Below are 144179 nucleotides of genomic sequence, written 5' to 3' on the forward strand. Positions count from 1 at the left end.
GAGTCTAGCTTCTACTAGGCCTAGGGCAACTCTGCTGAGTTCAAAAGCATGAACTTGTTGTGCTGGGCCTGGTGTGGTGGCACATGCCTATAATTCCAGCAACATAGGAGGCATAGGTTGACAGATTATGGTCTGAGGATGCCCTCCAATGAAAAGGCTTTAAGTTATCTGATAGCTTAACAAGGAGAAGGTGGTGGGAGTTCATGTGGTAGAGCGCCTGCCTAGCAAGTACAAGGGCCTAAGCTCAAATAGCAGATTTTTTTTTAATTAAGAAAGCATGAACCTGTGCCTCCCTCGGTCTCACATTTCCTGATCAGCAAAATGCGAGCCCTAATAACATCCAACTCACAGGATGCAGGAAGAATTCACTGAGGTAGTGTGTGGTGAAGCTTATACCTGCTTTCTGCAGACATTAACCATTAAGAGCATGCTACTTCATTTACATTTTTCTCCCCTCCTCCCCTTTAAGAGGGTGCTTTTAGAATTCCAAGGAATTTAAAAGCTCCCCCAAACTGTCCCCCCAAAGCCAGAAAGAGTAGTCCATCAGTGGGAGCTGCTTCTGAGAACTCCTTTCTCCCCAGAATTCTTTTTTTTTTTTTTTGGTTCCGGTCGTGGGGCCTGAACTCTGGGCCTGAGCGCTGTCCCTCAGCTCTTCAGCTCAAGGCTAGCACTCTACCACTTGAGCCACAGCGCCACTTCTGGCTTTTTTTCATTTTGCTTATGTGGTGCTGAGGAATCGAACCCAGGGCCTCAGGCATCCAAGGCAAGCGCTCTACCACTGAGCCACCTTCTCAGCCCCTCTCCCCAGAATTCTGAGTTTTTCCCTCCCACTGTGAGCCCATGTTTTACAGTCACTTGTGCTCTCTGGCCTTTGACTTGTCCTGTTCTTTCCCCTGAGGATTGATCCTATCAATATCTGTCTGTGAGCAAATAGAACTAACACACATTGCCTCTTTGGGGCTTGGGGTCACTGCTGACTTGAGGAGGGATACTTAATTTAGCTTAATCCCTCTTGACTGTCCATGACTTCTACTGCATTTTCCTATAGAGAGATGAGCAAATGGAAAGACAATGTGATTGCAACAGAAATGTTACCATCCTTGCCTAATCTCAGTGTCATCAGTGCTGTGAGATGCGTGGCAATTAGCCACCAAACAATTAGTCCTCTTAAGAGTCACAGTGATGATGTTTTCATGTCAATTTCTATATGGACACATATGGATGAGAAAGCCTTGGTGGACACACAAACCCTGGGGTGTCCAGATGAGCTTCATTTGTTGTTTTCATAAGCAAAGCTTATGAAAACCTTTTTCCTTTTTGGAGTGAGAATTGACTCACATGAATTTATTAATTCAAGGATAAAAGCCTGTGGGACTAGTGTGTGGTGCCAAGTAGACCCCACTTAGTAGCAAATGTATTATTTCTTCAATTCCTAAATATGAGATTTCTCTCTATGAGCTGGGAAGAATAGTCTTGGAGGGTTGTGGGGGGGGGGGTTGCTGTAGAGGTTACCTCACTATAGCTGCTCTGGAGGGGAGGCCAGTGTTTGGAGCATTATGGAGATATATCGTGAGGGAGGGACAGTGTAGTGTGTACCCTTGGGACAGGGCTGCGAGCCAACAGCAGGCAAGTTATTATATCATTACATGCCAGTCTTGTCTCAAGGGGCTAGATTAGCTGACTGTCTAAAACAGAGGTCTACTTTTGACTTCAATTTGCAGGCTGATACACTTGCACGCTAGTGTACTTCTAAACATTTCTGGAATAGCTGTACTCAGCATAGCAGGGAAGGATGAGAGGACCACATTGCTGCCCAGAGGTTGAGGGTCTCACAGATGAGCAGGAATATAACATAGACCATAACCTAGATTCTGTCTGACAGGATGGCAAAGTGGCCTGAGAAGAGACTTGTAAAAACTCAAGAGCAAGAGCTGATGTTGTATGTAAAGATTTCCCAGAGGAAGAGGAGGTGAACTGGTTTGTAGAGGGTGCATACATTATTATGTGTGAGATTAAGGTGCACATGGCTTGAGGAAAAGGGGATTGAAACATAGGTGGGTAGACAGAGAAGTGAGGATGAGAGGTTCTATGGAAGAGAGTCCTAGAAAAGCAGTTGGAACTAATTTTGATGATGAATGACAGACTATTTGTTGAAGAAATGTATGAGTGAATGGGTGGGCCTTCATTGGCTGGGTGACCATTGACTGGGTGACCATTGGGTGAGAGAACATGCCTTTTGGGTATATTGTTGTAAACAGCAAAAAAGAAAAAAAAAAAAGAAAAGAAAAAGAAAAAAATCTCCTTGTGAGTTTACATTTAAGCATAAGGAAAAGAGACAGTAACTAAGCATATATAAGTTATATATATATGTATATATATACATATAAATCTTATATGTCCTATATCAGAAAAAGATGTAAGTACAAAGCAGAAAGAATGAGTAGAATGAGTTGAGTGGTGGGGATACTCTGCGTGTGTGTGTGTGTGTCTGTGTGTGCATGAGCACAGGTTGCACAGGTTAAAAAAACAAAACAACAGCAACAACAAAAAGTATCCTGTTGATTTCCTAAACATTAACAAAACTGCTGTAGTATTTATGGTAAAGCCACACTTCTTAGTTTTCACATACTATATATGAATATAGTATGAGAATATGTGAACTTGTGATTCTGTGCCTTGGTGTTTTTCATGTCACTTGGTGTCCTACAATTCTATCCATATTGTTGAAATGGATTTTATTCTTTTGATTTAATGCAGAATAATATACAACCGAAAATATGTACTATTTTTATTGGTCCAATGATGGACAACTGAATGATTCCCCCCCTTTTTTTTTTTAGCCCTAGGGCCTGAATTCAGGGCCTGAACACTGACCCTGAACTTTTATGCTCAAGGCTAGCGCGATAGTACTTTAGCCACAACTCCACTTTTGGCTTTTTGGGAGACTTAATTGGAAATACGAATTTGGGAGGTTTTTTTGCCAAGGCTGGCTTCGAACCAAGATCCTCAGATCTCTGCCTTCTGAGTAGCTAGGATTATAGGTGTGAGCCACTGGTACCCAGCTTGATTCCCTATCTTGTGAGTCATGTTGCAGTAATCATGGACAGGAATGATTAAAAAAGAAAAAGTATCCCGTGGCCTGGCACTCCTGATGAATCACACCTGCACAGCTCTGCAGGTGAGTCTGCAGGGTCCTGGTCTTATGGAAGATGAAAGCTACACTGTTCTAGAGTGAGATCTTCAACCAACCAAGGAAGGAGCTGCTCCTGCCTGACCAGTGTAGACACAATTTACATGAGTTTACTAAAGGGGATTAAAAACTTTGGAAATAAGGAAAAATTGATTTAGTGGAAAAACAAAACAAAATGATGTAAGTTTGAAGCTCTGTAATTGGGTGAATGGGAGCCTGAGTCACTTCTTATTCAATATTGAGCAAGCTGATAGAAATGTTACAGGCTTTTGTCCAGCTGGCATGAACTACATAGTCTATGTGCTTCCTAATTCTTAGGTATTTTGCATGATTATTGCATGGTAAGTTTAGCTATTTTCAGTCTTCAAAACAAAACAATATATTCTACAAAATCATCCAGTTGTTATCACCAGACCAACACTAGAATTAGTGAAAGTGAGTAAGATAAAATGTGAGGAGGAAGATGAAAAGACACCAGGTAATGGCTTTAAGACAAGCACCCTAAGACTACTGGTCGTGATGCTAAGAAAATAAAAATAGCATAAAAATCCATAGCTAGCCAAGTGTGGTAGGGCACTTCAATAATTCTTGCTACTCAGGAGCTGGAGATCAGGAAGCTTAAGGTTTGCTCAGTCTAGGCAAAAGGTTAGTAAGACTTCATTTCACCCAATGAACCACACACCTGTGATCCAGTTAGACAAGAGGTAGAAGGAGGAGGGTCATGGTCTAAGGTAGAACCTGGGGGCACAGGCTAGGGAAGCGGTGAAAAAGGGTGACACCCTATCTAAAATCATCACTAAAGCAAAAAGAACTAGAGGCATGGTTCAAGTGGTAGAATGCCTACCTACAAGTTGTAGGCCCTCAGTTCAAACCCTAGATTGCAATAAGCAAATTAACAAGATAAAAAGATAAAATAAGATAAAATAAAAATAAAAAATAGAAAAAGATAAAAAAATAAAATAAAAAGAATCCACAGGTAGTCCTGATATCCTTTTTACTCCTTACTTTAATTCTAGGGAAAAAAAAAATCACTGAGACTTCAAGAGTCTTTTTCTCTTCTAGAATGTTCCACAGTCATTATATATATATATATATATATATTTCATTATAAAAGTCTTCTAAAAAACAATAAGCCAGGTGGCAGTGGCTCATGTCTGTAATTCTAGCTACTCAGGAGGCTGGGATCTGAGGATTGCAGTTCAAAGCCAGCCTGGGCAGGAAAGTCCATGAGACCCTTATCTCCAATTAACCACCAGAAAACTGGAAGTGATGCTGTGGCTCAAAGTGGTAGAGCACTAGCCTTGAGCTGAAGAGCTCAGGGACAATATTCAGGCCCAGAGTTCAAGCTCCATAACCTACAAAACAAACAAACAAACAATAAAGGAGGGTGACTGAATCCTGCTGAGGGAAAATGGCCAATTTAGAAAGCAGGAAGAGCTGGGCACTGGTGACTCATGCCTATGATCCTAGCTACTCAAGAATTTGAGATCTGAGGATCACAGTTTGAAGTTAGCATCAGCAGGAATGTCCATGAAACTCTTATCTCAACCACCAAAAAGCTGGAAGTAGAGTTGTGGCTCAAATAGTAGAGCAAAGAAAGTTCAGAGACAGTGCCCAGGCTCTGAGTTGAAGCCCCAGGACCAGTACACACACACACACACACACACACACACACATACACACTCACACACCCCAAGGAGGATGGAGGCCTGTGAGTATGGATACACCCAGGTGGACAAGTATCAGCCTGCTCCCCACTGTCCCAGCACCTTGCTGAAGTAACAATTCTCAAGTGGGAGGCAGTACACGCTCTCCCCATTCTGCCTCATGTACCAGAGTGTGCATGTCCTTCAGGACTCATGTAACTCATTCTACAGCAGCCTGTTGGGGCTGCTTTAACAAAATGCTGTAGACCACAGGGACTTAGACAACAGAGGATGAGCTTAGACAGGCTCATGACACTGCAATTTCCCAAGGGGGCTCAGCTAGTCCTGAGCCTCCTTGGACCACTGCCTGGTAAATGTCTTCAGCTAGGCTTTGTGGCTTGGAGCCTGAGAGAGGAGGATGCTGAAATCATTGCAAGGGGGTGGGAGGGGTGGGGCTGGGAGGGTGGGTGCTCTCCCAGGAGAGGCTGATGGCAGCCACCACTGAACAGTTCCCCAGGATGGGCCAGTAGAATCCAGTGGCTGTCTTATCATCACTGAGGCTCAGGGTGCTATCATGTGGGGAAGGAAGGACACATCCTGGAGCTTTAAATTGCATTGTGAGCACTCAGTGGGTGGAGATGGAGGGAAGGCAGTTAACTTCTTCTCCAATAAGGCTTCCCTCAGCCTCCTTGCTGAGTTCTTATACTGTTACACACCACAGGCTCCAGATCTGCTGGGAGCTGCCCTGTAGATACAAGATGCCTCTTCTGTGTCACACAAGAGACTAAGTGTACAAGCTGGGGGTAAGAACATACAGTTAAGCATTGTTGCCTCTTCCTTTGCTTTTCCCCTAACAATGCTTGATGAGAAATGTACTCATTACCTTGCTCATGTAACTGTAACCCCTCTGTACAGTATTATCACAATAAAACACTATTTATATATAAAAAGGAACACACAGTTAATAATTCTCTGCTCTGTAGGATACACACAGCCACCATCTGTTGGCTCAGGTGAGTTTTATATGGACTGGAGCCTCCTAGAACCTGAGTAGAGGTTTCGTCCTGCACATGCATTTCCAACATAAAATGGGAAATCCTAATTGGTGTGGGGGAGGGGTTGTCCCCAAATTTCCATTTATCAGTAGTCATTTTTAAGAGCTACAAGGTAAAGAAAAAGACAAAAAGATCATTCATTCGTTCTTTTATTTTTATTTTTTTTTTGCAAAAGCCATTACAAAACAGAGCTAACCAGGCTTTGACAAGCTGAGCTCTGTCTGTGGGCAATCTACAAATGCTCCCTTTTCTCCTCCCCTCCCCATTCATTTATAAAGAAACCTCCTACATGGTGCTATTTAAATAAGAACTTACTCATCTGCTTAGTCAATACCAAGCAGAATTTCTTTCATAGGTTGCCTATGAATGAGTTCTGAACTAACAGATCTAGAAAATGAAACTGCTCAAAAGGAGTATGAAAATGATTTGAAAAGGTGCCAGAAAATACTTTGAATGTGCATGTGTACGGGGGCGGGGGAAATACCAGCTTCCCAGGGTTCCAAGAGCCCCAGGTTATGGTGACAAACCAACCACCTAGAGAGTCCATGTCGGAATGAGCGGGAGACCCTCATGATGGCCACTATGGGGTCTTAACTTTGAGTCAGCAAGCCACTTCTAAAGGCTTGGCTAAATGGCAGTTTGCTGAACCCAAGGTGGAATAGTGCTTTGACTTTGGGTTTAGGCTCTGCTGTGTGGCCTGGGGCAAATTGCTTCACCATTCTGACTCCTACTTTCCTTGCCTATAATAGGTAGCAACAGCACTTTCTCTATGGAAGGTAATGTTCTATATTACAGCCCCAATTTTTCTGAGCTCAAGAACCAGATTAATCCCAATCCTTGTTGGTAATCATCTCCACTGCTGGCTCTTTAATTTAGGTAGTACAATGTAATTCCAATAGTTCAATGAATCCATGTGTCTGTCACCCCATATGAAGGCCAGGACCACAGACATCTCATCCTCAGGAACTCTTTGTCCTTTTCTCCACCTCCCAGCTCTCCACCATCTTGAGCTGTATGTTCCCAACACCCCTGGCTGCTCTTTTTATTTGGTTTTGTACTTCTGTATGAATTTCCAGAAAGTATGTATTTTTTTAAATTTTGCTTGTTTCCCCTTTATAAAAGTGAGATGCTATTTGAAACTGTTAACTATACTGTTAGTTATTCAAAGGAATTATACCATTAAAATCCTCCCCTGAACATACCATACTTTAGTCACTTTATTTACCATACTCTAGTCAATTATATAATTATATATTTTCATATATATAATTTAGATTTTTACTTCCACATATGAGACAAAACCACTTTGGTTTAATCCTGTACTGTACTGTTCAGGCCCACTGAAATTATCACATGTTGGTCTGGTCCATTTGTTTTACTGTGACATAGTTGGGCCTGAGTCCATGGCAGTGCTACCAGCATCCACTCTCCCTCTGAGGGCCCGTAGGAAGGAGAAGGATCTGTATTATGCATGAGAACAGCCCGATAAGGACCCTGCTTTATATACCTACCCTGGCACTGGGGCAAGAGCTCCTCTCAGAGAATGAGCAAAGATCATGCTATACCATGGCCTAAAGTTTGCACCGGTCCACAGTGTCACATGCTTCCTACTCTACAGCTGACTCCCGTTAAACTCTACTTTTTACTTTTTGCCCTTTGGGTGGTCTACAATATTATTTCATTGAGCTCTTGATTTGCATTTTCTTTCATGAATCTTTTCACAATCTGTTAGGCGTTTATGCTTCCTCATCTATGTGAAATACCTGTTGGATGTGAAATACCTGTTGGTGGTCTCCTCCCATTTTACACAGGTTGTTTATGTTGTTAAAAATTAATTTTAGAGATGGGTGCTGGTGGCTCACGCCGCTAATCCTAGCTACTCAGGAGGCTGAGATCTGAGGATCACAGTTCAAAGGCAGCCTGGGCAGGAAAGTCCATGAGACTTTTATCTCCAATAAACCACCAGAAAACCAGAAGTGGTGCTGTGGCTCAAGTGGTAGAGCACTTGCCTTGAGCTGAAGAGCTGAGGGACAATGCCCAGGCCCAGAGTTCAAGCCCCACGGCTGACAAAAAAAAAAAAAACAAAACTCTTTAACTGTTTTCTCCAAGATATAAAAAGTAGTCCCTTGTAATATTTATTATGAAATTTAAAGCTTTTTAAAAATTTTAATCCCTTTTTATTTCTGGGTTTATTTTTAGCAATTTTTTATTGAGATTAAGTGGATTACATAATTTCACAGTATTGTAGGATAGTGATATTTAGTTAAAGTCATAAATACTTTTTAACTCCACAAGGCAAATTGTTATTTTCTTGGTCTATAAAGTTGTGAATTCTATGAGCTTTGACGAAACAACTATTTCTTCTGCGTTGGGTGGTATGTACATTTCTTTCCTTTTGCTTAGTGTCAGCTGTTCCTTCTTTCCCTCTCATTCCCTCCCTGGGTTTATTTTTGAGATATAGTTTGAGAGAGGTCTTCAAGTCCTTATATTCCCATGGGAATACCTATTTTTCTTTCAGCTTCACTTATTGACTAGTCATTTCTTTTCACTAATCTTCTTTATCCTTTACCTTATATTAAAATTCTCCTTATGTGTGTATCTCTTCTGAAATCTCATTCATATTTTGTGGTTCATTTTTCTGTCTGTGTACTAGCACTGCAAGATTTTGATGCTTCATGGAAACCCAGGAACCTAGTGAGGTACACTGAATGTTTCTTTTCTCAGAAACATCTTGGCTATTTTGGGTCCTTTATTCTTTCAAATGAGTCTAGACTTTTCTTTTCAAGGTTCTACAAAGGAAAGTAGGCTAGTGGTGTGTAGTTCCATAGTACAGCCCCTGACCAGCAGACAAGTGCATCTGACAATTCCTACCACTTAAAAAAATTAGTCATTTGATAGGAATCACAAAGAACATGTTGATCAAATCCCAACATTTAATCATACGATTCATGTTTGTGGTGTCTCCCTCTATTTATTTAGGCTGTCTTTAATATCTCTTACTAAGGTTTTACACTGTCCCTTCCCCAACTTTTGAAGTACTGGAGATCGAACCCAGGACTTTAGTTCATGCTAAGCAAGTGCTCTGCCACTGAGCATTGCTGCAGTTCTGTGCCGGTACCTTTGAAGTCTTCCACATCCTTTGTTAGGTTCATTCTCAGGAAACTGATATTTTCTGATGCTATTACAACCAGTATCATTGCTGTAGTTAAACTTCTAAGCTGTTTGCTGTGTATAAATCTGTGTTAGCTTCTGATTACTATAACAAATGTCTGAGCTTTATAAAGAGAAAAGATTTACCCTTGCTTTGTTTTGGAGACCATGATTGGTTGGCCCGATTGCTTTTGGTCTTGTGGTAAGGCAGCAATAATGATAGAGAATGTAGAGCAGAACAAAGCTGCTTACTTCATGTCTAGGACAAGAAAGAGGAAGAGAAAGAGAAAAAGACTAGTGTCCCATAATCCCCTTTGAGGGCCCATCTCCAACGACCTGAAGACCTCCCACTAGGCCCTACCTCTGAAGTATACCCTTTCCTCCAATAGCACCACACTGCTGACCAAGCCTGTAACACCTAGGCCTTTGGGTGGATATTGCAGATCCAAATTACAGAAAAATATCTCCTCCTATTTTTTGTTTGTTTTTTCAAGACATGATCTTGTTATGTGTTCTGGGCTGGTCTCAAACTTGGCAATCTTCCTACCCCAGCCTTTCCAGTGCTGAGATTATAGGTGGGAACCACCACACCTGGCTACCTTCATTAAATTTTGTAGTTTCATTAGAAATGTGTAGATTTGTCTAATGTAAGCATTCATATCATATGCAGACAATGATAGTTTTACTTCATAAGAGTATTTTAAGGATAAATTAGGGTTGTGAAAACTAGGTAACAGTGGTTGGTTGCTAAGTGCTCAATAAATGCATGGTTTAAGTGCTCAATAAATGCATGGTTATTGACCTTATTGCCATTCCCAAACTTGATGACAGAGGGAGGGGAAGGGAGGCAGGACTGGAAAACTTGAGTCTCTGGGTACAGACATCAATGTATTCTTTTAATGACTGGTTTCTCTGGCATAGATGTCTAATGGAGTATTTCCATGAGTAGAGCTTTCCAACAACTTTGAGACAAACATTTATTAAATCAATGGCATAATTAAGCTTCCGTGGTGTCCTAGACTTCCCACATCCTACACACTTCTCACAGAGGAAAACTTTACACACTGTGACTCAGAGGGACAGAAAATGCTTATGTATTTTATTTTAAAGTTTCTCTTGGCTCGTTTGTATACTGTATCACAGTCATCATTTCCTGCTGGTGGTGGGAGGCCAGCAAACCTTACCCTTGCCCACTGAAAGCAGTTTGCACTCTGGGTTTCATTCACTTTCTTTTGCAGTTAGATCATATTCAGATTTCCTTCTCACAGGGTGTCTTCTCACCTTCAGTCCCAGATTAGCAGCTGGAGGAAGGAGAAGCACATGGATTCTCCTGGTGTGAGATGAGGCCTCTCAACTCATCTCACCTCTGAGGTTAGGCTGGGACTGGTCTGGTTCTTTCATAAACCTCCAGCACTTATTACTTTGGTGGTACTGAGGTTTGAAGTCAGAGTCTCACACTTGCTGGGCTGGCACTCTACTATTGAGACATACCACCAACCATCCTTTCCACCCAGACTCACTGTTGGTTGGTGATTCAGCTGCTTTAAGTTTCCTGCTGATACTGGGATTACAGGGGTATGCAGTGCACTGTCAAGCCTCTCTTCATGGAGATAAAGTCTTGTGGATTTTTCTGCCCAAGCTGGCCTGTAATGAAGATTCTTAAATCTCAGCCTTCATGTAGCTTGGGATGACAGGTGTGTGCCGCTGAGCCCAGCAGTGGTTTGAGAAAGGCCTCACACACTCTACTTGTGCTGTGATTCTCTCTCAGCTTCCCAAGGAGCACCCTTGCTTACGTGGCCTGGGTCAAGCAGAAAGCCTGATTGGCCCAGTTGATGTGCTCAGAGGAGCATTCCAGTAGTAGGAGAGGAACTCAGCTTCCCTAGCTTGCTGGAAATAGAAGGTGGAGACTTTAGTTACCTAGAATAAAGAAACATTTCCTTCTCCTGTGTGGGGACTAGCAGAGAGCTGGTCACAGGGTGTTAGTTCTTGTTAGTTAGGTCAAGACCAGTTGACCTTGGAAATCACCTTGGCTAGTGGTTTCCTTGTGGGCATTGCTCACTTCAAATGCCAGCCTGTGATGTCTAGAGTTCTGGAGGTGATTGAGCACGCATGTTGGGTCCAAATGAAAGCTCCAGACCACCCTTGTATAAACCCTGGTTTACTCATGTGGAAACTGAGGCATGGGGAAGTTAGAGAACTTGCTGATTGGCACTCCTTGAAGCTAAAGGACAAAGGCTTCCTTCAATGACATTCCATCCAGAAAGCCAAACTTGGATACTTTTCATGGCATGGCTCACTCAACCTGTGTGTCTGGAGTCTTTGTGCAGTGAACAGCTGAGCTGCAGGGCTGCCTAGGTGGGGATTTCTGTGTGACGTCTGCTCATCATGAGCTCCCTCCCTGTTCTGCACCCAGCCTCCCTCCCTCTCCTTCTGTCCTAGCACTGAGACAAACACTGTCAAGTAATGTATTATCCTCTCTCCAGCAGAGTGGCTACGTTCTGCAGTTTGATCTTTCAGAAATGTCTGGTTTTGAGGGTTTTCTTTTCTTTTTAAAGTTTTTTTTTTTGTGTCCTGGGGCTTGAACTCAGGACCTGGGCACTGTTCCTGAGCTTTTGTGTGCGAGGAAAGCACTCTGCCACCAGAACCACAGCCCCATTTCTGGCTTTTTGGTGGTTAATTGGAAATAAGAGACTTACAGACGTTCCTGTCTGGGCTGGCTTTGAACCTCAGATTTCAGTCTTCTGAGTAACTAGGACTACAGTCCTGAGCCACCAGTACCTGGCTTTGAGTTTTCTTCAGTGAGCTAACTGTAGAGATTTCTGTATTGTGCCCCTTTGTTGGTGGGAACAGCCTACGGACTACAGGAGGGTACAGATGCCTTCTGTACCACTGGCTGTAGCTCAGGCTTCACTCATACCTGGGCAGCTGCTGTGCTCAGATCTGATCATTTATGCCTTGAGCTAGTCTATGTGGAGAGGGAACAGAGATACCTAGGGGTTTTCTGTGATTCTTAGTAGCCCCCTGGCTTGTCCTTCCATTTAAAGATCTGAAAATATTTCATAGATTTTTTTCAATAGTCAAATTTTACAATTGTTCCTTTATGGCTTGTTCCTTTATGGCTTGTCTAATCAGAAAGTATTTCATACATTTGCTACTAGTCAAATATTACAATTGTTCCTTGAAAGGATGTTTTCAAAGGCAGAGCCCAGGTTGCTTCAGGTGCCAATGTGACCTTCGATGTGTTAGCACATGCTCAGTGAGGGGTGTGTTTGGAGGATGAGGCCAAGGTCTCTGGAGGATGTCTGCTGAGTGGCTGGCCTGTGCTGGGGGTCCATTGATTGGAATCCTTAGGTAGGAAGTAGAACAGAGAGGGAAGGAGGAAAGGGTAGGAAATGAAAAGGGAGGGAGGGGAAGGAGGGAAGAGAGGAGAGAAGAGGAGAAAAGGGGAGGAGAGGAAGAGAGGGGAGAGGAAAGAAGTGCTAGGTGTCTGGGTTTAGTACTGTGGTTTCTGTTTTTGCAAGACAAAGCTCATACAAATCTTACAAGTTAAAGGAAACTAAGTTTCAAATTAGGCAATTGACCTGAGAGACATTTATATGTCACATAGCACTTAATCTATACTTTTATCAAAGAACACCTCATACAAATGTTATTATAGTGAGTCCCATCTACATACCACTCGGCTTCAATGGGGGTCCACTTATGGCTGGCTGTGGTTCATCAACAATTCACCTTGTCATCAACTGCTTTAAAGAAAAATCCTAACCATCATATCAACTTACATGTACACATTTCATTATGTACCTCTAAAATGTAAGAAGTCTTCTTTTTCTTAGACATAGTCATGATCATCGTTTCATGATTCCTTTTGCTTTTTTGAAAATAGGGTCTCACTATTGTTTATGTTATCCAGACTGGCCTTGAATTCACAATCCTGCTGTCTAAGTTTTCTGAATTTGAAAATCATAATTGTTAAGAAAAGTCAAATCTAATTCATGAGGTTAAAAATTTTCCTATACTCACACCCTCCCTGAAGTCCTGGGCGTTAAATCAATCTTCATAGTGGGTTTTTCTCTTTTTCTGGTGCTGTACTGGAGCTTGGAACTTAAGGTATTGGCATGGTCTCTTCACTTTTTCACTCAAGGCTAGCACTCAGCCACTTGAGCCACAGTTCCATTTCTGGCTCTTTTTTTTTTTTATAGCTAATTGGAAATAGGAGTCTTATAGACTGCTGCATGTACTAGCTTCCATCCTTCAATCCATGATTCTCAAGTCTCAGCCTTCTGAGTAGCTACGATTATAGGCATGAGCCACCAGCACCTGGCTCTTGATGATATTTTAAGCCTGCTTTGTAGTCCAACTTTGATTCTTCTAGAAACTTCTCCTAGAGAAACAATAATTGTCAGCTAAAATTGAGCCATGTACACCTGATGTCTTTCTAGATTTTTTTGGCCCTCTTATATATGAACCACCCCATTCATGGCTGTAAGCACAATGAAAAAGCCACTAGCAGATATAGGGGCAAGGAGAAGGACAAGGGTCCTTCACCACAATCTCTTTGAAGGAGGAAATGAAGAGTTGTCAAAACATGAGATTCATGTGACATCCAGACAGGATGAGCTGACCATTTCTTAGGCAGGACTTTGTTCCCAACATAAACATTCAAGGTCATTGATGAGAATTGCAAATGTGTTGTGACTCAATTAATTTATAATAGCCAGAAGCTGATGAGTTCATTTCTGGTCATGCTCAAGCCTTGGTTTTTCATGGATAATTGGATAGATGGGTATGTAGTGATTATGCCTTTGGTTCTGGGGGTCATGGAGGACTTGGTGAAAGCTGTAATTATGTGGGTCCTGAATTGGAGCTTGTGGGCATAGATGAAGAAGCACTGGGGACTCGGTTTTTAACTTACTGGCTGTGGTGTTTCTGAGAAGCTTCTCTGAGGTTTAAGATCAGTGGACTTTTTCACATGATCCAAAAGATACACTCTATCAGCAACCTCTCTCCAACTGTTTGTGCTTGCACTGGGGCTTGAACTTAGGGCCTCATACTCTCACTGGGCTTTTTTGCTCAAGGATGATGTGCTTCCACTTGAGCCACACCATTGCTTCATGGTTTTTGCAGTTTTGTTGGAGATAAAAGTCTCAAAGACTTTCCTATTCTGGCTGCCTTTCAAACTCAATCACCAGTCTCAGCCTTCTGAGTAGGTAAGATTACAGGCATGAGCCAGCAGCACTCAGCTAAGCTTTTTTTTTTCTATAGAGATAATAAAGCTAAAATTTGCTCCTGGAGTAGAAGCCAATCCATTATAATATAATCAGTGAGTGTTTTTGCTCAAGTTCAGATGATTCTAATAAGAGTCATTTTCTTTCAGAGGGAACGTTATCAGTTTCATGAATATATACTCTATTTCATTAGCATTCTTCTAGCAAAACATGATTCTGAGTCATTTCTGAAATATTGGCTGTCGTCTGCAAGTTGTTTCTCAGTTATGACAAAAATTGCCTTTCCTACTTACTGGCAGAAAAGCTCAATACCACACGAGACTAAAATGGGTATGCTGAGACAAAACAGCAAAGTCACAGGCTGTGACCACAGCAGTACTTCCTTCCCTGGCTGGTGGCCTTGATCAAAGCCAGACCACCCCAACAGGGCAGAGCTGGGGGTCAATGGTGTATATGAGGGCTGAGGATAAAAGTTTCAAAATATGGCTTATAGCTGTAATCCTAGTTACTCAGGAGGCTGAAATCTGAGGATCATAGTTCAAAGTAGGTTTTGGCAAGAATGTCTGTGAGACCTTTATCTCCAATTGACTAGCAAAAACCTGGAGTGGAAGTGTGGCTCAAGTGACAGAGCATCAGTTTTGAGTAAAAAATCTAAGGGACAGTGCTTGAGCTCTGAGTTCAAGCTCTAGTACACAAATACATACTCTCTCTCTCTCTCTCTCTCTCTCACACACACACACACACACACACACATACACACACAACTATGAATATTTGTCATTTCTGAGATTATAGGCCACAATGAGGTATCGAGAGCTCATCAGAGCATATTGAATGAACAGAAAAGGAAATTTGGAAGCAACATACAAAGAGCAGCTCTTGAATCATGGTCAGAGAGCTTTTAAATTCCAACTTTATAGCAGTTTAAACACTACAGCAGCTCTGACCCAGCCTATCACTTGTCCCAGAATGACACCTCCTCTTCTGCACTAGATCTTAATGTGTCTCATCCACCACAGGAATCTCACTCTTTCTAGTTACTAGGGAAATAGTCTAGCCTGCCTTTTAGAAGCCAACAAAAATGGAGTCCTTTGAAATTATAGCCAGTGCTACAAGCAGCTTCCATGGGCTTCCACAGAAATGGAGCATTCCAGAGCTCTTGTCCAAAGCAATTTCCTTACTTTTCAAGGACACTGGGGACAGGTGCTGTTTCATGACTTTACTCCACCTCAACTCTCTAAGGGCATAAACCCTCCATTCCTGCCATAACTAGCTTCTTTGTAATAGAGACTGTCTTTGGGATGGAGACTCTTAATGGGGTTTACTTTATCTTGAAGGTTTACTTTATCTTGGGCAACTCAGCCAAGGGCCCCAAGAGCTTCTAGAACCTTCTGCTTTACTGAGGTCATCAGGACAGTGGGAGTGGAAGGCTTGGCCTCTGGAGAGTAATATCACAGGCAAGACCTAAAGACTGGGTCCCTACATCATTTTTACTTCCTTTCAGCTCCAGGAACTGTTCTTTCACTGTTGTGAGAAGCTGTGGGTGTGGCTACTTGAAAACTTGGCCATTCTGATCCTGTGACTGACTTGCCTCTGCCGTTGAGAGGAGCCACTGAGGTGGGCAGAGCCTAGTACTGCACTGGAGCTCTTGTGAGAGAGGGAAGATGTTATTTATCCTATCATGCCCCCAGGGCACACTGCATACAACTTCATTCTAATATGTGCCCCCAAAAAACCATTGTTGAAATGTACTGATTGGAATTTGTTTCACATTCCATGGACCTATCTATAATGGTGTTGGGCTCCTAGTTATTGCTCAATCAGAGTTTGCTAAATGGAAAGGCATGCAAAGGCTGTCTGGTGGCTGCTAGTATGTGTCCCGAATATCAGATGAGTGCCCACTCACATGCCTGAAGCCATGCACAGAGGTTTTGGGGCTTACCTGCTGACCAATATTCAAGATGAGTCAGGAGGGAGGTGGTATTGGCACTTTGCAGATTCAACCAGCCCCATCTTTGGCCCATCAGTATATCCAAAGCATACTTTTACCATTATTTTACTCTATGTTTCTTGAGCATGCACAGCACTGGTAGAGCCTCAGTTTCCAAACTTCTCCAGCAGACTTCTTCATATGCACTTTTGAGAAAGGACATGATTTCCCCTACGGCTGAAAATGCCCTTGCTTTCAGGTTCACACCAGGAAAAAGCAATGTGATTATTCTTGAAGCTGATCCAGTGCAGAGGATTGGCCACAAATGCCAGGCCTGGTGATGGTTTCTAATTGAATGTGACTTTCTCTGTTAATGCCTGTCCTTGCCCCTAGCAGCAAACTGACAACTAGGACTTGCCTTTGTGAGCCAAAATGAGGTAGCTGATAACCAACTGCTTATATTAATTTTTTCCTTGATAATCTTGCAGTATTTTTTAATGAGATCAGTGGCAGACAAGCCATTTCTAGGGCAAATTAATTTGTCCTTGCAAAACAGAGTGTCAGCAGTTTTTGTTTCCTTTGTGTCTGACGTCTAATGGCTTGTGTTTTCCATGGCAATTGATACACTAGTATTCTCAGCTAGACTTCAGGGAGGACAAGATTTTGCCAAGAGCAATAAAATCAGAAGAACTATAATGAAAACAGATGAGCGACAGTTGGAAAATGGTATGCTTTTGTTTCTTCTTTTGTTTTCTATGTTGAGGTGGGTTGTGATTCAGCAAAGGACCAAAGAAATGAACAATACAGCCAGCCACTGCTCAACCTCCATGTAGCCAGGCCATGGAAGGCAGAATGGAGACGAGACATGGCCTCCCCCCTTGTGTGAGTTCCCACACTGCATTCCAGGACCAAGTACTTAATATTCCTCTCCAACTACATCGGTGCTTTTTGCCTTGCTGGAGCTTATTACTTAAGGGGAATATTATATTCAATGCATCCATTCGTTCTCTCTTTTCTGAAGTATTGTTGCCTCCTCCATCCTGCAAAGAAATCAAGTCTAGTTTCCTATCATAGCTAGAAGGATTCAGACCACAATATCATGATGTCATTCTTCATAGACAAGGAACATCTTTTTACCTATCTGCACATAAAGGAGCCTGCATGCCAAATTCATTAATACAAGTTTTGAATTGTAACATCCCTAGGATTATAATTTGGGAATTGTCTACTTTTTTTTTGCAGTATTAGGGCCTGGGTGCTGTCTTTTAGCTTTCTCATCAGGCTATCACCTACTACTTGAACTACATCTCCACTTCTGGATTTGGGGTGGTTAATTGGAAATAAGAGTCTCATGGTCTTTCTTACATGGACTGGCTTCAAACCTGGACCATCAGGACTCATCTTCCTGGGTAACTAGGATTATGGGTGTGAGCCACCAGTGCCTAGCTACATTTTCTGCTTTTAAAGGTTCCATTAGTGAAAAGAAAGGGATGGTAATGTCTCCTGTAAGTACCACACCACCACTGACTTGCAGGATACTAAAGATTTGCAGAGCCAAATGAGGTCTTTTCTGTGGATACTAGCATGAAGAGTAGGTGGCTTCGTGAGATTTTATCCTCAACTTTATTCCATTGAGAAGCCAGTTAAGAATGAGAGAGGCTGCCCCTAGAGCTTCTCCATCTTGCTAGGGGTTAGCATCTCTGGTGTGCCTGGCTGGGGACTAGCCCTCACCTGCTATAAACTAGCAATGAATGATGAGGCTGAGCACCTGAAACACTACGTAATATACTGTGACGGGCTGCACACCACCTTTTCTTCTTTTCAATTTTGATTGGCAGTTGGAGCAGCCAGTAAATGGAAGAGGTACACAAGAGAGTGAGTATCCGCCCTTGAGCCAAAGACTATACTATTGTTTCTAACTTGGAGTTAATAGAAGCCATATAGGTAATTGACCATTGACCATACAGCCAATAACCCACTCCTACAGCCCAGTCTATAAGATAAAGCTGGGGATTTGAGAGAGGTTTTCAACATTAGCTCAGGCCACAGAGCAAAAGTGCAGCTTGTTTTCACAGTATGCGGCCTGCATACCCCAAGCTGACATTCCTGTGCCTTTGATGCAGTCAGTTAGGAATTCCAGCTGTGGAAAAGGTTTCTCATTCTAAATCATCCTGGTTGAGAACCATGTGTGAGCATAGTGACAGTGCCCTGTAATCTCATCACTGTGGAAGCTGAAGTAGGAGGATATTGAGTTCAAGACTAGCCTGTACTACATAGTGAGATTCTGCTTTAATGAAAAGCAAAATAGGCTGGATATGGGTGGCTCACACCTGTAAAACTAGCTACTCAGGAGCCTGAAATCTGAGGGTTGAGATTTGAAGCCAACCTAGGCAGGAAAATTGGTAAGACTCTTCTGTTCAATTAACCAGCTTAAAGCTGGAAGCAGAACTGTGGTACTAATGGTAGAGCGCCAGCCTTAAGAAGGAAAAAACTAAGGGACAGTGCTCCAGCCCTTAGTTCAAGCCTTGGTACTGGCAACAACAATAATAACAAACTAACTAATAAATGAACAAACTAACTAAATGAAAGAAGCCGCAGCAAAAATGCAAATAAAATAACAACAAAAATCCACAATAGGTAGGGCAGCATTCCAGGTCTCAAGTCTTACCCAGCAGCTTTGGTCAAGTAACCTTGAGGAAAATATAAGGCTTCTTAGATGCCCATCTGAGTTAGTCTTTTATCTGGACAGTTATAGGGATAAACTTTAAAATAACCTAACAGTTCTACCTCTCAGAAGAGCCACAGGCTAAAGGTCAGGTTCAACAGTAGGAATCAGAGCTCAGGCTCTTTGTCATAGCCTCTTAACTGAACTGGAGTTTGACCCCAAGACTTTGTATTTTCCAATAAGATATTTCACATTTGAGCCTGCCCATACACAGTCTTTTTGCTTTGGTTTATTTTTCAGAGAGGGTCTAGCACTTTTGTCCTGGCCAAATGCAAAACAAAAATCTTCCTGCCTCTGCCTTACAGGTACCATCATGCCTAGTCCTCTGCCCAAATGTTTGTATTTTGACAGTACTGAATGGAACTTCCCACTTGTATAGGAGTTCTATCACTTGAACCATTTAGCAACTCCTTTGGGATATGGTTTTTTTTTTAAAATAAGTTCTCGCTTTGTGCCTAGCCTGGACCATAATCCTCTACTAGTTATACTTTCCTGAGTAGTTGGGATAACAGGAATGTGCCACCACACTTAGCTATTAGTTGAAATGGACTCTTGTGAATTTTATTTTCTGGGACTAGTCTTGAGCCTTGGACCACAATTTCCTTCCCCCAAGTAGTTAGGATTGCAAGCTAGAGCCACCAAACCAACAAACTTTGGCCTGGTTCCAATATCCAAACTGTTCTTTCTTTCCCTGAAGCAAAGTGGGTTTTTGTTGTTGTTTGTTTGTTTGTTTGTTTGTTTGAATGTGATCATCCTAGAATCATCAGTGATATAACTGATTTTATAGCTTGAGATAAGGAGTGATATGTGGTGTTAGAAATAAGACAAGATACAATTTGCTTTTGACCTAGGCCTTTCAGATCATCTCACAATGGCATTTACTTTTGTAATAAAAAATAATAAGTGAATTGCTTTTCTTGTGTGGTGGCTTGGTCATCTTTTAAAAACCTATATCTGAAGTCGATTCCCAGCAAGAGAAATTATGTTTTGTCACATACTGGAGGTCTAAATCAGTAAGTTCTAGTTCTGACTCAGGATAGGGCCAGGCTACACCACTCGTGGCAGACTTTTTCAGTCTAGGCTGAGATAGAAGTTTCCCCCCCCCCTTTTTTTCTGGTAAACAGAGAGACAGTGCATTGAAATAATCACAGATAAATAATCAGAGATAAAAGCATACAGTTTGATACTGAACACTGAAGACATGGCCAACCTTGTTCTTCACTGTCTTTACTTAGCAGTTAAGCTATGATATTTGGAATTATCTCAATATACTCAAGTAAATGATATATCCTTGCAGTACACTGTGTGTGTGTGTTCTATACTATTACTAAGGTTCACTTAGCTTTTTTGCTCTAGCACTTGAGCCATGCTTTCAATCTGGTTATGTTGAAGATTAAGGTCTCATAAACTTTTCCTGCCCAGGCTAGCTTCAAACCACAATCCTTAGATCTTGGCCTCCTGTGTAACTAGGACTATAGGCATGGACCAACAATGCCTGGCTATACACAGTATATTTAATACATATTTGTTAATTTATAAACAGGTTCAAATGAATACAGAAAATATAACTAAGAAATATGACTTTTATGCAACTTCTTTTTGTGAATATACAGAAAGGTCAATAAGATGTTAATGAATGAATAAATCTCCTTTTTTTTTCTTTCTTTTTGAAGGGCTGGAGTGAAGGCCTAACCACTGTACTTGAGACCTGTATCTTAAACCACTCTAAATGTTTTACATAGTCATCATGATGGTTTACCTCTTCTGGTATTCTCTCTGTGTGTACTGTGTAATGAGTGCTAATGAAAAACTGATTTTTATTTAGCTTCATGAAATGGAAAAAATTATTTGAGGTATTTACTGAACTTCAAATTAAAGTAGAGCGATACTATAATTTAGGATATATACATACATATATATATATATATATATATATATATATATTTGTCTCAGAATTAGTACTTACTTTTTTTTCCAGTACTGGAACTTGAACTCATGGCCTTGTGTTCTTACTCTAATGACTTACTTACTCAGCTTAATTGCCTAGCTGGTGCTCCACTGCTTGAGTCATGCCTCCACCATGGCTTTTTGCTGGGCATTTTGAAGATGGAGTCTTGGAATTTTCTGCTTGGGATCGCTTGAGTTGCTGTCCTTCTGACCTTAGTCTCTTGAATAGTTAAGACTGTAAGTGTGAGCTATTGGTGGCATGACTTAGTACTTTCTAAATATCTGGTTTCTTAATGACAAAAAAGGCAAAAATTATGATGAAACAACCAAATCAATATTTAGATTATCCTTAAATACTGAATTAATATTTAAAATGTAGCCAAAACTCCATTCTAAATGGATGGTAGAGATCCATTAAATGGGAAAGGTAAAACAGTTCAACTTGGAGAAGAAAATATGAGAGAACAACTTCATGATCCTAGTGCTTAATTAGGACACAAAAAGTCCAGTAAAAAAAATCCGAGAAGGGGCTGGGAAGATAGCTCAGTGGTAGAGTGCTTGCTTTGCATGCATGAGGCCCTGGGTTCCATTCCTCAGCACCACATAAGCAGAAAAAATAAAGGAAGTGGCACTGTGACTCAAGTGGTAGAATGCTAGCCTTGAGTTAAAGAGCTGAGGGACAGCACCCAGGTCCAGAGTTCAGGCCCACCACCGACAAAAAAAAAAAAATCAGAGAAAAGAAGTCAATGCAGTAATATTGGGGAGAAACTAATTTCCTCCCTGAGAGTGGAAGAAAAGGTTCTGAGAATCAGAACAGAAGAGTGCAGGTGACAGGTCTCTTCCATTTTGGGAAGATGGGTGGCAGAGGGGAGAGTTGCCTTGTAAATTCTGGGGTAAGGAAACACATGGAAATGGTGGTGGCATCTCCATCTTCACCCACTGTCACATAGGGAGGGTGATCATGAGTGACCCTAGATCCTGTCCTTATAATGTCATAGTTCATCTGGGTAGTAAGTCCAAGGAACTTGAGCCCAGGTAATCTGTGTATTCTGCATCTAGGCCATGGGGCTGTGCCCTTAACCTCAGCCCAGAGACGCCCAAACTGAGGCTGAATTTGTGTCTTCTCCTTCCCAGTCTTTTCTGGGTGAGGGGTCCTGTTTGACCACATGTTATATTTTGTTTGTCTATTATGTTGGAAGCAATGTTTTATAGAAAACCCAGAACATAATTATAATTCTAATCGAAGCAGATATGCAAAGAAACCACCCTGTGAGCTTAGAAACAACTGTATTCCCAGTGGAAATCTATTCAGCTTAAAGATCACATGATCCAACTGGAGGATGGAGAACAATGAGAACAGCCCCTCCTGTTAAGTTCAAGGTAATTTAAGATGTCACTTAACTATTGAGTGATCAGAGAGGTGTCTTGGGACCTGGCCCTGACCCAGTATCCTTGAGTCTCCTTCCTCTCCCCCATGCCTGATAAGCTTCACGTTGCCGGCAGTCAACAGCTGTCAGATTTATGAAGAACGAGACAATCACATTCATTTTGGAGTTTCAGGCTACGGGCACTTAAGCGTGTTAATACCAATTATAAAACTCAACACCCATCTGCTGAGGTTAGTGGCATAGAAAGAGTAGGGCATAGATGCCTGGATATCATAATATATTCTAGATAATTGCTTTTAAAAGTTACCCCTACACCTGAGTCTCAAAAGGAAACTTGCAGAATGAATGCTCAAACTTCCAGACTGAATATAGTGCCCATTTGATATAGGGTATGAGAGAAAAACCCATAGCACTTATCTTTACACTGATACATAGTGATTGCACATATTTAGGGGTATGAGGTAATATTTTAGTATATGTATATAATGTGTGCTGATCAGATCAGGGAAACTGGCTTTATCTATTCTCCCGAATGTTTATCATGTCTTTGTGTTGGGAAATTTAAACGTTTTTGTACGAGTGATATAATTGTTGTAAACCATAGTGAACCCAACTATCCTGTAAAATATTGTTATTCTTTCTGGGTGCTGGTAGCTCATCCCTCTAATTCTAGCTACTCAGGAGGCAGAAATCTGAGGATCATAGTTCAGAGCTAGCATAAGCAGGAAAGTCTGTGAGACTCTTATCTCCAATTAACCACCAAAATATCAGAAGTGGAGCTGTGGATCAAATGGTAGAGTGCTAGCCTTGAGCAATAAAGCTCGGGAACAGCACCTTGGCCCTGAATTCAAGTTCCTGGACTGGCACACACACACACAGAAGTCTTTCTTGCTATCCAATTTCACCCCTGCACTCCTTTTTTTTTATTGTGAAAATACTGTACAGAGGGGTTACAATTACATGGGCAAGATAATGAGTACATTTCTTATCCTTTTGTTTCCTCCTTTGTTTCCCCTTCCCATCCCTTCCCATCCTCCTCCTGTCCTCCCACCCAATCCTTCTCCCCCTCCCCCACCAAAGTTGTAAAGTTTGTTTTTTCACATAATGACTTGTACATCTCATTGTTGCAATGGGTCCACCTGTATCCCTATTTACACGATTTGTTTTTCCCCTTCCCCTCCACAAATTATACCGACCTCAAATACAGTGAAAGCAACTCCTGCACTCCTTAAGCTATCCTTTTCCCCTTCCAACTTCTTAGGTTACCATGAGATTGACTTTTTTAGCTTCCTCATGTGAGACCATGTAATAGTTGTCCTTCTATGTGGAATAGGTTTTGAATTGATTCCTTCATGACTATAAGCTTACAAGTGTGTGTGTGTGTGTGTGAGAGAGAGAGATGAATAGTGTTTTGCTGATGCTACAGTTTCTCTGCCTGCCCCAAACCTGAGACCAGAAGCTACGTGTCTAACACCTGCAGAATTCAGTCTTCACACCAGGCCAACAAAATCAGAATGTGTGTTTTGCTGGGACACTGTTGGATTTGAGAAGCTGAGAAATATGGCTGTAGCCCACCATTGTGGACAACCTTTCTACCACTATCTTTAGAATAAATATCTAGAGTTCCTCACATTCTTGTTTTAGAGATTCTGTGACTGTACATTGTTAGAGACTGACAACTTGTTTAGTTTCCTCACGTGGTATTTGGGATGCTTTCTATAATCTGAGGTTCCTCGGTTGGATGGATGTTCTTCCCACCTTGTTTACCAAGTTTTCCCTAGGACAATAATTAGTCCTCAATTCATTGGGCCTTTTTGAGTGGTGAGTAAACAGACTTGGGAATGTAAGAGGAGCAGAAGCTGGGATTCAAGACTGGGAAACGTTGTGGAAATTTAATCTGGAAGGAGCCAGAGATGGCAGGGGTATCTTTGTGAAGGGAAAAGAAAGGATTAAAGAGGCCTAAGAGTGATTATTTGCTGTGAATGCCTCCTTAACTGACAATTATTAAGAAAACAATTTATTGGATTTCAGTGGCTGAACCCAGCCATACACTGGACTGAATCCTCAGGCCTCTGAAGGATTCTTTCTTGGGACAAGTTAGCCCCTGCCTAGTTTGTCCTCAGTTCTAACAGGGAATCTTAGCCGATTATAAAAAACTTAACAACTATTCTGCCTTCAATCCCATTGGTTCCCTGTACTTGCAAACATTTTTTTGTTTGTTTGCAAAAACAAGACCAGCCTTCTCCTCCAAAAATCTGGATTAGAAAAATACTTGAAAGTCATGTCATGATACTTGGACTTTTTTTAAACATAAATGACTAATAAATTTAAAGACCTGGTAATTTCTAAGATCCATTTACTTCATGGATTTATCCATCTCTTCCCAGCTTGATCTCATAGAGTTTTCTTAGCAATTGTTATTTATCAGTTAAGGAGGGATTCACAGCAAATTACTGGGTCAAGGAAAAAGGCTCATTTGATGAGCCAGCCAGACTGACATGATGGTGGGCTGGCATCCTGAGGGACCATCTTAAGTTCTCTCAGGTTTTAAGCTCCTTTATCTTTAGGAGGAAATGATTGATGAAACATGGTGACTTGTCATCTATTGAGTTACATCAGCCATGAGGGAGCCCAGAGATATTCAAGGCAGTTTCAGTTAAATAACCTTGTGCCATGAGTCTACATGATTAATGAGGGGTATGTGCTGAGGAGGCACAGGCTTTGAATACCCTGTGTCCTAAGTGTGGCCACATTCCCAGGCTGACGGGTCCACTGGGCACAAATGCTCTTCACCAGCGCTCTTATCCCGTGTTTTATAAAGAAAAAACCTGGAAACCTCAACTCCAGTGTTCACCACTAAAAATAGTGAAAACATCAAAACTTAAATCTTGGCTTAAACAATTATGTCTTGCTTGAAGGACTGTTTGCTAATAGGAGTTCTCTATTTAAGAGAAAGCCTCTTATATTGGTGGTGTTTCAGATCAGATTGTGTGACGGGAAGCAAATCCTACTGGAGGAAACTGGCCCCAGCCCTGTCTGCTGGGGAGAGGTTGTGGGGGCTTCTGGATGGGCTGAGGCCTTCCCTGTCTCCTGGGTGAATGGTAATTTTATCGCAGGATTGGGGGCTGGCTTTGCAAAGAAATCTTACAGCAAATCATTTGTACAATGAGGAACCCCCGTGTGATGCAAACAGTTGGGTTAATAAAATACTGCCTTTGAGTCTCAAAGTTTCTTTCTTTCTTTTTTGTGTGCCAGTACTGGGGCTTGAACTCAGGGATTGTCTTTCAGCTTTGTCAACGTATTACTGGTTCTCTACCCCTTGAGTCACAGCTTCACATTTGACTTTTTGGTGGTTAATTGGAGTTGAGAGTCTCATAAGACTTTCCTTCCTGGGTTGGCTTTGAACTAGGATCCTCAGATCTCAGCCTCCTGAGTAGATAGGGTTACAGGTGTGAGCCACCAGAACTTGGCTTCACAGTTTTTCTTTTTAAAAATGCACATCCTTCTCACGCATATAAATACATTTATAGATGAACAGATACATCATCTAGAGTAATGCTGGCGGCTATATAAACAGACCTCTGCTTACCAGTGGTTTAATGTTTGTAGTAAAATCCAGACAGCTTGTTTCTGGTTGTCAGGCCCCTCCTTTCCCTTAGGTGTCAGGAGACACTGGTTCCTCCAATTTCCTGGAATTTAGAGGTTTCTGTATCTATCCAATGGAAACTCAGGTAACTACCCCTCAACTCCTAGCAGCCATGGCTGGGCCCGTGCTTCAGGGGAGCAGGGCTGTAGTTTCTGGTCTGAACCCCAGCATGTGAAGATGTTACACTACATTTTGTCCATCAGGTGTTATTTCCAGCTTCTGCAAATGTAGAAATAAAAATGACTGGTAGTATCTTTAGTGCTAGAGAGCCAACAGAAGCCTTAGGAAAATAGGTTTGCAATTTGATAGACCCAGTAGGAGAAATTAAAATCCGAGGGACTTTTTGTGCTTCGCAAACCCCGCTTTGATTATTTTTATGGTGCTGATTTAATTTTTTTTAATTAAAGCAAGAAGTTAATTGCAATAGAAACAGCCATGGTCTGTTGTCCATTGAGGCTGAATTAGGGGCTGGGACTTTCATCAGGCCTATGCCTTTATACTCACAATCTGAATTATCTTGGCCCAGGTCTGCCATCACTGGGTTCCAGAGCTTTTGACTGGGGGCTCAAGCCAGCTTGCACTTTTGATACACCCTTAGATTTTATAACTTTGCCAGAGCAGAAACTTGATGTTCTCTCTCCAACACAAATGTACCAAATTCTTGGAAAACTAAAAGACATGTACCTCTTATCGCTTCAATTTGAGTGCATATGTCATGCTAAAGGGCTGGGAAGGACCTGCCCTTCTGCCTGGAGACATGGGTCCCTAGAAAGAAGGAAGAACCCTGCTGTAGAGGCCCTAAGGCCTTTGCCCAGCTGGTCTATGTGATTGCTCTGAGCCTGGGAAAGAGCCATAGCTACTCAGCCCTCAGGTACCTCATCTTCCCCTTTTCAGAGATGCTCTGAGTTCTAGAGATGAACCTGGGGCTTCTCATCCATGCTAAGTGGTGGGCAGGGGTTGGCTTCCATGCTTTCTACATCTTCCCTCCAGGTGTCCTTGGCTTCCTACTGGCCCCTCTTCACAAGTGTGACCTTTACATGGACTTCTCTGGTTCAAGCCCCACCTTACCTAGCCTTACCTGCTCTGTTTACCTCTCTATGGGGCATTTCCCTCCAGGGTCCTGTTGGCTGTCACCATACATTCCTAAGCTGATCTCTTCTCCCAACAGGGTCCCTCTCTTGCCTCCCCCAATTTGATTTGTTCAACTTGACTTCTCAGGTGCCAGGTATCACCTTTGGTGTGATTACTTGCCCTTCTCTGCCTATGATAAGCATTTTCCTCTCCCCCCTGCCTGCCCCTGATTCTGCTTCTAGCATCCTTTATTGAGCCAGTCTACTTCCTATATGGAGCCCAGATATGTTTTCTTACAACTCTCAGTAGGTGAGTTTCTCTCTACCTGAGACACTTGGTAAGGGCTACCAGCTTTAAATATCTTGAGTTGGAACTGAATCATTAATCTGATGGTCAAGATTAGCCGAGTAGTCTCCTCCTATCCCCTAGCTCTGGAGCCCTGAAACTGCCCACTCCCTGGGTTTGCATTAGTGGCTCTCCTCCTCTGCATTACCTTCTGGGTTCTGATGAGGATAGCCCCATAAGCCAGACCTTCACCTCCCTGTATAACATCGAGCATGGTTTACTTTTTTCAAGGAAGGTCTGGTGTATTCGTTCCTCTGGTAGTTAAGTCAGATAAGCCCCAACTATGAGAGGTATTAGAGACAGACACAATTCTGAAATTCTTGAGGCTCTGACTATGGGGTTTTCACATTAGAACCCTGCCGAGGACAAGGAACCTGGTGGAAAGGAGTTTCCTTCCTTTCTGGCCTGTTATCTATTATATGTGGTGTGGCCTTACCTCTCACATCTTGCATGACTTCGAAACTGCAGTGGGTCTTCTGTGATCCTGCTCCACCTCTGCCTCGATTGCGACATGTTTTGGACAAACAGTAGCTCACTGCTGTCCTTATGAATACATCTACCTTTGATGGGGACAGATGGGACAAGTCACAAGCTCAGGAACAACAGAGCACTCATTGGTGTCAGGGGAGGGATTGCTTCTGGCCACCAGCTTGTCCCACTAGAGGTACTTTTAGGTTTGTTGCTCACATAAAACGAATGGATTTGCTCTTACCCCCAAATTGTCAAGATGGCTTTTGGCTACACGGATGCGAATTTATATTCCCCAAGTGAGAGAGACTCTGAGATCTTAAAATGTCTTCACAGTGTTGATCCTGGGGTTAACAGTGATTACTCATTGCAGTGTGGGAAAAAGTTCACTTCTCCCTCAGTGCAGCTCAGTGGGGCTGTAAAACATGCCATGTCATGCTCATGCTGTGATTAGTGGGCTAGCTCAGATACTGTATTTGTTAGGCTTTTTTTTTTGGTAAGCTATGACAGGAAATGCAAAAACTTTGAGGTTGCACGAGAGAAGGGAGAAAGAATTTGTTGAAAGATAAAGTATCTCACAGGCTGTACAAGAGCCTTGAAAAGTGAATTTTGGGAAGGAGGAAAGACCAGGTCTGCTCCCTATCACCCTCAGTCCCAGAGGTAGAGGAAGATCTGAAGAAGTATAACTCTGCTCCCACATGCAGAAATTGGGGATACAGCCCTGTGGTGACACATAGTCACCTGTGTGACTATGGTGAGTATGTCAGGCTGTAGATTTGTCTTTATTCTCTATTATGGTTCAAATCTTGAATGTTCCCCAGATGTTCATGTGTTAAACTCAACAGCCTCTGGCGCTACTGGGAGGTAATGGAACATTTAGGAGGTTGGACCTAGTGGAAGGAGGAAGTTAGGAGACTCTCTCTCTCTCTCTCTCTCTCTCTCTCTCTCTCTCTTTCCCTGTGCTTCCTGGCTGCAATGAGGTAAGCATCTTGTCTTACCATAGTCCCCTGCCCCCAAACAGAGCCAACAACCATGGATTTAAATTATAAACCAAAATAAATCCTTATTCCTTACAAGTTAATTTTTTGCAGGTAATTTTGTCACAGCAAGGGAAAGCAGACTGATATAACATTCAGAGCGCTCATGCCACAAATACACATGGAACCCACCTTACAGAAAGTACTGGTAAATGGGGTAGTTTGTTTTCTATAAGTGTTTCTACCTTTGGAGTATATGATGTGCTAAGTCACAGACATGCTCAGGAGGAATTGGGAAGGGACTGGCCATTTTATTTTATTTTTATTGTGAAAATACTGTACAGAGGGGTTACAATTACATAGGCAAGGTAATGCGTATATTTCTTATCAAGCATTGTTGCCTCCTCCTTTGTTTCCCCTTCCCATCCCTTCCCATCTCTTCCCATCTCTCCCCCCCCCGCCCCCCCCCGCCCTGCTTCCCCCTTCCCCCCCCACTGGACCTTCCTCCCCTGACCCCTCCCCCCATCCCCTCCCTCCCAAAGTTGTAAAGTTCGTTTTTCTTTTCTTTCTATATTTATTTATTTATATTGTGAAAATACTGTACAGAAGGGTTACAATTACATGGACAAGATAATGAGTACATTTCTTATCAAGCATTGTGGCCTCCCTCCTCCTTTGTTTCCCCTTCCCATCCCTTCCCATCCTCCCACTGCCCCCTCCCCAATCCTCCCTGCCCCCCCCTGCACCAAAGTTGCAAAGTTCATTTTCGACATAATGACTTGTATATCTCATTGTTCATTGTTGCAATGGCTCCACCTGTATCCCTATTTAAACGATTTGGTTTTTCCCTTCCCCTCCACTAAAGTTTGTTTTTCAACATAACATCTTGTACATCTCATTGTTGCAATGGGTCCACCTATATATCCCTATTTAAACAATTTGTTTTTTCCCTTCCCCTCCACAAAGTATACCAACATCAAATACAGTGAAAACAGGGGTTATATCATGGGGGAGGGACATACAAAGCAACAAAGAAATCATCTTATAAATGTGTTAGAAACAATCGCAAGAAAGAAAAACCATTTGAATCCTTATCTTGGGGCTCATTTTATCTAACATCAACTTATCTGACCATTTCTGCTTGTCTCAGACATATACTAGTAATTGCAAGTAAGGGAAACCATGGGACCTATGTTTCTTTGGGGGACTGGCCATTTTAAATGATGGAAAGTTTTGTGTACTTTGTATGTCTGGGTCTTTGACCCATTGAGGCATGACACCCAGCCCCTGCCTGGAGGGTGCCTTTCCTTTGGGTACCACTGATGGGATGATGCCTCTTCATGTGACAAAGCTCCCAATCCTCTAGTTTCTGGATAGGAGTGAGATTTGATTTTAACAGTGGGATTGAAATTTTGTCCAAAGTCAACTATCACCCTCATTTCTGAGCAATTTGAAAGAAATATATATTCATGCATTTTTTTTTTACATAGCTGTGGATTTCAATGTACATACATAGAGGTGTAGCATTTTGAAGCGGGTTTGTGGAATGCATTTGATCCCAGGTCTTCCAGATTCAGGGCGGATCTCGGGATGGTGTCTAGGCATTGAATGTTTCCAGAGTGGTAACACTCTCCTCCAGCACCAGGATGCAGCCAGATCTCTGTTATTGACTCCACCAGAGAAGTCCTAACAAATGAACTGAGGCTTGAATTTGGGATGAGCCTGCTGGGGCTGATACTCTTCTTTGAAAACTGAGGAATTAACCTGAATTTTTACATTTAAAATTTTTTATTTTAATATTTAAATTAAAAATTAATTAAAAAGTTAAATTAATTTTAAAATTAAGAAATTTAAATTTTTATTCCAATACAATAGCAAGAAATTGCCCTAAATTTAATTTCTGAATGAGCATATATTTGTAATATAAAGGAGTGACATTGTGATATTTCCATATAGGCACACAGTATACTTGGAGCAAATTTACCTCCTTCACTATATTGCCCTCATTTGTGTGTGTGTGTGTGTGTGTGTGTGTGTGTGTGTGTGTGTGTGTGTGCTGGCACTAAGACTTCAACTCAGAGTCTGGAACTCTCCCTTAGCTTTTTTTTTCTTTTGCTTAAGGCTGGCACCATACCACTTGAGCCATATCTCCATTTCTGGCTTTTTTTTCTGACTAACTGGATATAAGAATCTCATGGACTTTCCTGGCCTTGAACCATGATCCTTAGATCTCAGCCTTCTGAGTAACTAGGATTATAGGCTGGAGTTACCAATGCTTAGCTGACCTGATTTTTTTAAAATAAATTTTCATTGGCTGAATTTTACATGGGCCTTCCATCAGCAAGTAGCTGATTACCCAGTCAATCACTACACCATAGCCTGTGTCTATTAAAATCCTTTGCCTTTTGCACCAAAGGAATGTAGGGTGTGTGGAGAGTCTGAAGAGTTTTCCCTTTACTGGCTCCTGTAAGTGGACCAATAGATCAGATGCAAGAACAATCCTGGCTGGAGGGGAGTCTTTGCCAAAGGATCTTTAGCATCTGGGATGGAAACACACAACATTGCCTGTGACTGTCAGGTTCTACTAGTGAGGGAGTCAGCCGAGAGATATTGATGCTCACTTCCCTAGAGTGAGCTGGGATTCTCACACTGTGCCTTCCACAGGTGTAACTGAAATATTTCAGGGTTACAATTCCCTGGACTAATTTTATGAACTGCCTTTCCCCTTTGAAGCCAGTAGTAGAATCTGGTTGTGCTATGAGGTTGATGCTACTAGAGGAAAATTCTTTCTACAAAATGCAGGCTATTTAAAGGGGGGAAAACGGGAGTGTTTTCTACAGACCATAAGGATCTATCCTGATGGGGGGAATTGGAGGGATGCAGGCACCGAGGAGATGAAGGAAATCACATTGCTGCCAAAATAAATACCAGACAACGCTCCTGGGTAGAATTCCACTGAGCTCTCTTCAAGACCCTGGTGACAACCATTCATCTACTTGATGCATAGAAGCAAATCATACAGAGAGCCCAGACCAGATTTTCTCTGAATTTAAAAACCAGAGTTAGAGAGGAGATTAAAAAATATTTTCCTTGACATGTAAATAACTTTTAGGGGGATTGTGTCTCAGTGTATGCAAATATTTTGAACCCGGCCATAAACATTTAGTGCGTCCTTCAAGCTTTGGCAGAGACACTTGGGCTGAAAGCACAGAATCTTCCCCTTCCCTTTCCCCCCTTCCCTTTCCCCCCTTCCCTGTATGCAATTCTGCCTCCTCCTCTCCCCCCACATCTCCCCTCCCTCCCCCCCCACTCTAGCCAACACACTTTCTACCTCCATTTAGCAAACTCCTCTTAGTCTAACCCTTCTAATAGAAAACTAGAATCCAGCAAACAATTACTGCTGGCACAAAGCTTTTAAATAGATCTGCTTTAGATTAAGGCACATGGGAGTTTTGTAGTTTGCCCCAGGCTACCATTTAAATGTCTTGGAGACTGAAATGAAAAACTGCATGGACTAAAATTAGGGTCCTGTCTGCATTTGACAGTAAAGAACGACCCCTCATTGCCTCTCAAACAGCTGCAAACATTGCTCCTACAACCCTCGAAGCGAATTCTAAACTCAGATCTGACTTTGGCATTAATCCACAAATGACAGGGAAATCAGTGAGTTTTCTCTTTGAATGTCAGCTTGCTCATTTGACCTGTGGCTTCTGGCCTTGATATATTGTATGAATTTGGTTTACCTTTGTACACAAAGATAAATGTTGAGTGCCATGAAATATTTTCTTAAGGCCTTCAAGAAGGAACTTACCTACAGAACACTGGGACCATGAAACATACTTTGTTATTTTTACCTCTTCTTTATGCACATGCATTTCCCGCATACTGGGACATGAATTCAGGGCCTAGATGCTCTCCCTCAGCCTTTTAGTTCAAGGCAGACTGATGCATTACCATTTGAACCACAGCTCCTCTTCTATCTTTTTGGTGTTCAATTAGAATTAAGGGTCTCACAGACATTCTTGTCCTACTGGCTTCAAATCTCTGCCTCCTTGGTAGTTAGGACTGCAGAGGTGAGCCACTGCCATCTAGATCCCATGTGCTTTATTCAATATTTATAGAGGTTACAGGTGACATCAAATGCTGAGTAAGATTTAGATCTTCCTTCCTTCCTTCCTTCCTTCCTTCCTTCCTTCCTTCCTTCTTTCCTTCTTTCCCTCTCCTTCCCTCCCTTCCTTTCTTCTTCCTTCCTTCCTTGTTGAGTATGTCAGACTCTATTTAGAAGGCAGTGGTGTGAATTAAGACAAGCAATGGAGAATGTTAATACCTCTCACAAAGTCATGTAGATGATATACTAGTTATCTAAAACTGACTTAAAATAATCACTGTATATTAATACAATTTCTAGAGCTTAGCTGGGTATTTTTTGCCCAAGATCTCTCATGAGGTTTCAGACAAACTGTTGGCTGGAGCTACGGTCTCATCTGGAGGCTTAGCTGGGGGTAGTGTTATCTGCTCTCAAGCTTGTTCTTATAGTTGATTGCAGGCCTCAGTCCCTCACAGCTCCATAGGCTGTTTCATGACCTTCCAGGGTGAGCTACTGAAAAGAAGGAGAGCACTTGAGACAGAAGCTAGTCTTTTATAACTTAGCCTTGGAGATGACATACTATCACTGGCTTAGAATTCTTTATTAGAAGCAAGTCAGTGGTTCAAGTTGAGTTTCAAGTGTAGGGATTCCCTAAGAATGAGTTCCGGGTCAAGAGGAGCCCTGGGCCCACTTCAGAGGCTGCCCACCACAGAGCATGTGCAGTTCTGTTCGTAGCAGACCTGACCTAAGGGGCTCAAACATACAAGGGTTATTTTTCTAATATTGTGTGAAATCTAGAGGCTGACTTGCTAACCTTGGCTCAAGGGCAGAAGGCATTGATTCTTCTAGTTTTTCCCTTTCCAATCTAGGTCCTTGAGTTCTAAGTGAAAGTGGGGCATCAGTGAAGGGGTCAAAGGGCACTACTTAGGAGTATCTAGGAAATACACTCAATAAACCAATTCATATCCCAGAGCCATCACCGCTTCAAGGGCGACTAGGACATGTAATCATGATCCAGCCTCTACCCTCCTTTTGTGACCCGAGAACCTGCTCATCCTCTATGCCACGTCTGCCCTTCATACCATGGACCACTTTATTAACAGTTGTCCTGTGTTTTGTGAGTCTGTATGACTGCTTGTGGAAACCGAGACAGCTCACCCTGCTTGCTCTTGGGCCAGAAGGCGGCTGACAGAGCTCCACAGCATGGATGAAAGCACTGCAGCCAGGGCAGGAAGCAACTTGGAGAAGTTCAAGGTGAAATGCACTTGAGAACTGGCTCATTCCTATGCGTTCAACAGCTCTCTTCTGCGTGTGTGCAGCGGGCATAGCATGACGAGGGCCACAGTGGTGAGTAGGAGAGACGAGCATTTGGGCAGCTCTGAGAGACTGAGTCCAACTCTGCTTTGCTGCCAGGGCTTTGAGACAAAGTTACTTTCCATCAAGGTAAGAGTCCTGGAGTCACTCCTGCTTTGTTTCCTTACAATGAAGACCAGGTCACAGGAGGAAAGGTCTGAGTGTGGTTTCCTGCCTTGTCACTGCTGTGCTTCACTCTGAGCTTCAGTCTCCTCACCCCATAAGAAGGTATATGTTGCTCTGCACAGTGCTTGTGGCACAGGGAGATCTGGTACTTATAAGCCCCATATAAGATTAACAGTGATGAGGGTTTACAGTAATGACATGACAGAGTTTGGTTACAGTTGCCTTCCTTTAGGGAACATGCGCTTCTGTAGGTTTCCATGTATAAGTCCCTCTCGCTATCATAGAGGAGCCTCTTCACATTGGGATGGACACTGAGGCCTAGGTAGGGGAAAGTCCCTAGGTATGGAGAGTTCTAGGGTAAGGGAGGGTCCAGAATTACTCTTCATTGAGCCAGATACCAGTATGATTCTACAGACAAGTCACAACCAACCATGGATACACACTGGGTCCAGGGGATTCTTCTGAAGCCAAAGCACATTGTATCTCAGAAATCAGATAGTGTAAATGTGCAGACTGTTCACAGAGGATGTATTTACCTCTTCCTGTGGCCTCCCTTCATTAGTAATGATGGTAATCCAGCAATGATGGTAATCTGGGTCTTGGGAGCTAAGGACAGAAAACAAGATCAGGAAAGGAAGAGATCTGAGGAAGATGGCTATGTTATTTATCCGAGTTTTCCTTGTTCCAACTCCCCTCAGTATAGTCTCTCCCTTGCAGTACCTTTGCTAAAACCATATCTATAGTATGACCAGGGGAATGGGGCCAGGGAGGGAGCAGCAAGCTGAGAAAACTGGCCTTTAGCTGCCTCAAGTGATACAGCTAGCCTCTGGTGATCTGTGTGTGTGTGTGTGTGTGTGTTGGTCCTGGAGCTTGACCTCATGGCCTGTGTGCCATCCCTGAGCTTCTTTTGCTCATGGCTATCCCTTTACCACTGAGCCACAGCTCTACTTCCAGCTGTTTTGGTGGTTAACTGGAGATAAATGTCTTAGGGACTCTTCTGCCTAGGCTGGCTTCAAGCTGTGATCCTCAGATCTTGGCCTCATGAGTAGCTAGGATCATGAGCCACTGGCACCCAGCGTGTTGGCAATCTTTGTACATTAATAGGGCCCCACAGAGATATACATTTAGTAGGAGACATGCTTCCAAATTTGATCCTTTCTTGGACTTGATGATAAGACATTTCCTCCAGCCATAGCTCCTGGTTGGCCATGCGATCACAAAGAGAGACAACTGCCCCTCTGTAGTGTGCTGCATGCTAAGTTAGATAGGTGTTTGGTGGGTTACATGTGTGGAGTTTATGCTGAGATTTCCATAGTTTTATATCATCTATGGGTGCTTATGGGATATGGTCCCATTGTACACTGAGGGTCCTCTGTGTCCCCCAGGTGTGTCTCCTTCATGAGAAAATACTTGTGAACTCAGGTACTTTCAAGTGTCAACCTCTGAGACAACATATGAAATGTCACTCTCTAATAAACTATTTTGGGCAGTACAACATGCACCACAAAAGACGTATTGTAGATGTCACAGACATGGACGCAGACAAGAATGCAGCCCTGGCCTCTCTAATTGCACCTCTGCAGAAAATAAAAAAGACTTGTTTAGGTTTTTAGAGGCCAAATCACATCCTGAGAGACAGCTGGGCACTGACTCCAGAATGGACTCTGTTCATCTCCCCTGAAGTATGTTTACTGCATGGCAGGTGAGGGAGAGGTTGGAGGCTGCCTGGGGCTTGCCTGTGGGCGAGGAGAGGAGACCAAAGCCTTGCTGAATGAGTGCTGGCATAGCTCACTTGCTTTGGGTCTGATCCTTCCTCACACTCACCCTGGGACCACTGCCTCAGTGGTCCTCCTCCTGGGTTTGAAGCCAGCATGGATTTCTGTGTCAGTAGGGCTGTGAACTAGCTCCCAGAGTAATCAGTCTCCATCTGACCCATGACTCTACTTTCTGTTCAGTGGACAAGCAGCAGCCTTGCCTTTGGAGTAGATATCTTTGACATCCTTCTAAGTTTTCCTTGTAGAATAAAGTCTAGGTATGAGACTGGACCAAGGACCACAATGGAAACAGAGGCCCTGGATATTTTAGGAATTGTGAGGGAAATGCTTCTGTCCTAATGTTAGGCAAAACAACGCAAGGTGCAGTTATATAGAGAATATAGTAGAGAGAGGAAGTGGAGGAAGAGCAGCAGGAGGAGGAGGAAAAGGAGACAAGATGCATGTTATACAGAAGCTGATGAGAGCCATCATCTGTGGGTAGTAAATTGCCAACAAAATGAAAAAAGAACAAAACTGACCAAGAATTAGGTGATGGTGGCTCATACCAGTAATCCTAGCTACTCATGAACTCATGAGGCTCAGATCTGAGGATCATGGTTCCAAGCCAGCCTGGGCAGAAAAGTCTTATCTCTAATTGAAAAAGCCAGAAGTGGAGGTAGGACAAGTGTGTGTGTGTGTGTGTGTGTGTGTGTGTGTGTGTGTGCCTCTGTGTATATACATATATGTATATATATACACACACACATATGTATATGAACAAAATCAGCTCAACAACAGACATCAGAAGTGAATTTTCCCTTTGGCATGCTGAGAAGTACTTTAGGTTCTGAAGGTTTCACGGTCACTTCCTCCCCCATGTTATAGAGACGACCTTTGGCCATGCTGTCTCCCTCCGTCTGTGGGTCTGTAGAGAAATGCCAGTGACCATGTACAGTCATCCTGCCTGAACTTGACAAGCTTCTTACCATTTTGTGATGAGAAAATGTGGCATTGTTCTGCTCCACACTGTGAGGCCCTGGTCAGTTTTGAAAAGTGATGTCCCTCAGACTCCTGAATGACGGCGGGATTCTCATCATCTGGTACTCAGTGTGGACTGGGATGGACTCCACTGAATACATTATGTTTAGGATTTGGGACTTGAATAGAAATATACGATAATAAAGGCCCAAATACAAATCATGTAATGTTCAAATGTGAGAGAAATCCAGAGGTCGGCAGTAGGTGCTCACTAGCAACTGCCCATACTTTCTAACCCATGTCCTTCCAGTCCATTTTGTGTCCTCCCTGCTGGTGGCCCTGCCCAGCTGCAAAGGAGACATTGCAGCAGAACTGACTACATGGTGAGACATTCCATAGGAAGGCCAGGCCTGTCTCTTTCTTCCTCTGCCTTTGGGTCTTGGCTCTTCCAAGGCCAGTTCAGCCTCATGTCTTGGTGTTTGGGATTGGATGTCATGAACTCTGTTCCTTTTCAAATAACACACTCCACTGACTCTGAATGGCATCCATCAGAAAACAATATGAGGGTTTTGTTTTCTTTGCTAGTTCTGGAATTTAAACTCAGAGCCTGGGTACTATCCCTGAGATTCTTTTTGCTCAAGGCTAGAGCTCTACCACTTGAGTCACAGTGCCACTTCCAGTTTTTTTTTCTGAAGTATATTGGAAATAAGAGTCTCACAGACTTTTCTGCCCAGACTGGATTGGAACCTCTATCCTCAGATCTCAGCTTCCTGCATAGCCAGGATTACAGGCATGAGCCACCAGTGCCTGGCCAGCATGAAGTTTTTGCACTATCCAAAAAACAAATCAAGGAGCAAGCAGCCTCTTAAACTGGATCATTTCATCCATGGTAAGTGTTGTAGCAGTGTGGTATGACAGAGCAAAATGTGTGGCAATCAGCTGTGAGCATCAAACTGCCAGAAGATGGGCAGTCACCAATGGGATCTCAGAGTGTCACTGTCATTGCCACTATGGTCACCTTTCTCTTACTGGAAGGCTGTGGAGGTAGAAAGTGGCTTCCCACCCAGCAGCCCTTGCTCCCGAGTCTCTTCTTTGGATTTAGTTTGCATATAAAGCAAACCTCAGTCCCCTGGTTCCTCCAGTCAACCTGTGACACACACAAAAGGTCATATGTAGGAGTGTGTGGGCAGGATGGGGATTTTCCCTCCAGGTCCTCTCAGTCTGATGGCAGGGGACACGGATGGCAGTGAAATGTGAGAGTTAGAGACCAAATGAATGGAGAAGTGTGGAAAGCTTTCTACAAGAGACCACTTGCAGGCAAGTAGTAGGAGTTTAGGGGAGAAGCATGGAACTCTGGTAAGTTCTAGGGGTGACCGGTGTATTTGGAGAACATCACACACACATCAGTATTATTAATGACAGCATATAGAATACCCCGTTCTCTATAAGAAATAGCAGCCACTGTGGTGAGGGAGACCCAGACACTGATGCAAGTAGAGAGGTGACTGGTTGTACCCACCAAAGCCGCAGGGCAGTTGCCTGCTGGTGTACACACCTTCCTCCTCCTGCTCTTGCTGCTAGGTAGCTGATTGTCCCTGTGTGAAGGACTGTGTCACTCCATCTGTGACCCAAAGGAACACGGGCCACCTCTTTGCCAATGTCAGAGTCCAAGGAAGAGCATTGATAGCCCAGCTGGAACTGTGTCATGGCAGATAATGCGGTTCCTAACTCATATCGTTCTCCCCTTTCCATGTAGTTGAAACCCAGTGTAGTTGAATCCCAGACTCATTGTCCTAGAAAGTAAATCCTACACTAGTTTGCAGCTAGCACAGGTCAGGTAGCTTGGTCCTACAGTTTTATAATGCAGTCGTTTGAGAATAAGAATGATGTTATACACATTTTTATCCTCCTTCACTACTTCCTGCTTTCAATATGGAGAATACGGATTTGCTGGTTAGAGTTCCAGCAGCCACCTTGGACTGTGAAGTCCCTTTGAAGGTGAAAGCCAGACTTCAGATGGTAGATCAGAAGAAGAAAAACCTAGGGTTCTACTAATATTTGAGGGCCACCCCATCTGCCCATACTACCTACACCAAACTTTCTATATGAGAAATGAAGACCTAACACAAGCCATTGATACTTTTTTTTTCCCAGAATGTTTAGGCATTCTGGGATGGCAGGTACTGAGCCATCCAGATCCTGGGGGTGCTGACAGCAGCAAGACAAGCATCCAGGATAAATAGCTGCATTGCATGGGTGCCCACTCATGATGCAGTTCTGCTAACTCCACCTGCCCTGTCTCATCTCCACCAAACGCTGAATGAAGCAATCAGTGTCCATCACTCTTCTGCTTCACAAACAGCAGCCTGAGCAAATGAAGCTCAGGCTGGGCACTTTCCAAGGCTGCTGAATTAGGAAAGGGGTCCCATCCTGAGTCTATTTAAGTTGGGACCACCTCTCACTCTGAGCCTTGACCCATGAAAGAGTAAAGATATGAAAGTTGGACAGTAGCATCATTCAAGTGAAAAAGTGAACAAGGCAGTTGAGAGACGGTGCTGGAGCCAGGAAGAGGCAAGAAGGGCAAGAAGACCAATCAGGAATGGAGGACACAATGCAGGGCTTGGAGTACAGGTGGGAAGGGGAAGAGCAAACCATTCAGGATCAAAGTGCACATTTGGGAACTTCTTAGGCCCTGGATTGTTGGTAGCCTCTGTTAGATATGATACAGAACTTACTAGTTTTCATTAAAAGCCACTCTAGATGAATGTACTTGATAAAACTCTTACGTAATGAGATCTGAACACTCATGGGTGCCACCAGGAAGTGTGATTTCTTATCAGTATTGTTCACATTCTTCTTAGGAGCTTTACAAGGTGTGGACTTGGATGACTTGGGGTGTAGACATCTCCACAGCATTTCTCAGGGACTCATTAAGTGTAACAAAATAATGAAGTGAAAATCAAGAAGTGAATTCTTCAGTGTAACAGCTGCCGAGCTACAAATCAAGATGTCTTACTAGAGATCATGCTTCATGTCATCTGCATCAGGCCAGAGGATTATTTAGATATGGAAGGTTTCTTTTTTTTTTTTTTTAATTGTGAAAATACCATACAGAGGAGTGACAATTACATGGGCAAGATAATGAGTACATTTCTTATCAAGCATTGTAGCCTCCTCCTTTGTTTCCCCTTCCTATCCCTTCCCATCTCCCTCCTCCCCCCCCATCTCCCCCCTGCCCCCACCAAAGTTGTAAAGTTCGTTTTCAACATAACAACTTGTACATCTTGTTGCAATGAGTCCACCTGTATCCCTATTTAAATGATTTGTTTTTTCCCTTCTCCTATGGAGCATTTCTTTTGGTTTGGCTTTCCTAGTGAGCAGCCTAAGGAACTTCCTAATTGTAACAAACCATCTCCAGTGATGAAAGCTATCATCTCAGAACACTTAGAAAGGAAAGAAACCATTCATAAACTCTTCTTGTTAACCAATAATGGAACTGGAACTGATTGTTGATTTTGTACCATAGTGGGACTTGAACTCAGAGCCATGTGTTCTTGCTTGTCTTTTTTCCTTCCAGGTTGGCTCTCTACTACTTGAGCCATACCTCCACTTTCAGTTTTTGATTGTTTGATTGGAGATGAGTCTCATGGATTTGTCTGACCAGTCAGGCTTCAAATCATGATTCTTAGAGCTCAGCCTCCTGTGATCCTCAGATCTCAGCCTCCTGAGCAGCTAGGATTATAGGCACAAGCCATCTGACTTGCCTGGGGTCTTCATTAGAATTTTGCTTTAGGTTTTTCTTGCTAATATTTCAAAGGTAGAGTTTTTACCTAAACAGAGACCATTGATACAAATGACATTTGTTTATTGTTGATACCTCTGCTAGGCTGGGGGCTAGATGACAGTGAATCCTACTGGAAAGGATGCTCTCCTTTCCAGCACATATTGAATTCAAGGAAATACCTTCTCTATCCACAGGAGAAAAGCAGTACTTGTCACCCATGTGTCACTTAGCAGCCCAGTCCTTTAATTGGTATCACTGGTTTTGGTGTGTGTGAGGGGGCGTGTCTCAGGGTGCACTACATCACACTTCCCAGCTGCCCTGTTAAGGAGTCATCTGTGGGCTGTGTTCTCATTCCTTAACTGTCACCCCCAGCCCCTGTACCCAGGCTTTGTGTCCAATTCATATAGGCTGCTGTGGCCAGGCCAGCACACCCTGCCCTGTTCTCATCTGACCAGGACTCTTATCAGTCCTGGCCAACCGGCCTCCCCTTTCATCATGAAAGCCTACTCTGTGGCTCCCTAGTTTTAACCTTGTAAGATAAATGTACTTAATCCACACTCTCTCAGTATCTCTGGGTGTCTGTCTGTCTGTCTTTCTGTCTCTGCCTCTCCAGGCCAGGGGTCTCCACTTCCAGGTCCACTAACATCTCCACAACACCTCCACCTGGCTTCTTGTACCCCATCTCAACCCTCCTGCCTCAGCAAGTGCCACCATTCTGTTTCTGCAAAGCAGAAACCCAAGGGTCACACTGGATTAACCTCTTTCCATTACAGCCCCAAACCCCACCTGCTCAACGTCTCTGCTCCACACATGACCACATACAGCTTCCTTTTTCCATGTCTGCTAGGACTGTGTGACTCTGAGACAAAAGGACCAACTGGACTCTGGTGTTTCCTGGGGACTCCACAGCCATCTTCCCTTTCAGAGAGACTTGGAAAATTCAATTCAGATGTCATTCTCCACACCACAAGTACTCCCTTCTTGAATTTGCCTTTCAGTCTAAGGTCCTTCCTGCGGCCTCTTCCAGCCCCTCCAAGGAAGTTCCCTGTCATCCTGGACCACTTTTTCACCCCATGTCTATGATGGACTTATACTCTTCAAGTGGTTTTTTTTTTTGTTTGTTTGTTTTTGTTTTTTTTCCCTGCCTCATCCTGCTGAATAGAAGCTTTGTGAGAGCAGGGACCTTTACACCTTTTTCCTGTTGTGTCCCCAGGATGTGTGTCAACAGTAGGCCTCTGAAGAACTTCCCTTAAACATTTGTGAATGGGTGTGTTCCAGCTTCCTGGCTTTTTTCTCATTGTGTTCTGACATTTTATTATGTCTATTTTATTAAGCAATACTTTATGGCCTTGAATTTCATTCATAGACACCAAGCCTTAAAACGCATGCTTAGTGTGGGATTCATTTATTTAGGTTCTAGACTTCTGATGGAAGCCTGTGACTCAAATACTGTACTGTCAGGAGAACTTTCAAATAATTAGCAACACATATTGTCAGATACCTGCCTTTTCCAGCTCAGAGGTATATGTGAGGAAGGAAACCTGGTAAATTGGAGGTAAAGAGTCTTACAGACATTTGTGCCTGAGCTGGTGTTTTTTTTTTTTTTTTTTCTGAGCTGGTTTTAAACCACATGTCATCCTCAGATCTCAGCTTCCAGAGTAGTTAAGATTATAGGAGTGAGCCACAAGCTCAATCCCTGATCAAAAAAATAAGTTATTAAATTTTTAGTTTGGGAATTTCTCTGTTGAGATGGACTCCCTTTATTTATTTACTTATTTAGCCTAGGTTGGCTTTAAATCTTCATCCTTTTGACCTCTGCCTGCTTCTGTCCAAAACAGGATTACAGACTTGACCCACCCCAGCATTATGAGTTTTGTACAAAATTGTAATGCATTAACCAGTTGGCCAAATCTTAATTCCCACAATTTTGTTTCTCCAGGAGAGTAAAGCACTTGCTGGCTTCCTGGAATTTAGGCTATCTTTACGGTGCACTGTGTTTGCCTTAGGACAGAAGTGAGGAACAGGGAAGGGCAAGGACCCTCTGATGGGCTTCAGTGCATCCTGTACCTTCACCAGGCTTAATGAAAAGTCTCTCCACAGAAGGGGGAAAAAAGGCTGGCTTTCCACATAGAGGCCATGCGTATCGATCCATAGAACTGCTTCCCACAGAATTCCTGGCCAAAGCCTATCTCACCCCTCCCAGGCTACTGGACCCCTGCCACCCAAGCCCTGTTTCTGGTGGGAAGTGTAAATAGGATCATAGTCTAAGCCAGCTGGGGCAAAAAATGAGAACTTAGCTAAAAAAAATAAGAGCAAAAACAGCCATGGCTGAAATGGTAGAGCATCTGTCTTGTAAGAGTGAAGCCCTTAGTACAAACTCACATACCATGAATGAAAAAAAAGTAATAAAGAAAAAATTTTCAGAAACGCCTGGTCTTGTCTGATGGAAAATCTAGGATGTAGAGTAACATAGGAGACATATTTCTCCCCCTGAGATGAACCCAGCTGCCAGTGAAGATGGGGTCCCCTGACCCCCTAAGGGCAAGATGACCACACACAGGTGCAGCTCTGCACCCTCCAAGCTCATCTGGGTCTGTCCTCCTCCAAAATGAATTTCCCTTATTTGCTGGAGGGCAACACAAATAGGAAAGAGGAAGAGGACAGGGCACCTTGGGGGGTGGGGGGAGGCAGTGTGGAGAGAGCCTGTGGAGATGACACTTTTCTCTTGCGGAAGACCCAAGGGAGATCATTAAGTCCTGACCCTGAAGCAGACCTACACCAGGAGCAGGCATCCCTCCCCTTGGTTTAAAGAAGACCGTGACCCAACTAGATGCCAGAACTGCTGAGACTTGCATGAGAGGACTATAAAAGTAACCCCCCCCCCCACATTAGGCTACTGGGTTCTGATTTGGGGGCCTCTTCACTCACACCAAGAAGTCTGTATGCTCCTTCCTCTTCCTCCTCTTCTTCCTCATCTGGGAAGCAGATAAGACCTCATAGGGTATTAAGCAGACCCAACTCGGGGCTTATACTGCTCCATCCAGTAGCTAAGAGGTTATTCCTCAGTTTCCCCTAGTGTCTTAATCTTACTTTCAACTACACTTTGCCTCTGCTACTATTTCTGCCTCATAATTTATTTGGTGGAGAGAAAGAACTCAAGACCCCTAGATGGTATCAGTCTGCAACTGGGAGATCAGAATCAGGAACTCAAGGCTTTCAGGTGCAACAACGTGGACCTGACCGGTGTATCATCCTCCAGGCATGTAAGCAGCTGAGTGTGTCACTCTCCAGGTGTGTAAGCAGCTGAAAGCTGCCACAGCAGCCCTTCATACTTCCCCAGAGGCTGCTGGGGAGCCTGCTCTCTCAGGATGGCTCCTCCTCTGCAGCATTGAAACAACAAGGCAGAGGCAGCTCTGTTATTGCATGTAAATATCCAGAAATCTTCTCCAAGTTACAGTGCCATATCTTCATTTAACTTCCTGGGCCTTGACTCTTCCCATCTAGCCAGATGGTCAGAAAGGATGTGAGTCATGAAAGCTTTAAAACAGTGCAGAAACAGGACATCAGAGTCTCATCCCTGTAGTACTAGCTATTCAGGAGGCTGAGATCTGAGCATTGCAGTCTGAAGCTAGCCCAGGCAGAAAAGTCCATGAGACTCTCCCAATTAACGACTTAAAAGCCCCAAATGTGAGTGTTGCTCAAGTGGTTGAGCACCAGTCTGGAGTGAAAAAACTAAGGACCAGAGTTTACAGGAAAAAAACAAAACAAACCAAAAAACAAATCAGGGCAGAAGCCCATTCAATCACCAGCTCTGAAGAGGTGCTGCCTTTAGAATCTAGGAATTGGTGTGTGAGCAGAATGCAAGGGGAAGAATGCATGCATGGAAATTGGGGCTATCATGCAGAAGCTACTCTGAATAACTTAAAGCAAAAGGCACTGGAAAGAGAACTTACCCTTCCCATCCCCCAACTACCTTGAGAACAGTGGATTTCATGCCTGAGCCTTGCATTGCACTGCACAATTATAGTGACTCTTTGACATTCGAATGCATTTCAGTTTCCATTTGTTCCCAAGTCTTCTAAATAAAGCCTTTCCCAGTGTGGGCGATCCCTGGGTTACAAGCCTGTGGGTCTCTGGCAGGGTCAGGAAGGCGGCTCTTTCCGGAAGGGCGTTGGGGACCCTGGGAACTGGACCAACCCAGCTCACAAATATGAAGAGAATGTCGGGAGAGGAAGTGGCCCGCCCTGACTCAGCCTGAGTCATCTTGTTCCAATGAGAACGGAGGCTGAGGTGTGCGCCTTTTTCCCCCCCCTTTTTGGTCTCAATTGTATGGACATCACTGGGAATGGAGGGAACTAAGTGACTGTAGGGCAGCTACCTTGCAAGTTTCAAAACCGTGGTTGTGCCTGAGCCCTGGGAACTTCTTGGAATCGTCATAGAGCAGCCCTCAGCTTCTCCCTGGTGAGTAAGTTCTGTCATTTTACCACGATCCCTAAATGTGTCCCAGACCCTTGGGTCTTGTCAAAGTTGCTGTGTGCTAAGCTTTGGATCCTGCATTTCTTGCAGACTTTTGAGGTCTGTAATTTCAGAACAGTGGCTCTGTGTGCCCCCATCTGTGGTTACGGTGTGTTGGGCTCACTCCTCTCAGGGAGACTTCTTGGTTGGTGGTCTTGGGAAGATGGGTGCTTGACATACATTAGATTGTCTTGAAGCGTTCTTGGGGCAAGTGGCTCGGCTGGAGACTGCTTTCTAGAAGTCAAAGTGAAGCTCAGAGATGGAGGTGGGTGCATCTGCACTAACCCCAGGCTGCTGAGGCTGCCTGAGCTTCCGTTTTCTCAGAAGTGGAGGAAGGAACCCTTGAGCAATTGCTGACCGCCTGATCTCAGCAGCCTGGCATGAGAGCAGAGATACAATAGCCAGGCAGAATTTGGGCTTTCTTCACTAAAGGCGTCTGGATGCTTCCAGGAGCTTGTGTTTTGTCCTTTTCCTTAAGGCTAGAAGACACAGACTGTGGTAAAAACAAACAAACAACAACAACAACAAAAAAAAAACAGGAAGATAACCAGCATGCTTTGGATGGGGTGGGATTGGAGGGGGGGCTCTGAGGCAAGAAGGATGGGCCATGGGGTGGTGGGGGCTGGGAGGGCTCCCATTGGATTTGACCTTGACTTATGGCTGATTTTGGAGCAGTGACTAAAGTGGTGGACTTGCCTTTATTTGTCAAGTAAAATGTAGGATTTGTGTGTGTGTGTGTGTGTGTGTGTGTGAGTGAGGGCACACATGTGTTGTTGCTGGGCTTGAACTCAGGGCCTGGGCACTATCTGTTAGCTTTATCTACTCAAGGTTGGTGCTCTACCATGTGAGCCACAGCTCTACTTCTGCCTGTTTGCTGGTTAGTTGGAGATAAGGGTCTCATGGACCTTTCTTCCCAGGCTTGCTTTGAGCTGTGATTTTTCAGAGCTCAGGATGCATAGCTAGGATTATAAGCGTGGGTACCCAGCCAGGAAATATTTTTAAAAATATCATTCTAGTTACTGTAACTGAATTGGTTAAAATGTCATAAATACGTCATGATAAGCATTTTTTTTTTTTGAAATTTGCTTTAAGAGCAGCAGATCAGCCTGCAGGCCTTCACAAGACCTCTGTAGACTAGTGGCTTAGGTGCGTGGGTTTCCTGAGCTACTAATGAGTCAGCACCCGGTGCTAAAATTGGAGCAGCTCATGGGTGAACTCGAGGCCTGGGAGGGTAGGCTGTTTGATCTTCGCTTGGAACAGGTAGAGGATGACCCTCAGCTGGATTCTGCCACCTCTGTGCAGTGGCCAGGAGATCCCTGGACTAAGGGATTTGCCACTCACTCAGGAGCAACACATTTAGCTTCCTCCCTCTTTCCTTTGGCTGATCTTTGGTTCCTAGAGGAGCTGGCTGAGTGGACAATTTGTTAAATTAAAAAAAAAAAAATCTGGTGTCCTTGAAGGGCTCGAGTGGTCCAGGGAGATAGATGCACAGATGTCCAGAAAGGCTGCACTGTCACAGAGCTTGAACAGCTGGCTGGGGATGGGGACTACAGAGTTGGCATTCTGCAGGTGATATGTTTCCTGGGAAGAGGAATTGGCTGCTATTCAGAGAGCAAGGTTTCCCAGACTTACTCTTCTTAGAAGGTGAAAGAAGCTATGAGAACATTTTGGAAACCTGAAAGCTGGGTTGGAGCCTGTTCCCTCACCACAGATCTGCTCTGTGCAGGGCTGTTTTCCTGTGTTTAGATAGCTGTGGGTGGGGTCTGGCTGGCTCTGCCACACCCCAAGACCACAAAGCCTGGCAGATTGCCTCCACCCCCAAACCTGCCTGTTACCTCTTAAAGAAAACCCAGACTTCCAGATCCCCCACATCAGTGGCCATCAGGAGGGGGAACTTGGGGAGTTAGCTCTGACAAATGCTCAGAACAGATATACAAAGGGCTCCATAGAGATTAGCCTAGTCAGGTCCTCTTTCTTGGGGGTGGGGTGGGGGAGGAGGGCTTGAACCCAGGGCCTGGCGCGGTCCGAGTTTGTTCTAGGCTAGCACTCTACCATTTGAATCACAGCTCCAGTTTTGGTTTTCTGGTGGTTAATTGGAGATAAGAGTCTGATGGACTTTCCCGATCAGGCTGGCTTTGAATCTCAGCCTCCTGAGTAGCTAGGATTACAGGTGTGAGCCACTACCACCTGGCAAGTCTGTCAGGTCCTCTTACTGGCTTGTGACCCTGAGTGACAACACCTGGACTTTTCAAGAAAAACCCCCACAATTCCAAGGGAAGGATCGCTGTGATCCAGGAGCATGACTCACAATCAGCAAGACAGACCTCCGTCTTGCCAAGGTGGGAGGCCAGCTGTGTTTGTCTCTTTGTAAGCACTCCAAGAGAAATGCCACCTGCATGGTGACAAGAGCCACAAAAGGCAAATTCCCCTGGGCAGTGCATCTGTGCACCTCAAACTTGTGCATTCCACATCATCCAATCTTTCTGGAAATGGTTGCGAGGTGGCCAGTTTATGCTCTGGGCGGTGTCCTTCATGTGGCATTAGGGAAACTGTGTGGATTGTGGAGGGCAAGTGCAGAAGGAACTATTCTCAGAAGGAGTAAGCTGAGGCACAGGAGTTAACGAAGTAAGAAAAAAGGCCGTGGACAGGCATGCTGTGTGTGTGGGAGGCAGGCGGGGGGCGGGGGGGGGGTAAGGGGGGGAGGAGATGTGGTGGGGGGAGATGAGGGGATGAGTGGGGAGACAGGTAGGGGGAATGATCCATGGTAGAAACTGAGGGTGGGAACAGACCTGTGGCTCATGTACTTGCTTGCCCTTTCTGCCCCTCCTCACACCAGGCTCTAGCCCATTCAGCCAGGGGGTTCTGCAGCAGTGACCCCGTCCGCAGAAGCAGTAGCTGTGTGCTCAATGCACCATAGACTGGAAAAGTTTCGTGAGTCCTTTGTATCTGTCCTGTGAGTGAGAGTGGCACGGAACCTTCTGGTAAGATGTGGGAGCACATAGTCTCCAGGAGACTCAGCTGTGTCGTGCATCAACTCTTGTTCAGAAATGTCATCTCTGCTGCTGTCCCTTGCCCTGTGGGACTCCCATCAAGACTTCATTCTCATGGCTTTAGAGTGAGGTCCCTTCCGTGTCCTCAGCCCCACGACAGGCCTGGAGTCCACAGGGCATTTATTTATTGAGCAATGAGGAAATCCTCATTAGTCTTCTCCAAGAAACTGGAGGGTCTTCATGAGGTCACTGTCTTTGTCAGTCCATATTATCACAGAGAAATATCTCCAGGGTCAATGTGGTAGTTAGCACCTGGAATCCCAGCTACCCACTCACAGGAGGCAGAGATGGGAGGATCACCATCCAGGATGGCCCAAGGCAAAAGTATGATATCCTGTCTAAAAAATAACCGAAGCCCAAACAGGCTGGAAGCATAGGTCAGTGGTAGAGCACCCTTCTAGCAAGCTTGAGGCCTTGAGTTCAGTCCCCAGTAATAGCAAAACGAAATAAGAAGGGAAAAACAGAGCGCAGGAACAGCTCCTGCCCTGGGATGGATTCCCCCGGCAGGCATTAGACCCAGACCCAGTACCTCGTCCAAGACTCACAGTGACTGGGGATGGGGGCGGGCCTGGCCCCCACTTACACTTCAGGATCAGGAAAAGCAAGTGACTTGCAGGGTTCAGTGTGTGTATGACCCAGCCAGATGGGCCACAGGCCAGAAAACACAGACCACTGACGTGGGACCTACCCTGAATGGTGGCACCTGGGCCCTCTATGCAGCTTCCCGCCTGCGGCTGGCATGGTCTTCTAGTGTCTCCAGGCTGGCTGTTTGAAAACTCATCGCAGCATACGTAGATGAGTCATACTGAAAACATGAAATAAAAGATACTTCGAACTAAAACCGGTATGAACATAATGTGGCCTTTCTTTGCCAAAGAAATTTGAAATATCCAAAGACAGTTCAAGACTGCACAGGGCCTAGAAAGCCTCTGGCCCATTTTTGCAGGGTCCAGAAATGGCCTGGCGTTGATCTGATTGTTCAGTATGGTTGACGCAGTATGGCTTAGAGTGCACTGTGTGGCCCAGTCCTTGGTGTTTGGGCTCTGGAGGCTGAGACCTGTTTACTTATTGGTTGGTTGTAAATGTTGTTGAATTGTGTGTGTGTGTGTGTGTGTGTGGGAGGGGGACTACACACACACACACACAGTGCCCTTGTGCTATGACTCAGAGGCCTCCCTCTCCCCACAGGGCCTGGTGAGAGATGGGTATTGTAGGGATGAGGCTCCCTACAAACTCTGGAGGTGTCTGGTTGTATCGAAGATTCAGACCCAGAAAAGGCAACAAGTAGATAGAAGGAAGTTGGTTCACAGGAAGAATGAGTGGTTGGGCTGTTTGGCTGGTCTCAAGATTCCTTCTGATTAAAAAACACAAGTGTTGATGAGTTTAGTGTAGTTAGAAGAGCTAAGGACAGCAGCGGAACTTCCCCACCATAGGTCTCCCTGCTAATCTGCTTCTAGAACTGATTACTTATTCAATGAGGACTTCTGCATAGAGAGGTCTTAACCCCTCTCTCCTCCCTGCTCTGTCCTATTAAAATATAAACATGTTTAATGATGGTGGAAAATGTGTCATTGTAGCTTTTATCTGAATGATTTGCAGAGTGTGAGAGGCATGCATAGGCTTCTACCAATTTAGCTGGACATGAAGGAAATGGATAAAATCAGCAGTGGTTCAAGAAGAGTCACATTTACCTTTCTTTTCTCCAGAAAAAGAGTTCTGCTCCCTTGTACGTACTGTTCATCCATCTCCCTGCTTTTTTTTTTACCTTAGCCCTGTCTTCCTTACTCCAGGTTCTCTTATAGTTTTAAGAAGGCTGCTGAAGCTCCACTCATCACATCACATCTGTATTCTAGGAAGGAGGGAAACAGGGAGATTAAAGTTAATCTGTTAGTCTCCTTTAAAGAGCTTTCATCTACCCCCGCCCCCTTCCGTGAAACCTTTTGGTCTGCCTCTATCTCTGGCCAGCCTATTTGTAAAGGAGCTAGAGGAGGTTGGGGGAGGTGGGAAGCATAGAGGGAGGTGGGTCTGAGGCAAAACTCCCCCACCACAACCCATTGCATCCCATGAGCACTTTTGGTTCCTAACTGCCAGTTGGTAATTGGGGGATTTCCCATTTTAGCTGAATTACTTAGAGCTGAGCCTTTCCTTCCAGCTGTAAGTAAAGAGCCCAATGGCTCTGTGCTAAATCCACTGACTTCAGGGCCGGGTCCTGACTCAGGAAGTGCTGGCAGAAGAGAAGAGGGAGTTATTAGGCTGATGATTCAAAGCACAGGATTCCTGTGTATGATCACTATGGGGAAGATTCTAGCTCAGACAAGTCCACATGGCTTCCTGTCCTGAATGGGTGGGGTGTCTCCTGTGCCAGTGTCCTGGGGCATTAAGGATGCCCCATACAAGGGTAATGAACTTGGACTAGTTTATCCAGCAAGAAGAGTCTGTCCACATGCCTGGGGGTCTGAGGACCAGATGGAGAGCAGAGCTTGCCTCTCTACTTACTGCCAGTGTGCACCACTAGATCTCCCTTCATCCTTATGTCCCTTGCTCTTCATCTGGACAACGTAGGGTTAGTGGCAGAGCTGTGGGGTTCCTGATGGCTGAGTGAGACACGGGCCAAGAACCTCACTGAGCAGGCTGCACTCGGTGACTACAACAGGATTTGGACAGCTCTTCTGTTATTTTATTTATTATTTTTGCTTTGTTTTGAGACAAAATCTCACCATGTAGCTCAGCCTCTCAGTGCTGGGATCACATTCATGGACCATCCACCTGACTTATCCACATCCTTCCATCAGGAAAGTTGCTTCCTGGCTATGTAGATGATGGTTAAAATACAAAAGCCAAACAAATAGTGTCTGTTTCCTAAGTATCATTGCAGCTAAATGGCTTTGGTACCCTTTCTGTTACTTCTGGTCTTTCAAAAGCAGATCTTGGTCCCAGGGAGCTAAGGGACTTTTCCTGGTCCACTCACAGGACAGAGAATGCTGGAAAACACATCTGGTTGTAGAGATGTCTTGTTCCCACTTTGTATCCATTCTCTTCTTCCTCTGACATCAACAGCATCTATACTGTCAGGCATTGAAGTGTTTCCTATTAATAGACTGTATTTCCCAGGTTCCTTTGCAGTTGGGCATGGCCTAAAGAAGGTACAGATTAAAAAAAAAATCCCCAGGCATTCTGGGAAGGCTCCTTAAAGAAGTATGTTCTCTAGCCACGTGAACATTTGCCCACCATGTCTCATGATTTTCATGGGTCCCAGATTTAACCTTTGCCCCATACTTCCTTCCTCTTGTGTTCAGAAAGCAGAGGGGATGGATAGCTGGGGCTCTAGCAGCCTTCTGAACTCTTTCTCTGCCTCCATCTCTGTTTCTGTGTGTGTGTGTGTGTGTGTGTGTGTGTGTGTGTGTGTGTGTGTGTGTGAGTGTGTGTGACTGCCTAAATATAAAAATAAATTTCATCCAGGCTGAATTCATTATTATGTATTCACTGAAAATATATTCATGCTTTTCTTTCTAATTTTGAAATAAATTTTAATTAAAACCTTCTCAGAGTGTTAGCCTCACTCTCATGTCTATGTCTGGAAGACAGGAATGGCCATCTAGCACAATAGGCCTCAACAGGTTCATCTCACCGTAGCCGTGGCAACCATGATGAGAATTTTCACAGGGGGCTTATCCTGCCCACATTTTTAATGCCTCAGCCTGCATTTTTCCTCCCAAACTTTCTCCATCACTCTGTCTCTTTAGGGTATATGAATTCAGTCTGCAACAAGAAGCTATGGAAACTAGAATTTTTTTTTTTTAAATACTACAACATTTATTGATATCTATGTCTTTTCTTTCTCTTTTTTTTTTTCCTGCTTATGTGGTGCTGAGGAATCGAACCCAGGGCCTCATGCATGCAAGGCAAGCGCTCTACCACTGAGCCACCTTCCCAGCCCGAAACTAGAATTTTTTAAGTGTAAGTCAACAAAAACTCTATTGTTTTCTACAAGTGCTCCCCCCACACATGTGATTGTTGGAAAGCTGTTGGGCATCATCAAATGGGGGAGGGAGGGGTACCTATCATCTAGGTTGCCATTACAACACTGTAGTGCCAGGGTTGTGGGATCTGTCAAGGCCTGAAGTAGCTGCTAACAGGCACAGTGTCCCACAGGGCTCCCTCTATGTGTCTGTCCTGTCAACTGCCTTTCTCTGATCTGGGACCCTGGGGTGAGCAGTGATAGCAGACAAGGAAGAAACAGAAAGCTCTCAGGGGGACATGGGGAAGTCATGGGTATCTTCCTGTGGTTTCTCAGCCTCTCTGAAGCAGAGCTTCTGCAGAGGGGACACACTGTGTATATGTGCCCAGTGCCAAGGCCACAAGCCATACATGGCTACTGAACACTGGGAATGCAGCCAGGGTGACATGAAACTGAACTGGAACTTTAATTCAAGTTCACTTAGTTTAAATTCAAATATTCACAGCTGTGTGTGGCTGGTCACTTCCACCTGTGCGTACAGTGTTTTCTGGATGGATGGGATAGACCATCTTAGAATAGTCTCTACATCTGTACTTTTTTCCCTTTGGTTTCAGTTACCTATGGTCAATTGTGATCCATAAAGTATTCCAGATTTAAGCAATTAGTAAAGGTGTGTGTGTGTGTGTGCACGCACACGTATGCATGTGCATGTGAACATGCATATGTGACCTATCTGTGTGCACTTGTGCACATGTCAGTCCTAGAGCTTGAACTCAGAGCCTGAACTTATTTTGTTCAAGGCTAGCATTCTAGCACTTGAACCACAGCTTCACTTCCAGCTTTTTTGGTGCTTAGTTGCAGATGAGAGTCTCACAGACTTTCCTGCCTGGGCTGGCTTGAAACCATGGTCCTCATATCTCAGCCTTCAGAGTAGGTAGTATTACAGACATGAGCTACTGATGACAGACGATTAGTAAGTTTTAAGTAAAATCTCCCAAAAATCCCCATTGTCCCATGCATACACACTGTATAGGTTATCTGCCCACTGGTCATTCATTTGCTGACTCCAGGTTCAGATGGTCTCTTATGTTATTCACTATTCACAAAGATACAAGGTCAGTGATGGGGTGATTTTATTATAGTATATTGTTATGATTGCCCTACTTGATGTAGTAATTGTTAATCTCTCATAATTGCTAATGTATAAGTTAGTATAGAAAGGTAAATGTGAGTCGCATCCTCTGAGTGGCCTCAGGCACCCACTGGGAGTCTTGGATCATCTTCTCCATGGACCTAGAAGTTCTATACATTTGTTTGTGTAAAGCTATTCCAGGGACTAGCTCGAGTAGCAGAAAGAAGCCCCACAATTGGTTTCTGTGTGTCTCACAAGCCCCTCAAAGAACTTGAGATGACATTTTTATGTTTTATTTTTTGGTGCTGGTTTGGGGGCTTGAACTAACCTGGGCACTATCTCTGGGCTTTCCCCCCACCCTTCAAGCATAGTGGCTTTTTTTCCCCCTGGATGATTAAAGATAAGGGTTTGATGGATTTTCCTGCCCCAGCTGGCTTTGAACTGCAATCCTCAGATCTCAGCTTCCTGAGCTGCTAGGATTACAGGCATGAGCCTCCTGTGCCTGGCTTTTGGTTAACCTTTTAAGGGAGACTCATTCTACTATGTTCAGGCTTGTTGATAAGAAACAAGCAGATGAAGTGTGGGCAGAGGAGGTGTCCAGGCCTAAGAGATGCTCGTGGGGTACAGACTAAACCCCTTTCTTCCTCCTGCCCTAGGCTACTTATCTTCCCTCTCCTGAGCGCAGAACAGATGGTCAAGAATGCCCTTCCATGTTAGGATCATGGGCTGAGACCCTGGACTCCCTCACCTCTGAGCTTGCTCTCTGGTCTTCCCCCTAGTTCCTCTATAGCCATTGTTCTGTTTATTTTAGTTTTATGAGCCATCTGTCTTTGAGGAGGCCACAAAACACAGCAATGCAGTACCATACTGGGTTTGAGCGCAGCTAGCTTCCCCCTGCACACATGACAAAGCACCCAGTGTCTCAGTTTCCTAATCTGTAAAATGGAAATTTGGGAGCCCTAACCTAACCTTGGAGTGGGGCTGTGGCATGGACAAAGGCATTCTAGCCACTCTTGTTAGAACTGGGAATTTGTCTTCTTTTCTTTTCTTTTCTTTTTGCTAGTCCTGGAACTTGAACTCTGGGCACAGTCCCTCAGCTTTTGTACTCTACTACTTGAGCCACACTTCTGGCTATTTATTTATTTATTTATATAGTTTATTTAGTGGAGATAACAGTCTCATGGACTTTCTACCCTAGCTATCCTCAAGTCTCAATCCATGATCCTCAGATCTCAGCCTCCTGAGTAACTAGGTTTTCAGGTGTGAGCTACTGGCACCCTGCTGGGAATTTGTCTTTTTGCCATGTACTTGTGAGCTCAAGACCTCCCTCTGGGCCACAGATCTCCCCTCCAAGTCCAGAGCAGAGTACTCCATGGTCCTGCCTTCGCTTCAGCTGTGGAGTAGAGGAGAGGGAGATGCCATGTTGTTCAGTCTATGGCAGTGGTTGCTGAGACCCAAGGAGTGGGCCCTGAGCAAATATGGCTGTGAGAGGCAGCCAGCAGAGGGACAAAGACATTCAGGCTGGGCTCTGAGAAGCTTGGCTTTGTGTTTGCCCAGGATGCAGGTGGCAGCCTGTGTGAGGCCTGTGGAAAGGGACTCAGGAAGTCTTGAACTATGCGTGGGCATGTCTTTCCATTGAAGCTCCAGCTCTGAGCCCCGGGAGAGGGTTGTCTAACCCAGGCTCCTTCCCAAGCCAGCCCAGGGCTTTGCTGAAAGCACCAACAGAAAAAAGGCTCCCTACACTCTCCCAAGGCTGTTTCCCAGTGCCTCCATATTTTAGAGCTGCCTCTGCCCCTTGAAGTCCCCAGTTTTGAGTCTAGGATTGGTCATGACTTCATGGCCAATGACATTGGTCTAGCATTTACTCTATCTGGGAGCTGCTGGATGATTGCAGAATAGCTTCTTCCCACCAGGGCCCTCCCTACTGCTCTCAAGCTATCCTGGTCTGGCAAGCATCCTCCTAATGGATCTGAGGTGGCCCAGTCTGGCTACTCTGTGTCCTGCATGCTGCAAAGCCACTCACTTCCTTGTCATTCTGCGGCTGAGGGGGTAATTTTGTGTTTTTTGTTTTGTTTGTGCTAGTACTGGGGTCTGAACTCAGGGCTTGGGCACTGTCCCTAAGTTATTATGCTCAAGGCTGGCAGTCTACTACTTCAGTCTACAGCTCCACTTCTAGATTTTCTGGTGGTTAATTGGGGACAAGAGTCTTGCAGACTTTCCTGCATGGGCTGGCTTTGAATCCTGATCATCAGATCTGTCTTCTGAGTAGCTAGGATTATAGGTGTGAGCCACCAGAACCTGGCTGTTTTTTTTTTTTTTTAAACTTCAGTAGAGGGGCTGGGAAGGTGGCTCAGTGGTAGAGCACTTGCCTTGCATGCATGAGGCCCTGGGTTTGATTCCTCAGCACCACATAAGCAAAAAAGAAAAAAGCCGGAAGTGGCGCTGTGGCTCAAGTGGTAGAGCGCTAGCCTTGAGCTGAAGAGCTGAGGGACAGCGCCCAGGCCCAGAGTTCAGGCCCCACAACCAGACCCCTCCCCCACCCCCCAAAAAAAATCTTCAGTAGAGCCTTCTATTGTTGCAATCCACTGCAGAATCGAGCGGGGGGCGGGGGGGGGGGGCAGGGGCAGAGTCCAATGCTGGGAGACCACCGAAGAACTGCAGTTCCTGCTGTCTGATGCCTGGACCCCATTAACAAGGGTTTTTATTGTGTTTAGTACAGGGAGAGAGGACTGAAGATACTCGCAAAGGCTAGGGTTACAATCATTAATGTGATGTATAGTTTGTAAACAAGTGGTAGATGACTTCCTTATCTTGGGAACTAAAGTTAACAGTAAACAGCTTACAATTTGCCTAAACCTTAGTCTACCTCAGGCTCCCAGGGAGTTTAGGGTTGAATTAACCCACACCCAGGATAGAAATCTGAATTCCTGTTAAGCCAGGACTGATTGGCCTTTCCAGGAAACTCTCAGCCTTGGAGAATTTATGTTGGGAGAAAGCTTTCCAAACTCCCAATCCTTTCAGGTCTCACAGCTCAGCTTTTCAGGCTCTCACATTCTATGGTTCTTGGTTTAATCTAGAGTTGTCCCGGTCATTCTTTAAACATAAAACATGAACGTGGACAGGCAGAGAACTGTGGCCCTCTACTAGAGATTGTCCTCAGCATTCCGACATTCTCAGTCTCTCTTCTCTGGCTGCCCAGGTGTCACTAATGGTGACTGAGGAGAGATAACACGTATCACAGAATAGAATGAGTGACAGGGTTCCCCACATTAAAACTGTGCAGGCGAGGATTGTGTAGATGCGTAGCCAGGTTTCTCCAGGTGGCACCTGCTGTCCCCAGAGACAGGGAGTACAGAGGAGGCTTGCCCGCCTCCTTCCCCAGCCAGTGGTTACTGTAGCATCTATGTGGTTGCTGGCCATTGTTGTTTTGGGTGTTTATTCCCAGTCAGGTGCTCAGTTGGTGTGCTGCACACCTCTGTGGACCAGGAAAGTAACCATGTTGTCTGACCCATGAGTGTCTCTCTCATCTGCCTGCTGATGTTCTCAGCTGGGGTAGACTGGCATGGCTACTTAGAAAGGGACAAATGGCCACTTGGCCCCATCTTTGTACAACCTTTAAGTCATGTGGCACCTCTCAGCTCATCCACACTTCTACCTGCCCTCTTGCTGCCAAAATTATGAGGAACTTCTTTGATTATTCCCCATTCTGGGTGAAAAGCAGGTGATGTATGACTTATTGAAATAGACATTGTTCATTGTGTTTCAGAACAGAGAGAATGCCAGGGTTGTCTGAACACACTGATTTATACTTATCCAGCCATCACCTGGTGGGGCAATGGAGCCCTGGATTGTGTGTTTGTGGCTCCGGTTCTTTATCATGCAGAATTCATGAGAGAATAAGGCTGCTACCTAAACTGAGTGGAATAACTCAACGAAACTCCCAAAGGTTCTCCAGTAGCAGATGCCTGTGTACATGCATGTATGTATGTGTTGTATGTGTGTGTGTATCTGTCAACTTGCTTTTGATCCATTTGACTCATGAATCTTGGATACTATGAACCCATGTCATATTTGAGCAAACTGAAGCCTTTAAGAGTTTAGGGGGCACAGCTCAAGACAGACCCAGAATTTCTGGACACCGCAAGTCTCCAGTGGACTGAACTTGACTGCTCTGCTCGATTCTCTTCCTAAGAACATGTGCAGCTTGATGAAGTCTTAGAATTATTCAGATGAGTTATTTCCAAGGGAAGGCAGTTTTCTTGGTAGCTTCTTGCCAGAGCTGCTTTTCCCATGGCCTCCATCCCCCAGATCCCTGGGAAGCTTCAGAGGTCAGATTGCTGCTTCCAGCTCCCTCCAAGCTCATCTGGAAAGGGTCTTGGGGAGCTCTGGAAATTAGCAGTGCTTCCTGTAACTGAAAATTAAGTGAATAAAGCCTCTATTCACGCTTTGCTTAAGATTTTAGGTGAAGTTATAGGACGAGGTCTCCAGAACAAAGCTTCTCCTCCCCAGTCTCCCATGGAGTGCCTCGAAGAAAGACCTCTTCTTTCCCCATATGCCTTCTAGAGAGTCTCTTTCTTGAACCATGCCTTTAGGCCTGCTTTTTTGCTGGTTATTTTGGAGATGGAGTCTCACAGACTTTTCTGTTTGGGTTGGTCCCAAACAGTGATCCTCCAAGTCTCAGCCTCTTGAGCAATTAGGATTTTAGATATGAGCCACCAGCACCAGGCCCTCTAGAGGTTCTTTATGCAAATAATATAGCAAAGAGGAATGGGCTTTTGTTTTCTTTTTCCTTTTGTTCTTTCCTTTTTTAAAAAAAAAAACTATACTATTCTATTTTATTTTTAATTAAATTATTTTTAATTGTTATCATAAAGATGATGTACACAGGGGTTACAGTTATATAAATCCAGGAATGAGTACATTTCTTTTTAGACAACATCCCCGTTCCCTCACTTTCTCCTAGTTTTCCGACAAAAAACTATCACAACAACTTTTCCTTTGGGATTTTTTTACCCCCAGTACTGTAGATGGAATCCAGGGCTTCACCTGTGAGGCAAGTGCTCTGCCACTCAACAATACCCCAGAATTCCAAAAGCCTTGTAATGGCAGTCACTCATGAATCTGGGATGCATCTGCCTGCCTATGGGGCTGTCAGGAGTGTGGGGCGGGGGAGGGATGATGGACAAGAGGCCCTTTCTCCTATGGAAGGCACCGCACATGATTTCCTGGCCACAGATCAGCCACAGTGATGAGTAGCCATCATTAGGGTCAGCAGAGGAGGTTTGAGATGCCCCCAGGAGCTAGGACTCCAGGGTGACGATCTGATATGACAGCAGGTACTTAGCATTGGTATTTCAGAAGGGCCTAGATCACATCCACTCTCCCCACCTCTTCCCCAGTCCGGATTCGCCTCAGCACCTAGTGGTATTTACAAAAACCAACGGATGAGGAGACGTAGAGAGAGTATTCAAAAACAGTAACCTCAGAAGTTTCTGGAACAAACTTCCATGGGGTGGAGGGCATCGATACCCTCTTGCTACGTGACCATCAGGAGCAGTGGGCAGCCATGGCCATCTTTGTGCCCACTCTTTCTCTAGGCCAGGCAGCTTTAAGCCACTTAGCAACTTAAATGATATCTTCATCTCTTAGCACAGAAGCAGAGCCTGAAGCTCTGGCTGCCACCTGCCCCACCATGCATTGGGAGCCCACTGGGGCCTATCAGAGTTCAGCGGAAGTCTCAGGGGGCTGAGCCTAACTCAGAGCCCCCCAGGAGGTCACAGTCACAGGCAACACTGAGGTCTGGGGTGATAGCCTCTTTGTCCAGCCCTGTTCCTTCCTGAGGCCAGGCTGATGGCTGCCTGCCTGAGGGGCTGCGTTTAATCCGCAACATAAGTTGAGCTATGTGGGGGGCTCCTACGTTTAGGAACCTTCTGTTTAGATTTTGAGTCCTTCTTAGTGTAGACCTGGCCAGAGATGGGAGAGAGAGTGAACGGAATGCTTAATGAGAAGGGCACATTGTTTTCCAACAAGCTGGGGGAGGAGACGACAAAGAAAGCGAGTGGGTGTCCAGACAGGGTGAGTCATTATTCAGGACCTGTGTGTGCTCTGTTGCCTTGTGTCTCCCCAAATTCATCCGTTCCCAGCAGTGCGCTCTCAATGTGACCTTATTTGGCAAGAGTGTCATTGCCTACAAGTAGTTAGGATGAGGTAGACTGAGGAAGCCTGGGCCCCTAATCTACCTTGACTGGTGTCCTCAGAAGAAGGGGAACCTGATGGGCAGACTGACAGACTTGCAAGGAGAGCGCATTGTGAGGATTAAGTTGCACAGCACAACTAAGGAACTATGAAAAGCTCTGAGAAAGACCTGGAACAGACCCTTCCTTGTGGAGGGAACATGGACTTGCTGACCCCTAGGAGCTCAGCCCACAGGGATCTGCTATTAAGACCACTTCGCTTGTGGCGCTTGATTGTGGCAGTGAGCATTGGGAGCCCCTTACCGGAATCGGGCAAGGAGCCCTCAAGGCAGCAGCCAGCTCTTTGTGGAAAGGCTACGCGGGACTGTTGCTGGTAACAAACGTGCTGTCCGCCTCTGGAGGAGGCAAGGGCATTTTTATCTTTATGCAAATCTGATACTCTCACCTTCACTTTTCTGGAGCTGTGGAAAAATAAGAGCTTCCAAAATTGAATTTGATCTTTATGTTTGCTATGAGAAGGGAAGAGAAGAGAAAATGAGAAGGGAAGAGAATAGAAGAAAGAAAGAAAGAAAGCAAGAAAGAGAGAGAGAGAGAAAGAGAGAGAAAAGAAAATATTTAAAGAAAAGAAAAGGAAAGAGGCAGGCAGGCATTGGTGGCTCATACCTGTAATCCCAGCTACTCTGGAGGCTAAGATCTGATGATTGGGATTCAAAGCCAGCTGAGGCAGCAGGAAAGTCTGTGAAACTTCAATTAATTACAAAAGGCCAGAAGTAGAGCTAGGGCTCGAGTGTGATAACCTTGAGTGAAAAAGCTCAGGGACAGCACCCTGGCCCTGAGTTCAAACCTCAGGACTGTCACACAAAGAAAGAAAGAAAGAAAGAAAGAGAGAGAGAGAGAAAGAGAAAGAAAGAAAAAAAAGAGAGGGAAAGAAAAAAGAGAGGAAGGAAGGGAAGAAAGGAAGGAAGGAAGGGAAGAGAAGAGAAGAAAGGAAGGAAGGAAATGAAGGAAGGAGAGAGAGAGAAAGGATGGAAGAAAGAAAGAAAAGAAAAAGAGGAAGAAGGACTCATGTTTTATCCTTGCATGTGATGCAATCTCCAGCCTCCGGGGAGTCGCACCAACCTGGCCCTGAGAGTCTTGCCAGACAATGGAGAACCTTCAGCCTCATTTTGGTCACTCTGTGGCATCTTTCTCTTTTTCTGCCAGTCTCAAGCAGCCCCTGACATGAACAGCTACAGAGCACAGAGCCTGGTTCCCCGGGGGCACAAAGCCACAGCTTGTGTAGGGGCTTTTGGCCATGTTTGCCAGTTATGGAGCAAGAGTGACAGCCCCTCAGAAATGTAGGCTCCACAAACAGTTCAGGAAACCAGAGCCATCACTTCGTGAGAACTGGAAGAAGAAAATAGTTTAGTGAACTGAGAAGATGCCACAGCATAATGAAAAAATGTCAGGTTTGGGAAATGACCCAAACGATCTGTTATCACCTTGAAAACCGTGTGGAGTCGGTTACACAAGACCTAACCGCACACAAATATGGACAATTTCTTATAACAGTGTGGCATTTACAGGCAAGGAGCTTCTTTCAGAGTATTTCATGGAAAGTTATTTTAGTAGCAGGTAACGTTCAGCAATGAGTGTGAAGAGAGTGAAACCTTGACTTCAAAGTCAGGAGGTGACGGGTGCAGACTCAGCTGGAGGAGACCTGGTGCCGTGGGCAAAGCTGCTGTGCTGGGCACGGGGTGCCCAGAGGCCAGGAGTCCTGGGCACCCACTTCAGAAATTCAACCAGATGGCTGGGGTATACCCTTGTGGCTGGGCAGGGAATGTACCCACATGGGCCTCCCAGATCACCCCCATTTGCCACAAGTACCAGCTTTTAATTGTGTAATTCTTTGTGTGTGTGTGTGTGTGTGTGTGTGTGTGTGTAAGAGAGAGAGAGAGAGAAAGAGAAAGAGGAAGAGAGAGAACTGAAGCTTGAACTCACTGCCTAGATATCGTCCCTTAGCTTTTTTGCTCAAGGATGGTGCTCTACCACTTAAGCCACAGCTCTATTTCTAGCTTTTTGATGGTACTTGGAGGTTAGAGTCTTACAGACTTTTCTGCCCAAGCTGGCTTTGCACTGTGATACTCAGGATTACAGATGTGATCCAAGGGCACTCAGATCAAATGTTTATTTCTTCTGTTATAAAGTTGAGGGCATGAGTTAAAGCAAAGGAAAATGACATGAAAGTCTGCAACTATGTAAAAATGGCTTGTTATTTTAAAATAATAGCACCTATATACATATATATGTGTATATATATATATATACATATGTATATATGTGTGTATCTATATATGTATTGTGTGTATACTAGATGAAAGTTTGAAAAGCTGTGTGTATGTGTGTGTGTACCAGATGAAAGATTGAAAGATGTCCCTGAGGACTGAAGTGGCCTTGAGAATCAACTGCCCCAGAACAGAGAGAAGGTATTGCTGACACTGGGCAAGGTGCCAGGTGTGTCATGACACCAGAGTTGGGATTTAGGAGACAAAACAGGAAGGCAATGCATATATTCCTGCCACTAGAACTAAAGGCTGTGTCCAGCCAGGCCTATCCCCGCCTCTCAGTCTTTCTTGCACACTGAGTAGCTACACAAGCAGCCTCCCACACCCTTGATCCCCAGGAGAATTTATAACAGTTCAGTTGATGGAGAACTTTGGGCCTCCTGGCTTTTTTTTTTTTTTCTGTAGTCACCAGACTTGTTTGTCATGCATGACAGGCCTCAGCACAAAAGGGCTCTACATTTAGGGTTATATTTAAAATTTGTACTGCCTGGTGTGGAGTTTTATGGCATAAATCTAGTACAATTGCAGCTAAGCATTGACAACAATATGTGAAAGATTAAACTCTAGCCTGTAGGGATAGTTATTTTACTTATTATTAGTTTCAGGGTGTGATATTGGGGTTTGAACGTACTGCACTTTTGAGCATTCTTCTACTGAGCCACAACCCCACCACTTTGTGCTTTAGTTTATTTGTCAGACAGGGACTCACACTTTTGCCTTGCATGGCCTTGAGCCTTCTATACTTGCCTTTTACATTTGCTTTCTCAGTATTTGAGATTTCAGACACATGCCATCACGCCTCAGCCCATAGGAATTAACTGTTTCCTAAGCTAACTTAGCAGAGAAATTAATCTTTATTATTTATTAATATTTATTAATGTATTTATTTGTGATGGTACTGGGTTCGAACTCAAGGCCTTATACTTCCTAAGCAGACCACTTGAATCACACCCTAGAAATAGGGTGTATTAACTAGCAGATGGTTCTAGAAAGAGTTGATTAAAAAAAAAATCTGTAGCTGGACACCAGTGGCTCATGCCTGTAATCATAGCTACTCAGGAGGCTGATATCTGAGGATCATGGTTCAAAGCCAGCCCGGGCAAGAAAGTCCATGAGACTCTTATCTCCAATAAACCACCAGAAAACCGGAAGTGGTGCTGTGGCTCAAATGGTAGGGTGCTAGCCTTGAGCTGAAGAGCTGAGGGACAACGCCCAGGTCCAGAGTTCAAGTCCCATGACTGACAAAAAACAAAAACAAAAACATCTATGGCCTATTCATTGTCCTTTTGTGAATTTTTTACCCACGCCCCTCTTCTTCCTTCTTTTCCGTTTACCTCTTTCTTCCATCTTGATGTTGTTTTGTAAAAACTCCATTAAGATCATGAATTTGGGCTGGGTAGAGTGCTTGCTTTGCATGCATGAGGCCCTGGGTTAGATTCCTTAGCACCACATAAGCAGAAAAGGCTGAAAGTGGCGCTGTGGCTCAAGTGGTAGAGTGCTAGCCTTGATCTGAAGAGCTGAGGGAGAGCGCCCAGAGCCTGAACTTGTTCAGGCCTCATGACTGACAAAACAAAACAAAATACTATGAATTTTGGACCTTTTGTGTATATACTTATCTTTATAATTTTGTTCACCACATTTTTGTAGAAATATTTATTTCTTCATCCTAGCAGTGCAAGGGATCTATCTTAGGGCCTTACACATGATAGACAAGTGCTCTATCCTGAATTATTTAATTTTTAGCTATTATTTTATGAAAATTTTTTTTTTCTTTTTGGTACTGGGGCTTGAACTCAGGACCTGAATACTGTCATTGAGCTTTTTCTTGCAAGGCTAGCATTCTACCACTTGAGCCACAGTTCTATTTCTGGCTTATTGCTTAATTGGAGAAAATGTTTCTCATGATTTTCCTGCCCCCATTGGCTTTAGACCATGATCCTCAGGTCTCAGCCTTCTAGCAGCTGTTTGAGCCAACAGCTTCTGGAATGTCTAGGTTTTATCTTGCTTAGAAAGTTGATTCCCACTTCTCCCTTAACTTTTTTTCACATATTTCTTCTAATAGCTTTATAATCTTATTTTTTTTAAGTTTTTTTTTGGGGGGGGGGGGGCGGTTGGTCATGGGCTTGAACTCTGGGCCTAGGCCCTGTCCCTCAGCTCCTCAGCTCAAGGCTAGTGCTCTCCACTTGAGCTACAGCACCACTTCCAGTTTCCTAGTGGTTTATTGAAGATAAGAGTCTCACAGACTTTCTTACACAGGCTGGCTTTGAACTGCAATCCTCAGATCTCAGCCTCCTGAGTAGCTAGGATTACAGGCGTGAGCCATTGGCTCCCAGTCTCATAACCTCATTCTTGAAGTTTAAAAACCCATTTTGAATTTATTTTTGTGTACGATGTAAAGTAACAAGGTCTATTTTTTCCCTAAACTGGCAGCTATTTTTCCCCAGACTGCTCATTAAGTAGCCTACTTTTCTTCAGAAAGTTATGATGCTTTAAGTATGTCAATTCTTTTGTGTTGAGGAAATAGGTGATGTATTTTTCAGCTGAGTTGACTTGAGACAGGAGTATCAGCCCTTCCCTCTTGCCTTTGCCTTCAGGCTGCAGAGATAAGGAATGTGGCTCCAGATGTTAAAAAGCTGGAGACAGAAATAGGAAGGAACCAGGGCGGAAGGCTGGGGGCAAATGGACAGGGGACATGAGGGAGGCGTGCTGCAGCCAGAGCAGAGCATTTTCAGAGGTGAGATAGGGAGAACAATGGTGGAGACACCAGGCAGGTGGTCATGAGATGGGTGTCCAGTGCCGGATGCTGGCCAGGCTAGACAAGGCCTCAGGACTTGTGGTTGCTGGGATATTTGGATATAAGTACTGAGACACTGAGAGAACTTGAGCTCAGGTCTGAAAGGAGGCCAGACAACCAAGTAGAAAACAGGTTTGATATGTTTAGGGCCAAAAATAAATTCAAGTAGGAACAGATTCACATATAAAAAGGAATCCTGGGCTGGGAAGGTGGCTCAGTGGTAGAGCGCTTGCCTTGCATGCACGAGGCCCTGGGTTCAATTCCTCAGCACCACATAAGCAAAAAGAAAAAAAGCTAGAAGTGGTGCTGTGGCTCAAGTGGTAGAGCGCTAGCCTTGAGCTGAAGAGCTGAGGGACAGCGCCCAGGCCCAGAGTTCAGGCCCCATGACCGGACCCAAAAAAAAAAAAAAAGGAATCCCACTTTGGCAGAGGATGGAGGGTGAGTCCAACTCAATGGCTAAGAAGCCAGCAGGTATGATAAGGGACATCAAGTCTGGGAATCTGGGTGGGGTCTTGAGGGCTATGCTGGGAGCCATTTCTAAAATAAGTCTTTCCAGAATGTTCTACCTCTATCTTGCTGCCTTGAGGAGCTTAGAGATAGATGGTTAAATCTTCCTCACTTCCTCGAGTCTGTGGAGGACAAGCCAGCAGGGGCCAGTGTTGTCATTGCTTGGCTTACTGCCCTCTTGTCATCAAGGAAGTGCTTGGTTTTTGAAACAAGGGGCCATGCACATTCATTTTGTGCTGGATACATGCCTTTCACAGCCCAGCCTGGACAGGAAGCACAGGTGGGTCCCAGGCCCTTTCTTGTTGAGCCCAAGATGATGCTTCTAGAACTTCCAGGTTTCCTGTTCCAGGAAACCTCTGCCCTAAGACAGAGCTGGACCCAGTGGGAGGATGGGAGGATGAGGGGAAGTACAGTTGGCCGCTGTGTCTGGGACTTCCCACCACTGCGCCATGGATTTATGGAATGTGGTTTAACATCAGTGCAGAGAAATTAAAGGGCCAGGAATAGGGCCTCCAGCCTGGGGACTTGCATGAAAGAGAGAGAGAGAGAGAGAGAGAGACAGACAGACAGACACAGACACTGAGAGAGACACAAAGACAGAGACATAGAGACGGGGGGGGGGGGGGGGGGGGAGAAGAAGTGGGGAGGAGAGAGAGGGAGACTCAGACTCAGACATTGCCAGCAGGAGGCTCAGGGAATCACAGCCCAGCCCTGAACTATGCAGCACCCTGTTTAGTTCCTCCCACAACTGGAGGGCTGGCTGTGGAGGATCTTCTGTCCTCTAAGATGTGCCACGGGAGAGAGATGTTACACTTTTTCTCCCTTATCCATCATTTTCAGGCCTCCCTTGGGCTCAAGGTACCGAGTTTCCAGATCAGGACTCTTCACTCCAGGGTCCTCTCATACAGGGGACTCAGTCTTCAGGGTCAGAACGAGCACTAGGCAAAGTGGGTTTCTGCCACCCATGGATTCTGTTACTCCATGGACACAAGGCCCAAGACAACACAATGAGTACCCACCTAGGGGGAAACCTACCCTGTGCAGTTATAAAGAAAGCTTCAGGGGTGCTGGGAGGAACCTATTCCACCCAAACTCTTCCAAGCCACAGTGTCTCAGGTTCCAGTCATGGTGAGGCCAGAACTACATCAGAGCTCAGCCAACAGGAAAGCCCATGACATGGAACAGTCCATACCCCACCTGCAGTTGCCGAGGCTGATAGGCGACTTCCTTTCTGCAGGGTTTGGGTTCAGGCCACCTGTGGGGCTGTGAAGATAGTACTAGATGCAAGGATCCACATGCGATTCCCAGCAAGTTCTCTGTTCCAACAGGATCTAATTAAATACTAAACTGGAAAATCTAGGTAGAGTGAAGCATCTTTACTTTTTTAAATTGGGATTTCTTGGGGGCTGGGAAGGTGGCTTAGTGGTAGAGTGCTTGCCTTGCATGCATGAGGCCCTGGGTTCAATTCCCCAGCCCCACATAAACAGAAAAGGCCAGAAGTGGGGCTGTGGCTCAAGTGGTAGAGTGCTAGCCTTGAGCTGAAGATCTGAAGGACAGCACCAGACCCAGAGTTCAAGCTCCATGACCGACGAAAACCAAACCAAAACACAACACAACAAACCCTGGGATTTCTTAGAGCCTTTAGTCATGTCTTATACATATCCAAGCATATGGCTTTGAACATATCCAAAATGCAGGAAAGAGGCAGCATATGCTAAATGTAGATGACATGGAACCTACCCCATTTTTCCCCACTTGGAGAATTTCATGGGATTCAAGTCTCAAAGGCTGTGACTTAGGACAAAAGATACAAATGTAGAAGATCAAAAGGACTAAATTACTATGAAAGCTGAGTGACATTTAGGTTGACATTTTTTAAATGGGCAAAGAACTCTGGATGGCAGGCATGGCAAGTCAGATGTGGAGCACAGCGGCCTGGGGTAGGCACATCTGGGCTCTGGGTTCAGGACGGCTGGGCTGAGGAGGAGGCTGAGACATCTTCACAGAGTCCAGGTACTCAGGTGGAGACTCTCACCTAGTGGCCAAGGGCTCAGGTGCATCTAGGATTTGGGACAGGGAGTGGGATGATGCATGCCCAGTTTTGGAATGATAACCTGAGGAAAGCTACAGTGGAGGCCAAGTCCTCCCAGAGGCTGTTCTTAGCACAGAAATGGTCCAGACCATGGGAGGCAGGAAAACAGCATGCAAATCACAGTCCCCAAAAGGCTGATTTGTGACATTCCTGACCACTCATGTCTTGCTGGCATTTTGAGAGCTCAGAACAGATGGCAGCACCTGGGACCCCATCTGAGCAGATGGGTCACAAGAGGGAGTGGGGGTGGGGGGGTGGGGAGGGAAACAAGCAGTTATTCTCACCCAAGCATTCAGAGTCTTACAGTGGAAATATGACAGAAGCAGCAAAAGCACCTCTAAGGGACTCCCCCAAAGTCCCCCAAGTGTGTATTGGCTGAGCAGCCACCAATAACAAATGGAGACACCTGCATGGCAGGTGACAACCTGCCACCTCTTTAGTAAGACCAGCTGTCATACTGGGATGGACGCATGGAGACTCTGTGGGTGACCTTAGTTCTGATGGCCTTACTATTGCTTACTATTGCTGGTCAGTAGCTACAATCCAAAGCAAATTAAGTAATAATAATATACAACGGATTAAGAACATTCCAGTTGAATCTGGCTCTTTCAGGACAAGGAAATTACTTTCTGTTTGGAGTCAGTGAAATGCACTGCCTAGAATTTTACAAAATTGTACACTGAAGTTGTTCAAAAAGAAATAAGAAGATAAGTCAGAGACATCCATGGTTTAGAAGTTGTAGGTTTTGCTGCTTCATATTCATGCATGAGACAAAGAACATTCCAGAAACATCCCTTTTTCTACAAGGCTTTGCGTTAGGAACAAATTAGGTTCCTTCTGTCCATCTCTCAAAGAAATTCCACCAAGCCTCTACTCCCTGCCTCCCCCCAGGCACACATTTCTGTGTTCATGCTAACACATAGACACGTTCTGGGGTGCTCAGGGCACACATTTTGTGCTTGAAACTACTCTCTCTTTAGTTAAGGCAGGTGAGTACGATGAAGTAGTGGAAGATTTTCAGCACTTAGGCAGACATACTAGCCACTGGACATCATAAATTTGGAGGCAGGCACCAGTGGTTCAAATTGGTAATTCTGGTTAATCAGGAGGTTGAGATCTGAGGATTGCAGTTTGAAGCCAGCCTGCACAAAAAAAGCCTGTAATACTCTGACCTCTAACTACCAAAAAGCCAGAAGTGGAGGTGTGGCTCAAGTGGTAGAATGCCAGCCTTGAGTTAAGCTAGAGAAAAGCACCCAGGCCCGGAGTTCAAGCCCCAATACTGGCACTAAAATAAATGATAGGTAAATAAAAATAAAAGGCTGTTAGCAAAAGAAGAGCTTGGAAATCAAACATGAAACAGCCAACTGACTTCCGAACCACAGTTTGTTTGAATTATCGAGTTAGTCCTTTATTAATATGTTCAGCGTGAAAATGTACGCGATTCCACAGGCAGCTCAGTGAGCAGTGGTTTTGGCTGGCTCCAAACAGCAAGGGAATTCCCTAGTTTGAAAGAGCCAGATCCATTCGAAATATTCTTTCTTCATTGCATATACAACATGCTTGTGCCTCTGAAGTATTGACCAGAGTCCTTTCTATGTTGGTGGGTTCTTTCTTTTTGTTTTTCTTTTTTCTTTATTTTTTGTCAGTCCTGGGGCTTGAACTCCTGGCCTGGGCGCTGTCCCTCAGCTCTTCAGCTCAAGGCAAATGCTCTACCACTTGAGCCACAGCACCACTTCCAGTTTTCTGGTGGTTTATTGAAGATAAGAGTGTCACGGACTTACCTGCCCGGGCTGGCTTTGAACCGTGATCCTTAGATCTCAGCCTCCTGAGTAGCTAGGATTACAGGTATGAACCACCAGCGCCCAGCTTGGGCACTTTCTTTCACCACAGAAGACTTGTCACATTTCTTCCCAGCAGTTATGGGGTTCAGTTGCTTTTCTCAGCTACCATTTGCTAGCTCTGTGCCCTGTGTGTGCATGTGATGCAGTGTGTATGTATGAATGTACTGTCATGCTGCTGATGTGGAAGTCTAGGCTTTCTTATTTAGGACATTACTAAATATTGTGAAGACAAACTTCCCATGTTGGCTGGATCACCTGGAATGGCGGGGTGGGGGTGGGGCAGGAGGGGGGGATCTCTGGGTACTTGTAGGCACTGCCTCCCGTGTGTCTTCTGGCCCTCATTGGAGGGTACATAGGGCAATCTCTCTGAGTTAGGCTCAGAGTGAATGTACAGAAAATGTCTGTTACGTTCTTTATACAATGTCACCCCTTCCCTTGTTCAGGCCATATCCTTCCTTCCTTCCTTCCTTCCTTCCTTCCTTCCTTCCTTCCTTCCTTCCTTCCTTCCTTTCTTCCTTCCTTCCTTCCTTTCTTCCTTCCTACCCCCACAGAACTTTTCTTTCTTTGAGAAAAAGTTTATTTTGGCTCCCAGTCTTAGAAGGGCTAAATTGTGGTCACTTTGCCTGTTTCTTTGTGCCTGTGGTGGCACCATACATCATAGCGAAATACATGGCAACGCAAGGCGCTCACCTTCTGGTAGCCGGAAGCAAAGGGACACAGGAAGGCACAGAGGTCTACTATTTCCTCCCAGGACATGACCTTGATGACCTCACTTCCTCTAACTAGGCCCCACCTCCTTAAGGCCCTATTACCTCCCAATGGTGCCCCAGTCTCAGGACCAAGCCTTTAACTATCTTCTGATAGCTAAAAAATTCTGAATATCATTGAACCAATATGTGTATCTCTGGGCTGCGTTTTACCCCTTGGTACAGATGGTTAACCCATTTGCCTCCATTCAGGTCCTACCAAGATATTTCCAGGCCCAGAATTTTTGGCTACACTTCCTGGTTGCCTTATTGCAATCATCTGTATTCTTATCATAAAATTGCAAATCTTAGAAAGTAATAAAAGGCATCAGGTGACAGCTGAGAAGCTAGGTCAGAAAAAGGGTCACTACTTCCCACTTTACAGGGCCTCATTTCCATACCTGCAGCCCTTTGCTTTGCTGGTAGCCACAGTACATTTCTGTTAAGGAGATTTTTTTAAAGCCTTGTGTGCTCCATTGACCTTTTTCCACTCAAGACTAACACTCTACCATTTCAGCTGTACCTCTCTACTTCTGGCTTTTTTTCTGGTTAACTGGAGATAAGGGTCTCTTGGATTTGTCTGCCTGGGCTGACTTTGAACCATGGTCCACAGATCGATAGCCTCCTGAGTATCAAGGATTAGAGCTCATGAAATCTTATGTGAGGTTTTTTCTTTTTTAGTTCAAGGACACAAAACACATCTCCTATACTTTAAACTTACACAATTAAGGGGTTCTTTTGCACCCAAAGCACCTACGTATATCTTTATTAAACTCAATTTTGGAGTATTCTAGCCATTGTCCTATTTTACCATGTTCTTCTGGTGTCCTGTATGTTTGCTGTAAGACTTGGATCACCAGTAGATCTGACAAGCATACCTTTATTATGCTGTTACCAAGCCAAGGAACAAATAGCAGACTGGACAGGATGGCAGGTGGTAGTCTGGGCATGACTGAAGAGCGATGGTTCTCTAGTAGCACCAGTTAGAATTTTTGGATTTATCAGCCAACCTTGAGTCATTGAACTCATCATTGGACCTAGTTCTCCATCTTGACCTCTAGGACTTCCTTGCCAGAAGTCTAGACAGGTCCTTCCCAGTCTGCCTTGACTTACCAGTCTTGAGAACTCACACCAAGGAGATGACTTTTTCTAAAGTCTTTCAAAGCATTATTTCTGGCCATTCATTTTAGAATCTTATTAAAGGCACACTTAAGGTTTATGGACCAGTTACCTTTGTGTCCTTTCTGCCAGAATTGCCCATGTCTCGAGAGCATCTGGGAGCTCGTGTGGTGCTCAGCTCCTGGCTGCTCGTCACTGGAGCAGAGGCACAACTTGGTTCTCATCATCCAGGTGCCCTATCCTTTCCTTTGGCTCCCTTTCTTAATTTCTGTGGTTCTTGAATGCTAGGCCACAGCAGCCAAGCATCTGGTCCAATTCTAGATGTTTCTGTGAGAGTTCTTTAAAGATGAGATGAACATTTCAACCAATAGACTTTGAATATAGCAAGTTAATGACCTTGTGTACTGTGAGTGGGCCTCATCTAATAGAAGGACTGAGTGAAAAGCATGCTTTCCCAGGATGAAGAGGGATTCTGCCAGTACACAGAGCTACATTGTTGACTCTTCCCTGGATCAGCCTGTCCTGCAGATTGTGGACCTGCAACCCCACAATTTGTGAGCCATTCTTTAATAAATCACTGTTTTTTTGTTTTTTTTTTTGCCTGCCTGTCTCTTAATCAGCTGTCCAACTTTATAAGTTAGGAATTTAAATCTCCTCCTTTCCTCCCTTCTCCTTTCCTCCTTTTCCAACCCCCACTGTCCTCCTCTCCCCCCCTCCCCTCTCTCACACACACACACATACACTCACTTATCCTATTGGCTCTAGCTAAAAGACCATGACTTATGCATTATTTAGTATTTAGTTCTCATTTAGTACTACATTTTTTAGTGCTAAATTATTTAGTATTTTAGTACTCTTCTCAGTATTATTGTTATTTCTTTGACAGAAAGGAAAGACAAAAGTACAGATAGTTATTTTATTTCTCATTGCCTCATTTAGACATGTGCCTTCCTAGGCATACTCTGCCAGGGCTCTGTTGAGTTCCATTTAAGAGCCTGTGCTAAGCACCTCTCTGTGCTGCCCCCTGGGCAGGTTGCACTTGCTTTATCTTTTCCTAGCACTGCTGTGGGCCTGCACCAATTCCTGCCAATGAGGTCCTATGCACTGGATGGGGCTTGACTGTTTTCTGTTGGGCCAACAGTAATTACTTGGTGATACCTGAGCTGATCAGAGGTTCCAACCTCTGCCCCAGGCAATCCTTACACAGGGGGTTAATATGTCTCATGACAAAGCTCTTGCTCACCTTGAGGGCAGGGTGCTGGACAGGTCTGGGATGAGCTACAGGTGGGACCTCAAACACTTACAGAGAGCAGGTGCCAGTGTGTTCCATGAACACCTCCCTAGGGGACATTTGCAACTAGTAGAATTGACAGTACTGTAACTGTGGGCATAGTTTATGACTTTGCATATGAGTTTATGGGAAGATCCATTAATGCTCAGACAGGGGAGCAGCAATGCCCTGGCCATTACCCCTGCCCCATGAGCTACACAAGAGCATTTGGAATCCCCCCCCCCAAAAAAAACAAAACAGGGAGGGAAGGGCAGGGAGAGGTCCCTCCAGGGAGGAAGGTGACAAAGTGTCAGATCTCTACCCAGGGAAGAACAGCAAAGGGTTTTCTCTACAGACCACGATGGTAGAGTCTGGAATCAAGAAAAGTTACTGATTTTGTGTTTGTTTCTCAGATATCTGCTATTTTTACTGGGAGGGCTGCAGACATGGTTTGGAGGTGTGAAGTGAGATATAACCCCACAGGACCAAACTTACACAGGTGTCCACGTAGACCAGGAAGCACAGGGCTGTGGAAGGCAGGGTAAGGGAGCTCAAAGCCTGGGAAGAGCAGGCATTTGTAGTTCTAGTCTCCTAAGGACACTAGCCTCCTAATGACACAGCCTCTTCCGCTGTAGCCTTCCACTGGCGAGTCACCTGACCTCCATTGATCTGTAAATGGACGTCACCCTTCTCTCTCATTTCTGAGTCTGGGTGATGATGGTTCAGGCTAGTACTGGCAGCAATCAGTGGAAACCCAGGTGCACTTTATCTGTGTGGGTTTCCTCATCTCCTTCATGCCCATGACCTTGCATGGAGGCAAAAACATACCTCTACATCTGCTCAGAATCCTGGGCGAGGAAGGCTGAGCCTGACCCTTCCATTTGAGTGGTTCTCCTGGTGAAGGTTGGAGCTACCACACAATGCTGGCCAATGAGATGTTGAGTGACTCAAGAGTTCATTGAAATACATGGACACATGCACCTCCATGTTTATTGCAGCACTGTTCACAATAGCTAGGATATGGAAACAACCCAGACGCCCCACCACAGATGAATGGATCCAAAAATTGTGGTATCTATACGCAATGGAATATTATGTAGCCATTAGAAATGACAACATAATGGCATTTGCAGGGACATGGATGGAGCTAGAAGAAATCATGTTGAGCGAGGTAAGCCAAGAGCAAAGAGACAAACGGTACATGGTCTCTCTCATAAGTGGATGCTAAATCCAAAATGTTAGGTGCTACGACAAAATTAACAGGACTTAAGAAACAAAGAACTTCCACTCATTTGGTCGAACCATTTCTAAATATCCCCATGCTGCTGATCACATATATGGTGTATATGTGTACACCATTATATCTTATAGACCGTGACAGACAGTTTGCTCCAGGAACGTTAGAATGAGCTTGTGACTTTAAATGAGCATCATTATTCCACAATACTGTGAAATTTGGGAAATTATGTAATCACTTAATCACAATTTAAAAAAAAAAGAACCTCGGGGAAGGTAGGAAGGGAAGGGATAGTAGGGGGAAAACAATGGAGGGGGGTAACAATGCTCAATAGGATGTGTACTCATTACCTTACTCATGTAACTGTAACCTTCTGTGTAGTATCTTTACAATAAAAAAATTAAAAAAAAAAAGAGTTCATTGAAGTTGTTTCTTACTGCTCAGCTTTCTGAGTGACCTTCAGGTAGTAGGTTTTTTGTTTTATAAAAATTGCCTGCCTGTGCCAGGCACTGGTGGCTCACAACTATAATCCTAGCAACTCAGGAGGCTGAGATCTGACTGGAAGCTAGTCCAGGTAGGAAATAGGCCCTGAGATTCTTATCTCCAGTTAACCACAAAAGCCAGAAATAAAGCTGTGGCTCCATGTGCTAGAGCATTAGCCTTCAGCATGAAAGTTCAGAGACAGCATCCAGGCTCTGAGTTCAAGCCCCAGGATACACACACACACACACACACACACACACACACACACATACACACACACCTCACATCTCACCTATACTTGAGTTTGCCACTGTTTGAAGGGTTCTTAATAAATGATTTAGATATTCTCTGCATTTGGAGTTATTTACAGAATCTCCTGTCCCTTCCTGGAAGCTTCAAGCTTTGTAGGAATCTTGACAATGAGACTGACTTTAAGCAAGGACCAAGGAAAAATGTCTGAAGAAGACAGAGCTCTCAATAAAGGTGATGTCATCTAGGAGTCTTGGGTTCTTTCTTATCGCCACCAAATAAAGACTTGTGAGTCAGGAAAAGTAGAAGCAGAGGTGAAGTTTATTTGAAAGTGACAGTGAGGTGCCAAAAAAGATGCCAATAGCCGTTGGCTTATACCAACTGGGGGTTGGTGTAAGCCCCAACTAGGATGCCTGGCAGGGAGCATTGCCTGTGTCATATAAGGTCCTGTCTACATGCTTTCTAGGCAAGAAGGAGGAGTGTGTATGACTCCTCAGGGTAAGAGATCAAAAAGGGTACCTGGAAATTGGTTAAGTCAACTTGCAGTATTGGGGGGGGGGTCCCCTTTTGATCCATTCAGGACCAGTCTCCACTGGTCTAGCCTCTGGTTAGATAGCTGTTCACCTCACCCCAAGGGGAGGAGCCCTGCCCCCTGCAGGGCCTGTTTCCAGGGGCCCAGGGGCCTTCTGTGGCCTTCAGGAAGAGGGAGCTTGCTTCCACTGGGCTGCTGTCTCCCCTATCTGCTTTGTTTTCTTCTCTGACTTTCCCTTGATGAAACCAGCTTCTTCTGCAAACCTGCTGATAGAAATCTCAATAGCTTAGAAAGAAAAGCAAAATCTCTCTCTGAAGTTACTGCTTTCTATAAATAAAATAGGAATACTATAGCTTAATGGAATTATTCTGGTTGAAACTCACATAACACAATCCCTAAATGATCTATTTAAGAAACACAGGCCTCTATGACTAAGCTCCAAGATTTTACAAGGCTGGTTCAGGGCTGGGAATTTCTTGTCCAAGTGGAGCTAGCGCAGGTAGCTCATGCCTATAATCCTAGGCTACTCAAGAGGCTGAGACCTGAAGACCACAGTTGGTAGCCAGCATGGGCAGACAAACCCAAGAGACTCTTATCCCCAATTAACCTGCAAGAAAAAGCTGGAAGTAGAGCTGTGGCTTAAGTGGTAGAGCAGCCTTGTCTGCTAAAGAACATTGCCCCCAGGCCCTGAGTTTGTACACACACACACACACACACACACACACACACACAAATAGAAGAAGGAAAGGAAAAAAGACTGCACAACCCAGTTTCCAGAATGTGCCTTGAATGTGAACTAGACATTTGTTTTCTTAAGCCCCAGGGACTTAAGATCCTGAGACTGCTTGTCATCCTGTGGGCCTTGAAGATCCTGAGACTGCTTGTCATCCTGTGGGCCTTGCTCCGGGTGCACCAGCATGTGATTTACTCACCTCCTCACTGGCACACGCTTTCCACGCTCCATTTAGGTTAGAAGTTGGTGTAGCCCCTGGCAATTCCCTTTTCACACTTTGACTAATTCTTGCCTTGATATAAAGAGATTGCCCATCTGAAAGGAGAATGTGACTTTCAAATTTTATCTGGGCATTTTCAAATAAATCCAACATAGAATTTGGGAATAAAGGGTGCTCCGGGAAGCTGGTGTGGGGGTGGGGCAGGCAAGGAGAATAATTTGCATAATGGTGTTCGCTGCCTGGGGAAACTGAAACCAACCCTGTGTGGGTGGGGCCGTTTCCCAGTGTCAAGCCAGCGCCTACAGAATCATCGCCACCCACACGTGCCCGGTACTCAGAAGAGTGCGGATAGCAAGGCCTTGGGGGGAGAAGAGGGTGTCTGCTGGTTCCTCCACACTTGTTCAAGAATGTGTGAGATGCAAGAAATGCACCTAATCTTTATTTCTGGTGCATTAAAAGAAAATCTAGTAGTTGGAGTCCCATGTATGACATAGCAATTCTCTAAACACAGCAGTAAATCACATCTGAAGAACTGCTTCCTTTTCTTTTCCTCTAGGAGTCGTTGTCTGAGTCAGCTCCAAGGAAGGCAAGGCCCCTGGTAGTAAGTCTCTTGGTAGTGACCCCTCTGGGCTCATAAAATGGCTGTGTCCTACAGATCTGTACCTTTAGCCCACAGTGTGTGTGCCTCTGAAGAAAAGCAGGTGCTTTTTGTAGTAATTAGGAATTCTCGTAGCTTCTGATGTGTTTGATTATCTGATGTCTCTAAGTGGAAGCGTGTTGTCCCCCATGCTCAGGATTGTTAAAAAAATGTGTGTGTGTGTGTGTGTATTTCAACTCAGGGCCTCACATTTACTAGTAAAGTGCTCTACCACTTGAGCCATGTTTCCACTCCTTTTTGATTTTACTTTTTTTTTTTTTTTTTTTAGATAGGAGCTCTTGCTTTTTGTCCAAGGCCTAAGCTGACTCATGATTCTCCCATTTATGCCTCCCAAGTAGTGGGGATTATAGATTCAAACCACCTTGCTGGGTAGCCAGGCATTTTTGTTGAGATAGAGTCTTGCTCACTTTTTGCCCAGGCTGTCTTTAATCTTCTTCTTCTTCTTCTTCTTCTTCTTCTTCTTCTTCTTCTTCTTCTTCTTCTTCTTCTTCTTCTTCTTCTTCTTCTTCTTCTTCTTCTTCTTCTTCTTCTTCTTCCTCTTCCTCTTCCTCTTCTTCCTCTTCCTCTTCTTTTTTTGTCGGTCGTGGGGCTTGAACTCTGGGCTTGAGCGCTGTCCTTGTGCTCTTCAGCTCAAGGCAAGTGCTCTACTGCTTGAGGCATAGTGCCACTTCCAGTTTTCTGGTAGTTTTATTGGAGATAAGAGTCTCACACTTTCCCCCAGACTGGCTTTGAACTGTGATCCTCAGATCTGAGCCTACTGAGTAGCTAGGATTACAGGCATGAGCCACAGGCACCTAGCTTCTATGATCTTCTTATCTTCCTTCCAAGTAGCAAGAATTACAGACATAAACTACTGTGCCTACTTCCCCTCTTTTTTTCCCTGTACTTTAGATTGAACCCAGGGCCTAGCCCCTCAGCACTTTTTTTTCCCCCTTCCCATTCCTTCCCATCCTCCCCCTCCTACCCCCCCACCTAATCCTCCTTCCCCCTCTCCCCCCCCACCAAAGTTGTAAAGTTCGTTTTCGACATAACGACTTGTACATCTCATTGTTGCAATGGGTCCACCTGTATCCCTATTTAAACGATTTGTTTTTTCCCTTCCCCTCCACTAAAGTTCTTTTTTCAACATAACGTCTTGTACATCTCATTGTTGCAATGGGTCCGCCTATATATCCTTATTTAAACGATTTGTTTTTTTCCCTTCCCCTCCACAAATTATACTAACATCAAATACAGTGAAAGCAGGGGTTATACCGTGGGGGAGGGACATACAAAGCAACAAAGAAATAATCTTATAAATGTGTTAGAAACAATCGCATGAAAGAAAAAAAAACATTTGAATATATATCTTAGGGTTCATTTCCCTAACATCACCTTATCTGACCTTTTGTGCTTGACTTAGACATATAGTTATTGCAAATAAGGGAAACCATGGGAGCACTTTTGTTTTTATTTTGTTTTTGAAATAGAATCTTGCTAACTTCACCTGGGCTGGCTTGGAACTTGCTATCTTCCAGCCTCTGCCTCCTTAGTAGCTGGGATTATAAGCATTTGCCACCATGCAAAACACCAGGATGTTTTAAAAATAGGATTGACTTGTCCTATGGGTTGGGTTTTATACTATGAGAAGCTAAACTCATAGGATTGTAAGAGTAGGAGTTTTCTGTAGCCATGTTTCTTTCTGCTCTGTCTTCAGCCAACCATGGGCCCGTGTCTTTACTAGCAGACTAGAGAGGGAATGTTCTGGAAAGTTCCCTTCCTGAGGCCTCTGATCTCAAATGTTCTCAGTGGCTCAGAAGTCTACCTCCCTGTGTCAGCCATTGTAAATATCAAGGGACTTTAGAATTTATGTAGCCTTTGATGTAGGGGGGTCCTTTGATGTAACTAGTAAACAAATCCTTTTATATGCATCATTAAATTCACATTATGGATTTCCCTAATGACAGCATAATAAAACTAACTGTATTGTGGTGTGGGTGTAGGAGGATTGGAGCACAGGCTCAGAGGTGAGTGTCACAGCCTGTATGCAAGCCAGGAGGGCTGCGTGGAGGTGACAGTGTCTAGTCAATCCAGGCCTCCTCTAGGAATTTTCTCTTATACATTTGGCCACCGTGCAGTTGACTACAAGGTTGGGTATTGTCCTCCTTTTCATCTTTCCATAAGGGGTCATCTCTTTGCCTTCTACTTTGACTTGAAAATGTTTTTTTTTCTAAAAATATTTAAAAGAAGAAAATACACATATTCAGTTCTAAGGTATTTGTGAAGTGCGAATGTTGGGAACGTCTAGATGAAGCCCAAATACAGAAATGGGGGTGAGGTCTGTATTTTATCTAGCTAACTTAAAACTTTTACTTGAACTATATTACTTTTCTTATTACAGGTTGGACTAAGGGAGGGGACCAGTCTTAGAACAACAATTGGTTGTGACATATGCTTATTTACACACATAGCTGGGTGACTAATGGTGCCAACACTCTGCTATTCTAAGGAAAACTGGCAAAGTTCTCTGTTTGGAAGATAACTTGGTATTGGCATTCATGTTTTCTGAGAATCATGTACATGCCAGACTCTACACCCGGTTCAATATATAAATGCTCTCATTGCATCTTCACATCTTCCATAAGAGAGGTGGTATCATGACCTCTCTTTCATAGATTAGCACAAGGAACTTAAGTAGTTTGTCTGAGGTTACACAGCAGGTAGGTGTCAAGCTAGTGGACCATGCCATTATGGCCCAGAGAACCTTGAGCTGTTGTGAAGTTCTCGGACACAGTCAACAAAGAGCTAGTGGTGGGTTTTGCTGGGGAGGAGAGGGTGCCTGTGTTGAATATATACAGAATGGTGCTCATGCTAATAGCTGCAAGGAAGGAAATGGGAACATGTCCTGCATTTTTTAAAAACTCTGCTGTTTCTTCCCACACCAGTGCTGCATGGAGAATGTTGGTGAGTCCCCAGAAGGACCACACCACTTCACATCCATGCAATTCTGAGCATAAAATAAGCAAGCTATAAAACTCAAAAGGCTGTTTTATCCAATGGAGTGGAGTGGGGTGGAGGGGCATTCACTCGTGGCCATTGGAAAGCCAGCATGTAATAATAGCTTATCCTGGCTGAAAGTCCCCAGTGGCCCTGGGCAGCTCAAATCAGCAAGGATGCAGAAGACAGAGAAGCAGCTTTCTCCCTCACTGAAAATGCCTGCCCAATATCTGTGTGCCTGGTTCTGCTGAACCACATGAGAACAGATCTCCTAAGAGAAGTCTGAATAAGATGAGACAGTGTTGAGAGGTGCTCAGTTCAGAGCAAGTGCAGAAACTTTCTCTGATAAGGTGTTGTAGGACTCCACGGGGAGGGGAAGCTGAGAGGATGGGTCTCAGAGTGAGAGGATGGAGTGGGAATGCTGGTGGTTAGCACACAGGCAGGAGCTGGCACTGGTGGGGGTGAGAAGGAGGTGGGACTGACCTTTTTGATGGATGAAGGTGGATTATCTGCTCAAGAACTGTGGTCGGGATACTTTATGTTTGGCCCTTTCCCTGTCCCTTCCTGTTCTCCCTTCTCCATCCCCTGGCCTCTTTCTGCGGCTTGTTCTGAATGGATCCATATTTGTATAATGAAGCCAGAACTGCCAGTCCCTGGGCACAGGGCTCTATTTGGAGATGGATGAGAGGAAGGTAATGTTGGAGTGTTGAGGCAAGACCAGGGTGAGATCTTTCTCAGCCTGAAAAGAGGCGGCAGGGAGCTCTGTAGTCTTGAGTGGGAGATTCCATGGACAATGCTGTGGGAAGAAAGGCATGTTGAGGTTCTGGAGCTTGGAGCTAGGGAGGGAATCAGAGCTGTAACTGTGCTAAGGCTTGCCTGGGGCCACGTGGATCAGAGACCCAGTGCTGAAATGGAAATGGAGGAGGTCTTTCTTTGCTTTTGTGGCAGTATTTCACTCCTCCTTGAGAGACTCATGAGGACTTTTGGTGGATGGACCAGGAAATTGGGAGGGAAGCCCATAGGCACACTCATCTGATTGGACAGAAACTAGCACCGGGAGCCAGTGGTTCATGCCTATAATCCTAGCTACTCAGGAAGCTGAGATCTGAGGATCATGGTTCAAAGCCAGCCTGGGCAGGAAAGTCTGTGAGACTCTTATCTCCAATAAACCATTAGAAAACTGGAAGTGGTGCTGTGGCTCAAGCGGTGGAGAGCTTGCCTTGAGCTGAAGAGCTGAGGGACAGTGCCCAGGCCCAGAGTTCAAACGCCATGACTGTCAGAAAAAATAAAAAGTGGATAGGTTGATTACTTAAGAGATTTGAAATCTACACTATGAAATTTTGCAGGGCAGGCAAGTTTTGAGAGGAACAGGAATGTCCGCAGTGTCAGATGGAGAGTTTCATCTGTGTGCTGCCTCATATCTTCTGGGGCAATAGGAGAGGCTGAGCTGAGACCTCAATTTCATCATCAGAATCCATCCATGTACCAGGGAGGCCAAGCCTTGTGCTTGACTGGCCCCTGCTGAATACAGCCACTACCAGGGGGACTGCTAGTTGGCATTCCTTCCTCCCTGTTTCTTAGCTTAGTGGCTAAGGACATTAAATTCTAAGCTCAAAAACATGGATTTTTTAATTTAAAATTTGCATTCATTTCTGCTTAATGATGGATGAATGAAAGATCAGGGTGGATCAGCTGTCAAACCTCAACTGCCCTTGGGTTAGAACTGTGCCCACAGAATTTCCTTCTTTCCCTCCCTCCCTCCCTCCCTCCCTTCTTTCTTCTCTTTCCCTTCCTTCCTTCCTTCCTTCCTTCCTTCCTTCCTTTCCTTTCTTCCTTTCTTTCTCTTCTTTTCTTTTTTTCGTCTGTGTCAGTACGTGAACTCTGGGCTCATAGCTAGGACTCTAACATTTGCATTTGCCCATACCTCCAGTCTGGCATTTTGTTGGTTAATTGGAGATACAGTCTCATGAATTTTTCTGTCCAGGCTGGCTTCAAACTTTGAACCTATGATCTCAGCCTCCTGAATAGCAGGAGTGAACTATTGGTGCACAATTGGATTTATATTTCTTAATATTTCTAAGCATATCTGTGTGAATACCTTTCAAAGTCCTTGTAAAACTGAGTTATTCTAAACTTCAATGGCCAACCAAGAAAGACAAGGAATCTATATTTTTGCTAGTATGAACACCAAGAACCTTTATATGATAAGCTCTATAAGTATTATTCTGTCCTACTGGGTCAGATTCCACAGCAAAGAACATTGAACCCAGGGAAGATAAGATTCTTGGGTAGACAGAAATGGTGTCTTATTACAGCTGGATAAGAAATAATGTTGATTGATACGTCTCAACATTGAAGGAAGCCAAATGATTTCATCATGTAGACTCTTCCTATTGCTTAGAGGGCTGGATTTTAACAAACTCTTTAGCCTTCTAATTTTTTTTTGGATGCTTTTGCATCTGCTTTAATTTCCTTTACAATTGTTGTAAAATGGTAAAGGGGAGTTAGAAGGCCCCACTTGGCAGCCTGGAGTAAGCTCTCTGAGCAAAGTCTTACATACTAAGGCACAGGCAAAACAGCTCTGCACTGGATTTTTTTGGATCCTCTGTTATCCACTTCCATATACTCAGTCCAGTGGGACGGGCAGCTGAGTAATGTGGGATACGTTCTGAAGGAAGAGGAATCACAGTTTTAGATCCTCTACTGTATGAGAGGACAGTATGTAACTGTAGAGACATTTCTGGTTTAATTAAGAATCTTTTGGAAAAACCAGGTTATGTTGGTGCAAACCTGTAATTCTGACAATTGGGAGGCTGACACAAGAAGATCATAAGTTTTAGGCCGGCTTGGACTATTTGGGAAGATCCTATTGAGGTTTTTTTTGTTTGTTTGTTTTTTAAATAAAATGAAGAAAAAGAAGAAGAAGAAGAAGAAGAAGAAGAGGAGGAGGAGGAGGAGGAGGAGGAGGAGGAGGAAGAGAAGGAGGAAGAGGAAGAGGAAGAAGGGGAAGGGGTAGAAGAGGAAGGGGAAGAAGAGGAAGAGGAAGAAGAGGAAGAGGAAGAAGAAGAAGAAGAGGAAGAAGAAGAAGAAGAAGAAGAAGAAGAAGAAGAAGAAGAAGAAGAAGAAGAAGAAGAAGAAGAAGAAGAAGAAGAAGAAGAAGAGGAAGAAGAGGAAGAGGAAGAAAGGGAAGGGGAGGAGGAGGAGGAGGAGGAGGAGGAGGAGGAGGAGGAGGAGGAGGAGGAAAAACAAGAAGAGTAAAAAGAGCTTTGGTCAAAAGTGTCAGAAAATCCAACTCAAACTGACTTAAGCAAAATAGAGAAATTTCCATCTCATGTAAGTGAGCAGCTCAAATGGCTGAAAAGTGTTTCAGTTTCACTCACTTCTCCAAGCTCAGTCTCTAATGTATTGATCCCATTTTCCAAGAAACTCCACTCTCATGGTCTCAAAGTGGTTGCTATTTGGTCTTTCAGGTCCTAATCCATCAAAAATGAAGTTTTGTCCCAGCCTTCCTGCAAACGTGCAAAGATTCACTCTGGACCAACTGAGGCCTCAGTGGGCAGAGGATTGTAATGCACTGATTGACTTACTGTATTTCCACTCCTTTCCTGGAACTAGAGTTCAGAAAATTACTAATAAGACACCAAGGAAGCAAGCCACAGATGTCCACAAGGCTGTACCTCATGGCATAGCTGAGTCACTAAATTCAAGCTTATGCATATGTCTAGTAACTTTTTTTCAGGACTAGAAAGTGACTACTATTGTTTTTGTGTCACACTAGCTGCTCCCCCCCCCCCCCCCCCCACACACACACCTTCCTTTTTTTAGGCTGGCTGCAAGAGGCTTTTCTGCAGTTAAAGGTAGCCACTTACAAATTAAGAACTCACCCACTATTCCTATAACCCAGTGTGAAATGGAGTCAGGACAGCTCCTATTCACAGGCCACTGGCTCCCCTTGTGGCCCCACTTCTCCTCTTCTCTGGCTTCTGGCTCTTTACTGGCACAGAGCTAGCTTTTGAGTCCAAGAAAGGCTTTCTTACTTCACACATCCAATTTTCATTCTGTGCAGCAGGTACAGGAGCTCTGTTTCCAACTTAGTTCAACATACCCCTTATCTAAAGCCAACAAGTCATTTCAAAAATACTTCCTGAGACTGATGAAATGTTTTGTCTACTCTGATGCACAAGGGGCACTTAGAAGTTAACGCCCACAAATTCAGCTGTTTCCGTCAAGAAGATACAGAATGTTCTTTAATAAAAGTCCTCCTTCCTTGACTTCATTACTGACAGGGATGGTCATGGCTACTTGGTAGAACCAAGCCATCCCACATTTCTTTGCAGTAAGGACAAGGTACATCTAGAGAGTTCTCAAGGATTACAATTAGCAAGCAAGATATAGTGGCTACCTTATTTGATGAACTTCATTGCTGTTACTGTTCAAGTCACTTTGAGTCTCTCTAACACCTTCAGACATTTAGAAAAACTATTTGTTCTGGTGTAGAAATACACTAGAGCATTTGCAGTCTTTCTGATTAGTTCTACTGGTCTCAAAACAGTTGTGTGTGTGTGTGTGTGTGTGTGTGTGTGTGTGTGTGTGCGCGCGCGCGCGCGCGCGCGTGCGTGCGTGCGTGCGCGCATGCTCATTCTGGGGCTTGGGTTTTTCCGCTCAAAGCTGGCACTCTACCATTTGAGCCACACTTCTACTTCTGGCATTTTTTGCTGGTTACTTGGAGATAAAAATCTCAGGGACTTTCCTGCCCAGGCTGAGTTTAAACTTTGATCCTCAAATCTCAGCCTCCTGAGCATCTAGGATTAGCAGGTGTGAGCCATTGGCACCCGGCTTGACCAGTGTTAACATTTACTTTTCAGCTTTAATTTATGTCTTTTTAATCTGCTGATGGATTTCTTTTTATTCCATGCAGAGGAGACCTCTTCTTGGTCATTCCTTCTTATTTTCAAGAATGACTAGTTTTTTGTCTGCCTTTGAGCCTGAGAAGCTCAGTGGACACCCTCTACCTCAACTGACCATACACCTTCAAATGTCTATACAACCACACTGTCGGGGACATTCCTATTTCTATTGTATCCAGAACATTTAATTGTGGGCTTTTGTAGAGCCAGACATGAACACTGTCATATAAATGTGCAGAAACAAACTCATTAAAATTTTTTTAATGCTCATGTCTGTAAACCTAGCTACTCAAGAGGCTGAGATCTGAAGAGCAAGGTTTGAAGCCAGTTCCGACAAGTCCATGACACCATCTCCAATTAAACACCAAAAAGCCAGGAATGAAGCTACAGCTCAAGTGTAGAGTGTCAGCGTTGAGCAAAAAAGCTAAGGTCCAGCATGCAGGCACTAAGTCAAGCCCTAGTACTGACATAAATAAATAAAACAAAAAGTTTTTCAAATAAAATAGAATATAAGTTAATGAGTTCCATGTCTTTCATCTCAAATGAGCCTACAATTTAAAAAAGAAACCATTTAATCCAATTTGAAAAAGATACCATGTGTAGCCTATGAAATATACTGGGCATGTGTATTGTAAGAATCTATAGTGCCCTCATTTTCTTCCCCACCCCCTCATCTATACAGACTTTTGTTCTGCCCTTAGATAAAATACTAATAAACAGGAAGTTGAAAAAAATGTGGTGCAATTGTTCTGAATGTTGTTTTTCTTAAGAGGGTTTATGGGCGCCGTCCTATTCCCCAGAACCCCTGTAGGTGGTGGTGTTCTTAAAGAAATGACACAGCTGGCGGCTGCCTCTCCGGCTGCTTACTGACACCTCAGCTCTGGGGAGCCATTGGCATTCCAGAACTTTCTTTATTTGTCCCGAACCAAGTTGTACGATTTAAAGGTGAACATAAGATCACTCCTATGGAAAATGCATTTTTCTTTTTTTATTCTCATGTTGAATGTGCAAGAACATTGTATGTCTTTCCCCTGAGAGTGGTGTGTGTGTGTGTGTGTGTGAAATAGGAACAAATAACTAACTAGAAATGTGAATGTTTTACCTTTAGAATACATACATGATTAGCTATAATCTGGGATGGTAGCCATTTGAACAAATTATAAAAATCTGAAATGTTATTCTCTGTAAGGAAAAAGAAAGGAAAACAAAAACAAACCCCAAGTGCTGGTGGCTCACATTTGTAATCCTAGCTAGTCAGGTGGTTGAGATCTGAGGATTGCTGCTGGAAGCCAGCCTGGGCAGAAAAGTCCATGAGACTCTTTGGAGTTGGAGATGCAGATCAAACATTGGGGTGCCAGCCTTAAGCAAAAAGAGCTAAGGGACGTCTCCTAGGCCCTGAGTTCAAGCCTCAGAACCAATACTAAACGAAATAAGTAAATAAAATTAAAAGATAAATAAAAAGAGTTGCTTTAATAACCCACAGTTAATACTGAGTTTCAGGATTCACTACAAGAGCAATAACATATCCCTGAGAGAAATTCTCACCTCCCAGGTCCTCTACCATCAGCAAGTCCTGGCCAATAAAAACTGAGGGCTTGGAAGTTCCAACCACCAGAGACAACCAGAAGCTAGAACAGGGGTCCTGGAGTGCACTTTGTCAGCAGCACTACATAGGACTGGGGGGGTCTCTACCCTGCAGCCAACCACCTCTATGGGAACTAGGGCAGGAGGTTTGACACCCAAACCTCAGCTTTTTGCTTTTGCCTCCCTACTGTGGTATTCATTCTCAGATTTCCCTTAACAAGGAACTTGAAGGAAACAGGGATAGGGGTAGCTGGTGGTAAGGAGAGCAAATAAGAGCTGCTAGAGGGAGCCCTGGCCAGGTTCTGTCCCTAACATTTTCAGGGTCCTGATAGTGAGGTGGGGACAAAGAGAATGGCTCCTCTGGAGCCTAGGCAAGAGCCATGCACAGCCCTGAACTGGGCCTGTCCCCTTTTATTTTCTTGTGTAGGTTTCTAAGTGAAACTCAGTGTTAACATTAGAAGGAAAAGATAAAAGTGTGAGGCAGGGCTGGAAGTTAAAGGAGAATTCCGGAGATCTGGCAGGTTTGTGTTTGAACTACTAAAAATGTTGCTGTTATTTATGTCAAAATGGCGTGAGAGAGTGAGGCTCCTGCCTCACCCCTTTAATCTTAGCTACTCAGGAGGCTGAGAACTGAGGATTTCAGTTCAGAGCCAGCCTGGGCAGACAAATCCAAGAGACTCTTTTCACTGATTAACCAGCAAAAAGCTGGTGGCTCAAGTGGAAGAGCCCCAGCACTGAGCTAAATAGCTAAGGAACAATGCTCAGGCCCTGAGTTCAAGCTCCAAGGGAAAAAAAGGGGGAAGCTTGTGTGTGTGTGTGTGTGTGTGTGTGTGTGTGTGTGTGTGTGTGTCTGTGTGTGTGTGTGTGTCTGTGTGTCTGTGTGTGTGTATGTATGTGTGTGTGTATTTGTATGTATGTGAGAATAGGGAGGTGTGTCTCTGGGTAACAGGAGCCCAGGAAGGCTATTCTGGGGAAACTTCCAGGGGGCCGAGGTTTATATGTTGAGCTTTTGTTTAAAGGACCGTCTGCTGCACAGTTGAAAAGGCCCCAATAGGCTTCCCCAAGTTTACTCAGGGTCCTGGCACAGTGGGCATCACTTGGGGTTGTCCTGAGCAGAATTTCATCAACAAGCTGCAGAGGATTGGCCCCAGGACAGGCAGCTTTCTCAGAACTATTTTGAGCATTTTATTTTCTGTTCAGGGTCAAGAGCTTCACCCACCTAAGTTAGGCCCTCATCACTGTGGAATTTTCTAGCAATCAACGTGTCTCATTGCTTCCTAGGCTAGCTTCTTGATCTCCCTATGAACGTAAGACATCAGAATTAAACCTCCAAGTTGAGTTTGAGGTATAGATATTCTGCAAGAATGACGGAATGCTTTTGTGTCTTTGGGCAGAGTATTCACAACTTGTCAAGACTCTTTTTAGATCACCGAGCTGTGTGGTTGACAGTAGATATTTCTCTCTTTAATGCGAGAATTTTCACTGATCTCAGTTTTAGTCATTAGAAAATACTATGCTCACCACAGCAACTCTAGAATATAACTCCTCAACCTTCTCCCCTTGACATTTTAGACCATTCCCCCTCCTCTTTCCCCCAACTGTGACTTTGAAGTCAATGTGAGTTTGACTAGCAGTAATTAGCATTAATGGAGTAGTATTTTTGGAACATGCCACCTCTACCCAGCTACAATATTTGGTGGGGGTAGGGGCGTGAGTATCCTAAGCCTGTTACAGCCCCCTTTGTTCTGCCATCTAGTAAGACTGAACATTGTTACCCTTTGATTCAAGATCCTTAACAATCTTGTACCAAAGTGTTCTGGTCTTTTTTAGGTTCTTGTGAAATTGTAGGAACTTCTGCACCAGATACTGGTGTAACTGGTGTAGTCATTATACAACTTCAATGCTTTGTGCTTAATCAGCATATTTTAATTTCTGACATTTGGAAATTTAGGAGAGATCAAACACTAATGTGGTCTGTTGGAAATTTCCCTCAAGGTCGTTTTGACCAGCTTTTAGACTAATGTTGATAATACTTACATGTTAAATATTTTCTCTCTGGGGAGTGATTACTCCCAGCTTAGTGGGTGGTCTGGGGACTTGTTGATTTCAAAGCCCCACAGGGCCAGGGGGCTTGGACTGGAGCAGCTGGCCTGGTGTGGCCTCCTGTACATTCACCCATCATTTCCTGGGCATCAGTAGTTAGTTCAGAGACAAGTTTTACTTTTGTCCAAAAGAAGGGAACAGGAGAGGAAAGAGGGAACAGGGTAGAATAATTGTGGTGATTCAGTATTGGGTAATCAGCTTGAAAATGCAGTCTTTCTATAAATAGATATAAAATATGTATCTGCTTCCAGAAATGAAGGAAACATACAATTAATTGTATCAAATCAAGAACTTGCTTTTTACATATTTCTCTTCTTTTTCTCGGAAGTCTATTAATATATCTTTTCTATTATCTTTTGTGCTTATATATCTGTTTATATTTTATACAGCATATATATGTGTGTGTGTATATATGTATATATATATATATATATATATTCATTCTCAGGCTTTTAAAGGAGAAATTATATCAGTTGATTAATCTCAGTTTCTTCTTTATGTCAAATGGGTAATCCTGTCAGTAGAAGAGGGTTCAGAAGTTAGAACAAATTGTCACTTTCCCAGATCTAAATAAACATGTGACCTGGGTTTTGTGATGCTCTCTGACAGTTTTAGTGTTTGTGCAATATCAGACCTTTTGAGATCTAAAATAAATATGCTAGAACTGCATTTCCAGTTAGAATTATCACTGAGTATTTTAGGTTTTGCTGTCTTTATGATCTAACAAGCAATGTTCTTCAATTAATAATTCTTATTCTGGATCAGTATTATCAATTTATTTATATAACATATTTCATATTAATATTTCATATTTGCACACTTTTTAAAATGCTGGTATGGAGCTTGAACTCAGGGCCTGGATACTGTTCTTTAGCATTTTCACTCAAGGCTAGCTTTCTAACACTTGAGCCACAGTTCTACTTGCAGCTTTGTGGTGGTTAGTTGGAGATAAGAGTATCACAGACTTTCCTACCCAGCTTTGAACTGAGATTCTCAGCTTGCAGCCTTCTTAGTAGCTAAGATTTTAGCCATGAGCCATCAGTGCCCAGATGCCCACTTCTTGAACTAATATCTCATGCAATCTTACCTATGAAATATGTATTTCCTATTTGCTTATTTCTGGAATCCATTGTCCTGTGATGTTGCAGCTTGTGGCAAATAAATTTAAAAATTACCCAGTACCACCCAAAAATTTTTTTAAGGCCTTACTATGCAAAATAAATGACATTTGTCTTGAGCAACTCTTGATGTTTACAGATGCATTTTAAAAAATTTGCTTTTTCTTTAAACAAGGTAAACCTTTACCCCTCCTCCTCCCATTTTTCTTGATTAAATTTTTTTTTTAAATGTTGAATAACCAACTTTAGTCATCCCATCTTCAGGGGTGTTAGTTACTCAGGGTATTTGTTGCTGACAGTCCCTGGGCTCATGTCAGGGTCCCTAGTCAGCTTCCTGTTGTTTTGAGTAACTTTTCTCAGTGGTAAGAGAGAGAAGACACAGTGCGTAGGAGATGGCAGCCTAGTTTATTTGACTTCTGAAATGACTTTTAAAATATCAGATTTAAAAGTGTGTCATTTACCAAACCAAAGTAGCAGTTCCCTGCTGTTTATCACTGGATGCTCTCCTTACTTGTACACTTTGTTTGCCATTAGATGTTTGGGTTCAGCTTCCATTTTTCAAATCTGAAAAACTATTTCTCATGCCAGCCGACCTGGAAGGGAGCCACTGTACATAGTATAATTTACATGTAGCAGGACAGCCAAAGGGCTATGTATCCAATAAACTATAACACTGTTTAACTCTTGTGGTGCTAAGGGTGTTTGTGAAGATTAAAAACATTGCATGATTGCAATGAAGTTACCTTGAAGAGTCAAGCTCACAGAAAAAAACCTAGAATTGGGTCTGGAGATGCGGAAACAGAGTCAACGTTAAACGGGAAGAAGGAAACCCTTCAGGGATGGATTGCACAGCAATGTGAATGGACTTAATGTCACTTTACTTATCCACTTAAACATGGTTGTAATGGCACATTTGGTATGTCCATTGTCACACATTAAAAAAAAAAGACATTTGTAGAAATGGAGTGTTAGAACTACCATGTGCAATAAAGTTAGGAGCTGTGATTTACAAAAATGTATAGCAACTATAGGTGGAAAGAAAAATCCTAAGAGCCACTTTCTAGTTCAGATGTCTTATTTTAGAGATGGGAAAGTTAAGGCCTAGAGAGCAGCAGGAAATCAGCCAAAGGCTCTTTCTTGGCTTGGCTGTGTCCCTCCCCAGAGGGGCCTTCCTTTTCTTCTCCACCCAGAGCTTGCTACTGATTAGATTGGTTTGATGATAAGGCCCTGCAGCAAGGCCTTCCTGAACTTTTAATCTAGAAGGTTCTGAATTACACTGTGAGCCTCCAGGACAAGCTTGCACAGCAAAACCTGGTTGGTGTTCCTGTTCCCTGTGTTGACTTCAGAGCATCATTAGGCCCTAGGCCTTTATTTCATAGGGAAATATCATTTGCAGCTAAGTGTCTCAAGTTCTGCAGCCTGCTGGTTTTTTCATAGGAGTTGCATAGGCTTTTCCAAGCATGTTGACAGTGTGGCCTGTGTGAACTTTGACATTGATTGGGTTTCTCCTAGGCTTTCAGGATGCATAATTCCAGTTTTACTTAGATCTACTATTCTTTTTTTATATATAAATATCACACTATTTATTTTATTTTTTATTATCTCTAAGTTGTATAGTTCATTTTCAACATAATGTCTATGGGCAGCACTGCTGCATTTGTTCACCCTTTGTCCCTCCACTTCTGTGCCCCCCCTTGCTCGCTCAAAAACAGATGAACAAACAAGACAGAAAGAAAAGAAAACAAAAAGAGCAACAAAGACAAAAACCTCTTGTTCTCATTTCCTGGAGTTCATTTCAATAAATATTATTTTATATGATCAGAGGCACATAGGCATTGTACCTTTGTGCTCCTCTCCTAAGAGTATCCTCCTTTGGTCTCATTGTGTTTGAATGCCTAGAGTCTGGTATAATTTACTGTGTCCAGCCTACTTTTGTGGTTAGCTTTTCATATAGTGAGCTGTGCATTGTAGGTGGTACTGTATTTCTCCTAATCTGATACTTGTTTCCTAATTCTGAGCTCCTTCTACAATGGACCATACACATTTATTTAGGAATAGTAAGTTGGAGGAAAGAGAGCGTCAGAGAACCCAAGTTACTGAAGAAAGAGTCCCAGGGAATGGTTAGTAGTCTTAAATCCCACAAGAGTTAAAGATATTGAGCCTGACTGAGGGGAGCTGTGTGTTCAGAAAACAGAACATAGCTCTCTTCCATAGGAAGGTTATTGATACCCAGGAAGTAGATGAAGTTGGCATGCTAAAAAGAATGGCAACCAGCATAATGGGGCGAAACCAAGGGACCGAGAGCTGGCATATAATATTAGGAAGAAACTTCCAAACACGAATGTCATCTGAGTGTGAAGTGAGCTTATTTGAGAGAAAGGAAGGAAAAAAAGAAAGGGAGAGGTGTGGGGAAGAGAGGGGTGGAGGGTTGCAGATAGAGTGGGAGGGAAGAAAGGGAGAAAGAAAGAAAGAAAGGAAAGAAGGAAAGAAAGAAAGAAAGAAAGAAGGAGAAATAGGGCTATGGCTCCCTCCAGAGTTGCTCTCTCAGTGAGGGCAGTAACTGTGTTAATTTTCCTTCTTCCTTTTTTCTCCCCAGTTTCCTCATCTATTTCTCCTTTCTCTTTCCTCCTTTACTGTTGGGGTCCTTGTCTCTTTATTCTGTAATTTTATTATTGCTTGCTAACCTTTTTTTTTTTTTTAAGGATAGGATCTCACTATGTAGCTAAGGCTGGCTGGCCTCAAACTTGTGATCTTTCTCAGGCTGAGTAGTGGGATTGCAGGCATGAGCCTCACACACAGCTTTATTTTTTTGTTTGTTTGTTTTCACAACGTATATGATAATTTTAGGATAAAATTTCAAAAGGAGTTTTGCTTTTTTGTTGTTGTTGTTGTTTCAATATGAGGACAAGGGACCTGGCTCAAGTTATAGCAAGCTCGCCTAGCAGATGCTAGGCCTGGGTTTATACTCCAGTAAGTAAAATAAATAAATAGATTTTTTAAAAAGATACAAAGTTAAAACAATTAAATCTCTCTTAGTATATTAGCCTATACAACGAAAAGCTGTTTGAGATAAGAAACAAATAATAGACACCCAAGTTTAATTTTTCCACTAAGGAATGAGTCAAAGAGGAGATCCCCTTCCCGAATAGGCTTCCTGTCTGATGCTAAGACAGTGTCCTGGGTGGTCCAAGGGGGGGGGATGTCATGTGGGGCCCCACCAGGCTTCCAGGTGACCACAGCTGCGTACTCCCCCACAGTGACACTTGAGGCATCCCAGGCAAAAGACAGGGAAGGAGAAGAAACAGTCCTCCACTCCCCTGAGAGAACACTGGTACATAGCCAGGCCTGTCCCCAAGGCTCATCTCCCCCACCTCAGCAATCTGGCCTGCAAGAAGCTATGGTGTTACATTTAGAGTCATCCACACATGAGGCACCTCTGCAAACCCCATGTGCTGGTCTGGAAGGCAGTGCTTGGTGACCCAAGACCATACAGCACCTCCTGGTTTTTCTAGGCATGGTGGGATTAGGGTAGAGTGGGATAGGAGGTGGGAAGAGGCTTCGGGGATGGGGTGGCTCTAGGCACTGAGGAGCAGCCCCATAAGCTGGTCATGCCCATGGCTAAGAGGAACGAGGAAGTCCTGGCAAAGAGTTTGCTCTTTTCCTCTTCCTTTTTTTTTTTTCCCACTACTCTTGGTCTTTTGTTCTCAGCTTCTAGACTTGGGGGCTGGTCTGACTAGTGCTTCAATACTGAGAGCATTGTGCCCAGAGGTTCGATTATAGGAGACTATGCACATCTTAAATTTGTGTCATTGTTTTTGTCTTTGAATTTCACTGGGCAAAACCTGCCAGGGATAAAGTAACTGCATCATTAGGACAGTCCCAGATGTGGTGTGGATGTGGGCTCAGGAGGCTGGCTCAGAGTTCTCTCACTGGTATATAGCCCAGGGTCATTCTGTCTGTATAAACTTTCTTCTTTTAGCTGGGTACTGCTGGCTCATCCTAGCTATCCTGGAGGCAGAGATGGTGGTTCAAGCCCTAGCATAAACATAAGACCCCATTTAAATTAATAGCTGGACAAGGTTGCATGTGCCTGTTGTCCTAGTTCTGTAGGAAGCATAAATAAGTGGGTTTTGGTCTAGCTGGGCCCAGGCATACCTTTGAGATCTTATGGTGTGTGTGTGTGTGTGTGTGTGTGTGTGTGTGTGTGTGTGTGTGTGTGTGTGTGTGTGTGTGTGTGTGTTTAAGATGAAGGCACAAAGGGCTGGAGGCATTGCTCAAGGGATAAGAATATCTGCTTAGCAAGCTCAAGGCTCTGAGTTCAAATTACGGTACTACAAAAAAAATAAAGAACAACTTTCTTCTTTTTCACTAAGTGAACAAGACTGAGTCATTTGTCCCACCTGCTTCCTAAGAAGGTTGCAAAGTACAGATGATTGTGAAGACCCTGGTGAACTGTGAAATTACTTGCAAACTCAAAGAGGAAATAATCATGGTATTAAGAATGATCATCCAGCCAGTGACCAGTGGCTCACACCTGTAATCCTGGTTATGCAGGAGGCTGAGATCTGAGGGTCGAGTTCAAAGCCAGCCTAGGCAGAAAAGTCTGTGAGACTCTTATCTCCAGTTAACCACGAAAAGGCTTAAAGTGGAGCTGTGGCTCAAATGGTAAAGCCTTAACCTTGAATAAAAAAGTTCAAGGACAGTGCCCAGGTCTTGACTTCAAGCCACAGGATTGGCGCATGCGTGCACGCACACACACACACACACACACACACACACACACACACACACACACACACGCAAAGAGTGATCATCTAGGAACTGGAGATGTGGCTGAAAAGTGATAGAGCACTATCTGTAAGTGAGAAAGTTGAGTGAGAGCTTGAGGACCTCAGTTCAATGTTCAATCTCTAGTACCAGAATCAAAAATAAAAAAGAAAGAGGGAAAGATCATCTAGGAAGCTTTTAATTTCTATGGAAAACACATTGGATTCCTTTCCTGTCTTGGCACGGAAGCACTTGCTCTCCCAACCAACGCAACCTCCCCATGATATAGGCTCACTGTCCCTGAGAACAGCCTCACATACCAGGCAAGCTCCCTTTCTACTCAGCTGGAGTCCTGAGTCAGGGACATTCACCTGGTTTTCTTAGTCTCTGCCCATGAGAATTTTCAGCAGAACATTGGATTAGGTGTGCCAGACTTGTCTTAACCTTGTAGAGATTATACACAGGCAAGCCTCCAAAGATAAATGTTATTTAATTGGATAAACAACCTATGTATAGTTTCACTTTTCTGTTTTCCTTGAAGGTACTGCTGACAAGGGCAAGTTTTGAAAAGATTTTCCTTTGAGTCTGCATCTATGGGGAAGGCTCTTTCCTGGCCAGGGTGGTAGTCACTCAGATGGTGGGATGGGTAGTAGAAGGAAGACTAATGAGTTACTAAGTACCCCAAGGTAATTATAGTGACAGCTATAGGCCAGCTGATTTCTTTTTCTTTTTTGTAGGAGACTGGGATCCAAACTCAGTATCTGATGCTTTTGTTCATTGTCTGGTTCCTAACCAACTGAGCCATGTCTCAAACCCCATCAGTTGATTTCTTGCTCTTAACAGCGACCCAAATATTCAATACCGAAGACAATCTCTTCTTTACTTTGGAAGTCTTCATGTGCAGAAACCACTTCTTTAAAAACTGGAGTCCCACTGGGTGCCAGTAGCTTATGTCTGTAATCCTAACTATTCAGGAGGCTGTGATCTGAAGACCATAGTTCAAAATCAGGCTGAGTAAAAAATCTGTGAGAATCTTATCTCTAACAAGCAAAGAGCCAGAAGTGGAGCTGTGGCTCAAGTGGCAGGGCACCAGCCTTTTATTGCAAAAGCTAAGGGACAGTGCTCAGTCCCTGAGTTTGTCCCAGTACTGGCATAAATCAATTCATTAATTACTTAATTTTTTTTTTTTTAAGCCAGGGTCCTAAAAATACAGACTGAGATCTACAATGCTGCAGGAAGGATGCATGGTGCTGGGGAGATGGGGTGAGCTGGGTTACTGTCTATCTTAGACAGTCTACCTCCTCTTGGATGGTGAATGGACTAGACTCAAGCCTCCACTAGGAAAAGGGCTCTGTGGAGTGTGGGGTATTGGCCACTGACTTGGATGGCAGTGCTGTTGGTAGCTCACTCCTATAAACCTAGCTACTGAGGAGGCTGAGATCTAAGAATTGTGGCTTGACGTCAGTCCTGACAGGAAAGTCCAGAAGACTTTCATCTCCAATTAATCACTGAAAAACCCAGAAGTGGACTGTGTTTCAAATGGTAGAATGCCAGCCTTGAGGAAAACAAAAAACAAAAAAACTGAAGGGATAGCACTCAGCCCCTGAGTTAAAGCTATAGTACCAACACACACACACACACACACACACACACACACTCACACTCACGGCATGAAGGAGGGCTGAGGGAGAGGGGTCTGTGGCCCTTCCCCAATGCTTGATCTGTTGCTATCTGCAGCAAGTTGACTGGCTTCCTTCTCTGTCCTGAAGATAATTAGGGGCCTTCCCTCAGGAGGTTATTTTCCTACTAGAGCTTGGAGACTGCCTGCTCAGCATTACCATTGTTTATCCCTTGGGACTCCTCTGTGTCAACCCTGGTTGACTGAACCCTGGTTGAATTGCAAGCTAGGAAGTCACTTCATGCACCCTACACACCATTTTGAGCCCATTGAGCAGATACTTAGCCAGTGCCACCAAACCAAACATGACTGGGTGGAGCACAGTGGTCATTGCAGTGACCCTCCCAGCCCAAGAGCTGAAGGGAGCTAGTCTGGAGCTAGTCTTGGAGTCCTCAGGACCAATGATGAAGGTGGGTCCTAAAGTGGGAGGCCTATGTGTTGCTCACTGACAAGGCCAGGCTCCCACGGAGGAGAGCAAGTGCCTTTCAAACCACAAGTGGCTCTTGGACTTCTGTTCAGTAGGAGGTGGTGGTATCTAGACAGGGAACTATTGTCCATCCCCACCAACATTGGACAGACTCATGAAAAGCACGGGGAAGGGCTGGGGAAGCCATATCCCCTAGGCTGGAGATGAGTCGGGTTGAAAGCAGAGGTTGGCCAATGGCAAGAAACAAGTATGTAAGCAAGTATGCTACAGCTAAGAATCTGTGCTTCTAAATGACTATCAGTATAAAATGGTAATGGTGTCCAAGTTACTTCTTGGAAATAGATCATGAATAAATAACATCTGCTTAAAGCTTGGAAACCCAGTTTCCTTTGGTTTGTGTTCTTAAGCACTTTGACAATGTGGTTTGCTTTTTTTTTTTCTATGTGAAAAAATATTTTTTTTTAAAGTAAATAAAGGCTGTCAACTGAGTGAGATCTGTGGAAATCAGAGTCACTCCAAGACTATCTTCCCCAACGCTAATGATGAAAAAATGGCTATTTTCATCCCAGGGCATATGCTGCCAGCCCTTCTGAGGGAAAATGTAAATGAGGATATTTTTGAGGATTATTTCTACTTGGTCTCCAAACTGAAATGTTTGTGCTTGCTCATTGCTGAGACACGGTCGATGCTGTTGTTCTCTGGAAGCGATTAGGGTCCCCTAGCAACAGGCAGCAGCGGTGAACTAGTTCTGCAGGCAAAGCTGTTATAGTCATTGTTGTAGTGGGTGGTAATAAATGGAATGAGGGAGGGACACCTGGGCAGAGCATATCACCTTGCTGGCTTCTCATCTGGTGCTGGTGGCCAGAGGCTAGGTGGAAAGGTAGGAAGTCCCTCTGACTTGCTGAAATGGAGGATTTCACGTTTCGTTGTACAAAAGAGCATTGCTATTCTGGATTAAGTCCATTTGAGGTGTTGTATTGTTTACTCTTTATTTGTAGATCTCAAACCCATCCATGAATTACCTTTTGCTGTTTAACTGTCCCTGGGACTTCTGGGATCTGGCCTAGAAGGTTATTCAGGGCTTTGGACACCCAGAATCTAGAAACAGACTCCCTGGTGCTCCCATTGGAGTGAAGGCTTTCATTTCATTCCCTCCTTGCACACCAGTCTTTCTGGCATTTGTGTACTGAATTTTGTAACTGCTCAAATGAGTGCTACAGCATAGGCAAATGGAAAAGAGCTCTACATAAATGAAGCTCAAAGGCATCTTTGAGTTTATAAAATAAATCAAAGTTCTATTTCCTGCTTAGAAGTCAGGTACAGAGCAAGTACCAGGTCCTAGACAATAGTTGTCTCATGTATCCCTTCTTTTTCCTTCCTTTCCTAGCTACTCCACAGAGTCCTGGGTGGGAACTTCCTCTGTCCTGGCTGTCTAGGTGTGAATCTGTCCTTGGGCCAAATTTCATGCCACAATCTTGATAGCTGTTTTATTGAGATATAATTTATTTTCCATATAGTTCATTATTTTCACTGACTATAAACATAAAAAGTCTACATATTTTGGGGTTCCATGTGGTGTTTTTATACATTATGTAATGCTTAAATCAGATGACATCAGTTTACTCTCATTTATCATTTTTGTATGGTGAAAACATTCAAATTCCTCCCTTCTAGCTTTTTTTAAAAATATCTAGCCATTCTCTCTAGTCAGCTTACTATGAAATAACATCACAGTTTTCTGAAGAGAAGGGAAATAATGAAAGAGTTGAGGTGGGAGAAGGCCTTCTTTTAAAAACAAGCTAGAAAAGAATTGAAGTACAATGTTTTATAAAACATTTTTCTTGTGTAATCTTCTAAAAACAACATCAGTAGTAACCTGTAAACACTGGCATTAATGTTCAGGGCCCAGTGCCTCTCCTCTCTGTGAATGAAGGTCCAAGGGTTATTAGGAGCAGAATTCCTTTGTGTGGACATTTCTTCCCTGTACCTTTCTGTCTGAAAGAGGTGTGTAATCCCAGGGATGAACTAGGAAGGTTCTAGGGGTATTGTGAGGTACAGTGTGATGATTCTTCTCAGGTCTGCTCTAGCTTGTCTTAGTGTATGCTAGAACTTAATTTAGGCAAGATGGGAGGTGACATTTGGAAGAGGGAGTGGGAGCCCTTGGGTGGAGAAAAGTTGATGGTGGCTCACCTCCCCACCCCCTGATAAACACGAAGCATTAGTTCCTGGTTGCTCAATACTGACGTAAGGACTGAACAGGGCTTGCAACTGAAGATACTTAAAAGCAGATGCTCATCCAGTGACTTTTCTGCCTCTTTGATATGACTTCTACCGAGACAGCTTTACACGAGGTAAAATGTTCAGTGTCATTCTGGGTTTTCCTCACCAATTTGAAAGCATCATCTGAAGAAAGGCCCGCAATATCAGTATGTTCTTTTTGAGACAAGTTGCAATGGAGAAAGGTGCTGGAGAAGGGGAATGCTCTAGAAACACCACCCTAATCCAGAACTCAGTTTCCCCAGATTTGTGCCCTGAGGGTCTGTCCCCATTACCACCTCTGTGACCAGCTGTGAAAGCTGTTTTTCCTTCCCTACGTCAGCTCCAGGCTTTTTTGTTGTTGTTGTTCTTTTAAAAAATTATATTAGGAAAGGAAGTGAGAGGTTCTGGAGAGGATTTATACAAGGTAAATAAGGGTTAACTCTTTTCTGATTTCTAAACTGGAAATCAACAACACAAGATCTGCTGGTAGGCGGAGCAGCTGACATCTCCACTAAGTATAGACTGGAGATAAATCTGACAACCTCTGACATCTTTAAATGTCAAACCCACCACACAGCGCAGATGACATCGTACCCTTCTGATCGAACTCCCTTTAAAATACACTTCATGTAAAAACATTTTTGTGAAACCACAAGCTGTTTCTCTCGGTTCTGTTTTCAGCTGGCTTTGATAAGAAAATTGGTTGGCATACTTCACCTAATTTCAAGCCAACATCAATGGAAGGTAGAGATGACTCTCTAAATACACTGCACTCTTCAAGGTTCAGGGTACCACAGTGCCTTTGAATTGTGCAAGTGAACCTTTCAGGGGAGAGCAGCTTAGCTTTGCTGAGCTGACAGAACAGTACTGTGGTGGATGGAGTTCTGGTCTGTCTTGTTAGCTCATTATAGCACCAGCCATGTGGGTTGGAGTCCCGCATCAAGTACTGCCACGTACCTTTCCCTATTCACTTAGTAAAAATGAGCATTAATTTCCTTTTACTTGTTATGTGTCAATTTCATTTTTTTTCTTTGAGGAAAATAGAAAACAAAATGTGAAAACCCTAATTTCTAGGGCACCAGGGCAGTAGTACTGAGTTTTTTGGCTTCTCTTATTCTTGTCTGTTTGGCCTTTTTTCTTTCCTTTTTTTTTTTAACTTGTGGTTATGTAGATTCTGAAAAAATTATTCCTTGCTTAAAAAAAAAACACCAAAAAGCTTACTATTTTAATTTTACAATTGAGTCAGTCCTAACTTCTAAAGCCCGATTGCTTTAGCAAAATTATTTTCATTATTTCATACATAAAAAAGATTGACTTTAAATAAAAAAGTTAAACAGGGAAGGGAACATATTTTATTCACACCAAAGAACATCTCTAAATAGGACAAAGGTTTAAAAAATCTTGGTGTGAAGCAATGAAATTTGTAAAAAATAATAATAATAGATGAAGGATAAATGAACCAGGTGTATGTAAAATAATTGTGCTGGAAACATAATTCTCAACACAAGGAGAGCTCACATTTTTATTTGTAGACTTGCAAAAACCAAATGGAATTAAAAAGAATGCTTTGACAGTTTATTCAGTGAATGCTTCTGTGGTGGTGCCCTGCTCTTAAGAAATTCTTGGGTCACAGACACAACCCAGTGCGAACTTGAACTTGTTCGGTGAGCATAGCCTTTTCTGTGGTGGGGAGACAAGTTTGAGATGACAACGGTTCTGAAGAAAGGGCTTCAAGACTGTGTCATGCTTTCCTCTTTCCAGATGAGTAAAGCCATCATCTTTGCCCCAGTGTTACATCGGAGGCTGGGGACATGTGGCGTTTACAGGAATGGCAATTATTAGTTAAGGTCAAGCTTCCTCTGCTTGTGAACTTCCAGCTTTGCCTAGACCAGGCTAGGGCAAGTGTTCTACAAGAGCTTTCTTATCCAGAAAATGTCCAAAAGTGACAAATGCAGGTGACCCCCTCCTCCTCTTCTTATTCCCTGTCATCTTTAATTACAGTGTTCTTTCAGGGTTGTTTGGTCTGTTTGTTTTTAAATGCTGTTGTCTTACATGAGTCAGGCTGTTTGTTTGAAAAGCATCAGAACAGACTCAGACTCTTGAGAGCATTGGAAAGTAAAAATATGAAGTGTAAATTCTTAGTCACTTGTATGTTAAACAGTATCACACTTTATCTTGAATGGAAGATGTTAATACATTGTTAATCAGGGGCTCACCAGAAGCAATGTCAGCCACAAGAAAGATGTTTTCCTCCACCAACATTGAAAATTCCTCTTGCTTAAGCTTACAAACAGTGTGTACTCTTAAGGTGGTTTTGTGTGTGTGTGTGTGTGTGTGTGTGTGTGTGTGTGTGTGTGTGTGTGTGTGTGTATGTTTAATTGTCTTTGGTGATTTTCACTGTTTATTTGATGGTAGATTGTTTCTGAAGAAATCTACTTTCAGAAGCATTGATGACTTCTCATTCTTTGTGGGACTTTCCTACTTTAAGAATCTTCGAGTTTGAAAAGATTTCGAGAAGATATTTGTGCAAACAACCTGAGGGACAAGAGTTAGCTAATTTCTAAATTGTTTGAAATCAAGGAGCTACTGTGCTAGTTCCACTAGTGCTTTTCAAAGTGTTTCTCATTTTAATTAGCCAGAGCACTGAGCAGTAGGTCTTTCTAAAATAGATGTGAAAAAATGGCTTAACTTTAAAAAACACAAATAGCAAGAATTAATACTCAAAGGATCCACACCCCCCAAAAAAATCTAAAACAGTCTGCAGGTTGCTATAAAGCACTTTGTCTCTTTGGGGAGAGTTGTTTTGGCTTTTTAGAAACTCATTAATTTGATTGTAAGTGGCTCGGTGTTATCAGGAATAGAAGCTTTAGAAAATGGTTTCAGAATGTGTCATTTTCTCCTTGGTTTAATCTGAGACAGTATGTGGGCATGTTGGTATTTAAAAAAGGCTAAAAATGTTGTACATATTGCTGCACCTTTGAACAGGAGGAAAACTTACACACAGAGGAGAGAATTTAGACTTTTGCTGAAATCCAGCTTTTCTTCTGAGGAGTGGTTCTCGAGTGTTTAGGAAGTGATCTTGTATAGTTTTTTAAAATGTTCGATAGGTTCTTGTCACGAACCTAACACAATTTCAAAAACCACACCTGCTTTCTATAATTTAAATCTTGATATTTAATGTTTTATAAAAATAAAACCCTTTTCATTTTAACTAAGTTTCATTATGTTTTATGAAATGATTTGTGGTGTCAGGCTGCTATTTGGTTTCAGTATTAATATATAGCCTGAACTATGTGGGTGTCATTTATTTTCAGTAGTAAATAACTGCTTAACTGATTATTTTACTTTAGATGAATTCAACTGACTCCTGGGGAATTTTGTTCTACATTTGCAAACATGATTTGGTGGTAATTTGGTGGTAATTGTTTTTTGTTTTTCTGCAATTTAAAAATGGTCTGATGTGACAGTGTAGGCAAGTTTCAGGATTTCTTGTTGGCCAGGGAAATGCCATAAAGTTGTTTTCAAAATCTAGTCAATATATGAATTATGATTTTTTCCAGGAAAGATTGATTAGATTGTTTCAGAATTTGAATTTACTAGCATTCTGTTTTTCAATATATAACATGGGCATTTTAACCTTAAAAGAAGCTCCTTTGGTAAGAGGAGTTACCTTTTCTCATCGTGTTGTTTGTTCATTTTCTCGTATACTGTAATGGGTAGCCCAAATGTTGAAAGCAGTATGGGAACAACGTGTCTGCTTACACCATGACAAAATTGGCCACAATTTGCCGATTGGGTTGATAACAAAAGCCAGCAATACAAAATAGGTAGAAAAACAGTTTGTTCGGTGATGTGAGACCACTAAAGTTCTTTTTTTTCCTTTTTTTTTTTTGCATGTTATTTTTTTCTTTTTGCTGTTTATGTTGTGATGGAAATGCAAGAAGAAAAGTCCCTGTGCACCATCACACTCATTAACTGTTTCACCCCTGGATTTCTTTGAAAACCCCAGAGAGAACAAGGAGCTCATGGGGTGGGCAGCTGGAGAGATGTGGGAGTGAGAAGTTAGTTCTGCACTACCATCCTACCTTCTAAATCCAGGCTCTACCTGCTCTCCAGGGTCTTTAAACTTCTCATTAGATCTTTTCAAGGAGAATTTAAATTCTATATTCACCTACTCTAAGACCTTCACATCGAATTAAATGATGATGATTACACTTTTCCAAGTGTGAAACAAAAATTACAGTTTGCTTTTTTTTTTTTTCAGCGTCTCACCCTGGACAGCTAGCTAATTGACAAAAATTCCAATAACCAAAAGTACACATTGTCTCTTATATCTCCACAGACTGCAAACAAATGTTCATGTTTTACATGAGACAATACAGTTGTTAGTAAGTGATAGAATGAGTTAGAAGCATCCTTCACCTTGTCTGTTACTTTATCTCCTCTCTCTTTCTCTTTCTGTTATATTTTCGTCTTAAAAAGGACAATGATTAGGATGGAATTTGTGTTCCTACTTATCTAATCTTTGTTTTCACAAATAAATACAAATAACTCAAACTGAAACTTGATGGCTTTGGTGATAATAAATTAGCAGCCACGGGGAAATTTTCTTCATTCTAATGTTCTTTCACAGCCCACGTTGAGTTTCAGTAGGAAAATTATTAACCTTTTCAACAGCGGGCTAAGACACGAGTGCACAGTAGACCCCTGAGTATGATTTGCAGGTTTTGGTTCTATTTTGAGATTCTAGTGTACAGAGGTGTCTTTTTTTTTTTTCTTTCTTTTCTTTTCTTTCTGATGAATTGCTTTCTTTGACAGCGATGGAATTAACTTGAAATATTTTAGTTAATATCTCTTCAATGTGCATATTTTATAGGGTTTGCGTGTGTGTATGTGTGTATATGTGTGTATATATATATAGTTATATGTATAACGTTGTTGTGTAGAGAGTGGATTTCTGCTTCTTATTCTCCCACCTTTTGGTCTTAGAGGAAATATGCTTTGGTGTTACTATTTGTTTCCATTCTGACCCTCAGGTTGTTGGAAGTCTGCTTTCTTCCTACCTCAGCCCCCTATATTAAAAAAGCCGACAACAAGTTTGACTAGAAATGTACTTATTACCTTACTTATGTAACCGTAACCCCTCTGTACATCACCTGGACAATTAGAGAGAGAGAGAGAGAGAGAGAGAGAGAGAGAGAAAGCCCAACAACAATCTAGTTGAGCAGCATTTCACAGGCAGATGGCTGGGTGTCAGGCAGGCATCAGCCCTCACTCCTGTGTGTCTCAGGCTTCATGTTAGTGTCCCGCAAAGCACAGCAAGGGGCTAGTAGGGGCTTGTCTATACGAAGGTCTGCACAGCCTCGGGCTTTCAGGGGAGGCTGGGCTGGTGGCATTTCCCGAGCTGGCTAGAGTTCTGCAAGGCTGTGGGAGGGAGGGGGGCAGAATCTTGTAGCTTTTGGTTCTTCCCCAGAGGCACACGAGAGGGCAGAAGCTGGACCAGCAGAGGTGGGGAGTGGGATGATCTAGGGAAGCAATTTCTGTTGGGGGAGAGGCTGCTTTTTTTCAGATCTGTCTGGCATGGTCACACCTGCAGCGAGAGCTTTGAATGGGGCATGTTGTCCTGTTGGTGCCTGGCTACAAGCCTGTGCCTCATGCATTTACAGTCAATCTTTGCTCTGTTGGTCTCCACCCTCTCTCCATGCCTATCCTGCCGGCCCTTACCATCTTCACAAAGGTGAATGTGCAAACCGAGAAGCACGTATTTTACTTTATGGATACCAAACATAGGCATTTCCAGCTCTGAAGCCTGGTAATGTTCCCCCCCTCCCTTTCCTCTTCTTCTTTCTTCTTTCTCTCATACTTCCTGTATGAGGTTAGTTTTTGAAATGGTAAACAAACTTTTTTTTTTCTTTCAGGCCTAGTTGCTTCTTACCTGTCCATTATGATCTTCTTCTTCTTCTTTTTTTCTGGTGCCTCCACCTTACCTGTCTAGACACCTGTGTGAATGAATTGGAATATGGGTGCAAAATGTACTCACTTTCTCCTCCCTAGGGTGGCAGTAAGGAGTATGGAGAGGGTGCAAATATTTCTGAGCTCTTGTTTGAAAGAATTGGGGCTCAGGTCTTCTTGGTAGATGTGTGTGGGCTGAGAAAAGGAAGCAGGGAAGCATGTGTGAAGCTTGGGTAGTTTGATCTGGGAGACATCACTGGCACAGGTTTAGTACCCCCACAGTACCCCCAGCCCCAAGCTGTGCAGATGAGGTACATCCCCAAAAGAAGATGGAGGCAATGAATCATGCCATTGTTTCCCCCTAAGATCATTCTAAGACCTTGTCTGCACTCCTGGATGACCTCTGAGCTGCTCAGGGAGATCTTGGGAGAGGACCATCCTATAAGTGGGTTGGGTACAATTACCTCAACTACAAGTATCAGTAGATGGTCAACCACAATCACTGATTATCTGTAGGGACCAGGCCCAAAGCCCTGTATCCAGGCTGGTCATCAGAAGCAGAAGCTAGTTCTTGAGAATCATTTGAGGGCTAGTAAAACACATAAACCTAGGCTCTACCCAGGAGTTTTCAAATTGCAACACCCAGGGTAAAGCCTGAGAATTTGTACTTCTAACATATGTTCAGATGATAGAATGAAGTTGGTCCAGAGATCCAGGTTGAGAAGACTGCCTAAGGTCATGGGTGATTGGAGTTAACTCCATTTTCAAGTGTCCCAACAAATTAGAGCTCAACAGCAAGGTTATCTATAATTTTGGACTTTTTCAATGTCAGCCAGCCTTTAAATATACTACAATGTGTATGTGGTTTAGCAACTTTATTTTTCTTCTTTTTTTCTAGTACTGGGGCTTAAACTCAGGGCTTCATGCTCTCAACTTTTTTGCTTAGAGCTGGCAATCTATCACTTAAGCCATGCTTTTACTTCTGTTATTTTTTTCCCCCTGGTTATTTGGAGATCAGAGTCTCTTAGAGTTGTTTGCCCAGGTTGGCTCTGAACCTCAGGAGTAGCTAGGATTGTAGGTGTAAGACACTGATACCTGGCCAGGTTTAGCTCTTTGAAAGTGGGTTTTATTGAACAGATTGAGAAAGTAGCCCATGTGAGGGGTTTGACAGGGCTGGACTTGGAAATAACAGAGTGAGGGCTGGCCCTGTCTAGCTGACCTTTTTAATTTAATATAACCTGAGAATCTATAAAGTCTTCCCTCATATGTGAACTCCTGAGCATCCTGGGAGGCCACAGGACAGATGAGTGGTTTTCTGGGTTGAAAGTTGCTGGGCTCCCTGGATCCCTGGGAGAGATGGTCCCAACGCAGCCAGCAGAGAAAGCTGGTGTCATGCTCTGTTGAGAACATGCACACATAGGGAACACTTTTTGACAAATAGGACATACTTAATTAGCCACACCAAGGAGAGCTGGGTGTGTCAAAACTGACTCGTGCTGTACTTCCAGTGGTTTTGAGCCTGGGAATAAGGCGATAGGTAATTTTTGAACTATGCGTAGTGACACTGTGCAAAGCACTTGACTGAAGCTTCTCTCCTTGGGGAAGTTCCCTCCAAGAGCTCGAAGTGTGGATGGTCAGAGACAAGAGTAGGGGGCCTTGCTTTCCTGCCCTGACATCTTCAGCAGCACAAAAATATCATCATTCCTAAAGTGAGCCTAGGAGAAGCCGTACACATTTCCTAAGAAATAAGAGCAGTAAACCCCTGGGAGCAGCATGCCGTGGTACCATTAAGCAGGCTTGTTCTCCACAGAACCTGCCTCCACTCCAAATACCCACTTCCAGCATGAGCCATAGGAGCAACACCAATGGGTTAATAGAAACCTGAATGCTGTCAGGAGCAAGGCAGGCGTGTGTGTCTTTTGCACATGGGTGGCAGGGGCTCTGCCTGGCACCTCAGCAATGAGGGATGGGAAGCGCCTTGGATGTTGCAAGCCATGGAAGTTATAGCTTTTGCTCCCCATTCCCTTCTTCCCCCTGGCTTCGTACATTCTTCCCAGGAACTAAAAGCTTGAATAAATCTGTTCAAGAGGCAAAATGGACTTCCTGGTGGACTATCTGGTCTGGGGTATGGTTCAGGGTGGGTGTCTGAGCTGTCATTTCTCTTCCTTCTTTAGTTTTCTGTGCCCAGAACCTTTCTTCTTACTGCTATCAGTAACAGAAAGACTCTGTTTTGGGAACTGGTTCCAGGGACATCGGGAAGATTGATTGCCCATGCTGCAATTCTGGCCCCTGGTGAGTGCTTGAATTCAATGTGGTGTTCATGGGCCCATTCAACAGATAAGGGGATAGGGGGTGGGAGGAGAGACCAAGATTTCTACCCACAACTATGAGACCTAAATGGTGGCCTCTGCCTATTGGAGACCTCCAGGCCCAGCATAGTTCACCTAATAAGGGATAAAAATAACACTATATGTGATCAGAAACCTGCCCTTGGGTCTGTCCCAACACTGTGGAGGCACTGGTGTTCTCTGCCTAATCATAGTATAAACTGACATATGGGAAGTGTTGGTGGGCTACCCTTGTATCAGGTGACATTCCCAGATGGGCTAACCTGGGTGTCCTCCATGATAACTACACAGCCAGGCAGCATGGGGTCCCCGGGCATTTGATTCATCATGCCAAAGCTTCCAGAAGCTCATTGTGGAGAGGTAGAATTCAAGAACTTCATAGCTGTGGCCACTAGCTTATGGAGAGTAGGTAAGAAAGACCCTGGTTCTGGTCCTACCTGTGTCCCTTCCTTAATGATTATTCTGGGAAGGTTGCCCACTTCTGCCTGTGTGCCTCCTTCCTTTATCTGCTAATGACTTGTTGATCAGGCCAACCTTTAAGGCTCTGCCATGTCCTGCTCTGTGCTTTTGGTCCAAGTCCCCTGGATGTGCAGTACTGTAGTTACCTGGGCTATTATAGAGGATACTTCATCCCACTCAGTAGTGGGATTTGGGGTAGACATGCTGGTAGCCACCTCTGTCTCAATGGTGAAACTAAAGAAACCCAGCTTCCCCTTCCACCCATGTCAGTCACTGGTGCATTGCTTAGTTCCTGTTTCTCTTTGCCCACCCAGGAAGGCAATCTGTATGAAATCCTGAGCCCAGATGCTGGACTGTGAACCACATTAGAAAATGCTAGCTCATAAGACACCCAACAGGAAACAGGTTTTCCCAGCAGATTCATTAGGACAGTGCTTCCCAGAAACATAGGCATTAAGAGCCCACCTCCCCAACTCTTAAAAAGCTCATTTTCTCATTAACAGGCAAATGGGACCTTGTAGAAAAATTAAAGGCTGCAAAAGTTTGTGTGACTCAACTAATTCATGTTCAAGACTTAAGGGATAAATGATAGAGTTTCAAAAAGAAAGAAAAAGAAAGAGAGAAAGAGAGAGAGAAAGAGAGAAAGAGAAAGAAAGAGAAAGAAAGAAAGAGAAAGAAAGAAAAAAAAGAAAAAAATGAAGAAAAGCATCAGTAGACATTGTCACAATGGCCACGTGTATTGAGAGCAGGGCCAGTCATGGGCCCAGAAGAAGTTTTGCAGCCCTGTGGTGAGTCTGTAGGAGGAGTGGGCCATGCAGACCTCACAGCTGGGCCATCTGTTCTCAGCAGCATTTCCTAATTCCATGCAGCAGAAGTTGGTAAAGGGCAGGGTACAACCAAGGGTTGTGGCCCATGTATGTTGGGAAGCACACAATAAGCAAATTGGAGTAGTTTTCTTTATTTCCTCCCTTCCCACGTCCTTTGTATGCTGCTGTGCATTGTGAAAAAAATCTCTAGGGGAAGGATGGCACTTTTCCAAGATCACACATCCTACTTTCCACTTTGCAGAAAATTTGTACTATTAACCAAAGGCCATGGGGAAGGACAGGGTCCTTTTTATGCTCAGGGAGAACCAAGGGCTGCATATGGGGAAGTTGCATGGGAGGGAGGATAGCAGGATTCCAAGGAAGCTTTGCGAGATGCAGCCCTTCCCAGCCACCAACAGTGCAGCTCAGAGAGCATGGCTGAAAACAGTGTACTTGACCTTCCCCCTGGAAATACTCTTCTCTTAGTCCTCTCCTGGAAAAACTGCCTCCTCCTGAGTAGCAAATTTAAGCTCATTGCTGTCTATGTACTCTGGGGACATGGTACTATGTGTACTTCTGAATCTACTCTGCCTTCTGTCTGTCTGTCTGTCTTCAGAAATATCCTTTCACTTGTTTGGGAGAGCTGAGAAGCATCTACAAACAAGGTGCCTTTGGGGAGGGTGACTACACCATTATTCCACCACATGGAAAGCAATTAGCAACATGGTTATTCCACAGTTATTCCGAGAACTATTATCTTTCACTTTTGTCAGTGTCCTGTCCTCAGGCCTTTACTTGCTCAGGGACTCTACTTCTCATCTTTCCTTTTCTCCTCATGGAGGCACAAGTTTAAATGAGTTCATGGTTATTGGGTGATGTTCCCTGGAGGCAGTTGTTTTGGGAAACATATCCTGAGGTAAGAAGAGAAGTCATTGGTCTTCATTGGTTTGAAACTCTATGTGACTTTTTTTTTTTTTTTATTACTATATTACCGGGATTTGCACTGAAGTTTCTGTGCTTGTGGAGCCAGTGCTTTACCAATTGAGCTTTGTCTCCAGACTGGCTTTTAGCTAGCGACTTTAGAGATGTAATCTCTTGGACTTTTTTTGTTTGGGCTGGATTCTGAGCTTAATCCTCCAGATCTCATTTTCCTGATGGGCTAGGATTAGAGGCCTGGACCACTGGTGCCTGGCTCCCATGATGGCTTTTTATCAATGTATTCAGAGTTCTTGGAGAGGGAGGCTCAGGACATCACCAGGGTAAATGTCTGGGTTGTTTTGTAATTTTTTTCCTTTTTTTCTGTCTTGAACTTGGGGCCTGGGTGCTGTCCCTGAGCTATTTTTGTTCAAAGGCTAGTAGCATTTTACCATTTTGAGCCAAGTGCCACTTTTGGGGTTTTTTTTGGTGACTAGTTGGAGATAAAGTGTTTTCATGGACTTTCCTGCCCAGGCAAGCTTTGAACTGTGATCCTCAGATCTCAGCCTCCCTAGTAGTTAGGATTACAGGCATGAGCCAGCTCCCCATATCTTGTAAATTCTGTGTCTTATAAAATCCAGCAGACTCAACAAAAATGCATAGAGGGATAATCCTCAGGGTTCAGCTAGAGTCAAATCTTGGTGGAGAAGTCAGGGTCTCAGATTTTTACTCTACACACAGGGTGACCCCACCCAAAGCAGCAGGCTTCTTGGAATATTTACCTTTCTGGTCTCTTCTGAGTTATTGTTAAATGGAGGCCGTAACTTCTTATCACCACATGTGATTTCTGTTGTTACCTTGTCGAGGAGATGCTGATGAACTTGATTCCCAGCTTACAGCAGTCTTTCCCTTTTCGGTTTCCATGTGCCAGTGACTGTCTCAATGTGGTTGGTTGTGACCTATGTTTTTTTATGCATGTTTTTGTTTCAGAATAACTGGGAGATGAAACAGGAAGCTCTATGACACACTTGAGCGAAAATGACACAGACACTGAAAAATCAGGACTCACACCCACCCCCATCCCGTGCCTCTACCTGCTGCCCACTGATCACCCCCAGAAAGCAGCTGAAGGGTTTACCTGGCATTGGATTCCTGGGACCTGTTTGGTGGTGATAAGTTTGCAATCTTTTTTCATGAATCCCCCCAGTTGATTCTCCATTTATCTGGTTAGTTTTTTGTATCCTAAATCTCTTCTCCTTCATTAAAAGGAAATTTAAAGGAATCTGACTTTTTTTTGCTTATTACCTATATTTAAGTACCAAACTGTTTGTGGTGCAATTCTTCAAGGCCGTAAGTAACACTATAACAACACCGGTTATAATGCACAACCATCATCAGACAACTTTGAAAGTGTTGAACTTAAATTTCTTATTACTGAGCCATGTTTGTGCTACTTCTTAGATTTCTCTAAGATCTCTCTACAGAGTCAACAATTGGCTGAGTGATGTTTGAGAACATTAAGATCCACATGCAAGTCTCTTCCACACCCACTGTGATCACCTCCAACCTTGGAGACTGGTCTTCACCGCTCCCCACCCCGTATCATTCCTTCACTTATTTATCCCATAAAGATTTCTTTGGGACTTTCTATGTGCCAAGTTTTGGAGACAAGGCAGAGAATTGAATCAACTCTGCTTCACCTTTCCAGAGCCTCTAGCTTGTTTGTGAGTGGCCCTTCTTTACAGAGTCTCTAGGAGGGCTGTGCTGTTCATCATGAACATTTCATTTAAATGCTCAGATTCCCCAAATTCATTCTTTATACCTGAGACCCTGGAACTGGCACCTGAATAGCCTCGGGAGTGGTTGGATGGCCAGACACTCCTTCCTCAGAGTGCCACTCTCATTCTCAACCATGATCCTGGCCAAAGTGACCATTCATAGTGCCTTCCTGGTACCTTCGCTCAGTCTATGTGATTGCTGTAACCCAAGGACCTCAGACAGGGGCAGGAAGACCTTTGAGAAAAGCAAATATCCAGAAGTACCAGCTTTCAGAGGAGTTGGGCTGTTGGAATGGGCTCAAGGAAGTGATTGCCCCACTCAACCCGTTCGGGGTTAGAGATGAAGAAGCCAACGCTGAATCATTTTCTGCTATCATTCAGAGACTGTCAGATTTTCTTTTCTTGTTGGAGGGAAAGCACCTGACGACAAAGAATAACACTACTTTGAATTTCAGAGCTTTCCCTTTTTCAAGACACTTTACCATTTTGGACTTATTTTGTTTTTACAAAATAAGGTGGGGAGGGACTTTTAGCATCCACCTAACATGCTGCAAAAAGAGCTCCATATTCCAGGAAGAATTAAAAAGTGAAGGCTTGGTTTTCACATCCCTGGCCACACTCAAGGACTTAATGGCATGTGTGCTTCGAAGCCAATGTGCATAGCTGATCTTTCCAGCTTTCTAACCTTTAAGACTTGGTTCTTTGAAGATATTTCTTCCTTGGAGCTTTGTGAGATCAGCAAATTTGGTAAACAGGCCTTTAGTGTCTACTTGCAAGTTTCTTTTAAAAGCTTAGGTAGAAAAGTACACAAGACAGAACCCAGGGCCTCTGCATGAGAATCATTTCTGACTCTTTCCCGAGGATGTCTGGATTGTCTATCCACAGGTGATAGTGGAGTGGGTGAGGATGGGAGGAGGCTTCTCCACTGTAGAGTCATTTCAAATCACACTTGCCAGTGGACAGAGGCCTGAACAGATTGGATAGAGAGTGAACCTCAGGGGTGGCCTGGCTAGTGGAACCACCTGTAGTAGTTGAAGTGATTGTAGAAGTCTTGAGATTGACATGATGCCATAAATTGACCCTCTGTGGGGATAGCTGTCCTGTTAATTTTGTATCCTGGTCATACTATCATTGGGCCCATCTTTGTACCTTACATAAATAGGATGTGATGAGAGATTTTCAAATGCTTTACTGAAAGCAAGACACACTTTCTGGGGCATTCCCCTAATCGACTGTGCTGGTGAGGCTCGTCAAAACAGGAAATGAGGTTAGCATGGAATGACTTTCTCTCAGAGAACTTGTGTTGTCTCCTAGAGACCACCACTTTCTTTCCAAAAGTCTATAAGCCTACATGTATGCCTTTCTGAGGATGCCCCGGAAATGGGAAGGAGCTGACTCTCCTATAGAGTTTAGAATCCGTTCCCTTGGAAAATAAGCTGTTTTGCTTGTTCCTGGTCTCCTAGGCCTTCTCCCTTTCATGCTGGTATCTCTGAGATATTTGCAAGTCACCAAGCAGCTAGATCTGCACATACTTAACCACAGCAAAACTATGGCCAAGCCAAGAGAGCTGTGCCTAGGCCAGGCTGAAGGATCTCACACTGGAGCTTCCTGGTTTGAGCTTTAGGTAGTTCCTTCCCAGAAGGTGCGTTGCTTCCCACATGCCCACTATATTAGAGATGCCAGCAAGAGAAAGCGAATCCAAGGGAGAAGTAAACAGTGGGTGCCAACCCACTTTCTCCCATTTGTTCCCAGCTCCATAAGTGAGTGTTTTGCTCGAAGAACAGAATCTGGTTCAAAAATTGCTGGGTTCTTGGACTCAGTTGTCAGAAGCAGGAAGGGGATTTGCTAAGACTTCAGCCTTTGCTAAGTCATCGTCATTGTCTTGGCAAAGCTGCCTCATGCTTCCCCTTGCTGAAGCTTTCTGGCAAAGGGTTCCAATTGAAAGTTCTAGTCATGCATCTTTTTGTTAATATCGAGGTTCTTTTGAGTCATGTCTTCTTTCTTCGATTTTCTTTGCTCAGTAGAAAAGAGTCCCTCCACACTCCCAGGGGAATGTTTGGTCTCAAAGTCACAAGAGTCTAGGTAGGATGGTTGTCTCTAAGCATTAAACTCGGTTTACCTTTTTTAGAGATCTACCTGCTCATGCATTGTGCCCTTACATCTGACCCAGAGTGATTGGAGTTTTCAGGTCTGCTTTTTGCCAGCTGTGCTGAGTAAATGTTATTCAGTGAATTTGGTAGGCAGAGGAACCAGACAGTGAGGCAGACAAAGACTCCTGGGGGAGCCAGGGCTCCATCCCTCAGCCAGTGTGGGAGGGTAGGCCTTTGAGAATTGGCAATAGCAGCAGGATTGGGCTAGCAGAACACACAAGGAGTTAAATTCAGGGGTCAGATCATGGCTGCCATTTAAGGGGGAAGGGGAGGTGGGGGTAGGTAGGGAGAGAGAAAGACAGCGACAGAGAGACAGAGAGACAGAGACATTATGGGAAACATTCCTGCTCTGCCTCCAGTCCTGGCTACTGTTACTTTTGTCTTCTGGCCTTGCTGGGCAGCAGCACACAGCTGTAATTATTGTTCCTCATCCCTTTGGATGAGGGGACCATGTACCCCAAAAGAGACTCTGAGTGATCTGTTCATATTTCTTAGAAATCCCCTTTAATGTCCCCACATTACTTTCTGCTCTGCACTCCACATGCGATGTCTGGATGACGCCTGTTCTGGTCTGGTCACCATAGATGACCACAGATTGCCCCAAGAGGTTGCTCTACAGGCACATCAGCTCCTAAACACTCCCTCATCTCTTTAGGAAGGAGGAGTATTTGGCCAAGCACTGTTGGCAATCATACCTACCCAGGAGGCTGAGCTCTGAGGCTTGTGGTTCAAAGTCAGCTTGGGCAAAAAAGGCTGTGAGACTTTTATCTTTTATTTTTTTTTCTGGTCAGGCTTGAACTCTGGGCCTGAGTGCTGTCCCTGAGCAATTCAGCTCAAGGCTAGTGCTCTACCACTTGAGCCACAGCACCAGTTCTGGTTTTCTGGTGGTTAATTGGAGATAAAAGTCTCATAGACTTTCCTGCCTAGGCTGGCTTTGAACCATGATCTTCAGATCTCAGTCTCCTGAGTAGCTAGGATACAGGCATGAGCCACCAGTGCCAGGCAAAACTCTTTAATTAGTGAAAGCTAAAAGTAGAGAAATGGTTCAAGTGGTAGAATTCCAGCTTTGAATGGAAAAAAAGTCTAGGGATAGTTCAAGGCCCTGGTTTTAAGCTCTGATACGGATACACACACACACCCCCTCAAGGGAAAAAAAAGCAGTTGTTAGTTTTGTACCCTAGCATGGGCTGGGCTAACTGTGAAAAGTGAGCATGAGTATGTGCCCCAAGCACACATATATTTGTATGTAATATGGTCATGTGGGTGTTGTGTGTGGACGTGTGTGATATGGCCCTTGTGATATGACATGGTCCTGGTATCTGGATTGTGGATGCCTGATAATCTATGGGTTGTATGTCTATGGTACACATGTAAGTGTGTGGTGTATGTCTACAGTATGTGTGTGCCCATGTATGTGCCTGTGTGTTTGGAGGTAGCACAGTGTGCCAGGACACATGGGTGGATATGATTATAGCTCATTTGGTTGTGGGGTGTGTGTGTGTGTGTGTGTTGTGTGCAGCTGGGCACTGTGATGGGTGCCATGTATGATATGGGTTTGTGGTATATATGTGTGTACATGTGTGTGATGGGCATGTAGAGTGACGCTCATAAGTAGCACACAGTGCCCTGGGAGATGCCCAAGCTTGTAAAAGGAGTTCCATGCCTTCCCTGCTTGTCCACAGATTTCAGCAAGGTTCCACTCAGTATTTTCAAGAGATGAAGCCTCCATGCAGTAGTTGGTGGGTAAATGACGCTGCCTTGCCACCTTCTTTCAGGCATCCGCGATGTCTATGCCAAACCCTGGAAGCCATGGGATGTGGTAGATTTGCTATAGGGACAGGCGCTGCATTGTGAGGACAGACCCGAGCACCCAGTCCTAAGCCCAGGAGGCCTTTGTATTATCCAGTCAGTGCCCAGCATGCAGCTGGGCCTCAGGAGGATGTGCTCAGAGTGGAGTCACCACATACAAGTCACCTCCTCCTGTCCCACTTAGTGACCTATAGGAAACATAGATGTGGCTCTGTGTCAGGGTCCAGCATCCATGATGAAGGAGTCCTGTACTTCTCAACTGCTGGGGACCCCATCCTTCCATGTGCCTTCTCCTGGAATCACAGCAGAAGAGGCTGGCTGGGCTACAAGGCCCTTCTATGGGGCCCTTCTTCTGTCACATCCCTGACTCTTGCAGCAAATGGTTCAGCTGCAACCTGCTGACGGATGCCAGGTGGTCCATTTGGTCCCTGGAGTCAGGACATCCGGCTTCTGTTCCCCCAGCATCAACCTTGACCCTCCCTCGTCCCCTCTGGAAGAACACGGCTCACAATGACAGTGAGCCATCTGACTGTCCTCATCTGTCTCTCTGAGAGTCAGACATGGTCAGTGCTGACCAAGGTCTCTTCTGGAGGTTGGAAGAATGGAGACTGTAGAGTACAGCCTTTGGGCAGTCATGCCCAGATTTGCTCTGTGTGGCTTCCTACAAGGTGTTTGATGAATCTGAGCCCCTCTACAAACTGGGAGAACAATGTCCCCAATAATGTATGAAATCACTCAGCCTAATACCTGCACAGACATGGTGACAAGACATAGGGATCATTGTACACATTATAACTCATTAAAAACTGAGTCCTTAAAAAAAAAAGTGTAGCTAGGTGCTGGTGGCTCACACCTATAATCTTAGCTACTTAAGAGGCTGAGATTTGAGGATTATGGCTCAAAGCCCGCCCATAAACTACTCAGAAAAGGCTGGAAGTAGCACTGTGGCTCAAGTGGTAGAGCACTAGCCTCAAGGCTAGTGAGCCAAAAAAGCTCAGGGACAGTGCCCAGGCCCTGAGTTCAAGCCTCAGGACCAGCACACACACACACACACACACACACACACACACACACACACACACACACACACACACACACACACACACACACACACACTAAGCGAATCAAGAAATACTGAAATCTACCACTAGTAAAATACATCCTTGGCTCCTAATAACCTTAGCCATGAACTCTAAATCATCACAAGAAAAGGGAAGATCTGGCAAAAAGAGATGGCAACAGAAGGGAAGAGAGAAAAGGAAGAAGTAGGGGCAGAGAGTGGGAGACTAGGAGCAAAGATGGAGTCAGCCTGCCAGCCTGCTGTGTCCTCCACCCACACAGGTGGCACCGGACCTGCTCCTGATCTGTGGAGCCGGACAGCTATAGAAATGGCCATTTGCTTTAATATAAGTATTTTGATTTCTTTCTTTTTCTGAACTTTTAACCTTGTTGATAAACAGGGCACAGACAGTAAGTGATTTTTTTTTTGAGAATTGACTTTTGAGGAAATGGAAAAAAATATATTAGCTAATTGTCAGACTCCTGCATGATTGAAAACATTATTCTACTTCTCAGCTTTGCTTCAGGAGATGCTGAGTTACCAACAAATAGATTAATCTTAGTTCTGGAAATCAAAGTAATTAGGATGTGAAAACACAAATTCAAAGACAACAAAACTTACCAAGATATAAGATGGGGAGTGAGGGATTACTCTGGAAAAGATTTCTGAGTCAAGAAAGATAAAACAATATAAAAATAAAAGAAAAAGGCGAACTTTGATTTTGTTTCTGTGATTGTTTTTATCCACACCTTCTGCTGGTTACAGTCCTGCCTAACCACCATGCAGATGTCTAAGGCACTGTAGTAAAGGATCAACCTGAAGGCTCACTACTTTTTTGGGGGGCGGGGGGTTAAGGAGTGGGGATTGATTGTGGATCTTGAACTCAGAGCCTGGGCGTTGTTCCTGAGCTCATTTGCTCAAGGCTACTTTGAGCTACAGCACCACTTCCAGTTTTCTGGTTGTTAATTGAAGATAAAAGTCTCATGGATTTTCCTCCCAGGCTGGCTTTAGCCTACACTTCTCAGATCTCAGCCTCCTGAGTAGCTACAATTGCAGCAACTGGCTTGAAGACCCATTTTTCATTGACAAGTTGTCCCCTTTCTTCTTCCAGGAAGGAGGCTGATGGAGCCATCTTTCTTCATAGATTCTCTTAGGCCAGTCCATTGTGATAGACTTTTAATGATACACAGACTGGTGGTAACAAGGAACCACACAATAAAACAAGTTTCCACTACTAGCTTGTCCTTTGGAAGGTCTGTCACTGCCTTATAATTTCCTAAACTGTTACCTGACAATGTGACAACTCTAAGCCTCATGGAGCTGTTGTCAAAAGCCAACCTCCTCTGAGGTGCTAGTGATTCACTCCTGCAGTGCTGGCTACTCAGGAGAATGGGACCCAGAGGATCAGAGTTTAAAGCCAGCTTGGACAGAAAAGTCTGCCAGATTCCATCTCCAATTAACCAGCGAAAAGGCAGGCTAGATGCATGGCTCAAGTGGTAGAGCAACAGACTAACAAGGCAAGCCAAGTAAGCCAAGCAGTTAATTAAAAGATAAGGACAGAACAACAAACCACAAGATCTCTGATGTGCTTTGAAATGCTTGGAAAGATAAAGAAAGGCTCTAGATGTCAAGTTGAAGTAGAAGCTCATGGCGATCATAGCATTGATGGTTAATCAAATGCAGTAGTAAGCCAGGCTAGACCCACAGTGTTTTGGGGTTCTATGGCATCTGTATTCCTTCAGCTGATGCTAGCAGAGTCAGCCTTTCTAATGGTGTCCCCAGTAGAAGGGAAGCTGAGAACATTGGGAATAAATGCTTACACCTTCTAAGATGCATGGCACTGATAATAGGGCCTCTTATGGCACTGATAATAGGGCCTAAGGAAGTTTCTTTCTGCCAAAGAGAAGGGAGAGAAGGAGGAAGTGGAAAAGATAGAATGAATCACCATACCCTAGTTAAAGATGGACTGACATGAATTATAAAGTGTGTTAAAACAGGCAGCTTAGAGGAATTCAATTCCTAACACTTCTAGCCTTTCTTCTCCTCTCCCTTTTCTCTCAGGCTAAGCTAGAAAACAGGCTAAAATCCAAGTTAGATATGTGGCACTTTTATCTGATTGACCTCCCCCTCCTAATCATGCTTTATCTGCGCTTAAAAATTATTATCATCCTCTTTCCTGTACTCCAGACATGCTAGTTCTTTAAATACACATGTGGGTGCATGCGCATGAGTGCGCGCATACACACATACACACACACACACACACACACACACACACACACACACACACACGTCTGCCCTGCAGGACAACACAGCTCCTGTGAGGTCTCCCACCCGCTGACATTCATTTGGAGATTTGGTCTGGGAGGTCTCAGTGGGTATTGCTTAAAAAAAAAAATTCCACACACTCCAACAGTCGTGCCAGGAACTTCTCTTCCCCAGTGAGGTGGACAGCATGCTGACACTAAAGAATGGAAGTGGAGGTCATTTACCACCTTCCTATTACAGAAGGTATCAGTCTATCAGTCAGTACATTTTTGGGGCAAGATGTTGAGGATGGACTTGTAAGGCTGTATGCATAAAATGTTTTTGAGATTTACTGAGGAAAGTGGGTCTGTATAACAAGATTGCTTAAAATGTCAGCTTAATTTGTGAAGCAACCCTATGAGTTTGGTATGTTTATCTGCAATTGTATACCAGGCCCCCAAACCAAGTTTAGCAACTGGAAGCCAGCGTAAATAACTTAAGACCTTCTCCCCTCCCAGCCTGACCCCAGAATACCTGTGTCAAGGTGAAAGGTACACCTCTAAAGTACTTCTCTGTCTCTTTGTCCAATTGCAGTGTGGAACCTTTGGGACATCTGTGTGTGTGTTTATGTGTATGTGTGCCAGCCAGTACTGGGGCTTGAACTCAGGACATAGGTGCTGTCCCTTAGCTTTTTTGCTCAAGATAGAGCCATAATATGTTCACTTCCAGCCTTTTGGTGATGAAAGTCTCTTGGACTTTCCTGCCTGGGCTAGCTTCGAACTTCAATCCTCAGATCTCAGCCTCCTGAGTAGCTGGGATTATAGACATGTAAGCTACTAGCACCAGGCTTTTTTGTTTGTTTGTTTTGCCCAATTCCCTACATGCATGCACCATCATGCATGGCTCTTGTAGTGCATCTTCAAGGAACCTCCTCTTCCTTTACACTGTGAGACTTGAGAGAAACACTGACCTGGACTAATGGAGACAGCAGCTCTTCTGGGAAATCTTGGGAAATGCAAATCATCACTTGACTGGTCAAGAGAAGTCAGTGGTCAGAACTTCAACTGTGTGGCACAGGAACATGGAAGCTTTTGATGAGAACTGTGTGTGTCCCCTGTGCGGTGACGTAGTAGAGAACACCTAGGCACAGCTGCAGCCAGCTGCAATTACCACCTGTCTCAGGGGTAGCTTGTTCTGATCTGACCTGTGTTTGTGCCTCTGTTAGCTGGGCTCAGAATGGGGAAGCTCAAGCCTGAAGTTGGTTTTTTATTGTTATTATTATTAAGGTTTCTGCACACTCACACAAAAATTGGGAACTTGATCACTGAGCTGATGATGGTTTTAAAAAAAGGGGGGGGAGGTAAGTCATTCCTTTCCCGAAAGTTCTCATCCATTGTTAAAGTAAACATCATAAATTCATAGCAGAGAGACAGGCTGCCTGTACTCCAATTACCTCCTGCTACAATTTTAGCTTCAAATTTTCATGCCCTAAACACTAATAATGTTGTACTCCCTCGGCCCCCAGCAGAGGCCTGATTAATGAGGTGCTTCCACCAGCTTCTGGGTCAAAGAACAGCTTACGCCCCTCCCTCTACCCCAACCTGCCCCCTGCACCCCCCCTCCGTTCTTTCCTCCTCTCCTAAGGCTTAGTAAACATTTCTACTCTTTTTTTTTTTCTTCTTTTGTCTAGTTCTCCACCTGATCCCACTTAAAGGTGCCTACCTGAGTGGCTCCTACCTGCTTTATCCTCAGAGCCATGTGGCAGTCCTGTTGGGCACTCTGATGTCCCTGCCTCCCCTGCTACCCATGCAGATGTGCCAACTTCGTTAGCTGTGGAAGGGACAAGGTGGGTAGAAGTTACTGTGTCACTTTCCTTCCTTTTTGCCCATTGCTGCTGACACCATGGTTGCTGGAAAGCCTGTGGCCATGACTTCTTAGAACCTTCCAGAATTTCACGCATGTCCTCCAGATCACAGTCTGGTCTGATTGACTGGATGGAAAATCCTCAAATCTCCACGAAGCCTGAGCATAGGAGCAGGTGGCTCTGGTCAGCATGTGGGGACAGACACTATTGTGACCTTGAGCATAGGACACCTAAAACTGGTAGGCATTGCCACTCAAGGTGAGTGCTTTGAGACCTAGGTGGGAAGTCAGGCTTTGCTGACAGGGAGTCACTGCATACTGGGGAAACTAGCAGTTGCTGACAGTTTTGTTTAAGACTCTGCGAGAAGCTTTAGCTCTTTGTGCTTCCCGACTCTGGCAAGCAGCTTAGCAAAGGTGCAATGTCACTGCAGGTCTTGCTCCTCATCCCTACAACCTCTCCGCCCTGAATCTAACTTACAAAATAGGCCCAGATAATGAGGCCCAGGCTTCTACCTGGCCCAGGCCATCAAGGTGCCCTGGCCTTTTCTCAACAGTGGACAAAGGACAAGTAAGAGGCAGACAGGTGACAGTTCACAGCACAGCCCTGAACCTGACTAGCTCTGCCTGCAAGTCACTTTGAGAAGATAAAGAGAATTGGGGAAAATGCTCTGAGAACTTTGGGCCCTGAGCAAGGCTGAGATTTGCCAGGCCTTGGCATGGTCATGTTACTAACACATGAGTGCTCAGCCTCCAAGGCCTCTGACTGCGCACTCAAGAGTAATGATGGCAGGATTGCAGAGGTGTGGTGTGCTTTACACCGGGAGAGGAGACCTGTGGTGCTTCCCTGTCATTAGATGGTAGCTGTAGGTCATCCTTGCGAGTAGAACAGAGGGGAAGGGGATAAGATGAAGTAGAAATGAGGTGCTCATAGGTCCTGAAAAGGGACCCTGGTCTCTTGCCTGCCTTCCAGGGACGTGTTAGTTGAACAGTGCTCTGCTGGGAAGTGAGGGCCTGTCTTAGTTCCCCCTTTGAGGCACACCCTAAATCCCAAGGCAGTTGAAAGGCTTATGTTACCCAACTGGGTCTGGGGAAGCCAGTGCCATCCAGCCATACAACCCCTGAGCCTGAGTGCTGGTGACCAGAGCCTGGTCTGCCAGGGACACACTCTGTCCCACAGCCCACTTACGGAGGAGGAAAATGTGATTTTAAACGGCCCAGGAACACCTATTTGTCATCGTGCAGTTCTGCTTGTCTTTGGGGACTAAGTTTGAAGCACAGTTTGGGCTGCTGTAACCAAAAAGCAAAAGGAACAAACAATGCCAGTCCCCCTTTTCCTTGGAACTCTGTTGGGGGTAGGGGGTCAGGAGAAAGCGCTTCCGGTAAATAAGAGCCATGGAATAATGTAATTTAACCCTTCCCCATTTAAGGAGTCTCAGAAACATCTCCCTGCCCCCATTTCACACCCAAAATGCCAAGAAAGAATCCTAGCTGAAGCTCAAGTAGAACTATTTTGTTTTATGTGACTCAGGACACACAAAGCAGCTCTTTGTCCCCCATGCTCTGTGATTTATATGGCTTGGTGACAATAGTAGCATCTCTTAGTGAAATACCTGCTGAGCTTGATCTGGGTAGTTCTAGTATGTTGGTCTGTACATTCATTCAGCAAGTCCCAGCCTCAGACGCATGGAAAGCGAGAGCTGGCTCCTCAGCTCTGCTTTCTCATTCTGCCTTGGAAAGCCAGAGCCTTTCCCCCCAACATGTTCTATTTTTTTTATTATTATTGTGAAAATACTGCATAGAGGGGTTACAATTACTTGGGCAAGATAATACATTTCTTATCAAGCATTGTTGCCTCCTCCTTTGTTTCCCCTCCCCATCCCTTCCCATCTTCCCCCCCCGCCCCTCCTCGGCCAAAGTTGTAAAGTCCAACATGTTCTACAACTGTGAAGGCTCTCCACTGCCTTTAGAATAGAAATCTCTGATGACTGAGACTGAGGTTGGTGAGAACACTTGGACTTAATGAAAGACGACCACTGGACCCAACCATTTTCTTCTTCCTACCCCAGGATTTTCAGGAAGTGCTTCTGGTTGGGAGATTTGGAGGCTGTTTGCCAGCAGATGTAAAAGCTTGAGTTTCTGGGACTCCTTGTGGCCTAAAGGGCCCACTTGGTTCCTCTGGCTTCCTGTTTTTTGCCTGCAAAGAAAAAGGGCACTTACTTCCCATAGCTTCTGCAACTTCTTTGGGAGCTCACAGTGGCACAGATGTTATCTTTCAGAGCTCAGGAGGCTAGAAGCCTGAAATCAGTTTGGGTAAAAATCAAGGTATCTGTGGGAGAGAATTGGTTTCTTTGCCTGTTCTGGCTTCTCAAGGCTGCCAACAGTTCTTGGCTGATAGCTCCTGCCTTTACCATAAAGCACTTACTGCAGTATCTATCTCCATAATTGTTTGTATGTCCTTTCCTCCCTCCCTCCCTCCCTCCCTCTCTCCCTTCCTCCCTTCCTCCCTTCCTCCCTTCCTCCCTTCCTCCCTTCCTCCCTCCCTCCCTTCCTCCCTTCCTCCCTTCCTTCCTTCCTTCCTTCCTTCCTTCCTTCCTTCCTTCCTTCCTTCCTTCCTTCCTTCCTTCCTTCCTTCCTTCCACCCTTCCTCCCTTCCTCCCTCCCTTCCTCCCTTCCTCCCTTCCTCCCTTCCACCTTCTTGCTTCTCTCTTATAAAGACCAAATGGCTTAGAGCCTGTGCTCAGGATAATCTCTCTAGCTCAAGACCTTTCCCTTAATCATACCTATAAAATCCTTTCCATATAAAGTAACACCATGAGGTTCTGGGCATTTATGGGTATATTTGGAAGGCTTGAAGAGAAAGGAAAGTCACAGTGGTAGTTGAGTGGTAGTTGAGTGGTACCTGAGTGGTAGCTGAAGTTTGATAGTAAAGGGATAGTGAGGCCTTTCAGGAGAGCTAACAAAGGGTCACCTCACATCCACCCCATCCCCACAGTGCCCAGTTTTCTCTGGAGCACTGTCCCCTCTATTGCATGATGCTTTGAAGGAAGGGTATAGCCAAATATCAGATTACCTCTGTAAGCTGAAATACCAATAGCTCCTCTCCTTTCCTGCACAGGCAAGGGTTAGTATGCTACCACCTTGGTCACACGGATGTTCTTCTCTGAGATTTGGGCACTTCTGTTTTTCAGCTCAGCAGTGATCCCCCACCACCCCCTTCCCCTGATCATACCACTCATGCTTAATTCCATTTTTGCTATTCCTATTCTTAGCACACCCATGCCAGGCATGCCTGCTCCCAAACTGGAAGATCCAGCCTCCCTCAGGGTTTAAGGAGGGGAGGATCATCCCATCATTCTCTCCCGGAGCAGAAGTGAGAATTTTTCCAGGACTTTGGACTGTGAATTGAGAAGTGAACACTTAAAAAAACTTCAGGGTTTTATGAGAACACAAAGATGTTATTTTAGCAGTAAATTTTAATATTTAATAAAATGCAGACAGATTGCTTTTCAGAGCTGAGTCACTGTAGAATCTATTTTTTTTTTTTTTTTTTGTCTCTAGAGACAACATTGTACTGGATTTCACTTGAATTGCAAAGGGGAAGCACTTTACTACAGCCACAGGGACTCAGTTTGGTGCAAAGGAAACCTAAATCCCTAAATATGGAGGTCTTGGGACACCCAGATCCCCCCTTCTTTGTCTGCTTCTTCCAGGCTATTCCTTGTAGCATATTTCCGGTATTCAGAGCCTTTAAAAATAGGTAACTCACTCAGTTGCATGTCAGAGGTACAAAAATACAGATAGAGGATAGATAGATGGTAGGTAATAAACATTCTACATTCTATGCACGTAAGTCCTTTACTAATTAAATATATTATGAGTATTTTCACTCAGTCAGTGGCTTGTCTATTTTCCATCTTTATTTTCTTTCTTTCAGAGATAAGAATTGGATGAAGATCAGCTTAACATTTAAAAAAAATTGTGTTTATTATATCCTGTCTAGGAAATCTTTTCCTACCCTGAGACTGCACAGATCTTCTATAAGCTCTATAGCTTTGGGTTTTTACTTGTCACTGCATTGGAAAGCCTATGTATACATTGCTTAATTTTCATTTGAAGATTTTATATTTTACTGTTGTTGATTTCTAATAACTGTGTGGTCAGAGAACACATTTTGTGTGACATAACAGACAACAGGCTAAAACAATTGGCAATTATCTTTTGAAACAATTATTTACTCACTATGCTGAAGATTTAAGTTTCCATCTGCCATCATTTCTTTCCAATCTGAATTAACTTCCTTTCATGTTTGCTGGCAATAAATTCTGTCAGCTTCATTTAGCTGAAAATATCTATACTGGCTTCATTTTATGAAGCCATATTTTATGAATATAGAATGTCAACATTTATCAGTCCATCATTGCCTGGCCTCACTACTTCTGATAAAAAGTCAAAGAAGTCTTATAATTGTTTCTATGTATATAGGGCGTTTGGGATTTTCTTCTCTGCTTGAAAATTTTCTTTTTATTTTCAACAGTTTACTTAAGATATTCCTGTGTGTGTGTGTGTGTGTGTGTGTGTGTGTGTGTGTGTGTGTGTGTGTTCATCTTCCTTAAATTTAATGCTTATTTATTAAATATAAAACATAATTTTCAGCTACTTTTCAAACGATTTTTTTCTTTGCATCCTCTTTCTTCTCTGAAATTCCTATTGCACATTTATTAACATTGTGCATATACATAACATATATTTAACATTATGCCAAATATAACTTATGCATTCATTTAAAAAAATCTTACCCTTTCTGCAGCTTTAAGATTGCATAATTTTTATTGATCTGTCTTCCAATTCACTTACTCTTTATTCTTTTTCTTCCAATATGATGTTAGGCCTACTGAAATTTAAATTGTTAATTTAATAGACCTAACTGTACCTGATCAGTTTTAGAACTTTTTTTTTTACATACATATTGCTTTCCTGCAGTTTCCTATCTGTTTTTCTCATATTTTCCTTTATGTCCTTGATCATGATTACATTTGTGTCTTAAAAGTTCCTATCCAGCAGAGCTCCTATCCAGAAGCCAGCTTGGGCAGAAAGTATATAAAGATCAGGCATAGTGCTATGTACTTGTTATCCCAAGCTTAAACAGGAGGATTACAGTCCAGGTAAGCCCAGGCATAAGTGTGAGATCCTATCTATCTCAAAAATAACCAAAGCAAAAAATTCTGGGGGCATGTGAAGAGGGTAGAGCGCCTGCCTAGCAAGTACAAGGCTCTGAATTAACATATTAGTAACACACATATATGCACAGGCATGCACTTGCACACACGCACGCACACACACACAATTTCCTATTGGAACTCAGAATTTATCTCAACAGTAGAGCACTTGCCTACTATGTATGAGACCCTGAGTTCAATATTCAGGAAAGAGAAAAAAAAATCTCAAAAAAGTATTTTTTCTCCCTTAATTATAGAATATGGTAGTTTCCTTTGATTATAAATCATGTAGTTTTCCTTGCACATCTGTAACTTTTGCATGCTGTTTTTCTGGATCACTTTAGAGATACTGGGTTCTCTCTTCCTTGATATAATTGTGGAACCTTGGTTGTATACTCTTAAGTGTAGACTTGGTTAAAGCTTTTCTTTAGCCTGAGAGAATAATTTTTGCCCCTAGTTATGCTACCCCTGAGGCTTTCATTGGCATGCCCAAGGTGTTTACAAAATATCTCTTGGGAAAAGTGGCAGGATTCATACTCCAAAATTGTCTCCTATCAGGACAGGGAATGAACTGTCTACTCACCTTTTACAACTTCAGCTCCTTCCAGGATTTATCCCTCAATTTCCAGTTTTAATGCTGTCTTCTCACACCTCAAGATCCCAGCATAGGCCTCATCCTGTGCATCTCCTTAATATTCCAACTTCCGTTCACCTTTGTCTGCTCCCAAATAAGTCTTACATGCAGGAAGAGTTGACTAGTTGAAGACACACACACGCTCTCTCTCTCTCTCTCTCTGTATTGTGAAATTGGTTTCCATGAATATTTCACCAAATTACATTCCTACTGGCAGCCAAGGAGATTTCTGGAAGCTTCAAAGAGAGAGTTGACCAGAGAAGTTCTTGGTGACCTTGGGCACTTTAAGCAGTAATGGATGTCTCCGGCTGATGGATTTGGACTTCATCATTGATCTGTCTTGCCTATAAAACAAGGTAAAAATTTTACCTTCTTTATTTTCTGAAGTCCAAGAGAGGGGCCTGGAGTGGCACAGACAAACTCTTATGTGGACGCAGAAATCAGCAGCTGAGCTCACACTTCATTCTGGACATAGCTGACATTATAACCATCAGAGAGCTACCAGGCTTCAGAGGGAAGAGCATTATAGAGAGGCGTCTGGAGAGAGCTAATGGTTGGATGGACAAGCATGGTCTATTGCAGGCAAGAATGAGCCAGTTGGAACTCAAGTGGATGGATTTTAATTGAATGCAGATCCATTCTGTCTTGACAAGCCTTCCTGTCTTTGCTGCAATGTATGGATTTGCTTCAGTTCCTATTGGATTTCCAAAGGCAGAACCTGCCTGTCTTCTGTAATCAGCTTCCTTCCAGAGAGGTGGAGTTTTGCAGACTTTTCTGTTCTAGTTGGCCTGGAACCATGATACTCTCAGTCTCCCCATTTCAGCCTCCCACAGATGACAGGTGCACATCATTGCACCCAGCTATGGATTGAGGCATTCCACAAATTGTTTTGCTTCAAACTGGCTTCAAACTGGGATCTTCCTATTCTCAGCCTCCCAAGTAGCTATGAAATATAGGCATGAGCTACCAGTGCTTGGCTTTCAATGCTCAGTTTAAATCTGTTTGTTTTTTTTTTTCTTTTCTGTGTTTCCACAATGAATATCTATTGTAGTTATAATTTTTAAATGTGTAATAAAAATACATTCGACTCTTAAATATGTTAGTAGAATGGTAGCTAAAGATCCACTTCAAAGCACTGGTTAAAAGCTCTCTCTCCCTCTCTGATTATTGAGCCAACAACCTTACCCCTTGGTCTGAGCTGCACATTTCTGTGGGCCCAAAGGAGGCAGGGCTCTCCTGCCTGGAAGGCTTGAGGGCCCACCGCCTGTGACTCTCACTGCTATAGTACTTCTTGAGGGCCTAGACCCCTCCACTGGCACCCATGCACATGACCTCATGGAACCCTGGGATACCCCTGTGTCTCAGGGGTATCTGTGTCTGTCTTCAGAGAGCAGCACCAGTCTGCATGGCTCACTTTACCCACGCTAGCCAGGACTGCCTGTGCTGGCCATATTTTCTGTGTGGTGTGTTTTTCTTTCTTTGGTAGCTCATAAAATTTCCCCCTTCCACTTTGAGTCTCTTGGTCTTTAATCTCAACCTCAGCTGGAGTTGCCTCTCTTTCTTTTTATACCTCTCTTGTTTAATGGAAATTTCCTATTGAATTTTCATGACAATATAGACTCCAACAAAAATGAAATCTTTATGGGATTGTCATTTTTTTCCTGGAGACTTGTGACAAGCTCTCCTATGTGTGGATGTTGTATGCATGGCGGGGGGGGGGGGGGTCCTTGGCTAAGGCTCAGTGGCTGAGTGACAGGTGGCTGAGCTGGCTATCACTGGGGAATGGTATGGTTGAGCCAGAAGAGGGAGGTGATGGGAAGGATGTAAGTGGAAAAGAAATCTTTCCTAGGTATAATCCTCTGCCTTGGTGCTGGCTGGATTAGCACCACTTCCTAATCCCAAACCGGGGACGTGAAGGTGGGGGCTTTTCTCCGTGACTCTCCTTCAGCAGCACCAATCACTAGCCTGGTCAAAGAAGCCTCTGTCCTAGTCCTAAACCAGTGCTGACTGCCTGGGTCATGGATTCCTAGTGTGATCTCCTGTGCCAGTTATATAAATCAAGGGAGCAAGTGGGTAACTCTGCATCCATAAATGTTCTGTGTGTGTATGTGTGTGTGTGTGTGTGTGTGTGTGTGTGTGTATGTGTGTGTGTGAGAGAGAGAGAAACAGAGAGAGAGAGAGAGAGAGAGAGAGAGAGAGAGAGAGAGAGAGAGAGAGAGAGAGAATCAGGGTGGCTTTTGCTAAGTGGAGAGGGACATTTTTACAAACAGGTACTGGGTGCTGCCTGCACCAGTGAGGGGCCTAGGACTAAGCACCCTGGGTTTCTCAGGGTCTTAGCACATTTTCTATGCAAACAACACATATTACCTACTAGGGTAAGTTACAAAGAAGAAAAATGTATTTTGGCTCATAGTTTTGATCTAAGGTCCACAGGCAACGTCTAGTGATAACCTTCTTGTGGGCAGAGTCCCAAAGTGGTACACTGTATCACATGGTGTGTGTGTGTGTGTGTGTGTGTGTGTGTGTGTGTGTGTGTGTGTGTGTGTGTGTGTGTGTGTGTGTGTGTGTGTCCTGATTCTACTTCATACAAAACTACAAGGACTTAATCATCAGCACTCCACTGGGATGACTCAATTGAATCCTTACCCTAGTCACCTCCCAAAGGCTCCAGCTCTAAACACCAGCTGAAGTTTTCACCTGCTTCATAGATCCCAATGGGGATTAGACTTCAACACAAGTTACAGAGGGGACAAATGACAGTCCCTAGTCCCATACTGCTGACGTTCCTGAAGGATCAAACAGACCAAATCATGTAAGCATATAACAAAATGAACCATTTTGATGTTAGAAGTGCCTGGAGCAAATGGAGATAGAAACAGGTAGGGCATGGAAGAGAGACTGCTTTAGGCAAAAGCTGCCTATGAGGCTAAACTGGAGATGTGCACAATAGGAGCCAGCATGCCAGATCTGGGATGAGCCTTCCATGCTGAGAGACTGGCAATGCAAAGGTACTGAGGTAGAAGGAGTATACAGAGTTAAGAAATAGAGAGTGTGGCTGGGGATGATGAGAGATGGAACAGGCCCTGCTGATTAACAACTTTCATTTCAAATGTCTAAAGACTATTTGGAGAATGAACTGAAAAAGTGAATAAAAACTAAGATGGCATCCAGGCATTGATGGCTCACAACTGTAATCCCAGATACTTAAGAGGTGGAGATCTGAGGATTGCAGTTCGAAGCCAAGCTTGGGCAGAAAAGTCCATGAGGTGCTTATTTCCAGTTAACCAGCAAAAAGCCAGAAGTGGAGCTGTGACTCAAGCGGTAGAGTGCCAGCCTTAAGGGAAAAAGCTAAAGGACAGCACCTGGGCCCTGAGCTCAAGTCCCAGTACTGGCACAAAATAAATAAATAATCACCAGCAAACCAAGATGATAATTTCGGGGAGATGGAAGGAAAGCACAAATGTCCTATTTTCAGGGGATCTGATTTTCTTCAGGTTGTCTGTCTTTAAAGCTGTCTCCTTATGCTATAAGACCTCATACAAAACCTGGTTCCAGCCTGAAAAGCAATAGTTAGGGTTGTCTCTGGGGAGCAGATGGAGGGCTGCAGCTCTTACATAACTGGTTTGCCAGGGAGCCAAGTCTCCTATGTATGTGCTAGCTGTCTGCTCCATGGAGGGGATAGCCACCAATATCCTGATGAGAAAGGAAATGAACAACAGCTGTTATGCACTGGGCAATATCCCACGTGTTAGGTCCTGTAATAGACACAACTGTCCTGAAAGATCTTGTTGTATAACAAACCTGGGGCCAGAGATGTTGAACAAGTACCCGAAGTCATACAGCTATTAAGAGACAGAGCTGGAGTTTGAACTATTCAACTCCAGTGCCTTCTCATCTGTCACTTGCCACCATAGCATTGAGCCACTTCTTGAGCTGAGGGGGCCTGTGACCCCTCTAACAAAAGGTGTTATGGTATCTCTTTGAGATGGGGGATCATGGCTGGGTAAGGCCTTTGGCCAGCAGGTCATTCCAGGCACTGCCAGTGGCTGATGAATGCACTAGGCCTACCTGATGAGACTCATGGTTTCAGATTTTCAGAGCATCTGCTTGATGTTATAACAACAATTGGTTCCTAATGGCTCATGCCTGGAATCCTAGCTACTCAGGAGGCTGAGATCTGAGGATCATAATTCAAAGCCAGCCTGGTCAGGAAAGTCCATGAGACTACTATCTCTCCAAAAGAGCTGGAAGTAGAGCCTCAGTACTGGCACTAAACAAACTACCAAACAAAAAATTGGATCAAAGTTTGCACAATGTAATTAAGATCAATGAAAAAAAAATGATGAATGAACTTAATTTTGTTTCTTTATTTATTCCTCATCACTGCTTTATACAAATTCAAGGTTCTGGCCTAGGTTGTTTTCCTTTTGCTTGAAGAACTTTTTTTAGTGTGTGTGTGTGTCAGTACTGGGGCTTAAACTCAGGGCCTAGCCTGTCCTTGAACTATTTTTACCCAAGGCTAGGACTCTACCACTTGAGCCACACCTCCACTTCCAGCTTTTTGGTGGTTAAATGGATATGAGTCTTATAGACTTTCCTTCTCCAGGCTGGCTTCAAACACAATCCTTAGATCTTAACCTTCTGAGTAGCTAGTATTACAGACATAAGCAACCAATGCCTGGCCCATGGATGAATCTTAAATGCATATTGTTTACTGGAAAAACCTCACTCATATGTAGAAAAAGCAAAAGTATGGGGATAATATGTATCAGTGGCTTCTGGGGGCATCGGAGGGGAGTATAATTGAATACGTGAAGTCTTGCTCAAGGCTGGGGCTCTATCACTTGAGCCATAGCTCCACTTCTGACTTTGGTTGTTAATGGGAGATAAGCCGGCCCAAACTGGCTTCAAACCATGATCCTCAGCTCTCAATCTCCTGAGTAGCTAGAATTACAAGTGTGAGTTACTGGCACCTGGCCGATCTTAGTTTTTTTTAAAAACTGTAAACACCATTTAATAAAGGAAGTAGGCTTCTTAGAAAAAACAGCTCAGTCTTGCACAAAAAAGGTGAGTCTGGAGCACTGTATTATGTCAGGAAGTAAGAAAGTACTCAGAAAAACAAACAATGCAAGGGCCAAGGGGATGCAATCATTTGAGAGCTTTCAACCGGCAAAGCTAGAGTAATTTGAACAAAAAAGAATTGAATTCTATCTAACCTAAGTGTAAAACAAGTATGTGTGACTCCACTCTGGTATATAATCACATATATAAGTACAATATAATCTGTAATTAATGCTAAACAGATTACAGAGTTATCATAATATAATAATCATAATGAACATAATAGTATAATATCATGTGTCAAATAATCATATAAATAATGATTACTAATGGTAAGAATCTATAACAAGTCAATATATTATGGTAATATAATGCACATTTAATCACATGTGATAATATATGAAGGCATGTTTAATCACCTATATGGGTGATGATACAAATGGAGAATAGACAGAGCACAGAGCACAGACGAATTTCTAATAACTTACAGGTATCTTATCCCCATTAGAGGGGTAGAGTGTAAGTTGTTGCTGCCCAAATGTGGTTGTCATGGTTTGAGATGGCTGGGGGTGGGGAAGGACAAGTAACACCTGCATCAGATGATCGAAGTCAAATGTGGAGGGACTCAGGTTATGGTAAGTACTCAACATGGGTGATAGAAATAGCCTCTGTGGTCTTCCCCCACCCACCTTATAACCTTAACCTAATCATGAGCAAAACAGTGGACAACTGCCTTCTATACAGCCTGAGGAAGGCCCACCCAGTCCTTTCTCAAAACTGTCATGACCATCAACAAGGAAACTGGCACAGCCAACAGGGGCCCAGGCAGACCTGACAACTGAGTGTAACATGGGATCCTATACCTGAAGAAAGACATTAGGTAAAACTTAAGGAAATCTGAATGCGACATAGATTTTAATGAATATTATTGTGTTAATATTGGTCATGAATGGTGAAAACTATACCATTCTAATGCAAGAATCTAGCAATAGAAGAAATTAGGGTTGATAGAAAAATGAAAATTCCCTAGACCATCTTTTTCAGCTTTTCTGGAAATTTAAAACAATTCCAGAATAAGAAGTTCATCCAAAATAAATAAATTAATAAAAACATCCCTCTCCTCTCTCTCTTTTTCTTTGTTCTTCTGTCTCTTCTTCTTCCTGACTCCTTTCCTTGAAAAATTACTAAACCTGGACAGGTTTCAGTGACTCAAGTCTGTACTCTTAGCTTCTTGGGGGACAGATTAGATATCAGGGTTGCGGCCAGCCAGGGCAAAAAATAATATTCATGGGGCTGGGAAGGTGGCTCAGTGGTAGAGCGCTTGCCTTGCATGCCTGAAGCCCTGGGTTCGATTCCTCAGCACCACATAAGCAAAAAGAAAAAAGCCGGAAGTGGCGCTGTGGCTCAAGGGTAGAGCGCTAGCCTTGAGCTGAAGAGCTGAGGGACAGCGCCCAGGCCCAGAGTTCAGGCCCCACGACCGGACCAAAAGAAAATATATATATATTCATGAGGCTCCCATCTCAACCGATGGCTAAGTGCAGTCACATGTACCAGTCATCCAGTTCTGGAAGAAGCACATTGGCTGGGCACAGTGCTGCACACCTGTCATCCTCAGTGACATGGCAAAGCATCAGTAGGAGGATGGAAGCCCAGATGGCTGGGCATAAAGCCTGTATCCTACCTTGAAAATAACCAATGTACAAAGGGGCTGACAGTGTGGCTCAAGCAATAGAGTGCTTGCTTAGCAAGGATGGGGTCCTGAATTCAACCCCCAGTGCCACCAAAATAACAACACATCATACTCACGTCTAGCATTTGTCTAGCTCTGTTCCTTCATTCTTTGTAAGCACACAGCATAGCCTGGCTGTGCTCTATGTAGAAAATGTCCGTTTGTAGATGGGCAAATGTGCCCATCCCCTGTTCACCCTGACCTGCCAGAGGTCAGGTAGAAGTGGCCTGTTCCTGCCTGTGAGGCCTTATTTATACCTGTCACCACTGAAATAGCCTTGCTAACATCAGGACCACTTGCTATGGATATGTGACTGTATCCTAGGGGCTTTATCACATCCTCAAAGAGGAAATTACATCCTCAGGGATGTGACATGATTGCCTGCATCTAGGATCTGTCTGTTCTCTGTCCCACAGTTGTGTCCCCATGCATGCATGGTGGTGCTCTCGAGTGTGGGCAGAGGTGGATACTCAGAAACTTAGCAGAGGTGCAAGTGCTGAGGAACCTCTGAATCCGCCTTAGCTCCTCTTCTTTGACTTCAGCCCTTTCTTGATGGGAAATGTGTTCTGCTTGAACAAGGAGCTCATATCAGTGTCAGCAAGACTGTTTGGCATGAAGCTTTTTCAGTGGTCAAAAACAGATATACTACCTGGTACCAGTGGCTCACACCCATAATCCTTGCTACTAAGGAGGCTGAGATCTGAGGATCATGGCTCAAAGCCAGCCTGAGCAGATCTGCCTCTGAATTTTGAAGAGAAGTCATTCCTGCTGGTCATTAGGTGGATTTTCTAGAAGCAGCAGGAGACAGTTGTCTCTGCCACTTAGCAAGGGGTGAAGACACTTGTGATGGGGTGTCTACTGGGACTCCTAGGGAGAACATAAGATGAAGGACCCTGGGCTCGCCGGGTGCTGGTGGCTCACGCCTGTAATCCTAGCTACTCAGAGGGCTGAGATCTGAGGATCACGGTTCAAAGCCAGCCCAGGCAGGAAATCTGTGAGACTCTTATCTCCAATAAACACACTAGAAAACTGGAAGTGGCACTGTGGCTCAAGCAGTAGAGCGCTCGCCTTGAGCTGAAGAGCACCCAAGCCCAGAGTTCAAATCCCACAATTGACCAAAAAAAAAAAAAAAGAACCCTGGGCTCTCTTGGAGGCAAGTTAAAGATAAATTGTGCAAACAGCAGAAACGAATCTTCCAGAAAAGCTTGAGCTCTCTTCCCTCAGCTGGCCATATTGACAATGTCTTCATCTATAGGATGAATGGCCTCACTTTTTTTTTTTAATTGTGAAAATTCCATACAGAGGGGTTACAATTACCTGGGCAAGGTAATGAGTGCATTTCTTATCAAGCATTGTTGCCTCCTCCTTTGTTTCCCCTTCCCATCCCCCCACCACCCCTGGCCAAAGTTGTAAAGTTTGTTTTTCATCCTAACGTCTTGTACATCTCATTGTTGCAATGGGTCTGCCTGTATCCCTATTTAAACAATTTGTTTTTTCCCTTCCCCTCCACAAATTATACCAATATCAAATACAGTGAAAACAGGAGTTATAGCGTGGGGGAGGGACATGCAAAGCAACACAAAAATCATCTTATAAATATGTTAGAAACAATCACAAGAAAGAAAAAAAACATTTGAGTCTTACCTTGGAGTTCATTTTGCCTAACATCAACTTGTCTGACCATTTCTGCTTGTCTCAGACATATACTAGCAATTGCAAATAAGGGAAAGGAAACCATGGGACCTATGTTTCTTTGGGCCTGGCTTACTTCACTTAATATAATTTTTTCAAAGTCTTTCGAATGGCCTCACTTCTAACTAGACCTTTTGGCTTCCAGGGTCCCTTCTGCCTCTCACCAGCTGTGTGACCCAAATGGGCCATGTGGGATCTTCTCCATATAATGGTCTGAATACTTTCTAAAGAACCTTGCACCTTTAAAAGCCTTCTGAGTTCTTTTGTCACTGGAAATGGGCTACATTTGCTACGTCATTAGATTTGGTTTAAGGAGATCCCAGCATCTGTGATTGTGCTAACCCATGTCTAAAAGTGAGAAGGATTTGGTGTCCAAAAGAGATGAGAAGGCTAGATGCAAACAAACATTCAGGTTAAATCAACCTTCAAAAAATGATGTCCAATATATTCTACATGCAAGTCACTAAACTCATAAAGTAGGGGAAAGATTAAAGCACAAATTCTGGGCTTGGGGCTGTGGCTCAGGTGATAGAGCATCTGCCTAGTAAGCGCAAAGCTTTGAATTCAAACTCTGGTACTAAGTGATGCCCTCTCCCCTCTCCCTACACCAAGGGAAAAGGTAGAAGTTTCTGGAGAAGAACCCCATGGATCTCATGCACAGTGTGCTTTTTTACTCCTGGTTGAAACAACGGTGTGCAGAGCCAGCTGGAAGGGGGCCCTATGCTGGTGTCAGCAGAACCCTTACCACAGGTCCCGGTTTCCCCCACCTCAGCCCTACTAGCATCCGTGTTGGTGTGCTATGGCCACCATTAACTAATACACACACACTAGGAGATCACACATACCATCCTGGAGGCTGAAGTCCTAAGTTGGTGAGGGCAGGTCTGGCTCCCACGAAGGACCACCAGGGAGGATCTGTTCATACCTCTCCCTTATTTTCTGGTGTTGTTCGGCAATTGTTGGTCTTCTTTGGCTGGTAACAGCACCACCCAATTACTATGTCATTTTGCAGGGCATGCCCCCTTACAGTGTCCAACTTTCCCCTTTGAATAAGGAACTATTGGGTAAGGATCCCCACTAATGCTCACATCTTAACTAAGTACCTCTGCCATGGCCTCCTTGCAAAGAAGGGCCCATTCTGAGCTACTAGGGATCAGGTCTTGAATTTATGAGTCTAGGAGTTCAACCCATAACAACCTTCTTTTTACTTAAGGAGCGAGGTTTGAGGATGCATGGAGTCATAGACAGGGAAAGGGGGTCTTTCACTGAGTCCTTTCACAGTCCAGTCCTGGGCATACTCAACCTCATCTCCATATCATGACAGAATCCAGTGTGGGCTGAGGACCCTGGACACCCTGCTTCCCGGGTCCAGGCTGAGGCAGGATTCCTGATGAGAATAGCTACAATACTTGATGATGGTTCTGTGGCTCTGCTTCACACTGAGGCATTGAGGAGACTGGCCACACACTGGCCCTGAGGTGTCTGGGCTGAGATCTGGTCAAGGCACCTACACAGACTGGGAAGGCCTTGTCTTCCTTTCCTGCACAACGGGGACAATGCTCTGTCCTGCCTACTTAGAGCCTGGTGAAGTTCAAACTGAGTAACAAGATGGAATGGCTTTTTATTTTTTATTTTGCTGGTCCTGGAGTTGAACTGAGGGCTTTGTGCCTGCTAGGCAGGTGCTATACCACTTGGGCCATGTTTTCAGCTCTTATTTTCTATTATCATATTTCAAATAGAGTCTTGCTGTCTTGCTCAGGCCACTCTGGATCTCGATCCACCTATTTGTGCTTCCCATGTAGCTTGGATGACACGTTTGCCATTACACCCAGCTTTTATTGGTTGAGATGAGTCTTACAAAGTTTTTGCCCAGGCTAGCCTCAAACCATGGTCTTCCTGATCTTAGCCTCTCAAGTAGCTAGGATTACACTTAGCTGACAGAAACGGCTTGGAAAAGACTTATGCACTGTGGTGGTTCAAAGCCTTATTATTATGACTATGTGTGCCCTGTGCAGTGCTCATTGGTAAGGGCTAGTTGGTTCCTTATCTCCTTGAAGTGCCTGCTGTGGGGACAGGGTATAATGCCCAAGATATACCTGGCCTGGCTTTGCATGCAGGTGTGGCTGCTACATCCTGTCTGATGAGCCTAAACCCCCCTTGGATTGCCTTCCAGGAGCCCCACTCTCCTGGTCTGCCTGGTGAGCTGAGCAGCCTTTCAGGCTGGGTTCTGGCCAGGTGAGGCAGCCTGGGAAGGGAGGGGAGACATGAGGATCCCTCCTGGGCATGCACCTGTGGCTCAGATTTCTCCCTTGCAGCCTGCACTGGTGTTGCCAGAGCAACAAGATTGACAGCTCACTCTTGGTTGGGATCCGAGTGTAGGAAGTATCTTTTCAAACTTCCCTTGCAACCTGCCTGCCAAAAAGCCCCACCACTGGCTGCCTTATTTACCCTGGCCACCAGGCCTCTCTCTGTACCTTAAGAAAACAGATTATTGTCCAGAGCCAAGCCTGTGTGTGTGTGTGTGTGTGTGTGTGTGTGTTTCCTTTCTGGAGACAGATTGAGTTCTGAAAGAAAGTCTGCCTGCAGTCCAGGACAGCCTTTTGGTTTGTTTTATCTGTCTCCACCTGCAGAGCCGAGACTTAACCTGCAGCTGAGGTTGAGAGGTTGGGCTGGGCCAGCAGATGACTGTAAGGAAAGTGAAGCTCTGGCTCCTGCTCCCTGGTGTGCTTTTCCAAAACACACCACCTCCTTGTTCTCCACAGCCCGGCAGGCATTGTGTGGGAGGCCCAGGCCCCAATCTGAATAGGACTCTGTGTAACTTGATCTGTTTTCTTTCTTTGCAAAGTCTTCATGTGCCAAATTTAACTCTGCTCCAATCTGTGGTCTGTATATGTAGTGTTGCATGGAAGGGTGGGGTGGGTGGACAGGAGGAGTTGGGGGAGGGGGATCCTTGTGAGGTGTTTTTTTTCTCTCTCTCTATTTTCCTTTTTTTACCCCTGCTTACCTGCTTTCCTCACTGCTTGCATGATTGTCCTCCTGTCTTCAGCAATTAACCCTTTAGAGATAACCAGTATGCTCTGTCTCCAATATGTGAATCACAAAGGCTCTCAAGTGCTCTGGTGCTACTAGAGTTAACAGCTGGCTTTTGGAAACATGAACTTCCCCAGAAGCGCTGGTGCAGCAATTAGCCAGGGCCCACTAAGATGTATAAAAATATCCTCTCCTTTGCAAACAGTAGCCCAGGGCCTGATTGCCAAGAGCCACCAGTGTGCCTGAGGCCTGAGGCCTTTTCCCCCTGCCCAAAAGGCTTGGGTCCTGTACTTTCCAGAAATACTGTAAAAGCTGATGTTGCTGGAAGGTTCTCAGGACAGCCAGGAATATGCTATGCAGTTAAAATCTCATGAGGGCCAAGCATCCTTAGCTCACACCTGTAATCTTAACTACTCAGGAGGCTGAGATCTGAGGGTTATGATTTGAAGTCTGCCCCCACAAAAAAGAGTCCCTGAGACTCATCTCCAATTAAACAGCATAAGTGCCAGAAATGGAGTTGTATCAGCTCAAGTGGTAGAGAGCCAGCCTTGAGCAAAAATCAAAGGGACAGTGCCCAGGTCCTAAGTTCAAATCCCAGCACTGGCATAAAAAAACAACAACAAAAACCCAGCTCATGGGAACTGGGGCTGGCTCTTGCAATGAATGGCAGGTGTCATCTGACTCAGGAGTCATAGAAAGTGCTACTTATTGTTGGCCGTGAGGTAACAGGTGATGCTCCATGTGTGATCAGAAGCCCTTATTCCATTTGCTGGAGGAAGAGGGCAGTCTGGCCCAAAATTCTGATACCTACAAAAAAGAGTTGCCAAAAAGAACTCTCTTCCCTCTCCCTGGGGCAAGCTATTCTTCAAAGAAGGGTTGAATATTTGTCTTCAGGACCGAGGATCCAGGATAGATAGGAGTGGGAAAAGCATGGGTTTCATGATTTTAGAAATCATACAAACTCTTAAACATACACACCACACACACACACACACACACACACACACACACACAGTCTTCTATGGTTCTTCTGGGGAGAGAAAGATGCCATGGGTCATCTTGGGCTATATTTAGAAAGGAAAATGTGCTGGCTCAGAGGAAACTGGTCATGTGCCCTTGTCTGAGCAGGGTTACTGTGAACCCTGCCCCACAGTCTTGTCATCAACCCTCAGCCAGCCTGAAACCCATTCTCTAGGAGCTTCCCCAGCCAATAGGGACTCCCACAAGTCTCTGTTAAATAAACACCACTAGCATCATTCTATGTGGTGGTCATGAGGGTGGAGCATGGCGTGGTGTCCTGAGCCCCACACTAGCTATAGCTAACCTCCTGTGGGAACATTGCTACTATCCCTGATCCCATTGGTATATGCATAGTAGGGAGTGGGGCCCCACTTGGTGGCAGACTCTCCAACCAGCTCCCCTGAGGTACTCTAGGGGGATGTCCCGTAGACACGGTAGCTCTCCGTATGAAGGTAGTCTGCCTGCCACATTAGCCCTCTATGAAGATATTTTTTTCCTCCTCAACCATCAGCATGTTTTCAAGATCCTGAAAGTTCCTTGCATAACTGCTCTGTCAAGCATTACACATGGTTTCTGAGAAAGGGCCATCCAAACCTGAACTCCCTCCCACTCCTGCCCATCTCAGCCCTGGCCCTACTTCCCATTTTGCCAAGGGGGTTGGAAGCTGTATACCTCGAAGGCTGGGGCCCTTCATCTGTGCTCCTGGGGGCAAAAGGAGACTGTGTAGCTTCCTAGGATTACTGCTAGGCCAGGCACAGGCTCTGACAGGCAGAAATTGTTAAGTTTTTACACCCAATGGAGATTGCAGGATGGTAGAGATCCTGCCCATTGAACCTGTTTGCAGCCTCGGGTTCTTCACACACGTGGTTGCCCTACCTGTGTGACTTGTCCACAGTTACCCCTTCATCTCCCAGCCCATATCTCCCACAGGGCCACAGCTCAGATTCCTGCTCTCCAGAGAGCAGCCCCCATGATCCTTGGGCAATGTATACTCACTGACTGTGTCCTTCTCCTACTGGGGCCTGACAATGGCTTCCTATCTCTTAAAACAAAACTCAGCTGGCCACTGATGGCTCACTCCTCTAATCTTAGCTACTCAAGAGGCTAAGATCTGAGGATCAAGCTTTGAATCTGATCTGGCAGACAAATCTGAGACTCATATCCTATTACTCAGCAAAATGTCACATGTAGAGGTGTGGCTCAAGCACTAGAGTGCCAGCCTTGAGTGAAAAAGCCAAGCAAGAGCACAAGGCCCTGAGTTCAAGTTCTAGCACTGGTACAAAAAGAAGAAAAGAAGAAGGAGCAGGAAGAGGATTAACAAAAAAGAGAGAGCTTATCGCACCTAGCTCACCTATTTGCACTAGCCCAGTCTAGCTGCGAGCTTCAGATTGTTATTGCAGAGGTCTATTTTGAACCCTTGTCTCAGAGAATGCTTTCTGCCCTCTCCTTGGTGGAGGCTAAGCCACTATTCTCTAGCTGTGGTTAACACTGCAGCCTGTAGCCATATTTTGCTTCTTAATTAAAAGAAAAATTAATGCCACTATCTTCTCAGGTGGAATGCCTCAGCTCTCACACTAAGCAGCTGATACCCCTCAAGACCCAAATCCTCTAGGAAATATAGCAGGTGCATGCAATACGCCACGGCCCCTTCCCTGCTCCAAGTGACTTGCTGGCTATCATGGTGGGGAAAGGGGCCTCTCAGGACTTGGGTCAGCTATTTCCTTCTTGGACAAGTGCTGTGGATGGGAGTCTTCCCAATAGGCCCTGGGCTTTCCCCCTGGGACTGGGGCAAAATGGCTACTCTTTCATGGGGCTCTTTCATGTTCCAGAGCCCTGCCCAGAGAGTAAAGAGATCAGATGTACTTGATTTAGAAGGATTTCTTAACATCAGTGCATCAAAAGACTTTTAGCACTTGGGCTTTCCTAATCTTTTGCATCGTCTAAGAAAAAAAAACCTCCTATAATTAATGAAACTCAGGTGAGTTGGGCCTCCAGTCGGACTTAATCTGTTGTTTTAAAATAGTTTGCTCCTACTTATCAGACCTACTGAGATGACCTTCTTAAATTAATCACCTAGCATTAGCATCAAATTTCTTGCTGGGGGATGAGGGAGGCCCTTTCAAGGATTTTTTTCTAGGGCAGCCTGGGACAGTGGCCATTTTGCGAAAGGAGGTACTTTTGGCCAACCATTGGTCCTTTGCCAAGATGGGAGAAGAGGAAAATAGGGCTCCCCTTTTTCACATCCACCTTTGTATTCTACTACCCTCTTCACCGTACAGTACACAGTTGGATATGGCCCCATTAATTCAAAATAAAAACTTCCCAATAAAAAAAGCAAAAAAGATAAATGGTAAGTTACATTGAACAGATAATAGTCTGTCAATCATATTTTACCTTCTTGATTTTAAAAAAAATTATTGAGCCATACCTTGCTTATCATCATTTTATCATGTTTACATTTTTAAATTAAAATTCAGTATCATTGAACAGGTCAGAGACTGTAAGCAATATTCTCTTTGTTCTAAAACTCCAAACATAATGAAACTGCCATTCACAATTGTTTTCCAGTGGACTCTTTATTAAAAGCAATGATTTTTGATGAAGAAAAGAGGTGAATTTTCACAGCATGGGGGCTGTGGAGAATGAAGGCTTTACCAATCACAGCCCAGCCCCCGGGGGATGCCCTAGGAGTATATGTTATCTGATGTCAATTTTGCTGATTGTCTCTGAGACTATGTGACTTCAATTTCTGTGTCCTGTGGTGAATTTTATAGACTGATGTCACTTTGTAGAGATGAGTTATTAGATAAATGGTTATAGTTGAGTGCACATTTCATCATGTGCCTGAGTCAAGGCAGGAAGGCCAGTGATGTTTAGAAAAGAGATGAGAAGGGAGCTAAGGCACCTGTTGCCCAAAACAGGCAATGACTCCTGACCAGGAGGCAAAAATCTTAATAGGCAGACCCTCCTACTTCACCTGGAGGGGACAAAGCCAAGGCAGACCCTTCCTTCTACCAGTGAGGACACCAAAGGACCCACAATGGGGCTCACAAACCTTTTGTGGTTTTATTTGGTTTTAACACCTTAGCCATAATGTAAGAATATAATCATTTCTGTCTCTGTAAAAACCAGGAGTTTTACATCCATAATGTTTGTAGTTCTCCTCAGGACCAACTTGATAAAACTTATCCCTTTCATTCCTGCACGGCCTGTGGGAATGGGAGTCATGGCCTTACTCCAAGGGGTGGGAGGAAAATCTTTTTTCTTTTTAGAGCAGTTCACTATCAAAGGGGTCCTTAGAACCCAGACCTCGGTTTGCTCAGGTCTATAATGGGGATGACAGTACTGTCACATAGGGTAGTGGCCAGTACAAAGTAGGATGACTTTCAATTAAGCACAGTATCTGCAGAAATAGGCACTCAGCACATGTCTCTACATCTTCAAAGGACATTGCTATCTGTTATGGTTTAGATAAGAAGTGTCCACCAGAAAGGATCAGGAGTTGAAGGCTTTTCCCCAGGTGGTAGATCAATCATTGAGAGGTGACTGGATCGTGAGATCGTTGATTTAATGTCTGTATTAGTCCAGTAATGGATTCATAATTTTATGCCATTAGTGAGCAGTGATGGGAATTTCAAAAGTAGGGTCTCCTTGGAGGAAGTAGGTCATAGGGGGCATGTCCTCTTACTAGCCCTGCCCTCCTGTTTCCTGTCTACCATGAGGTGAGCAGCCTCTGCCCAATGTTCTTATTACTATGAGGATCTGTCTTACCAGCGGCCAAGAAACAATGGAGTCAGCTGACCAGAGATTGTAAACTCTGAAACTATGAGCCAGATCAACCTTTCCTCCTTTTAAGTTGTTTATGTGGGGTATTCTGTCACAACAATGGAAAGCTAACATTGTCCTTCAGTCGATACAAACACTTTGAGGATCACAACTCTGCCCTCTTTGCAAAGGCAGCTAGCCCAGTCTTCCTCTGAAAGAGTCCGTGGGGACTGAAGACAGAATTGCTTCAACACCAGCAGCTTTTCCCAGTCTACTCTCTGATCACAAACAAAAGGGCTCGCATTAAGAGATGAGGAGGGAATGGTGTGCTGTAGAAAGGCTGCAGGGACATCTCGAGTTTGTTTGTAACTCATGTCAAACAATTCAGGTCTTTTCAATTTGTAGCAAATCTGATTCCCTCAACACATCTGTGGTTTAATGTGAGGAGTATCTGGGGAGATCAAGTATGGATGGGGCTATTTTTTTCCACTCCCAACTTCATAAGTTACCCTCCAAGTTGTAATCTTATCATATTTAACTGGTTCCACATAAACAGATGTAGGTATATTTTCAGTAGTTTCAGCTGAAACCTGTTAAGAACAGATGTGTGCATGGTTGCCCGGCACTGATCCATTTAAGTAGATTTTTCCATCAACAGCTTTTGCTTTCTCTCCTCTTGCTTGGAGTGGAGAGAGAACAAGAAAGTGGAATGGTCATTAAAGTGGATGTTACATGCTTCTGGGTTCTCAGCAGCCAGTGTTTGCCTTTAGCTTTCAAATAGCAATTTGGCACCTGAGCCTGTGAACTCGAAGAAAGTGTTTGGTATTTGATGGGTAGTGACCTTGGGATTGAGAGGATAGGCTGAGAGCTCTTTCTAGCTGCCACCTATACCTACACTAGCCTTTCCTCGTGGAGAGTCAAGAAGGCCCTAAATGAAGCATTTTCAACTGCCCAAAGGGAAAGGAGATAAAAGAACTCTTACATAATGACATCAACAAACCACCAGGTTATAAAATGGACAAGGGACATTTCTGCAAAATGGTTACAGAAGCCAGGCCGCAGTGACTCCTCAGAAAGCTGAGATCTGAGACTCATGGTTCAAACCCAGCCTAGCATATGACTGTTCACCAATTAACCACTAAAAAGCTGGAAGTAGAACTATGGCTCAAGTGGTAGAGCACTAGCTTTGAGCAAAAATGCCTAGGAACAACACCCAGGCTCTGAGTTCAAGCCCTTGGACCAGCACAAGAAAGAAAAAAGAAAAGGAAAAATAAGAAATGTAGCATATAGTCAAAGAAGTGTATAAGGCAATACAAGGAACATATTACGTGCTCATTCTAGCCTTGACAAAAATGCTTAGACATTGCCCAGCTCCTGAGTTCAAGCCCCAGAAGAGGCACAAGAAAAAGAAAAAAAGAAATGTGTCATATACCCAAAGAAGTATTTAAGTCATCTAAGGAAGATACCTACATATCCATTCTTATCACAGAATTGTGCAAACTGGGAGCTCCAGTAGCACAATCGGTTAGCACGTGGTACTTATAAGAATTGTGCAAACTGTGGGTCAGCCACGATGCCCAACAAGAAATAAATGGATAAAGAAAATACAGTAGATATATACTACAGAGCATTATTCAGCCATAAAGAAAAATGAAATTATGTCATTTCCAGGAAAATAGATGGGACTGGAGACCATAAGCAAATTTCTAAAAACCAAGAATCATGTTTTTACTCACTTGCAAAATCTACTTACGACGATGATGATGATGATGATGATGATGATGATGATTTATGATAGAACATGAATGTAAAGAGGGGCCTGTTGAGGGGGCTGGAAGGACAGGGAGAGGAAGGATACTAAGGGTGAAGAGGAGCAAAACATGTTACATATATTGTGAAGATTGTAAGAAGATAAACCAACGAAACGCACAAACACTGCAAAAGGTGGGAGGAAGGCAGAAGGTTAAGTTTGCTGTACACATTCGTCGAATTATCACAATGAAGTTCCTTAGGCTAGTATGCCTACTTAAAAATAAACTAAAGAGGGGCTGGGAAGGTGTCTCAGTGGTAGAGCGCTTGCCTTGCATGCATGAGGCCCTGGGTTCGAATCCCCAGCACCACATAAGCATAAAGAAAAAAGCCAGAACTGGCGCTGTGGCTCAAGTGGTAGAGTGCTAGCCTTGAGCTGAAGAGCTGAAGGACAGCGCCCAGGCCCAGAGGTCAGGCCCCACGACCGGACCCAAAAAACTAAAGATTTAGAAAGAGAAAATAAGCATTTGAGAAGATGTGAGAAAATTGGAATATTTGTGCTCTGTCAGCGGAAA

The 144179-nt window shown here is 44.0% G+C and overlaps 1 long non-coding RNA gene across 1 annotated transcript; it reads left to right on the plus strand.

The window, feature by feature from the left end:
• The first annotated feature begins 45036 nt into the window (after positions 1-45036).
• Positions 45037-110083, plus strand: LOC122121378. The gene is made up of 2 exons (XR_006149930.1): positions 45037-45309; positions 109792-110083. It is a non-coding gene; the product is annotated as an uncharacterized LOC122121378 (long non-coding RNA).
• The last annotated feature ends 34096 nt before the right edge of the window (positions 110084-144179 follow it).

This window comes from Dipodomys spectabilis, unplaced genomic scaffold (genome assembly GCF_019054845.1).
Source record: "Dipodomys spectabilis isolate Male_0828 unplaced genomic scaffold, ASM1905484v1 ptg000187l, whole genome shotgun sequence".
NCBI lineage: Eukaryota > Metazoa > Chordata > Mammalia > Rodentia > Heteromyidae > Dipodomys > Dipodomys spectabilis.